The sequence below is a fragment of the Phyllostomus discolor genome, chromosome 1 (assembly GCF_004126475.2).
Source record: "Phyllostomus discolor isolate MPI-MPIP mPhyDis1 chromosome 1, mPhyDis1.pri.v3, whole genome shotgun sequence".
Taxonomy (NCBI): Eukaryota; Metazoa; Chordata; class Mammalia; order Chiroptera; family Phyllostomidae; genus Phyllostomus; species Phyllostomus discolor.
Window position 1 is genome coordinate 155,574,113 of NC_040903.2, and position 101,018 is coordinate 155,675,130.

At 49.9% G+C, this 101,018-nt stretch overlaps 2 protein-coding genes across 3 annotated transcripts; both read right to left on the reverse strand.

Annotated features, from left to right (window-relative positions):
- Window positions 1-4,663: 4,663 nt before the first annotated feature.
- Window positions 4,664-62,711, reverse strand: PLA2G4E (phospholipase A2 group IVE). 2 transcript variants are annotated; one of them, XM_036032059.1, is made up of 20 exons: window positions 62,241-62,711; window positions 31,926-31,998; window positions 26,273-26,409; window positions 24,524-24,655; window positions 23,470-23,510; window positions 21,858-21,900; window positions 21,043-21,106; window positions 19,936-20,096; window positions 19,751-19,837; window positions 19,324-19,361; window positions 17,355-17,490; window positions 16,042-16,178; window positions 13,577-13,799; window positions 12,138-12,252; window positions 11,467-11,604; window positions 10,208-10,315; window positions 9,425-9,628; window positions 8,585-8,751; window positions 7,188-7,374; window positions 4,664-6,736 (listed from the first exon to the last, which is right to left on the reverse strand). In XM_036032059.1, the coding sequence occupies exons 1-20, from the start codon at window positions 62,535-62,537 to the stop codon at window positions 6,375-6,377; spliced, it is 2,850 nt and encodes a 949-aa protein (XP_035887952.1). In that variant the 5' UTR covers window positions 62,538-62,711; the 3' UTR covers window positions 4,664-6,374. The 2 variants fall into 2 exon arrangements, with proteins under 2 accessions (XP_035887952.1, XP_028362635.1); XM_028506834.2 differs by lacking the exon at window positions 62,241-62,711 and adding an exon at window positions 37,390-37,505.
- Window positions 62,712-71,954: 9,243 nt separating this feature from the next.
- Window positions 71,955-98,802, reverse strand: PLA2G4D (phospholipase A2 group IVD). Its single transcript, XM_036032111.1, has 20 exons — window positions 98,506-98,802; window positions 94,881-94,953; window positions 94,546-94,682; window positions 93,839-93,970; window positions 93,105-93,145; window positions 92,688-92,730; window positions 91,146-91,209; window positions 90,644-90,780; window positions 89,536-89,646; window positions 89,368-89,405; window positions 89,050-89,185; window positions 88,572-88,708; window positions 87,128-87,350; window positions 76,868-76,985; window positions 76,332-76,469; window positions 75,959-76,075; window positions 75,636-75,827; window positions 75,209-75,375; window positions 74,453-74,639; window positions 71,955-73,302 (listed from the first exon to the last, which is right to left on the reverse strand). The coding sequence occupies exons 1-20, from the start codon at window positions 98,671-98,673 to the stop codon at window positions 73,076-73,078; spliced, it is 2,586 nt and encodes an 861-aa protein (XP_035888004.1). The 5' UTR covers window positions 98,674-98,802; the 3' UTR covers window positions 71,955-73,075.
- Window positions 98,803-101,018: the final 2,216 nt, after the last annotated feature.

Consider the following 101,018-nt stretch of genomic DNA (forward strand, 5'->3'; position numbering starts at 1 on the left):
AGATATTGGCCTCATGTTAAAATAATACAAAGATTGAAACGTAAAAATAAAATGAAACCTACTAGAAGAAGATACAGTTGAAGATTTATAAAATTTTAGAAAGGACTTTCTAAACAAAACTAAAGACAGAAATTATGAAAGAAAAGAGTGATAGATTTACCAACAAAAATGAAAAAGCTTCATTGTGTTTTAAAACATACATAAAAAAACAAACTCATGTAAAAATACTCTTACTATGTGACCCAGAAATCGTGTCTTTTGGTACTTAACCAAATAAATTTAAAAGTGAATACATACAATTGCTGTGGAAAACAATAGGGTGGTTCCTCAAAAATTAAAAATAGAACCACCATATGATCTAGCAATTTCACTTTTGGGTATCTATCCAAAAGAATTGAAAGGAGGGTCTCTGAGAGATACTGTGCACTCACAATAGTCAAGAGGGGAAAGCACCCAAGTGCCCACCGACGTATGAATGGATAAATGAGATGTGGTATCCTATGAAATATTATTCATCCTTAAAAAGGTAAGGAAATCTGATCACATACTACAATCTAGAACCTTAGAACATTATGTTAAGTGAAATAAGCCAGGCACGAAAAGACAGATAGTGTGTGATTCCACTTACTTTAGGGACCTAAATTAGTTAAATTTATAAAACAGAAAGTAAAATAGTTGTTGCCGGGGCTGGGAGGAGTGTGAAATGGGAACTGTGTTTAATGGGCACAGAGGTTCAGTTTTGCTGAATGAAAAATTCTGGAGATCTGTTGCGCAACAATGTAAATATAGTTAACATTACCACACTGTATACTTAAAAATGATCAGGATGGCATATTTTGTTAGGTATTTTTTACCAAAAAGTTTTAAAAAGTGACTGTATAGGCTTTTTGTGCTTTTGTAAAAAAATAATTAAAATATCCAATGAAAAGATTAGGAGGAGCCCCCAAATTAGTAATGATCTCTGAGTTGGAATGATAAGTGATTTTAGTTTCCTTCTTTATGTGCTTTTGAACTTTTGAATTTTACACAATAATCATATTCTTGTTTTATAATCAGAAAAAAAATTATGGAAGAGAAAATTTTATTGTTTTTAATCCTAAAAAAGAAGAGAGGAAGGAAGGGGGGAGAGAGAGAGAGAGCCAGCTGAGGGTCTAGCCCAGAAGATACACCATCGAGTCTTTCCTTCCTTCTCGGTCTCCTTACAGCCACTGTGTCAGCTTTCTGGTTCTTGTTCTGGCCTCCGTGGAGTGGGAGAATGACTGATTCTTCCCAGGAGAGTGATCTTGCATCCATTTGCAAGCTGTGATAGTCTTCTAGTCTTTTTTTCAGCCTAAACAATCCCAATGTCAGTCACTTTTAAAATCTGAATTCAACTGTTTTTCAGGTTAAATCTTGTTAAAGACAGTTGCATAGGGAGTGATATTGTTGCCTAAAATTTTGTTGTGTTGAATAATTTTTAAAATGAGTAACTTGGTAATAAGATTCACAACTTTCTTTGCTATATGAAAATTATAATTGTAATTCTTGAGGAAGGTTTTTTTCCACTTCTTTTTGGTAATCTGATGGTCACAAGGTTTGCTGTAGATCATGTCTGGCATCTTACTCTGATGACTTTAAATTCCAGAGTGGTTAAAGACCGGAGGGACACGTGGTAAGGCGATTAGAGGAGGTACTTTGGCCTGGGAAGAGCCCCCTTCACCCTCAGACAACTTCTCCTTTTTCTGTGGCCACTTATCCAGGTTGCTGCTGCCGCCTGGAGATGCAGTGTTTAGGAGATGTCTGGTGGGTACTTGCAGAAAGACTGCCAGTTGTCTACAAATTGTCCTTCTTCAGTAATAGAAACACATTGCAGGCTAGGTAAAAACAAAATTTTCTAGTCTCCCTGCCGTTAAGTGTCATCATGAGGCTGAGTTCTGGTTGCTGATAGTTACCTGAGGAGTGTGTGGGACTTGCAGGAAGTCTCCTCTGCAGAGAAAGTTCCATCTTTCTTGCCCCTTCTTCCTTCTTGTAATCTGGGATATGGATATGATGGCTGGAGGTCCAGGCCTCATCTTGGACCATGAGGCCAAGGACTACACAAGGGATGGTAACCAGAGGGCTGGAAGGAGCAGGATCCCAGACGAATCAATGAAGTGTCAAGCCAGCCTCAGACTACGTCCCTGTGGGTTTCTTTTACATGAATGCATTTAAGTCACTATTTGTCAGGTCTCTGTTCAAGGTTAAGGTAATTCCTAACTAACATGGAATTTGTTACTAGAAATGGAATTTGCAGTAAAAAAACCAAGATGTGACATTTACTTGGTGGAAGAGGGGCAGGGTCAACTTTAAGGATTCAATGATTGCAGTATGGGATTTAAAACTTGGCTACACATTTTGTTGACACGCTCCTATCAAGAGATGGGATCTTTGTCCCCTACCTTTAAATCTAGGCTGGCTTGTGAATGCTTCTGCCAATAGAGTACATTGGTAGTGATGCTATGTGACATCTGAGGCAGGGTCATAATGCTCCATGCAGCTGCCACTGTAACACTTACTTCTTGGAGCCCTGAGCTGCCGTGTAAGGGGATTGGCTATTCTGAGACCACCACACTGGGAGGACCACATGAGGGTACTGTGGCAGACAGTCAATCAAGCTCCGCCTGTCCTTCATCCTCCCCAGCCTCTCTTGCCTAGGCACCAGATATGTGAATGCAGTAGCCATCCCTAAGTGGATCCTTTAGCCTCAGCCGTCCCAGACCACAGCCATCTGAGTCCTACCCAGCAGTTCAAGTCGTTTGAGCTGAGGCCCCACACACAGAGCAGATAGGAGGTGTCCTTGCTGCACCCTTTCGAAATTCCTCACTCACAGAACCTGTGGGCATAATCAAATGGTAGCTATTTTTTAATGCCATTATACTTTTGGGGTTTTGTTGCTCAGCCATAGATAACTGCCAATTTTTATTATCTTATTAGGATAAAAGTTTAGTTTCTTTTCCCACAGAAAAGAAGTCCAGAGCTAGGCAGACCAGGACTAGTTTGGTGTCTTTAAAGTCAACAAAAGTTCAGGCCTCTTTATTCCCCCTGCTTCTAGGAACATGGACATAATGGGTGGAGCTCCAGCAGCCATATTGAACCAGAAGACAAACTGGAGGGTGGCAGAAGCAAGAGCTGAAAGGAGCCTGGGTCTCTGATAAGAAATAAGCTTCTTCTGTCTTGTAATTTTACATCTTTTATGTATGTTAGAAATAAAGCTGACTGATATAGAATTTGAATACATACATCAAGACCTTAGGAAATCAGTTTGGCTAGAGCTAAAGGTTTCAGAGTTTAAAAAATAAAAGCAGTAGTTGAAGTCCTGGGTGTATATGAGATTGTTTTGGGAGAGTATAGAGCAAGAAGAGAGGAGAGCTAAGGAGAAAATCTCAAGGAATACCAACATTTAAAGGAGAACAAGGGAGGTGGGGCCAGGGAAAGGGCTTGAAAGTGGGAAGAAATCCAGGACAGAAGATATCCAGCAAAACTGGTCCCTTCCTTCTAGGGCCAGGCCGGCAGCCCCCTAATGATGCCCCTCGAATACAGAGCTGATACGGAACTTTTCTCTGTACTGTAAGGCTCTGTTTCCATGTGCACCACCTACAAAGGATCAGGAGGAAGCTCCCTGAAGTATGGGGTCAATTGCTAATCCTTTTTATTGTCCCAGTGCCTACAACAGGGACTGGCACTAGCAGGAAGGCAGTAAGTATTTGCAAGCAGAAGTGAATTGCACTGCTGTTGGCAAGGAAGTCACGGGAAGGGAGGGTTTTAGGGAGGAGGGAGTGGTTAGCTGTGCCAGCTGCTGAGGTCAAGTAAGATGAGGCCTGTAAAGGGCCACCGCCATTTGACTCAGTGTATCTGGAAACCAGGAGGACCCTGGTGACCTTGGGGAGAAGTGTGTTCATGGGGATGCAGAGGCAGAACACATCTGCTGTGGGCCAGGGTGACTGGGCTGCCTGGCAGTGGGGTATGCTGGCCGCCCCCCTGGGAAGGAAAAAGGAGACAGGAGGAGGCACAGTGGGGGAGACAGGGATTTTATTGAACTTTTCTGTTTAATCCTGTTATAGGCAGAGAGCAGGGAGCCCGGGGAGGGAGCCTCCCTGGCCTCTCCGAGACACTGCCCTTGCCCATCTCAGGACTGATGACACTCTGTCCTTATCCCTTGTGCGACCCCTACTCATTTTCCTGCTCTGCGACGTCACTGGCATTGTTTTAGAAGCCAAGTCAACGTTTAACTTGTCAAAGCAACATAAAAATCTTTTCATGTTTTTCCCCCTCAACCCAAATCTAAGTTCCTGGAAGGCAGAGGCTGTTTACTGACCGCGACCACTGGGCACTAAGTAAGTGCTTAGCTGGTGCGGGCCGCCCTTCCTTCCTCCCCACCGGCACTTCCTGAAAACCCTCAGAGCTTCAAACAGCACGGGTCAGCAGGAGTGGGTGCTGCACTGGTTGCTGACAAGGCTTAATAAAAAGAGGAGCACCCCACCACAAGAAGGTAGGGACCCCTGCAAGAGAAAAGAGAGCTGTCCAGGAGAGGAGGGATGGGATGGGATGGAAATGTCCTTCGGATGCCTCTGGCAGCGGCCAGGCAGGAACGAGGGCAGGAGTATGCATGTTTTACAGCATCAGATATGAAAGCAGATGAGTCAACAGCATTTATCTGCATGGCCATTTTATTTCGTGCTCAAATAATACAATGGTTTTAGAAATGTTGCTCTACATACTTTGTTGAACCCAAGGCAGGGCTGCCCGCACCTGACAGCAAACAGGTCTTGCTGTGTGGCTCACTCTGATAACTGAAGGAGATCCCGTTTGTTGCAGATGGAAGAAAAAGATGTCAAAGTGGAGACAGCTCTGGTGGAGGGAAGGGTGGCCTCCCGGGACAGCGTTATCTGGATGGGGACCTGTTTTGCAGGTCCAAGAGCCTAGCTTATCAGTGGCTCAGGGGAGCCAACTGCTTATGTTTTTCAGGCTTATGGGAAAATATGGCAAAAATCCACACCTCTCACATTTTAATACGCACACCCATCACCTGGGGATGGGCATCTGGGCATCAGAGGGGGAGGCGGGAATCCCCTTAGAAGGTAGACTGATTCAGTGCGGCTGGGGTGGGGCCTGACATTCCGGATTTCTAACCACTTCCCCACCACACTTGGAGTAGCAAGGATGTAAACTGGAGGCCAAATTTTCTACACTTTGGGTACCTGCCACCACTTGTCTCCTAACAACCAGAGAGCGTTGTGGTCCAGAAAGAGCAACGCGTCTTCCAGGTTTGCTGAGCTTCGTGCAGACCACGCGCCTGTCTGGTCACACCCTCCATGGCTGGGCATCTCCGTGGCTCAGGATACATATTTTTAAGTTTCGGCCTGACAAGGGACCTGGGCACTTTGATTTGATTTCTGTGTCTCAGGGCTTCCCCAGAGATTCACCTGGAAATGACCTCCAAGGATGACCTCTTTCCTCAGGGCTAACCTAGTCCTTCCTGGGTAGATCCTTCCTAGTTTTCTTCTCTCGGGGTGACTTGCCAAGCGCTGGGATGTGCTGGCCATGGTATTTACGTGATAAATAAGAGGAATCCCATTTAGAAATAAATAATCCCATCTGGAAAACAGAAGGGAGGGTGCAAAGAGAATTGAGAAGTGCTCCTGGAGCAGGTTGGTCGGTGGGTGCTGGCTTCTTGGAGCAGACAGGGCTGGGCAGCATCACCCACCTGACACCTGGATCCATTTACCTGCCTAGACACCCCCTGAGCTGCATCACTGTTTCCTGTTCCATGAATCTGAGTTGCAGACTTGGGCTTTGTCTGGCATTTCGTTGGAGCTGAATGCTCAGCTGGGGCCGCCGCGCAGGATCGCGGGAGTCAGCAGTCCTCGGGCTTTCAGTGGCTGAAACCCTGTCACCTGTTTGGCTTTGTTGTTGAAGAGAACAGATGTCTCCAGCGTTCTACCTAGATCTTCTAGTATAGTGCTATTAATATCTTGATTCATAAAAATAAAATATAATTGCCTATAAAATTCATAAGAATATAATTGTCTTAAAATTTAAAAAATGTTTTCCCAGAGAATGCAGCGGAGTGCACTCCCCGAGGTCGTCTGTGCCAGGAGGCAGAGCAGAGCAGACAGGGGAGGGCTCTGAGCTCTGACTCTGAGTCTGAGGTTTCTGGGGGAACCAGCCTCCTCCTCAGGCATCGCCTTTATCCTCCACACCATAGGCCTGTGTAGGAGCCCGTGGCTAGTGGACTCCTTTCCCTGTAGGGACAGAATTTTTTAAATTGTGGTGGGTATAAGACCCCAATACATGCCTTGTTATTTTCCTGCGGTCTCTTTCTCTCTCTGTCTGTCTCCCTCAACTTTTTAAAATTTTTATTTTTTTGATAGAGAGCCCAGGCCAGCCTGCCTGCACCCCTTGCCAGAGAGTAGAGCCGACTGCACAGGCTGGGCAGCCCCGACGGGTTCCTCGCCGGGGATGGTAAAAGCAGACGCAGGATTGGCCGGGCTCCCTGGGACTGAGGGACGCTGGCTCTTCTGTAGTTTCTTCTTCTCCACTGCCATCCGCAAGGCCTGAAGGAGCTTGTCCTTGTTGTTCAGGATGTTGTACTCGCAGAGATTCACCAGCTTGTCAAAGGCTTCCTCCGTGTATGTCAGCTCCTTGGTGGCATAGGGAGTTTTGGGGCCATAAATATTAACCTGGCCTTGCTCCAGCTCCTCAGGGCTTCGCTCCACACCTGCAGGCAGCAGAAGAACTCGCTATGGACTCTTATTATGTTAGGTTGTAATGACTTGTGTCCTCCCACTCCCCCTGCCCACCTTGCACACACTTGCATGAAGATGTGCACACATACAGAGGTACACACATGCACACACGCACACCTCCAAGCTCCTCGGGCAGGGGCGCAGTTTGCCCATTTTAGGATTGCTCTAGCACCAGCGCAGTGCCAGGGGCATAGCTGGATGTCAGTAAATGTTGAGCGACTGAGTCTGAGAGTAGAGTTTGACACTGCCAGCACATGGAGGTGTGGGGGGTCTTGTCTTTCTTGCCAAACCACGGTTGGCTCAGACTGGAGCTAAGCCAGGCTTCCCATTCATGCTATTAGGAGACGGCATAAGTTAAAGACAGGAGCTCTCAGTCCAATGCTGGTTAGTGGGCAGTGGGAACAGAGCTCCGAGGCAGCTTACCTGGCGCCTTGTACTTTTGGAAGGTGTCATTGATGAGTGGGAAGAAAAGCACAATGGGGGCATCAGGTTCCTGGGAGTTCTCCATCAGGCAGCATTCCTTGAGATTACTGTTCCCCTCCACTTGCAAGTTGTAATCGGGGAAGGGGATGTTCTGCACGTTGCAGTACTCACAGGTTTGTTTCATTGGCTAGAATATCACAGGAGGACATATTTGAGCATTAGGAGGGGTGGGGGTGAATGAGAAACACAGAGGTCTGAGACCCAGCTTCCTCATTTCCCCAGCTAACAACTGCTTGGCCTATTTGTGCTATTTTTAGAACAAAGTCAGGTCAGGGCAAAGGGCCTGGGCAGTAGGATTGGTGTGTGTCCAACTGCGAGCTCCTTCCCCAGGGAGAAAGGACAGAAGCCCTTTTGATGAAGCTTCACCCAAACACAGACCTGGGTTGATGTGGGTGGCTGCCTGAGGGCGACTGGAGCTGAGCCACGTATAGCCATGGCTGGCAGGCTCCTGGGGTACGTGCATGGGCTTTGGAACTGACAAAGTGTCACAGGGCTGCAAAGGACTCTGAAGGGGTATTTTTATAAACGTAACAGAAAGAACACTGGACTTAGAGGGTCTGAAGTCCCTTAGTCTGCCCCCTGTTTCATGCTCACTAGCTGTGTGATTTTAAGCAAGCCTCTTACCCTCTCTGTGCCTCAGTTTCCTCCGCTACAACATGGGGATAACAGCAGTTGTGCTGTCTACCTCAAAGAGCTGGTTATCATGAGGATCCAGTGAGACCATGTGCAGGAAAGGATGCCATCACTCATTTACAAACTTAGGTTGTTATCACTGACATCCTATCATCTATCTACACTTTCCTTCTGCTGCTTCAGGATAGGACTATATTAAAGTAGACCAAAAATCAGCTTCTTTTCCTTAAAAGGCCAGAACATTTCCAAAGTAAATAAATAAAAACCTCTGGTCCTAGTTCTTTAGTATAATTACATGAAGAGTCTTATTCCCTGGGAGATGTGGAAAGTCTGATTATTTTGGAAATAGAACATTACAAGCTCTTGAAGTGGTATAAAACTAGAATTGACTGGGTTCAATTATGGTTATTTTAAAAAACACCCGTTTTTGCAGCTGAAGTACTGCCAAATATGGCAAACACTCAGAATCAAGAATTGGAATTAGCTCAGTGAGTCCTCCCAAACCCCAGGCCCCACTGCACGTGAAGGCCAGCTGGCTGCCCCCTACCTAGGTTTGGATGGCTCCCCCATGGCATGCATAGATGCTTGAGCTTCTCTGATGCTAAATCTTGGAGCCTGTAGGGGGCGCACCTCCTCCCATCTCCCAGTTTGTGGTACTCAGTGGCCTGTCTCAGAAGAGGAGAGCCTTTTATTGCCACACTTGCCTTTGTCTGGGACCCGGCACTATAATTGAGGTGAATGATGAGGTCGGCTTTTCTCTCCTCCCTGAGGAGGGGTGGGTAGCTGGAGTTGATGAAGAATGCGGTGTCCAGCAGACACAAGTGGTTCATGGACTGTGTCAGCTGGTTCGGGAAGCTGTCAAGCACAGTGTCTGAAATCCAAGGCTTGCAGTTACCACCACGCCCTGGCGCCCTGAGCTCCGCAGGTGGTCAGAGGTGCCTGGTAAAGATGGAGTGCCCTGACCAGAGCTCACTCACCTCACCCTGGACCTCCAGCCCCCAACCTCTGTTCCGGATGCCCAAGTGAGTCAGGCCCCTCTGGGTGGGCTGATGAACAAGTGCATTATCTTGGGGTTTTAGCAAATCTTTTATGGAATATGCACAGAAAACCCCTCGACTCAGCCACAGGGCTTGTGGAGTAGCAGGGGTGTATGACTGTCCTATAAATTGGTACAAACTTGGAACCCAGAGCCAGTGGCCCTTGCTGCCCAGACATTGAGTTGAGTCATCCCTCCCCAACTCAAGGTGGCACCATTCACATGAAAAGGTGCCCCTGGAGCACAACTGCAGAAAGCCCGGGCCCACATTTCCCCATCCGTAACACGGGCCAACTTCTACCTGCCAAGATTGTTGTACAGATTCTGTATAGAGTTGTTGTACAGATTCAATGAACTAAATATGTGTATCGCTCTGTCCACCCTCCAAGACTCCACCCAAGAATACACCAGGGGAGGAGTCCACCACACTATTTCCACGGCAGCCTCGACATCCACTTTTCTTTCCTCTGCACAGAGGCAGGCTGCAAGTAGCAGCCAGGTAGGGTACCTTTCCACTTGGAGAACTGGCCATTCTGGAGGTAGTCGGTGTGCAGCTGCAGCCCCAACAGGAAGTTGTGGAACTCAGATGCAAAGGACCGATAGGTGAGGATGTGGCGGAAAGTGTTGGACAGCCACGACCCAGGGATCACCACAGAGGTGTCCAGGGCGTTGGCATCACATTTGGGGATTTCAGGAAGGAGCGGTTCATCTTCTGCAGGGGAGAGTGGGATGGAGAGCAGGTCACAAGAGTTGGGGTCCCAGACTGCTCAGGGGGAGCCCTGCACGGTATCCCAGCACCCAGGGGTGAGATATGCTGTTCACATCTTCCTTGCCTAGCTCTTGATGCCCTGGCATTAGCGTGGGAGCACCCAGGTCAGAGACAGAGAACAGGGGCTGGGGTTGGGGGAGGGGTGACAAGTCAGGAGGGGTGCCAGAGAGGATGGCCTAGATGAGCAACCTCTAACTGTGTTCATAGGCCCATACCCTCTTCAGCTGTCCTGGGCACTGCACAGCCCTGCCACACTTACTGCACCATGGATCCTCTCCCCAGACCACCTAGAGCAGCCCCCCTGGGGCTTGTGGCCGGGCCTCAGCACATGTGTCTTCACCTACAATTAACCTCTCCTCTGGGCAGGGAAGACCCTCTGGCCCGAGCTGCCTTCCCGTGTCTGTGGGCCACAGAGGTGGTACCGAAACACATGACAGCTGGACCGGCCCTCGGCGTGTGATCCACCACTCTCCACCCCCCTCCCATCACCCATCCGAGAGGGAAAGCCCGTGTGTCACTCACCGATGTCTTGCACTTTCTCCCTTGTCCACCTGTGGAAAAACTCTTCTGAGGATCGGGCAAAATTCCAGGCATCGAGCAGGTTCACAGAGAAGATACTGCTCCACAAACCTAGGGACGGGGCCAGCCGTGAGCAGATCTGGCTGAGAGCCCCCAGACCCACCCGCACACTGACTGGCTCTGCTCTGGCCTTGGCTCCCTCTCTCTCCACATCAGGCTGCCCAGAGGGTGCGGTAGACTTTGATATCCTCTTCCCACGGGTGCAGCTCAGCCCAGATGACTGATAGCCCCAGCTCTCGGCTGTTCTCCACCCTCCTCTCGGAGCTGGGAGAGGATGCGAAGGCGTGTAAAGCACAGCCCCCACAGAGACTTAATTCTGTCCGGTGCAGGCTGGCTTCAAGTCCAAGTCCAAAAGCCCACCCTTGTATCAGTGAATACAATGGCTCAGAACAGTGCCTGGCACATGATGAGCACTTGGTGAGTGTAATGCTGTCTCTTATGATCATGATTTTTAAATGCAGCACATTGATGATAATATCCATGAAAACTTTCACATACACTGACCCATTTGGATCCTCATCAGACAGTTTTTACTCAAGTCCAATTGACAAATGAGAAAACTGAGGCTCAGAGAGTTCAAGGGCAAGTCTTAGATACAGGTCTCTGAAGATGCCCAGTAGCATAGGTGCTCAGAGGAAGGAGAGGCCGCCATGGGCTGGGGGCTTCACAGCAGAAATGGGGCTTGATTTGGACTTCTGAGCCCGGCTGGATTGGGATGGATGGAAAAGAGGGGGGTACAGACAAGTAGTTTAAATAAGGGCATAAGTGTGGTGAGGGTGTCAAAATGGGTCTGTTTTCTGAGGTTGCCCTTTGGTAGATGAAATTCAGGCCCTGATGGGGAGAGCTAAATGAGTGGACATTGTTGGCAGGCTCCTGCTCACGGTGCACCTGGCTCTGGAGGACCAGGGAGCACAGCGCTGGGAGCTGCGCCAGGCTTCCCAGGGACCCCGCTTTCACCCTGCAGTCCCCTCTGGCCTCTTGGAGGAGCTAGTCTGGCCCCTGGAAGCGGGCATGCTGCTTTGGAGTCAGAGGGGAAAAGGGTGGGAGTTCCAGAAGCTTCCATTTTAGCTTGCCATTCTCAGTGTCAACTGGGACAATTCCTTGAAGAACAGAGCAAGCCTCCCTGTCATTCTCTAACTCAGAGGCGGCCCCTGCCCAGCATGGGGCAGGGTTCCCAGGGAACTTGCCCAGCCGGGAGTCACCTAGCATGTAGCACATCTGAGACTCTGGGATCCTCCGCATCAGCCGTCCCATGAAGAACTCAGAGCCGAAGAGCTCGGTGGGGACGAAGGCCCCATACTTCTGCATGCCCACCTCGTACGGGGAAAACTCGCACCACTCTGCACAAACAGCAGGACAGGATGGTGTCAGTCAGTCTCAGGTGCTACAGCCATGCCCTCCCTCATGGCCACCTGAAACTGAGCCCCGCCTCCGGAAGACCCAGTGAGACCGCAGTTCCCTCACAGGACACATGGAGGCGCCGTGTCCAGCTTCTGAGGGCGGGACAACCGGCAGGGCTCCTTTGCTCCTTAAAACTAGATAAATAAGGACTGACCCCAAAGCAGGGCGGGTCTCTAGAGTCACTCCCTCTGGAAAGCTTAAGAAATATCTGGGGTCCTTTCCCTCATCGCCTTTATGTCCCCATGTCCCATCAAGGCCACCCTGGGAAGCCAGGGGACCCTGTTACATTCCCACTCCCCCCACATCCATGCCCCAGGGCAGAAAAGGGCAGCAAAGTCGATTTCTTCAGCTGTCAGAAGCACCTTTTGGTGTGGAGGTTGGCAACGGTGTGGGGCCCTGTGTGTGCTAGGTGCAGGATGCCTTTGCCTGCTGAAAAAGGACCCTCTTGTAAATTGCTAGTTGTCAGTGTTACCTCTGAAATCCTGGTTGCTTACATCGTCCTTGACATTGATGGTGAGGTAGATGGGCAGGGGGTTCTGGCCCTGGCTCAAAGCAGCACGCTGCTCTGACAGTTTGCATTCGTTTCTCTGAGGGAAAACAAAAGGGTTAAGGAAAACAAGCAGATAAACAGGCCCAGGGCAGCACAGAACCAGGGCAGTCTGGACCCCCTGAGCCCACCGGGCTGCTGTGTGGGGCCCAGCTGACACCAGTTAGACCTGCTCTGCAATGTGCCAGTAGAAGGACATTCATCCTCGGACTGTTCACCTCCCCGGACATGTGGACGGGGTGGGACTGCATCTGTAGTTTAGAGCTGCCCCTCAGGGCCCCAGGGTTCTCCCGTGTCTTCGGAGCCAGAGAATGAAGAGGCAGGGGTGGGAGAGGCAGCCTCGACCTCTCTTCCTCCCCATCCTCCTCCTCCACCCGCTCAAACTGGAGCAGCTCCACTTTTCTTATCTGCTTTGCATGTTGCCAAGTTCCCAGAAGCTTCCTTCTTCTGGAAACTTCTGATTTGAAATCAGAACTCTTCAGACACCTTTGGGAGTGGGGCAGACAGCCACAGGCCTGTACAGAAGTTCTGCTTTGGGGCTAAGCAACAGCCAAAGGAGCCTGTGCAGCCAGAGGATCCAGGTGTCAGCGGAGCTCACCCTGACCGACAGCCAGGACCATGGCCTCCTGAAGGCCCTACTCCTCCAGTGTGTCCCAAATGGCGCGCTCAGCAGCTGGGTCTCAACACAGCCTGGGCACGTCTTTATTGCTCGGATCACTGAGTCTCAGCGCAGGAAGGAACCTCACTGGGCCCATCCTCTGTGTGGTGACCTCCAACTCCAGGGAGTGTTACCGAGTGAGGGTCCCCGCTGCTGAGCTCTGAAATCCATGCTGTTTGTGCAGAGGCCACACTTCCCGTGGGCGGCTCCCAGCCCACGTCTGGGTGGGGCAGGCCCATTGGGCTCCTCTCTGATGGCCAGCTTGGCTGGAGGACTCTCAAAGGCCTTGCTGAACCTTCTAGACCACACACAGCAGTTTAGGGTGCTTCCACCCAGCCTTTCTCCCCTCTCTCCTCCACTAGGGGTCAGACGTGTATCACAGGCTGAGGGCCCCAGCCTTTCCTGCTCCCTCCCAGTTTTCTCTCCTCCGTGTCTTGGTGTGGCTCTCCGAGGACAGGCTAGCCCTCCGCAGGGTTGCACCTAAGCCACCCCCAACAAGTGGGCCTCAGTCATATTCTAAAAGGATGTGGGGAGACAGTCCCCCCATCCTCCTCCTTCACACACTTGGGCGCCTCACCCCTCTCACAGTGCGAAGGTGCGTCTGCAGGTCTACCCTAACGCCCTCCTGCTGCCAGACACCCTGGTGAGGAAGAGAGCTGGACAGCAGGCCAGACAGGGTGCAGTCCAGAAGAAGCTGGGTACCTACCTCATCCCCCAGACAGGCCTCGATCAGCAGGCCCCAGAAGTCTGTAAAGGTGACCTTGTAGCCTTCCTGGGTGCGCTGCCGGAGCTCCTTCTTGTATCTGAGGAGCTGGTCTGGGAACAGGGCGGGCATCTTGTCCTTGACCACGTGCCTCCGGGCCTCGAGGATGGCAGCCTCCAGGTTTTTGGAGGACCAGTCAGGGTCACTGTACAAGGTAGCCATGGTCCTGGAGAAAGACAGGCATGGCTGGTAGAGTTGCACCTGCCCCGGCCAACCCCAGGTCTGGGCAGGAGAGAAAGTGGGCAGCTCGTGGGAAACCATGGCCTGCCGGGGCAGGAGCCTGGAGGAAAGGGGGTGAATGGTTTTACTCGGAGTCACAACTGCTACCACTCCTTGATTGCTTGTTGTGTGCCAGGTATTAAAAGCGTGTTGCTTAAGAGTGAGTGTTCTGGACTCAGATCTTCCTGTGTTCAAATCCAGCTCCTACCACTCACTAGCTGTGTCATCTGGGGCAAGTTACTTAACCACTCCTCACTTCAGTTTCCCCATCTGTGGAAAGGGGAGAGTTATGATAATTGTACCTCTTATCTCACTGAGTTGTTGTGAAGATTACATCAGCTCACGCAATGCAGCGTGGTCCGACAGCACCCGGCGCAGAGTGGCTGCCGGGCCGTGGAGCGGTGGAGCCGCCATCTGAACCCAGACTCGGCCGATTCCACCCCCTGGACCGTTTCCTCTCTGCCGCACTAATGCCCATAATTGTCGTGCTGGGAAGATCTGTTTCCCCTTCTTCTAAACTTACATGTGGGCGGTGGGGAGGAGTACAACAAAGATGGGGATCCCTGGCCCTGGGTACCTGTCCCTGTTTGGCTCCTCTGGGCCCGGACCCCACCTTCTGTCTATATCAGGACAGCAGCTGGGAGCCCACCCACGGGGGCCGTGGCTGCAGCCGTCCGAACAGTGGGCTCTTCCTCCCCGGGACTTGTTTCTGGTCTGGGGAGGTGGTGGTTGGTCAGGAGATTTCTTCCACAAAAAGCACCTTGCCCTCCAGAGATTTCACTTGGTTACTTTCATATTTAAAAAAAACTTTCAAAACTATTACAAATAATTGGTTTTAAGAGAACCTTTCCCATGTCTTTCCTAGGCCTGGTACCCCTCTCCACCACAGAAGCAGGTTACCTCCTTCCCCGACTACTCATGGGCAGCCATTCGACAGGAAGCTTAAAAACCTGGGCCCTGGGCTCTGGCAGCCTGGGTTCAAATCCTAGCGATACCACTCATTAGCTGAGTGGCCCGGGCGATCCCTGTTTCTCCAGCTATCAAATGAGCAGAATGACCACATCTCCCTCATCGCTTTCTTGTGAAAAAGAGATGCGGTGGCCCACTGGAAACAGTCACCCCAGTGCCTGGTGCAGAGGCAGCGCTGCTCGTTGTCAGCCCTCCCTTCTCTGTCCCACCTGGGCCGAAGACTCAGGCCCCGATGCGCCAGGAGTCCTCAGTCTTCCCGGAGTCAGTGCTCATCCACTCACCCAAATGACAGACACGAGGAATCCCTCCAGGATGGGGGCCACAGCTTGGGACCTGGGGGCTCAGAGGCCCACCGGCCCGGACAGAACGAGACACCTGCCTGCTATGGGTGGTCGGAGGGCCCCGGCCACCCTGGGTCAGGGCTGCATTATGACTTTGGTGGCCCCTCTCACCATAAAAATATTAAAAAATTAGTTTTATGTCTGTAGTATAAAGACAAATGTAGTAATACTTTTTATTAAAATATTTCCAACCTAGGAGTTCATTTTTTTCCTTCTGATCTGTGGGGCCCTACCAGGACTGTGGGACCTGGGCGTGGTGGCTTCTGCGGAGAAGCGGAACTCACACTGGTCTCACTGGGGGAGCCAAGTCCTCACTCTCCTTGCTCCTCAGCAGAGTGAGAAAGTGGGGGCCCGAGGGAGCCTGCAGGGCAGGAGTGGGCAGGGATGGGCGGCGGGCTGGACTGTGGGCAGCCAGGGCAGCTGGGCCAGCGCCACCTACCCTAGGGGACTTGGCACCTTCCCGCTGCAGGAGAGAGGGCAGCTGCTTCTCCTCAGCAGGATGGGATCAGTGGGACCAGGGGTGCACATGTAGTTGGCCACCACGCTCCCAGGTCCCTGCACAGCCCCAGGGAAACAGTAATGCCAGTAATGACCCACATGTATGGTGTGTATAGTGTCTCTCATGTATCCAGTACAGGGAGAGCCTCTCCAAGAGCCTCATGAGATAGTACTATTACTATCCCCACTTTGCAGGTACAGAAACTAAGGCTCAGAGAGGTTGAGCTGCAGCCCCAAGGTCACACAGCTGTGAGTGGTGGAGCTGCCCAGGATTCATGAGTCACTCTAACAAGGGGCGGAGGGAACTTCACCGGAGACTCCAAGCCCACCCTTTTGCTGTTGGCTCTGGGCTCCACCAGAGAGTAGCCCCCAGTCCCTTACCAGGTGGCCCCTGACAGGCCCGTGATGTAGCTGGCACAATTCAGGAGGTTCAGCTTCTGCAGCCCCAGCAGATGGCCATACATGGCGGTCATGGATCTTGTTCCACCCCCAGTGGCCATGATGGCTATGAGCGGCACCTGGGGGGACAGAGAGGCAGACTGTTCAGGCAATGCTGCATGGAGATGCCTTGGAGGGACAGACGGGAGCTGAGAAGGATGGTGGAGGAGGGAGAGCAGGCAACACAGAGCAGAGAGTGGGGCACTGAGCGACCTGAGCCCCAAACCCAACAGCAAGTGTCAGTGAAGGGCTCTGAAGCCTTGCACAGGCTTGGCAAACCAGGAGCTCATGGCTGGAAGAGTTCTTAGCACTGTTAGTGTAGCCCCCAGTTACTGCATGCTGAAATGGAGGTGCAAGGGGCCAGCCAGGTGTCTTGCTCAATAACCCAGCTTGTATACAACTCCTTAAAGGCTACAAACTGATGGTCTCCTATAGGAGGATTTGGTGTGAGGGCATCAGGTCTGGCGCATGGCACAATGCCCAGTGGGTACCCTCTGCGTAAGAGCAGGAGGAGTTTCTGAAGCGGGAAGCTGCAGGGTTGTTACCTCTGAACCGACGTGGGTTTACTATATATGGCCTTGGCCTGTTGCCCTAAAGATGGGAGGAGGGGGCTCTTTGCCAAGACTTACTTTGTTTTCCTTTGGCTAACACCCCTGGCGCAAGCCCTCCTCAGGCACGAGGTCCATCCACACCTACGTCGGCCTCAGAAGGCGGACTCCCTGAGGGCTGACCTGCTGCCCAGGGGACTGTGGGCTCAGTCCACACTGGGAGGTGGCAGACGGTCTAACAAAGACACCACTGTCTGCTCCATGGGAAAGCTGGCCATGCGAGTGGAAGCTGCTTTGCTCCAGCTGCCGCCTGCTGTTCTTCCTGGGTGTGTGTATGTGCGCATACTTTGGGGGGAGGGAAAACTGAAGGATGAAGGTCCGTCCCAGCTTCCTTTGGGTGGAGGTGTGCGGTATGGGAGGAGGTAGAGATTCGAGTTTTCCTGGCTGGGAGAGGCCATTCTGTCACCTCAGGATCTCTTAATGCTCCTTCCTTTCTCTACTCTGCTCTCTCCTCCCCTTGTGAGCACAGCTGAACCCTACCCAGCACAGCACTTACCTGGAACCTTAGCACTAAGAGCAACCAGGAAAGGCAGTGCCGAGGCTGGCCTGGGCAGGGAAGGGTGAGTGGGCAGACGTCAGGGGGTAGTGCTGGAAGGACACATTCAGGGCAGATGCTGAGATCAGGCTGGCCGACCACTGCTCACCCACCTCATCCATCTGCAGGTCCTCCTCCAGCTGCAACACCTGCTTCAGTGCCTCAGCCACCACCACCTTTCGCTTCTGCAGGAACTCCAGCTCCTGTGAACACAGGCTGTAGCCCAGCCGCACGTCCAGCGTCTGGGGGCTGTGGGGACAGAGGACCTTGGCTGAGCAGGCCTGTAGACTCCACTTCTATAGAGAAGGTGTGGCTTTGGGCTCTCTGCTTTTTCATCTGGAAAATGGAGCTAATCGTGCTTAAGTCCCAGCACTGTCTTTGGGACTTTATGAGATGACACATGTAAAGTCCCCGAAACCTTAGCTGGTGCGCTGTAAACAGGTACTCAACAAATTTAGGGACTCGGTGAGCCCTCTGCCTCCTCAGCAAGATCTGCAAGGTCCAGGAAGTCACCTTCTGCAGACTGGGCCAGACACGGCTGTCAAGGGGCACTGAGACTCTTCTGGCAATCTCTCCAGATAAGGCTCTAGAGTAAGGGCTTTTCTGAGCTGGATAAACATGGCCCTGTTCATATGAAGCTTGCCTTCTTCCTTAAGGTCTTCCTGCTCCAGGAATAATTATCATCCTGTGTGTTTGTGCAGTTGACAAAACCCTGTCACTTCCCTCATCTCACCATGTCATTCACCAGGTCTGCAAGGCAGGTGGGGCAGGAGCTGCTGCAGCGTGCCCAGCACTCGCCCTCTGTGCATCACATCACCACCAGTGCTGGCCTGGCACCCAGGACCCTGTGTGACCCTGCTCCTTCCCGGGAGGGCTCATCAGCTCTCAGAGCTCAGAAGCACTTTCGGTTCTCAGCCTTTGCACAGGTCCCTGTCTTCACGGAAGCTTCCTCTCTCTGACCACCTGCATCCCTCGCCTCTCCAAGGTCCAGCCTCTCAGGGACTTCCAGGCGAATGGACCTTGACAGTTTTCAACCTGAGTCTTAGTTAATGACCTGAGTCACTGACAAGGTCGAGCCTCCTTGATGGCAGGGGCTGGGAGCTCTTCCTTCACATCCTTCCGTGTCTGCCACAGGCCTGCAGACACAGCTGTGAGGAAGTAGCTCTTTCCTTGACCTCAACAAGGAATGGATAATTATAACAATGATAATAATAACATCAGCTGGAATTTGCTGAGTGTCCCACTCGCCAAACAGATCGGTGAGTTCTTGACATGTGTTATCTATAGGAGCTCCCCAGGTCCCCAGAGCAACCACCAGTGGTCAGTATTCTTGGCTTTGCTCAAACTTATAGATGAGAAAAACTGAGGGGTAGCAAGGTTAAATGACTTGTCTAAAGGCAGAGAGCTAATCAAATTGGAAATGAAAATTATGATCACTTGATTTTTGACAAGGGTGCCAAGACAGTTCAATGAAGAAAGAACAATCTTTTCAGCAACAACAGAAATCTGGGACGACTGGATATCCACGTGCGAAAGAAGGGAGTAGAGTCCCCATGTCCCACTGTGTGTGAAAACTCACTCAAAATCAGTCACAGACCGAACCAGGAGAGGAACCACAAGCCTTTGGAAGAACACGTGGGAGTAAAGTTTTATGACTTTGGAGTGGGCAATAGTTTCTTAGACATGACACCAAAAGAAAAAGCAATGCAAGAAAAAATATAGATAAACTGGAATTCACCAAAATTTAAAATGTCTGTGCTTCAAAGAATATAATTAAGAACGTAAAAAGATAACCACCAGAATCAAAGAAAATATTCACAAATCATATATCCGACCACGTATTTGCAATCAGGATATAGAAAAAACTCTTACAACTTGAAATAGAAGGCAAATAACCCGCTTTAAAAACAGGCAAAGGATTTGGATAAACAGTTCTCCAAAGAACATATACGAACGGCCAGTCAGCCCATGAAAAGGCATCAACATCATTAGCCACCAGGGAAATGCAAATGCACACCGAGATGCTACCACACCCATGAGACCAACAAAGCGGAGAGACAAGACAGAAAGACGGTACTTTACCAGGCTGTAGACTTCATGTGTAATTCACAGTTCTCTCCCTGGGACACGAAAGATGAAAATCTTGTCAGGGATGACGATTCAGAGCCATGAGATCCCAACCAAAGTAGTGCAGACTTATCACACTGTTTGCTCCCTGACTTGACTCAGCACGCACACATGCACACAGGCATGCACACACATGTGCACACACAAGCTCCATCCCCACTCCCCACTCCCTCTTCTGGACTTGCCCTCCCCATCATCCTTAACTTGGCCTCCATGCCCTCTCTTTGGCTCCGCACTGCATCTCAGCGTCGCTTACCCCACAGGACTCCTCTGTCCTACCTGAGAGACCCGTGAGTCACCTTCTCCCACGTGCCCCCCAGGCTCTCCCCATCTCCCTGCCACAGGAGCTCCAGGGGGCCCCTGCCCAGGCCCAAGCCCTCACCAGGGGCATGGTCATCGCCTGGCCATCGCTGAGGCAACCCAGGGGCTGGCTGACAGGGCCGTTCTTGTGTGCGCCACAGCAGCAAAGCTGGAAGGGACGGGGTGGTTCTGTAAGTGGGGGTGGGGGCTCTTCTGGCAGCCCGCCTGCCCCAGTCCCCCGTGCCACCCCCAGATGCCGCCTTGTACCCCACAGCTCCATTGGCTTCTGGGCATGTCCACGTGCAGCTGGGACTGAAAATACTTGGGGTAGTGGAAGGAGGCCAGGTTTGTGCAGTTGGGCTCCAGACATTGCGAGATGCGCTGAGTGTGCTCGAAGGACTCAGTCACTGTCACCAGGAGGTCCTTCCCTGGAAGAGGTGGCAAGAGGGCTGAGATTCCCCACCCCCAAATGCCTCTCACTTCCCCCAACCCAACTTGGTCCCTGTAAAAAGCATAGCTGGAGGTGCCTAGGGCAGGGGTTTCGAGTTATGTGGGCACTGGTTAAAATGCCTCATAGAGCCTCATTCTGTAGGACTGGGGCAGCCTAGGAATCTGCGTTTTAATAAGGCTTGCATGTGATGCTGGTGAGTGAGGCCCCCAGAAAGCTGTCTGCGATGCTGAGTCCTCCTAGGCTCTGCTTGTTCAGGAGGCACCTCAAAGTCCCCTCCTACTGCACCAAGAGCAGCCCTCACCACACTGCCAGCTGTGGGCTGTGACCTCTTCCTGACTCCCTCACCCAGGCCTGTGGGGCCATGCTGCTCCCCTCTCCTGGGTCGGGGCTGGAAGTCCTTGCACAGGTGGCAGGGGACAGAGCAGTGAACAGGAGAGTCACATGTTCGTGGATCTCTTAGGTCCCTGCCAGCTACCAAATGCTAAGCTCTGAACTGTCATCTGGCTGGAAGAAGGGGCACAGCTAGAGGGGCCCTGGGTGGTGTCAGTGTCCACCCATCCCGGTGCTGACCACTGCACCAGATCCAGCGAACCCCTGGCATGGCGGGCGTACGGTGCAGACCAATGTGGACAGCACTGCGCACTGTCCCCTGACCCAGGGTGCTGGTCAGGCCTGGGGAGCTCTGAGGGTCATGTAGGGGCCTGGGAGAGCATGCCCCTTACAGAGGGGTGGGGGATGGGGAGATGGGTCACAGCCCCTGAGGGTGAGGTGATCCTGAAGCATTTTCTGCCAAGTCCTTGGTCCCCACTGAGCCCAGGGCAGCCCTGGAGCAGCCAGTCTGGCGCTGGCTGGTTGGGCAGCAGCCCTCTCCCCCTCCTCCCCCTCCCCCACCCCCAGCAGGCAGAGGCAGTCAGGGGACCCACTTTTCCTGTTCTTCCTCTGCCTTCTGGACTCCGCATGCACCTCCAGGCGGGAGACTTGTCGAGCCTGCAACGAAGAAGCGAGGGTCATCCCAAGCACACGCTGTCCCCTGCTCTGAGTGGCCTGACCGGGGAGGAAGCCTGGGTGGGTGACCCCACCTTCAGAACCCAATCAAGTCCTGCCATCTTCTTATCCAGAGATCACATATTTGAAAATGAAGCTCTACCGGAAAATCTAGGGCATACGGTCACCCTTCACCAGGGGCCGCATTCTCGGCTGCAGGTTTGGGGTGGGACCTGAGGGAATTGCCACCATGGGCTTTGGCAGCCCGTGACGCAGCCTTGCCCAGAAGCAGGGGCAGGTCCAATTCCTTCACCACAAACTCCCAAAGACTGGTTTTTGGGGGAGAGATCTTGAATCCTGGGGTATTAGATGCATCTAATTAAAATGGCTGTGTCTACAGCTGAATTGGGAAATCTTTTTAACACTAAGCTTGTGCTTGCGGAGATCGGGGTTGGGGGAAATGGGACTGCGATGGATTCTGGGAGGAGCCTGCCTCCTCGCTAGCACTTTTATCAGGGAGCTTCCCTGGAAGGAGGAGGGGTTGCAGTGTGGGATACAGGCTGCTGGGCTAGGGGGGCCCAGCCACGCCCCCACCTCTGCCCTTGCCCCTGTGGGCTGGCTTCAGTTAGCCAGACTCTGAGCGAGCCAGGGGCCAGGGCCCAAGCTGGGCCCAGGGTTCTCTCCTAGTCTGGGCCCCAGGGAGCAGCAGCCACCCGTGGCCTCTGGGACTATAGGAACCTGGAAGGACAATTACCACCAGCACGCCATTGGTGATGAGGGTCTCGGGGGGAGAGGGCCTGAAAAACAAAACGAGAACTCCCGGTCAGCGACGTCATCCCCGACTGATCTCTCACAGAAGTGACACAAGGTCTAAATAAGGTCCATATTGAGATGGCAGAGCCTTCCTGGTCCTCATGAAAAATATTGGCTTCTGAAACCTTAGGTTCGTAGATTGTCAAGGAGAAAACTGGCATACCTTTTAAGTAGAATTTCCAGGAAAAAATAGATTTACAGGTTAGAGGGGTAGAAGAAGATCCACCCCCTGTTCTTTTTTTCCTTTAAAGAATAACTGTTCTTTATGTCCAACCAGATCAAATGCAGAGTTATGAGCATAAACAGGCAGTGAGAAAAGGCGGGACCACCCCCTAGAGCAGACGTAAAGAGTGCTGGCAGAGAAGCCGACCCATTCTCCGTTCTGTGCTTTGATTCGTTTGCACGTTTAACAAACAGGCAGAAGGGCCTGGCGAACAAGAAGGTTACCCTTAGCAGTACGCTTGAGCCCAAGATGACCGTGTCTCCAGATCAACTCTTAGTACCAATTTTGACCTATTTTATTTTGCAACCCCCTTTCTAATTCAGCCAAGGATTTCCTCCCCTAAAATTCCTGTTAGGTTAAGACCTGGAAAAGAGAGCCCAGATTTTCTCTAGTGTGAAACAGTGCTGATTTTTAAGTTATCAATCAGCTGTTGACAGGAAATGAGGCACCTCAAATATGGCAATTCCTCACTTAGTGTCCCCTTTAGGTTTGTGGGACTGTAGTGAAAGACTGTAACAAAACCAATTTCAACATAAGCTGATGGAAGTAAACAAGAGTTCAGGTTCTATATCACCTCATCATTATAATGAAATGACAAATGACGCTGAGACATTATCCGGAGACCTTCTGCAGTTCCGAGGGCCCTGGACAGAGGACTCTCTGAGGGGAATGTGACAAGCCCCCTGTTCTAGCTCATTCCTCTTGTCCTCTGTCCCTGGCTGATCAGATATCCAGGGGGCTCGGCTCTGCCAGGGCTCTGAAGAGGGGAGCAGCCAGCTGTCCTGGGGCAGGCTTGTCCCCGGGCAGGGACCTGCTGCCCTCTCTCACTGCCCCTTCTCTTCCTTCTCTCTCTGTTCTCTTGTCCTTCTCATCCTCCAGCTCTGACCCAGTTCCACTTCCAGCCAGACCTCCAGGACCCTGGGTCATTCTTCTCATCGAACATGATAGGAAATATCTTCATCTGTTGTGTCAGAGCCCCCCATGACTGGGTCCCAGAGTTGGTTGCAGGGGGGCCAGGGCCAGCCTCTGCTCTAGGCCAAGGTTTGGGGGAGTTCGTTCTAACAGTCCTGGGTCAAGGAGGAGACCCCTTGGTCCTGACCTGTTTCTCAGCCTGACGTCAGCAGAACAGGGTGAGTAGGGGTGGGGCCCAGGCATCTGGGTATTTAGAAGCTCCCAGGGATTCTAATACACAGTGAGGAGTCTGAGGCGAGAACCGGGGGAGAGTGGAAGAGGGGAAGATGCAAACATGCAAGCCAGGCTCTGAAAAGCAACTTGGGGGGTTAGGACCCTTGGGGAGCCCCCTCAGCATCAGGGGCTGGGGCCTACTCACCTCTTATCCAGCAGGAACTCCACCTCCAGCTCCTCTATGCCCTACAGGAGGAGGAAGGGAGGGCACTGTGAGCTGTGAGCCTCCCCAGGAGCCTCCGTGAGCTGCCCGGCCTTCCCATGAAGCTGTCTTGCTGATATGGAGTGGGGGCAGCTGCTCCTGGCTCTGGTTGTCCCTCTGCCTCCTGCTGTCTCTAAGTCTTTGACTTCAAGAACATCACTGACCACCCAGGGGAGGGTCAGGGCACGGAGACGACCCCCAGCCCCAGCATTCAAACTCTTCTGCCCCAGAATATTTCCCTTTCATCTTGTATCCCCATTGCTCTACTTCACATCTCTCTCCTGCCTTCCTGAAGGGCTGTGCAGGGGGCAGGGAGAGCTGTGATGTTGCCCTTGGAAAGTGCAACACCGAAGGGGAGGGGCCCCTTCCCTGCCTATTCCTTTACACTTCCTGCTGTGCAACTTCAGGCAGGTTGTGACTCGCTGGACCTTAATTTCCCCACTGAAATGTAATCCAGGTGAGGGCAGGGACACTCCGACCCTGACGTGTCCCCAGTGCCTGGCCCATAGTGGGCGTTCAAGTATTTGTTGAGTGATCGAATCTATTGTATAACTTCCTGGTCCTTCCCAGCTCTGACTCTCTCTGATTCGCAGGTTTGCCCTCCTTCACCGTCATCTGTCCTCTGTCCCCTCAGGCTATCCTGGCAACAGGACTCTGAGGGGAGGAATAAAGGCAATCAACACTTACTGCATCTCCACTTAGTACTGTGGACAGTGCAAGGTGCCTTAGTCACAGTTTCCCACTTAAGTCTCACGGTGTCTCTGTGTGATAGGTACTAACATCACCATTGTAGAGGGGAGGAAAAAGAACTCAGAGGAATTAAGTAATTCCCACAAGGTCATAGTGCTAGTAAGCTCTAGCACTGGGGTTTGGATCAGCAGTCGTCTTCCCCTGACTTGGCTGTTACACAGAGAGGAAGCCTGTGGAAAGGCATCATGGGGATGACCAGCAGCTCCTCCTGAGGCAGGAGGCTGAGGGGCTTGGCAGCCACACCCACCTCCGGGTTGAGTGGGAACTTCACATGGGTCTTCTTCCTGAAGCAGAGCTTGGTGAGGTCATAGAGAACTGTCAAGAGATGGTCATCTGGTGTCGTTGTGTCTTCGTCACAGACGCTCAGCTCTAGCACGTTCTAGGAGAGGCGGCAGGGCACAAGTGTGATCACAAAGTTTGCATGGACCCGTTGACCTGTTCCCGTTGACCTCAGTCCTACCAAGGAGGTGGGTCTGAGGATCAGGGGCCAGCACAAAGGTCCCTGCTCAGGTGTGGGAGGCATTTGTAGGGAAATGAGTTTACAGAGGAAAGTGTCTACTCCACCCTTTCCAGTTCTCTGAAGCCTTCCTGCCCTCTGCTCTGACTCCCCTGTTGGAGCATTTGGCAAGCTTGGCAGGGGCCTGTGAAGTGTCTGGGATTTCATTTTACCTGAGGGAAGGGCAGAAGGGCAGAGCAAGCAAGATTTCTGCCAAGATATGGAATGTGTTCAGCTCTGGGGCCTCAGAGCTGGGGGCCACAGAGCTCCTGTGGTGTTAGAAAGCCCAGATCAGGGGAGCTAGCATCTGAACACGCCAGGGGAGTGATGTGCCAAAGGTTATAGGCGTTCTGACACTTGATGGGGCTGGGGTCAGGAACTCCATCCTTTGGCTCATTGGTTCCTAATGAGGTCTTAAGGATGGTCCCAAGGCAGCATGTCAAGAATTGAGCACCTACTCTGTCATCTGACTGAACTCTGAGGTCAATGGTCTCAAGCGACACGGGTTAACCTCTGAGGCCCCTTGTTCTAAGGATCCTGGGAGACGCGGGTTGGGACTGGGTTTGCCTCTTTGGTCCCTATTTGGTACTTAGAACACCTGAGGTGGTTCTGAGCTGTGGCAGCCGAGTGAGATCTGTTGACCTTGTAATTACTGGAAACCCAGGTATGACCCAGAACCAACCCAGGAGCCCCCTAGGTCTTTAGACAAAGGAAGCCCCAATTCTAATTTCAAGATGGCCAGTTGAGCCCACATCAAAATCCCCTTCTTTCACCAGAACCATGTGTATGATAAATATTTTTGAAGCAATAAATATAAAAAGTATTTGGCATGAAACAGAAAGAGAGAAGCATGTCTAACGTATGAAATCAGTAAGCTGGAGAGAGCTCCCAAGTCTCAAATGTCCCAAGACTGGTTGATGCCTCCATGATGAGGCCAAGTTTCTCACAAGGAACACTCTGCTGAGGCTGTCACAACTCCGCGTGCTCAAGGAGATGCAAACTTGACTCAGAGTCCTCACATCTCTGAATAGGACCAACACCGTTAAGTAGATCAACAAATGGAAGAACACACACCCAAAGGATTAGGGATAATAGAGCAATCTAAAAAGATTAACCTAGAGAAAGCCCTCTGCCTAGAATTAGGCTGGCCTTGGACCTAGTGAATAGGATGGTTCTTCCGTTTGGTGTCTTCTCCTGCTTGGAGTATGTTTCAGAAGGTGCTGGAAACTCTCTGTTTGGAGACAGGAGACACCCAGTTCCAGAAACAATCAGGTAGAAGGACAAGAGAGATGGGAAAGAAGGCAGGAGGATAGGCAGAGGCAGAGAGGGACAACTACGAGACGGGCTGAAGGGAGTGGGTGGATGAGACCACAGGTCAAGCAGGCAGAAGGAAAGACAAACGGGCATAAGAAGGACATGTGGACAAAGAGGAGGATGAGCTTGTAAGGAGGGGAATGGAAATGCCCCCCAGGCAGGTGGGGGCAGTTCTCCCCATCTCACCTTCACTTGGCTCTGGATCTGGAAATTGAAGCTTTCGTTCCACTCTGGGTTTGGGCAGTTGGAGATGGTCCTAGTCCTCAGCTTCTCATGAGAAGCGGTGGGCAGGGAGAGGCTCACGTAGCAGTCTGTCTGGCTCACTGTCCGATGAAGACAAACGGGGGAGGAAAGAGCAAGTTGTCAGCCCAGGTCCAGACTGGAGAGAGTGCGGAGTCGGAAGGGAACTTCAGGCAAGCCACTTCCAGAGCAAGAAGGCCTTGTCTCAGCTTCAGGACTCCCTGCCCCCCCGACTCATGAGTCTGACTCCCCAGAGACTTTTGTCCCGGAACCCTGAGAAGGTCACAGACTGCGGGCTAGGGGTTTCATAGAGGGGAACCCAGGTCTCACTGACTGTTCTCACAGACACAGTTGCCTTCTGGCTCTTATCAGAAGCACCCTGGCTCTCTGGTCTGGGACAAGGGCATGGTGCACAGTTTTCTCTCTGCCAGGGAAAGATCTGGAGGACCAGTCCCAAAGAGTCCAGTAACCCAGCTACCTCTTCCATTCACCCAAGGCACCAGGGAAACAAAAGTAGGTCCCAGCCCTTCCTCTGGGCTGAGGGGAAGCGAGGATTAGAATTCTGTTGTCAGTTAGCCCAGAGGGCCCCCGTGGGAAAGTGCTTGGGAAGAACACACTATTCAGCAGGGTCTAGGAGGAGGAATCACCACCAACACATGACTAAACATCTCAACTGCAATGCTGGGTTCTTCATGCCTCTGCTGGTCTTCCAGCACGAGGTGTGTGACCCAAGAAACCCTCACATCAGAAGCCACATGTTTGTTTTTTTTTAATTTGAAATGAACAACCCAAGTGAGCCGATGCTGGCTGTGGTCTGGAGAAGGGACAGAAGCTGTGATCCCAGTAGGCCCTCCCAAAGTGGAAGAAGTCCTCCTAGGTCTTTTGGTGGGAGCACCAGAAGTCGTAGGGTGAAAAATAGCAACCCAGCTTGGCTCCCCACTTCCATTCCAGCTGGGAGGGGGAGGAAGGGACACTGTGACTGCCCCAGTCACTCCTCTGGCAACCTGCTGGGCCGATTCCCAGGGTTCACACCAGTACATAGGAAATGAGAAAAGTCAATGGTTTCCAGTGTCAGAGAGTTCTCTGGGTGGCAACGCTGTTGTGGGCATGGGCGTCTTGTACTGATAGGACTGGTGCAAACTAGTTCGGAGTTGTCACTAGTGATGCCCTGTGAGAGTGGAACCAGAGGCGTACCCCTGGACTGACGAGTTCCTGCATCGTCACTACCCTGAGAACTTTGTCAGAGTTAGTAACCGCAGATTGCATCACAGGTATCCCTAGCTCCTGATTTCCCCCCAGTGTCCGGTTAATCTTTGAGGGCTTACCACTCAGTGAATAGGCATTCACAGCCCTCCTCCTGCTGAATAAAGGTGAGGCAACACCGTCCTTTACAGGTCATAATCATCATTTAATCCAGACACAAAGAATGACCAGCACCAAACACAATGGGGGAAAAAAGACCTCATCACCCCCATCATCCCCTCCATGCCTAATCTGCTACTTTTCAATGTCAACTCAGCTGTTCAGGCCAGACACCAAGTATTGTCCTTGACTCCTGCATCGAGCCGCTTCAGCTCCTTTGACCCCTCCAGCCCCCCACATCTCCTCACTGCCACTGGCACTGGCTCTGCCTTGCTGCCGGCCTCCTTCACCTCTGCTGCCTCCTTTCCCACTGGGCGCCTTGTCTTCTGTCTTGCCCTACTCAAATCTCTTCGCTCAAGAGAAACCAGAGGCATCTTTTTGGATCTGACCGTGTCACTCCCCAGTTGAAGAGCCTTTAATGGCTCCCATCTGCCCTTAGGAAGGAGTCCTGCCCACTCGATGTGGCTGCCCCTGCCAACCTCCCCAGACTCAGCCTTATCTTTGCACCCTCCCTGCACCCCAGCCCCTACCCTGCCCCCAGTACACACATACACGCATACACGCGCATCTGTATGCACACACACAGGTGCACCCATGCTTATACTTGCACTCGAGACGCCAGTCAAAACCAGTCACTGTAGATCTCAGAAGGTACTGTGCTGTTCTATCATTCCTTCTGCCCAGAATACCCTTCCGCTTTCACCTTGTTTTCCCCTTGGCTGGCCCCTATAGATTTCAGAAGGAACTTCCTCTGGAAGCCTTCCCCAAGCCCCCAGGTCTGGGCCAAGTGCCCCTCCTAGCCCAGAGCCCTCTGCTCTTCTCCCGGCGGATCACTGGCTAACAGTTCACCCTGGACGTTGGCATGGTTGTGCTGAAACCATGTGTCAGCACTTAGTAGGCAATTGTTGAGTAAATGAATGAATGTAAAAGCCAAACTTCCTGCTGTTGGGCTGCATCAGTAAACCCAGAAAGTCTGGCTGAGTCACTGCAGACATAGGTAAGCAGGTTGGCATGCCTAATCCCTCTGCCCAGAGAGAGGCTCCCTAGGGACCTGCTCAGTCATCCTGGATCTTTCCTGTGGCTCCTTTTGGACCCTGACCCCTCCTCCTCAGCCTGTAACACTCTCCTTGGGTCTGCCCCTGCACACCAGAAGCCTACAGGCAATGGCTCCAACCCATTTGCATAGCATGATATAATGGGCCCAATAAAGGCCCTTTCCCCCTAAAATCCCTTTCCTATCATCAGTCCATGCCTAAAATTCTCCTATTAATCACATTAAATAAGCCTCAGTATTACTGGCCTGGGAGAGACAGAGTTGATCGGATACCCACATTTCAAGTGTTAATTCATCTTTCAGTCCTTTTGCAGAGAGCTGTTCCCATCTCCTCCCCGTAAGCTGGGAAGAAGGAACATGCAGCCCAGAGAAGAGGTAATCTGGGGGAGGAGGGATGATGGAGGAAATCTGGATGGCAATAAGGGACAGGTGTCCTTAGCTGACTGCGAGGACAGTGACCGTTGTGTTTGCAATGTGGAATGGCTAGGCAATGGTGACCCAATTCTGAGAACCTCGGGGTGCAGGGGGTTTCCTAGGCATAGACACCTTCTAATCCTCGTTCCCTGTGGAGTGACAGAGGGCTTGGTCACCTGAGTGACGTGTATCCTTTCCCGGAACATGGGCGGCCCAAATGACTCAATGATCTCCACGGAGGACGAGAGCACTGTCTCCCTAATACCTCTGGAGACACCTGCCTCACCTCCCTTCGGGGCTGGTTTGCATTCTAATTTATTTTCCCAAGAGGAGGGAGGGAAAACATTTGACAGCTGGGAGGTTTCTCAGCTGACCGCAGCCTAGTTCTGGCCGGGTCTGTGTGGCACACTCCCTGGCGAGGGGGTCATTCCTGAATCTCATCCCTCAATCTCTTCTCTTTCAGGCTCCTTCAACTCTTGGAAACTCTTGGAGACACACATTAGAGGCTGAACCAGAGAGGAACATGCTTTTGATACAAGACAGAGGGAACAATTTGGGGTGAGGGTAGCCCAGAACCTGGGAGACCTCAGGGTAGTTAGTCTCCAACCTTACCAGCTAAGGCAGCAACAGGGCCCTGTGACAGCCATGGGGACCAGACTCGGCGGGATGGCTGGCTCCCCTAGGCACTGTTTACGCCCCCAACCCCGCTCCTCAGGGAAATGGAGGAAACACAAACAACGAGGGGTGCTCGCAGGGGACCAGGTACCTCAGAAGGCAGCCTGTGTGCCAAGGTATGTGTAAAGAAGGCGGGAAAGGGGGTGGGGGAGCCAGACCTCAGCCCATTTCTCTGGCTGTCTGCCCCCCAGCCCCCAATCTCTCATCGGGGGCATGGCAGGGAGAAGACAGAAAGGCCCTGGACAGTGGGCAGATCTGTGCATGCAGGTGTATGCATGTCGCATGACCCACAGGGCTGGGACAGACACACCTGGAGGGGGTGGAGGCAGGTGCAAGCAGCTGTGGGTGTGAGTGCTGTGGCTGTCCCTGGGGGAGGGATTGGGGGAAGTGTGGTGTGGACATTGAAGAGGAAAGAGTCGGCCAGGCCCCAAGCCCATGGGACACTTCCACACTCCTGAGATCACCCACTGATGGGCTGGAAGGCCTTGAGAAGCCTGCCGATCAACCACTGGCCCTTTCGGCAGAGCTGGTCCCACGAAGGACACTGGCTAGAACTGTTCCCGCTGGAATGGGCTCTGTACTCACTGCCCAGGGAGCCTGGCCTGAATCTAGCCTGATTCCTTTGCTTTCTCTGGGCCCAGGGCCCTCCCTGGCCTGCCTCCATGCTCATCCCTGCACGGCATGTTTCTCAGCCTCTCCCCACCTCTGCTGCAGCACAGCCTGCGCGGGAGCCCTGAAGTCACGCAATCCCTTCCTCCAGGGCTCAGGCACCCATCGCTTAGATCCTGGCGTTTCCGCTCCCCGGCGTCCCCGCCCCCACCACCGGCCCCAGCCTCCTTCTCCGGGCTGGTCCCTTCTACTCCCCAGCTCTCCCGACCTGGGATCAAACACTTTCCTCAACCCTCGTGTGCGAGTGGGCTTCACAGCACTACCCTCGGTTGTTGGGAGGATCGGAGGATCATGAGCTGTTTGGACATCTGGCCCTAGGCTGGCACCAGTGGGCGCTCTGGGGAGACATCCCCCTCTCCCCTTCAGGATGGCCCCTCCCCAGACTGAGGCTCACACCCTGCCCCTCTCAGCCCCAGGGCCTCAGTGCAGCCTTCCTTTGCCACTTGCAGTTTCCAGCGTCCTCCTCTGGGTCTTAAGTTCTGTAGTAACAAGATTAGAAAGCCATGTTCTCAGACTCTTCTACAGCCACTCTCGGCTGATTTGTCTTCCTCTGTTAGGAGGTATACTCGGTGTCACGGTCTGTGTGTTCCCGGCCCCTCTGAGTTGGACCTGAGTCTAGCGAAGCCGGGGGAAGCCTGGCAGCTGTTGGGCTATTCTTGTGTGGTCACCAGGGTGTGGGGACACCCCCTCAGCGGTGGGGCTGAGTTTTCTCCTCCTTGAGGTCCAAGCTTCCTCTCAGAAGGGGTGGGGGGCGGAGATCAGGGAGGCATGGGGGGGGCTTTTGGTTCCCCAATCTTCTGAAATGCCACCCCAAAGACAGTTATGGGGGGAGCATTCTGTCCACTCAGATGCTGTAATTTCTTCCTGAAGCCAGAGACCCCCCTAAGCCCCCATGGCCTGGGAATGCCGCAGGGGCCAGGACGAAGGTAAAGTTAAGGCTTCAGGAAAACACTGTATGAACAGCCCTGGTGAGTCAAACCACATCGTGGGGCTGAACTGCAGGGCTGGGGAGCAAGGGGACTAGGCTGGCAGCAGGCCCCCTGATGCCTAAGGGTCTCTCTTTCACCCCAAACAGCCCTAAACTCATGCAGAAGTAAGTAGTGCCCAGCACGGGGGAAGCTGGGGCTCCTGGAAATGGATACTGGGGGTGGGGCACTGGGAAGAGAGGGTGAGGTGGGCAGCGCCCTTGGGTGCAGGCAGATGCAGGGGCTGGCAGTGCCAAGGTTGCAGCTAATAGGGGGAGCCAGAAAATTGATATAAACCCCAAAGTCTGAAATACAACCTGAGTGTAGAACACACACACACACATGCACACGCACATCACACGTGGGCACACGCAGAACGCCTGACCGTGTCTCCAGCTGGGGCCTGTCTCCATCCAGGCCCTACAGGCAGAGAAGGAGGGAAGGAGAGGAGGGTACTCACCCCTATCGGCCTGTCGGACGTTTTTCATCCGGATGACCCTCACCGTCAGCAGGTAGCATGGGGATAGCCCCTCCTGTGGAGTGAGAGGACGGGAGATTCACTGTCCAGATGGCCATGACAGGTGGCCCGACAGAGAGCAGCTCAAGCTGGCCACAGGCTCCCGCTGCCCGGACTCCAGGAGGCTCCCCAGAGTCAGTCCGCATTGCGGGGCCCGGGAGGACTCCCTGGTCCCCAGGGGGCCCCAGGCACGAAGGTGGGGTTTTCTCCTCGCCCCTCTCTCAGCCAGCATGCCCTGGAAGGGGGGCAGCTTCACACCTGTTCTGTCCATGTCTTTTCTGTTTGCATCTTGGGACCTGAAGCCCTTGCTCTGAAACTTTTACCCTGGCTTAGATGAGTCTTCGTACCATTGACTCCCAGCCCAGGCCCACAGCAGACGCCACTGGGCTCCTCCAATTCTCCAAACACCTGAGATCACAGAGGCCCCTGAACGTGAGCCTTTACAGCCCACACTGGACACTCCTGTTGCTAAAGTCACTTTACACCTTTTTAATAGGATGCAGTTGTTCTCTATTTAAAATAATATTGGAGTTTGGAAAAACCAAAACTCAAATACTAAAAGTATGAAGAAAAAGAGAATCTCCATAATCTCACCACTCAAAAATGATTATTGTCATCATTAATTTTTTTAATGTTATGATTTTTTATTTTCAACTCAGACTGTCTACACATAGCTCATCTGCCTTGGCTACTATCAGAGGTAATAATATTTGTAATAGCTAGCATCTATTGAACACTTACTGTTTGTCAGACACCTTTCTTAGTTTCTAACCCTCATTAGACCTTTGTAAGAGAGGTGTTGATACCTTTTGTACAGTGGAGATGTGACTGACATGTAACACTGCACTAGTTTTAGGCATACAACACACCGACTTGTATGTAGATATACATCTATGTATGTTACGATATGATCGCTCCAGTAAGCTGAGTTAGCACCCATCACCACATATGGTTACAATTGTTTTGCTTGTTGTGAGAATTGTTGTCATTTTGAGGTCTGTCCTTCCAGCCTCTTCTGGGGCTTAATCCTAACCAGCAGCAGCAGAATGATGGGTGTTGCTGAGGTCCTGAGATAGATGTGCGGTCAGTTTTAGGGTTTTTTCCTGCTCTCTCCCCAGCGTCCGCCTCAAAATCAGAACAGAAGCTGGTCTGGAGGTCATGTACGGTTCCTTCGAAGGGTTCCTTTTGTGAGGCGAACTCTGAAATGTTGAAGGTCTTCATGGCCAATACCTGGCTCTAACAGGATTCTGTTTTGAGCACTATAACTTGGGCCAAAGGCCACACAAACCGTTTCTTTTCTGGCTCTAGAGACATGGCTGTGGCCTTCGGCCAGACCCTCTTGGGCACACTGGGGTCCTTCCTTCTCACTCCCCACCTGGGCAGAGCAGTATCACAGTCCCATCTGGTGCGGAAGGAGGAGTCAGCTTTCACGCAGGCGGATGGTTCGGCAAAGCCTGTTCCCACCGACCCACTTCCTCAGAGGGCAACCGGAGGGCTCCCAGTGGGAAGCCGCCCCAGGCTTCAGCCAGGCAGGGGTCCGTCCTCAGGGGCATTTCATAGTGTCGAAGGGCTCTAAACCCACGGCCCCGGTCCTCTTGGCCCCACTACCTGTCTTCTGCCTTCAGGAGGGCTGCCCTCACCCCTGCCCGGCTCTCTCCTGTCTTCCCTGGGAGGGAACGAGCCTTTGCTGTTTCCCACAGGCCCTCCCCTGGGGTGCCTGCACCTTCCAGGGAAAGCTCTCTGCCGTCATCTTCCCTGAAAACTTCAATGACGATTGACCGTTTCCTCCTACTCGAACTCAGCCACAATGACCACACCAGCTATCACCTGCCGAGTGGCTGCCGGCTGCTGAGTGTTGTGTGTACAACCTCTGCGTGTTGTCTTGCTCAAACCCAACAACACCCCATGGAGCAGTTATTACTGGCCTCACTTCACAGATGGAGAATCTGAGCCTAAGTCCTTCAACTTCTGGCACTCAGCGAGAATCAGAGGGGCCCACCTTTGAATCCAGTTCTAATTCTTAGGCCCAGGCTCCTAACCACGACCTTGCTGCCATCTCTCCTGGAAGCGGCCCCCGGCGCACACGCAGGCAGGTACGGCTCACCCTCATCTCCTCTTCCTCTCGCTCTTAGGATCTATGATAAGAATCTATTTTTCTGACAGATTCTTCTTTTTACCCTGAATTTCCCCAAAGCCGCCAAAGAGCCCCAAGCCCTGGCCATTTTCCCACTTGCCATGCTCTAAGAGGCCACACTCTCTGTCTCTTTTTGAAAAAGGCAGGCACCTCAGGGCCGGAAGGGTTCTTGGAGAACTTTCCACTTTCTCGTAGCCACCGAGGGCTCCTTGCCGTCCACCTGGAGCTTCCGATTACACCTTCCAGCCCAGGCTTTTGCAGGAGACGCCCGATTTCAAAGCCCCCTACAAAGTCCTCTTGCGTCTCCCAGCAGGTGGACAGGGTGCAGAGGGCCCAGGGGAGGGCGGCAGAGGGAACGGGGCACTCAGGTCTCGGGCTTAGATGATTTCAGGAGCCAGCACTGTAAAAAATGACCTTCTTGGTTTAAAATGAGTCTTTTGCTCCCGATATAATACGCTTAATTGGAGTGGGGCTAGAGATAAGCACAAATTCGTGGCCCTAGAGGTAACGGATACACAGCAGAAAAATGCAGAAGAACGAAGCCGAGAGTCTGTGACTGTGCAGATGGGAAGCAGAAACCAGTGGGATTAAGAAACCTGGGTTTGTGGGTGGTTTACAGTGTGCCGACAGCAAGGACGTCGGGGACTTGGATAAGCCCATCCCTAGAAACAGGATGCCCTGGTTGAAACACCCGACGGCAGCCATGGCCAGGCCCTGTGCCAGCTGGGCTGCAGCCCTGGAGCAGGGGCAGGCACGAATCCTGCGGTTTGTCAGGCGTCGAAGGGTCCCAGGGTGAGGACAGGGGCGCACTCAGAATACTGGAGCTCCAAGCAGGGACTGTTCGGCAAACAGCACAGAAATGCGTTTACACACATCAGCAGCCGGCAGAGCTGTGCGGGGAGGATGCGTAGAGAGAAGTTTTCTGGGACACCTTTCCTCAGGCTGCCAACACACGCTGCTTCCAGCTTCCTCCCCAGCCTTGGTCCCTGGGGCTGACCTTGCTGGGACTTCATTTCCCTCCAGACCTCCTAGAACAGGGGCATCTGCTAGCTTGTGTGAAAAAGATGTAGCCCCTTGATTTTCAGGAGCGGCTCTTATGCAATCCAACACTAGCCATTCCCACCCCGTCCCTTTATAGTTAGACCTTTCGGCGGAGAGGCTGGAGCACACAATTCATCACCCTCCTCTGGGGTGCCAGGTGCTGACGCCACATGGGGTGCACTGCATCTGTTCTCACCTGGCCTTCCAGCCCTGCTCTGAAGAAGGTACTATTATACCCACTTTGCAGAGAAGACTGTTTAGAGAAGCTGCATCTGACACGGGTCACACAGCCCAGTGGGGACAGGGCTCAGGTATAGGTCTCCCTGACTGCAGAGCCGCGTGCCTTCCAGCCGCCTGGACACTGGCCCTCACCGTGAATGAACGAAACCAGCTAAAATTTTGCTCCAGGTCGTGCCCTAGACCAGTTCACAGCAGAGGCTGGAGTAAAACCCTTAGCTCCCAACTTTGGACTCTCCTTACACCCTAAGAATCTAGCTACCACTACTAAGTAGCCAAAATGTAGTTACAGGTAGTCCCTCAGGGTCAGGCTCCCAGGGAAGGGGGACAGTGCGGGGGAGGGCCCAACAGCTCTGCTGCAGAAGTGGCGGGTCTGGTGCCCACCCTCGGGTCAGGCACACCCTAACCAGACCAGCCCACAAGGTCTGCGGCACCAATGGCGGGAAGATGGCTCCCCTGGAGCCTGTGGGAACTGCCCTCCCCAGGGCTTCTCAGGGCTGGCCCGGCTAGTGATGCCATCTCCTCCTTTCCAGAAAACTGGGTGGATCCAGCACTTCCTTTCAACACCGTGTCAGAGCTCAGACCAGCCTGGCCATAGCTCCCAGGATGCACAGGCCCGTCCTAAAAGGAGACCATCGGGGTGGGGACTCTGTGGGACCACAGAACATTCCTCAGGTAGTCTGAGCAACATCCCAAACCAGGGGTCACCTGCAAGGAGCCGCTATGGCTGTTTTCCTTTTCGCCACTCAGGCTAGGAGAGGGGGCAGGGCCAAAAGTCCCAGCTCTGAGTCACAGACCTCCCAGGACCTGAGCCGGCAGGCACAGTTCTCAGCTGCTCCCCTCCCCACTTGTAGGTAAGCTTTGCTCCTTCTGTGGAGGGACCGCACAGCCCAGCCCAGGCTCTCGGGGACTCGGGGACTCAGTAAGACTGGAGAAGGGGGAGCAAGTGCTGACCACCTCTGCCACGAAGCCTTCTCAGACCCGCTCTCTCCCTTCCCAGCAGACATCCACTTTTCATCTCGTGTGCTCTCCAGCCAGCTGTTCGCTCTGGAAACCGCAGATGTTTGCACATGTGAAGGATTTGCATTGACCTTCCTAGGACACCCCTGTGACCACAGGAGACTCGCATCTCTGAGACCCTGAGGGCTATTTAGCTGCTAACTAAAATTTCCCAGAGGGCTGTGAGAAATGTGGGCACACCCCTGAAAGCCATGCCTGTTCTGGCCAGGGCAGCAGGGCACCGGCACCATGCAGCACAGAGCTCCCCTCCTGGGGTCCGTGGAGACTGAACAGGGTGTCCATCTCCTACCCCAAAAGACAAGACACTTCCAGGGCATCACTCCTCTCGCTCAGTGATTTAGTGTGGACTGGGGGAAGGTAAAGGTAATAAGTCATTGCTGACAGTCCTACAGCCAATTGGCGTGCCTACAGCCAATCAGAGGTGAAATGACGTAAGAAAGCCAAGACAGAGATGGACCAGGGCCCTGACAATCTGACCATGAACCTGGGGCCTCCCTGCCAGGCTCAGAGGAGTTGGGGAGACCCAGGAATCTTGACCACAGACCCAGGTAAAAGGCTTCTTGGCTGATAGTGACAGGTGGGCAATGTCACTGACCCTCACCAGGTATCACACCACACGCTGACACAGCATGGCCGTTTCGGATGTCCACAGGGTAAGTGCCTGCTCACTGTGAGGACAGGCCAAACGTGGGCCTGCTCCTGGCAGTGCCAAGCCCTGTCCACCCGGCTGCTGGCCTGGTCCCAGGGTGGCCCTGAGCCACTGTGTGGCATCTTGTCAAACTCGTGGGCACCCACAGCTGGGCCAGCCACCGAGGAGCTCCAGCGCCAACTGGGCCAGAACAGGTCCCCAGGTGCTAGGTGGGGCTGCCCCCACAGAGGCACTCCCGTGTTTCTGGAGTCCTCGGTGCCCCAGACCCCCAAGCCTGTCTCCTGCCCTCAGCTCCTGGCCCCACCTGCCCAGCACAGCTTTCTTACCTCCAAGGCACAGGTACCCAAGGGTCTGCCATCTTCTGCTTGGCATGGTTCTGGTAGGTAGTGGGAGATCCAGGCGGGTATCTGCTTCTGGAGCATTGCTGTGGCTCTCCAGCTGGGTGGCGAGGTTGGGAATTTATACTCTGACTCAGAGCTCTGCCCTCTGGATGTCTCTTGGCATTGGCTAGGATTGCCCGGGGAGGGATTAAGGTAGGTAGGCAAGCAGATACGGAGTCCCCGCCTGGATCTCGTAGTACCAAGGGACCCTTCCATCCTCAGATCTTAGAAATGCAGGGACCAGCAGGGGTTCTGACCTTGAGGTCAGCAATCTGCCGACCCTAGAAGCTCAGAATAATCAGCTGTGGGAACGAAGGGTGGCAAGACAAGGGTGCTGACTCTCACAATTTTAGGATAAGTCCCTTCTCTTCAGCTTATTGAGGTCCCAGCTCAGACATGCACCTCTGGGGCGGGGCAGGGGGCATGGTGCCTGCTTTTCTAACTCCACTCAGTCCCATGGCTCAGAGCCAGAGGAGCTGTGGGCAGGGACCTCGTGGAGGCAGGGACCATGGCCAGGGTTCCTAAAGTTAGAGGGTGAAGAAAGAAAACAATTGCCCAAGTCCTTGGTGAGGAGACTTGGTCAAGGGCAAGTGCCCCCAGATGCCCTCCAGGGGGCCAGGAAGAGGGAGGGTGCGCCGGCCCCTGCCTAGTCTCAGGGCAGCTTAGAGGATGCTCCCGCCCCACCCAACTGATCCCTATCTCTGCCCTGGTGGATGGCTCACTAGGGGGCCTGGTGAGGAAGCTTCACCTGCTCAGCTGCCCAGCTCGGTATAGTGGGAGTTTCCTGCCTGAGCTGTCGCCTGGGGCCCCACAACCGGCTTTTCTGGCCCGCAGATTAAAGTACATTTATGAAACTGAGGGTGAGATCTGAACACAGGGCTGATTGGGCACAGGGATGGAGCCTGGTCAGTGGTATCTGTGGGACCTGTCCCCCTGCCAGGTGGGGGGTGTCCCCACCCTGCTCCCCTCTGCCTGCCAGGCCCTCCGGAAGGGGGATGGGGCCTTGGCTTGGACCCCACCCTGCCCATGTCCTTCCTGCCCCTGACATCTATCCCACTGCCAAGGACACCATCTCAGCACTCACTCCTCTCGGTGGACTAAATTCAATTTAGTTTACACACTTAGTGAGTACGGGCTGCATACATGCTAAGAGAGAAAATCCCTTGAAGTTGCTGGCAATCTGTCTGGCAGCTGAACGCTTCCAACCCCTCAGAGGCTCAGAGGTGTGAGTCTCCGTGGTAACAGGGGCATCCTAGGAGGGTGAGTACAAACCCTTCACCGGTGTAACCCTCTGTGGTTGCCAGGGCTTACAGCTGGCTAGAGAGCACAGAAGATGAAAAGTGGGTGTCTGCTGGGAAGGGAGAGAGTGGGTCTGAGAAGATTGGCATCTGAATCGGGTCTTAGAGGACGGCAAAGATTTCAGTGACTAATGAGAGGTGGGAAAGGCATGGCAGGAGAAAGGAACAGCGTGACAAGACTAGGGAGGCCAGGGAGCAGGGTATGCGCAGGCGTACGAGTGGTCTGGTGTCAGAGAAGTGCACGTATAGGAGGAGATGCGGATTTCGGGGTAGAGAGTGGGACACCAAGGGTGGTGGAAGTTGGGCAGAGAAAAGGGAGGCTTCATGAAGGAACAAATCTGGAAAAATATGTTAGGACCCAACTGTTGTGACCCTCAAAGACTATGCTTTAAATTCAGACTTTTTCTCTAGGCAGTGGGGAGCCATCAGTGTTTTATGATTGAGATTATTGTTGACACTGTTCCAGATGTCCCTGTTTTCCTCCCCCTTGCCCACCTCCACCCCCCTCCGCCCAGCTCCCACCCCCTTCCCTCTGGCCACCCCACCCTGTCGTCTGTGTCTGTGGTTACGCACACATGTTCCTTGGCTGATCCCTTTGCCTTCTTCCCTCCAGCCCCCCATCAGTGGCTTTTGAGCAGGAGAGTGCCATGGTCAGAGTTGAACTTCTGGAAGGCAATGCTGACTGATGTGCTTGGCAACCCAACCCACAGCACAGCCGAGTCCTAAAAGGGACAGGGTGAGGAGGTCCAGGGGACCTTCTCCCTGAGGATCCTACCTGTCTTCACATTCTCTCCACTCCCCAGCCCTTCCCCCATGAAACAGGCATAAGGCAAGCCCCCAAATCCAGGGCATTCTTCAAAGCCCGGAACTTGATCCTCTCCTCACTGAAGGAGCCCAGCCCGTCTGGCTTCATCCACGCTACGCGGTGCAGGGAAGATCTAGCTCTCGGACCCTTTTATGAATATTTCCTCATTGTGCATAAACTCCTCAAGACCAGCGCCTCACTGTAGTTAAATGAAATCAACTTAGATAGAAGGTGGGCGGAAGTTTCTTCCTCTGTGCCTTTGCCATCACCTCTGACCCAGGTCGGAGCTGGTGCAACAGCAAACTGAGTCAATGTTCTGTGAGCAAGCCCTTGCTGACTGCCTACTATGCACGCGTCTGGGCACTGAAGGCTCAGGGCAGATTTCAGAAGAGAATTTATGATCTAATGAGGGGGGAACGGGGCTGAATTAAGTGCTAACTTGCCCAGTGTGAATTCCAGTGCAGGGCAGGGCAGGCAGAGGACTCCAGTGTGGGCTCAGGGGGAGCTGGGCTGGGAAGGTGCGGAGTGCCTGGCAGAGAGACAACGTCCATAGACAGAGTCCGGGGTGCCTCGTCCCATCCTCGAATCCACCGTGTCTCCAAATAAACATGCAATTTAAGCTAAACCACCGTTCTTGGCACACACCTGATGCCCTCTCCCTGCTCCCAGAGTTACCTCACGTGGAAGCTCTGCAGCTGTCTCTGCACAAAGTGGAGGGGACTGAGAACCTTTTCACCCAGCACCCCCTCCTCCTTGAGGAGCAGGGACTCCCAGGCCTCTGCCTCTGGCTGTGTCTAGGGACTTGTCAACTGACTCCCATGGTGGGGCGATGGGGACCTGCCTACCACCCACAGCCCCTGAGCCTCAGGTAACCCAGCATTGGGAACTACTTTCCTCCCAGAAGCTCAGCGGACATCACTCCCCTGCGAACACAGCAGGGGTGAATTCTTTACCTTTCCTTTTTCAACACGCCCCAGGCACTGACCCTTCCGTCCCACCCTGCCTTTCAGTAGCTTCTCTCTCCCAGAATCCTCTGCCTCCCACAACTCACCCCCCACACGCCTGACTGGCCAGTGAGCCTTGTGACCACCCCCGTCTACATGTCATTCTCCTGCTCAAGGCTCCTACTGCTTTTCCATTCTCTCCAGCACATTCTGGGTTCCAAAACCTCCCGTACACTAAAGAGAGTCCAGAAACAGCCCTATGTGTGTATCAAATTTTATTCTCTGATAAAGGAAGTATTTCAAATCAATGGGGGAAAGAATAGACTATTATTAGAAAAACTAGCTTACCAGGGGAATAAAACAAAGTTATATCCTATCTTCATGACTACAGAGGAATAAATTCTACAGATTAAATGTCTATTAAAATAATGATCTAGATGATTTAAAATAAAATATCAGAGGATATTTAGATAATATTGGGATGAGAAGGACCTTCTTAAATAAAGCACAGACCTAGGAGCCCACAGGGAAAGCGTGGCCAGGTTTGACTGCAGGGGAATGCAAACCGTGGCAAGCCAGAGGTGCCGTGAGCACTGCTCCACCTCCACGGTGTCTCCCAAGTTTCCCCCTCTTAATAAATATTCATGGGTAACTCAACCACCTTGAAAAAATAACAGTAAAGAGGAGAGAGTCTTGCCCCACCAGATCCTAAAGATCAACTGCAAAGCCACACTAACACAAACAGTAGGTTGTTGGTGCAAGAATAGGACCAAAGGCACAAAAGAGAGGCGTCAGAGACAGACCCTGATATGTAAGGAACTTAATAAATGATAAAATTGGCACCTCAGATCAACAGGAAAAGAGCATACTGTTCTTTTAATGTTTAATAGATGACATGGTCTCCCGTGACTCACTATTTAGAGGAAAGTAAAACAGCATCCCTGCTTAACCCCACATAAAAAGATGGGCTGTAAACAGAATGCACAAAACGGAAAACTATGAAGTTAATAGGAGACAGTGTAGGAGATTCTATTTATGACCCAGGGGCAAGAAGGACTTCTTAAATAACATTTTGAAACCATGGACCATAAAGGGGAAAAACTTCTAAATTTGATTACATAAGAATTAAGGATTTGTGTTAACTAAGAACACACAGAAAAAGTTAACACATCGATAGCTGACAGAATGACAGAATAAGAATAGTCACAATGCACTTCCAACTCGCCAAAGGAGCAAAGTCCAGTGCGTCCAGAGAACTCTGGCCGGCGCTGCATGAGGGAGACGGCTCTGCCGACACACGGATGGACCAAAGACTAGAACCTGCAGCTTACAGAAAGGGAAGCCCCAAAAGCTAATAATAGCTAATAAGCTCTTGAGGAAATGCTCAACATTATTGATAATTGGGACAAGTCCTTGACAATGAGATTTCACTATAGTTATTAAATTGGAAAAGACTTGAGAAAGTCAGACAGTGGTTGCGCTGCCGTATGGAGAGAATGGGACAGCACATGGGGGTGTGGACCAATAACCATCATGAAGGCAGGCATGGGGCCTCACTGTGACCGAGGGGGAGAAGGGCCTGTGTTCTCACTGTCACACTCAGGTGACTTTTGTCCCTCCAGCCCTCCCCCAGCTGCACTGCCACAGCTACAGTCCAGGCCTCCCTCCTCACTCATCTCAACTTCTGCGTTAGCCTAACTGGTTAAGAAACCCCTGCTTCCCCTTTTGCCCTCCTATAAGCCATTCTCCACAGAAGAGGGCAGGTGATCTAGAAACACCAGCTAGGCAGAGTGACTGCCTGATTAAAACTCCCCCATAGCTTCTAGCTGCCCTTTTTTTTTGCCGTGGCTTCGAAAGGTCCTCACACCTGTTCTACTCCATCCCCCATGCGCAAGTTCCAGCTCCACCGGCCCTCCGCGCCCTGAACGTGCCAGAGTCTTTTCCGCTTCAGGGAGTCTGCACTTGTCAGTCCATTGCCTGAAGTCCTCGACCTCCGGCCGTGCATAGCTGGCTCGTCCTCATCCATCAGGGCTCTGCTCAAACGCCGTTTTCTCCAGCAGCCCTTCCCTGACCATCTTCCATAATGTGTGTGCCTTCTGCCCACCTCAGTGCTTCCGTATCGCTCTTGCTCCTAATTTAATTTAATGTATCGTATCTTGAACTATCTTGTTCATTTATTCTTTTTGCCTTTTTCACCAGACCATAACCCTTTTCAGGGCAGGGACACTGCTTGTCTCGTTCGTCAACTGGAAACACCCAGTGCCCCCCGGGAAGGGAATGGTTAGGTTAGCTATGACACATTCACACACTGGATTATTTCACAGATGTCAACAGGAATGAAGCGGCTAATATTTATTGAAAGTTTACAAAGTGACAGGGACCATTCTACATACTTTATATTACCTGTGAAGTAGACGCTACTATTCTCATTTCAGAGAAGAATTGAGACGTGGAGAGGATAAGCAATTTGCACAGGGTCACCATGGGAGGGCGGGCGGCTGGGATGAACGTGGGTCTGGCCCGGGAGTCCTGGCTTCAGCCACTGCACTCCCAGCCTCTCAGTACACAGACTGTCCTGGAAAACTGGGATCCTCCACTACATATTTTTTTAAGCTTCTTAATGCTTCTATGTTCCTTGATAAATAAAGTTAAATTTCCTAAAACAAACATACAGTGAGTAAAGAGAGCTTCACAACATAAAGTAAAACAAACATCACTCTCCAATTAATGAGAGATAAAAATCAACCACAGAAGTTAATATATCAAGATGTCTCAGAACTTCTGGCCAACAAAAACTTCTGGCCAACGAACTAGATATGACTGTATTTTATGATGACAAGGTTAAAAAAAAAAACAGACAGAGAGATGACAAGAAAGGACTTAGGTCATATTTATATTCTTAGTGTTATCAATGGATCTGGGACACAGATATTTTCTGTCCTTCTTCTTTATCTTTACAGCAAGATGTTAAGGTCTGGCTCAGTGCTTTGCATTTTCAAAGCACTTGTATCCACAGCTCAAACTTGTGGTCACTGGTTTCTACTAGATTTTATTGAGCCTATGTTTTATTTTACAGTCTCTGCCTCTATCACATAGCAAGGTTGCCTTGAGCCTTTTGTACACTGAGTTTACTCTGTCACTGGTCACCTCTGTGAGGATGACATTGTCATTGTCTCAAACCTGACTGAATGTGGTATAGTTGATTGAGGGTCTGAACTTCGACATTTCATACACCTGAATTTGACATGGGTTCAGCTACATATTAGCTGTATGAACTTGGGTAAATTTATCTCTCCAAGCCTGAGTTTCTCCACCTGTAAAATGAAAAGCCTAATAGTTCTTACCTCATAGGGTGGTCGTGAAGACTAAGTGAGATCAAAGATCAGCCCTGACTGGTGTGGCTCAATTGGGCCTCATTCTGTAGAGCAAAAGGCAGATGGTTCGACTCCTGGTCAGAGCACATGTGTGGGGTGTGGCTTCGGTCCCTGTTTGGGGTGCATTCAAGAGGCAACTTTCCCTGCCTCTCTAAAAATACATACATAAATAAAATTTTTATTATTTTTATTTTTTATAAAGATTTTATTTATTTTCAGAGAGGGGAAGGGAGGGAGAAAGAGAGGGAGAGAAATATCGATGTGAGAGAGAAACATGGATCGGTTGCCTCATGCACACCCCCTCCTGGGGACCTGACCTGCAACCCAGGCATGTGCCCTGACTGCGAAGATACCAGTGAGATTTTGGTTCACAGGCTGGTGCTCAGTCCACAGAGCCACACCAGCCAGGGAAATAAGTAAAATTTTTCAGAGAATCTTAGCACATGGCCAGACCTTACTCAGTGATGGATTCACTGTAAGAGGTGTGATACACAGTACAGTAACATCGGTGACACAAAGATGTCATTTCTGCCCCAAGGAGCTCACAACCTAAGCTGGATGAGACAGAAAAGTCATTCAAATGGTCTTAGGATGATCATGTCACATATGAGGAGAGGTGTGAAAATATGCCACCCAGAATACATGGCCACCCAGGACTGGGAAGGTCAGATGAGGTTGTTTGGGGAGGAAGAACTTGAACTTGACCTTGAAGGAGGGCTAGGGACCTGATCAATGAAGAAGCAGTAAAAAGTCACTTTGATCAGGTGAGACAGCATGAGCGAAGTTGTGAAGACTCAGAAACAAGATTAAAGCAACTCCCAGATATCAAGTGTAAGAATTACATTCTTTTGTTGGCAATGATGACTTATGGAAGGTTTTTGAGCAGACTGTTTAAGAAAAAAGCCAGCCTGACTGGGTGGCACAGTTAGTTGGAACACCATTCTGTGTACCCTAAGTTTGTGCGTTTGATTCCCTAGCAGGGCACAGACCTAGGTTTCGGGTTTGACCCCCCGTTGGGGAAAGCATGGGAGGCAACAGATCTCTCTCTCTCTCTCTCTCTGTCTCTCTGCTCCCCTTCCTCCTTCTCTAAAATCAATTAAAAAAAACATATCCTCTGGTGAGATTTAAAAAAAAAGAAAGAGCAAATTCCACTCCTACAGGTGGAACAGGTGACTATCAGCACTGTGTGGTTTCAGTCAGCAGGGACGGAGGCGCGCCTTACTTCATCTGCCGCCTGTGGCTCCTTGGGGCAAGCTGTGGCCTGTAAGAAGCACCTAACAAATGTCCCTCCCTCTTCACCTATGAGGAATATCCTCTGGGTCTTGTGCTATCCAAACAGCCTGCGTGTCATATGCAGATTGGCCCCCCGTGTCATGCAGATTGTTCCTCAGATTCACTAGCTGTAGCTCTGGGCCTGAGGGAACGGGGCTCCGGAAGAGAAGTCTGCGTGTCTGTGGAGAAGGAGGAGAAGGAACTGGAAGCAGAGCCAGTGCCAGAGGGAAATGGTGGTGCCAGAGGGAGACATTGGCAGGCCGGGCTGCAGCCTCCATTCCTTTCCTTACTTCTCCTCCGGTTGGCTGGGCCAGGCCAGAGCAGAGCCTGCCCGTCTGTGTCAGGTTCGGGCCAGGCTGAGTGTGTGGGCGGGCTCTGCCTTTCCCTCCGTCTGCTTTATAGGGACAAAGGGGCCTCTTGCTGGACTCGAGAATGGATGTGGGCAGAGGCCCAGTTGGACAGGAGTCACCCTGGCCATGGAGTCCACACTGCGCCAAGTGCCAGCCCCGGGCGCTTCGCTAAATGGCAGCAGCTGACTTTTCACTGGAGCCCATTCACCGAGTGCCCGTGAGGTGCCGGCACTGGGCTCGGCCTCTGGAGAAACTGATTCTGAACAGAGACTTCTTCCAAGTAAGGGACTCTTTGGTTAGAAAATCTCTTCCCCTGAGAGTCAAAGATTTACCAAAAAGTAAAAAATAAATAAATAAATAAATTAAAAAAAAGAAAGGAAGAAATGTAAACATTTTAGCCTATGCCGTTTTGTCTTCTGTTCTGGTCCCTGCAATCCCCACAATTCGCTCCTCCCTCAAACTGTCCTCTGCCCCAAGGAAGGAGCCCATTTTGAAAACACAAGGAGAAACACAAGTTATATCTTGGCTTCTGAACTTCTCTAGGCCTCAGTTTTCCTGAAAAATAATAGTTAAGAAAATACTTAGACAGTCGTTTATCCTATGGTGTGCCCTCACCTCCACTGTCCAACAGGAAAGGCTTATCAGAGACTCTTGGGATCCCTTGTTGGGGAGACGTGCATTCTGCTTGCCACTGACCGCAGGGGGGTGCAGCTTCACAGAGGTGCCCTTTGCTCACCAGAGAGGAGAGGGAAGAGGCCGGGGCAGACTCGTGACTCATGGAAACTCCCCAAGGCTGCCGGAGGGGTCCCAGAAGTTGAGAGCAGTGGACATGCAACAGCTGGCAGGGTCGTGCGAGCCAACAGTGGGGATTGTTCAGCTGGGGGTGCTGGAGGCTGAGGCCCCAGCTCAGTGAAAGCCACATGAAGGGGTGCTGGACGACAGCCCAGCGGGATGATGGCACCTTTGCAAAACTGATCACTCGGAGAATTGACTTTTACTCTTTTACTTTAAAAACCAACTTCATTGAGGTATAATTTAATATAATTAAGTGTACCTATTTGATGAGTTTCGACAAATATATAAAACTGTGTAACTACCACCACAATAAAGACATAAATCATTTCCATCACCCCCCAAATTGCTTCACAGCCCTTGTAGTAAATCCTGCCCTGCCCCCTGGGCCCCAGGGAACCACGGGTCTGTTTTCTGTTGCTATAGATTAGAAGTGTCTTTTCTAGGGTTCACGTAAATGAAATGATAGTGTTCAGTCTTTTGTGGCTGACTTCTTTTATTTAATGTAAGGTTTTTGAGATTTATCCATGTTGTTTTGAGTTCATTCTTTTTCATTGCCATGTAATATTCCATTGTAAAACTATTACAGTTTATCCATTCATCAGCTGAAGGAAAAAGTTGTTTCTAATTTTTAGAAATTAGGAATAAAGCTGCTATAAACAGTCAACATGGATTTTGTGTAAATGTGAGTTTTCATTTCTCTTGGGTAAATACCTATGAGTAGGATGGCTAGCTAGCTTTGCTTGATTTTTACAAAGTCACTCAGAGCTAAGAGTGATGTTGAACCTGGGCTCTTCTGGCGATCCCAGTTCCCTGGACACAAGCTCTGTCCTTGACACGTCTCCACTCTTCCTCCTTTCTCTCATTTTCTTTCCCTCCTCTCCCTTCATCCTGCTCTTTCTCCCGTTAGCTTTCCTTTTGCCTTCCCATCCCACAGGCCTTTCCAGCTGAGTTTGAGGGAATCCACAGGGCAGGTGGGGGCGGGGGACTGAGCTCCTGGCTTCGTGCACAGAGGGGTAGTGGAAACGAAGCCCTCACTTTTCTTGGTCCGAGATTGGCTGACCAAGCACCCTCACCAAACTCTGCCAAGTCTTCTAACAGCTCCTCAGGTGGGGCGCTTGGGGGGACTCCCAGTCTTCATAGACAGATGGCCAAGGGCCTTCTAGCAAGTTCAGCTCCCAGGGCTATTGTTTTGAGAACTGTATCCAATGGTTCTAGTCTACCCCACTTACTGATGCTCTGTTTTTTTGACTAAATTTGGTTCTAGAAGTTCTAAAAAGGAATATAATTCTCCACTGGTCGCATCTGTTTCAAGCCCCTGAGCTGAGGTTCGGTGCTCACCTCCTGAGAGGCCCTCTCCGTCATCTTGCAGGGCAGGGAAGATGGGGACAAGGGTGATGTTGGCCAGGGGTGGCCCATGAATAACAGATGCCTTCATACCAAGCCTCGGATTTTGACAGGGACCGGCAGAGTTGAGGAATGTCCTGACTCCTTGTTGCTTGCAAGGTCAGCGACCACTCGTGTTCAGGAAAGTACTGTGGGGTGGTGGGCAGAGCACTGGACTGGAAGCCAGGAGCCATGGGCTCCAGTTCTAACTCTGCCATAGGGTATGAAACAAGTGGCTCCCCCTCTCTGGGCTTCCCTTTCCTCTTCTGTAAAGCGGGAGGTTGGATGAGGTCGGCACAGAACCCCGGCAGCAGGGCCTGGCACCTGCACCTTTTCACCATGCCAGGTGAGTCTGACCCACACACAGAGAGACCATTGACCCGGGTGGCCTCAGAGTCCCTTCTGGCCGCTGACTTCTGGGGTCTGGCCTGCCCTGCTGCCCACGGAGGCCGTGCCATGCTTGGGCACCAGCTCAGAATGGCCTTCTCTGTAAGATATGACTGACGCCAAACTGTGCAAACAGGGTGCTTGATGCCAGAAAGGAGAAGAGGCTAAGAATCGGGTCAGGCAGACGTTTGGTGAAGAGGATGGGAGACTTTATAAGGGGCACATTGGGGGGATTTGGAAACAGAGCTTAAGGCCTGTCTTCTGCAGGATCCAGGGCGGGCGACTCCTCTTAACCACCCCGCCCCCACACTGTGCGCCTGTGTGTGAGTTCATGTGTGTGTGTGAGTGTAAGAGCGTGTGTTTTGTGTGTGAAAGTATGTGCGAGAGTGTGTGTGTTATATGAGTGTATGTGAGTGTGTTTTGTGTGTGTGTGAGTGTGCAGTGTGTGTACGCCCACCCCTTGGGAAGAGAGGCACATACGCTCTATCCTACGGTGCAGACCCGCGGGAGGACGGAGGGCCCTGCGCCCAAAATGGGGGATGAACTCCAATCGCACCGAAGTCAGTTAGTGCATCAGCCCCTGTGGGGCCTAGAACATGACCCTGAAGGCCCATTTCCAGCTGTCCCCACAAACCTCAGCCCTGCTTACTCTGCTGGGTTCTGGCTTCAAGTAAGCCTTGAAACTGCTTTGGCAAAATACCCTCAGAGTTTTTTAGTCACTTGTGGTTTGTCTGAAGGTAAGGATCCAGGTTTGAGTTAAAGATTTTGCACTGAGGGAGTGGAAAGTGGCTGAGCTGGCTCTGACACAGTGCTGACTTCTGGGAGACCCACGGTCTCCTGGCTGCCTGCCCAGCCTCCTTACAGGCTTTGCCTGGTTGGGGAGGAGAGAACCAGTGCCAGGGCCTGGAAAGCAGAGATGCCAGGAGGACACACTGGGACAAAGGGCATCTTGGGGTGGTGCAGTGGGTGGGGCTGGCCTTTGGGACTGACTGTGTAATCAGGTTGCTTTAATCTAGGTAAGGCTGAAGACTCAGGTGACCCAAGCACAGTGGGCAGAAGGGGGCCTTTGGTCCGTGAGAGAGGCAAGAGCCACTGCCTGCAGCCCGGCCCTGCCTGCCTCCAGCAGTGTGGGAAAGCTGCCTCCTACTCTGTCCAGAGTAGGCCCTGGAGGGGGCTGGGCTCAGGCCTTATATCCCTATGTGTGGGAGCTGAAGGCATTGAGACCATCTCCTACTAAGTTCAAGTGACATCTTCTCCTTCTAAACATGCATTTGTAAGGGTGTGGTGAGCAGGGGTAGTGGGGTCTGTACCTCTTTCTGGCAATGCAGATCTTCAGACAGAAGGACTTGGTGTCCAAAAGAGCAGACCCGATGCCTCCCACCTCCCTGCTGCAACTATCCTGGAGCCCTTAGCTCCCATTGGCTGCAAATAGTAACTGAAGACTCATCTGAGAGTGACCAACCACCCCAGTTTGCACAGAATGAGGGACTTTCAGTGCTAAAAGCAGAGTCCTGGGCAAATCAGAATGACTGGCTATCCTATTCCTAACTTCCCTTGAAAATATATTTTGAAGCAGAGATTAAGTACCTGGCATGCCAGACTGGGATTTGTAATTATTTGTATTTATGTGGCTTTGCCTCTTAACAGCACATCCACACCTTTCACTTTCCCCTTTTCTTTCCCCACTCCCCAGGCCCATTACCTCTTCTCTCTCCTGAGCTCCAAGGGCCCTTCTTCTGCCTCTGTAACCTGTGTCCTGAGCCTATGTCTTCCACCGCTCACTTCTGCTGCCTCTGTGACTTTCTAAATAAACTTTCTCTTATAGTTTGAATATAATTATTCATATTTATTTATAATTACTTCTAAGCTTTATAATTATTGGAGGCAAGATCATTTGATTGTTATCTGATTTCATTTTGGAGTATATGAACAAAATCCACATGGGACAACTCCAGGTATTAGGCCAATGCTGAGGTTCAGGGATGAATGAGTCTGCATGTGGGATCCTGGTGTAGAGGACATAATGACTCCCACCATCTCTTTCCCCTTCCTCTGATTAGAGAACACCCTTTTCCTTAGGAATGTTATAGAGCTATCAGTCATGGAGAATCCCACCCACCCCTGCCTAAGGACAGCACCTGACCAATCTGGCCAATGGGCATTCCCAATCTTTTAGTCTCAATGATTGATCAGGAACAATTCAATCTCCTCTTCCTTCTTTTTAGAACTATATAGGTGGTTTATCATCTTGAATACATCTTTCCAGCCCCTTCTGGCCTGGAAAGTTTCTGTTGAAAAATTGGTTGACAGTCTTATGGGAGCTCTCTTGTAGGTAACTAATTGCTTTTTCTCTTTCTGCTTTTAAGATTCTCTATTTGTTTTTAAACTTGTGCGTTTTAATTATGATGTGTCTTTGTGTGGGGCTCTTTGGGCTCATCTTGTTTTGGATGCTCTGTGCTTCTTGGACTTGTATATCTATCTTTTTCACTGAGTTAGGGAAGTTTTCTGTCATTATTTTTTTCAAACAGGTTTTCAATTTCGTGCTCTCTCTTCTCCTTCCAGCACTCCCATGATGCAAGTGTTGATGTGCTTGAAGTTGTTCCAGAGGATCCTTATACCATCTTCACTTTTTTTGGATTCCTTTTTCTTCTTGCTGTTCTGATTGGGTGTTTTTTCTCCCTTCTATTCCAAATTGCTGGTTTGATTCTCAGCTTCATATACTCTACTATTGATTTCCTGTAAATTATCCTTAATTTCAGTGGTCCTTTTTCATGCTGTTGAGGTTTTCACTAATTTCCTTGAGCATCCTTACCACCATTGTTTTGAACTCTGCATCTAGTAGCTCATTTGCCTCCATGTCATTTAGTTCTTTTTCTGGAGATTTCTCCTATCAGCTAGGTATGAGATTTTGGGAGATGATCACTTAGTTTATAGAATGTCTGACTGATTACCTGGGTATACACCTAAAACTAATATAATATTGTATGTCAACTATAATAGAAAAATAAAAAATGATTAAATGGCAAAACAAAAAAAATTATATGGATGGAGAGAGAAAGAGAAAGAGAGAGGGATTATTCTTTTCTCTGGATTATGAACTCTGAGGACACTGGCTGTCATCTTTGTCACCATGTGGAAAGACTCAGCCTAAGAAACAAAGTCGCCATAGAAAAAAGCAAAGTTGGGAGAAAAATAGGAAGTTCTAAAGACACGGCTGAAACACTATATCCAGCTATCTCTGAAACCCACATACCACTTGGACTTTCCTGTTACATGAGACAATAAAGGCAGTTTTTCTTCTCTTACATTTATTTGAGTTTAGCTCCAGTTACTCTGTCACTTGTGACTGAAGGAGTTCTGACTAATACACTTGGCTGCCACATCTGTGGCAGGTCTCCACTTGTGGTCCTCCAGCAGGGAGAGGGGAGGGGAGGGTTACCTGGGTGTGTCCTCTCTTGTCTTCTGAAATTAGTCCCTTCCACTTGTAGACTAGGGAAACCACATCTCCTCCGGGATACATCTAGGGTGGGAGGCAAGTATCTGTGCTCGTGCCTTTAGGAGCCTCTTCTGGGCATAAGGGGGCAAGAGCTTTTCCAAGTCCTCTCTCTCATCTGCCCCAATACAACCCCTGGATTTGCTGGGGTCTCTCTCTGGTCCCTGACTCTGGAAGTCAACCCTGTAATGCGTCTACCTCCCACTCACATACCTTCCTGCTTTTGTGACATTACCAACATAGATAAAGCCTATTACAGTCATGGGAGGACCACCCATTGCCTGAATCATTCCATTGCAACACCTGGTAAAATGGGATGGCAAAGAGCATTGGTTACTGCCCCTGTCTAGAGCCAGGAGAGGGGAGGGTGCTCCCCGGTTGGGGGTGGATAGAGGCAGTCACCTTCTCCCTGTGAGTAAGGCTGCATTGGAGGAAGGAAAAGGCAGCCAGGATGAGGCAGGCCCAGGAGATAAAGCACAGGAAGAAGCAGTAGTGGAAAGACCACACGGAAATATAAATCATGTCCTATGAATCGGGGTAAGAATTCACAAATGAACTCAACACTTGACCTTCAGGATGACTTCCTAACCTGAAGATACCCTGCAAGGAGAGAATGGGAGGAGGGAAGAGGGGTGGGGCAGCTTGGGGGTCAAGAGATTGCTTTCCTGCCAAGATAAAGCCGTCTCTCAGGAAAGCACACTTTCCTGCTTAACTTCTAATTTGAATTTCTCCTTTTAAAAAATTATTAAGCAATATTTATGAAATACAAAATGTATAAAGAGTAATAAAATGAACATCCATGAACCCCAGCTTAAAAAATAAAACACTGGTAACAAAAGTTGAAGTCTCCTTGTCTGGTCACTTCATGTCTAGTCTCTCCTTACCTAGTCACTTCTTCTTTCCCTTCCTCGGAATAATCACAAACCTCAACTCATAGCTGTCACTCGCATGTGTTTCTTCATTCTTTTTCTGCAGAGGTATGTATTTCCAAGCTCTGTTTGGTATTATTTTGTATATTCTAAACTTTGGATGAGTAGTATCATATAAAGGTTATACATTCTGTAGTAAACTTTTTTCCTCCACTAGATATTATGTATATTGGATTCACCTGTATTGATAAGTATAGATCTGGCTCATTCATTTTCAGAGCTGTGAACTATGCCACAATTTATGTATCCACTTTTATATGATGGACATTTAAGCTTCCAATTTTTTGCTATTAATACTATATTTCATCAACTCTAAGGCACACCCCATTTAAAAATCTCCAAATTCCCAGTATCCCATTTTAAAATCTCTAAATTAAGGGATACTTCTTAAAAATGATGATGTGCAATACTTTAATCAGCAGCATTTTCTGTTAGCGACTGTACCTTGCATTCAATGAAGAATAGTACAAGCAATGCTACTGTGAGCTTTCTTGTACATGTCAGGTTTCTTTAGTGTATATAAATTGCTGGGTTTAAGGTATATTATGGCTAATTTTATTAAATACTGCCAAATTTTTCCCCAAGGTAATTTTTTTTTATTTTAATCATTGTTCAAGTACAGTTTTCTCCCCTACCCAAGGTAATTTTTATTGATTTACACTTTCACCACTATGTAAGAGAATTTCCATTAAGGTATACTAAGGTGTATCATCTGACTTTTTGAGTTTCACTAATTTGGTGAGTATAAAATGGTATCCCATGGTGATTTTAATGTGTTTTTTTCCTGATTATTAATAATCTTGGGCACCTTTTCAAGATTATTTACTTTCTCTAACCCATATTCTTGGGACACTTCATCAATGCCCCTGCTTTGGGCCTCCTTACACTCTTTTACTACAGCCAAACCCAAAATCCATCAATACTTATCAATACACTTATCAACAGCAGTAGTTATCAAAATCTACAAAACTACTGATGCCCAAGTAATTTCACTCCAGGAAACTCACACTAAGAGAAAAAAATGCTGCTTAGCTTAAAAATGTTAAATGCATGTAAAATTTTGATGGTTAAGAACTGAAAATCACCCAAATGCTCAATATTGGTAGATATATTAATAAATTATGGCATGTTACTACAATGGAATTCTATGCAGTCATTAAGAAGAAAACTATAAAGAGAATGTATCTATCAATCTATTTATCTGAATTTAAGACATAATAATACTGGCTGATTATAAAAATAAGTAAGCAAAAATCATAAGTAAGTTTTCCTATAAAAATCATAACCACAAGAGAAAGTAAGATCCCATACATAATAGCAATGAAAATAAAATAAACATACCTGGGTGGGGGGAATAAACAACAAATTTACATGTGAAAATGATGGCATTACAGATTAATAGGGAAAAGATGGATTATTTGACATTGAGTTGAAAAATTATACATTTTCTAAACAAACCAATTTACCATTTGGAGAAAGAAATAATCCATACCTCACTCCTTATATTAAAATAAATTTCAGGTGTAAATATAACCTACCTGGTTATTGTTTTACCATCATTAGTGAGGAAATAAGACATAAAACTTAGATGCATGAAAGAAAACAACTCAATAACTCTGACTGTATACATCTCTATGTCAAAACAGCTACAAACAATAATAAAAGACTAATTTGTAAAATATTTGCCATATTTATGATGAAGGACTAATTTTCTCAATAAACGAAAAGGTCTTTCAAATAAATACTAAAAAGTCAACAACTCAATAGAAAAATTGGCAAAAGATACAAACAGGCAATTCATGATAGTAATGTATATTTCTACCATTTCAGTTGTTTCCCAGCTTTGCTGAACATTGTAATCACCTATTGATCCTAAAACAAATATTGATGCCTGGCTTCCAGGCATTCTGATAGAACTGATGCGGTGCATGACTTGGGCACTGGGATTTTTAAAAACTCCCCTGGTGATTCTAATGTTCAGCAAAGTTTGGAATCATTGGCATATGCAATAAGTCTATAAAGGATGATCACTAATAATAAGAATGTAAATTAACACAACAAAGAATATAAATTAAGAGTGTACATTAAAACAACAAAGAGATGTCATCTTTCACTGATCAGATGGGTAAGGATGAAAAGGGGGTAAGACTCACTGTTGGGAAGGGTGTGAGGAAGGGTCAGCCAGACTTTGTTGATGAGATATGAATTGGCACAAACTTTGGGGGGGGGCAATTTGTTAATCTCTATTAATATGTAAAAACAGTTTTAGGAATTTATTGTACATAAACTCTTGCATGAATCTTCAAAGACGTTCAATTTAGCTATTCCTATAACTGCTTTTTATTTTTGTTGGTGTCATTTGTTTATTTGGCTTAATGAGGGCTACGGCTTCAAAGTCATTGGTGGGTGGGGGTAGCAGTCACCCCCCTCCCTAATACATCCATGGCATCTGGGCCTTGGATATTGCTTAGTGGAACTGGATAGCACTCTCTCTCAGCAATATGGTTGCATCCATAAATTTACATAGGAACATAGAAGCCTCTTGAGGGGGGAAAAGGAGGTTTGGACCCTGACATCTTCCTATTGGGAATTCAAGTTAATGAAATGCATATGGTGAATGAAGAGATCATCGAGTGAACCACTGAGATCAGGTGGCCAGGAAGCACACTGGGAGGCCAGAGAGGAAACTGACCATAAGGATGAGAGAAGGTTGTGTTAGTGTCTTAGGCTCAGTTGTAGGGCTTAGCTTACTGAAAACAAAGGCACAAGGATAGTGCTGCCACTCCTTTGTACTTCCTTACCTTGCTATCATGGGTCTAGTTTTGGGCAAACTGGCTCCCTGCGTGTGTAGGACTGAGGGAGCTGTGTCATTACTGGTGACCAGGTAACTTTGCCGGAGGACTCTCTTCACTGATCCTGACAGAGCAGGTGCATTCCTTAGCTGGGCAAATGAGAAAAGACGTTTTGGAGAGAAGTCTAGAGTCAGCAGAGAGGTGATGAGAGGACTGCCTCAGGGACAAGGGCACTAATCCTGGGAGTTCTCTGGGCTACTTAAAGGAAAATCATTGGGAAATATTGTATTCTCTGCCAACTTGGCAAGGAGGAGAGAAGGATGACTGTGATCTGGGTAGCACTGGAAACAACCTAGATCAGGTCCCAAATCCCCAGGCTGTGGACTGGTCCCAGTTGGGAACTGGGCTGTGAGGGAAGCTTGCCTGAGTGCCGCCTGCCATCCCCCAACCACATGTTTGAGGAAAAACTGGTCCCAGGTGACTCAGCCCTACCACAGACCCAGTTTTGGGCCCTGTGACTTCAGGCTTTTCCCAAAACTAAAATTGCCTTTAGGGGAAGAGGCTTCAGACCATTGATAAGACTCAGGAAAATACAATGGGGCAGCTGATGGCAGTTGGAACTGTGTGAGGTCCCAAGGTGCCTACTTTGAAAGGGACTGAGCCATCATTATTGTATGTACAATGTTTCTTGTATCTTCTTCAATAAATGTCTCTATTTTTTGTATTTCATAGCTGGATGTTTTCCAGACTAACTTTGCTATCCGACTGTGTTTTACAGTCAGATAACCAATTTAAAAAATCAAAATTATAAATTCTTTCTTATAAGAAAGAGCTTGGGCATGTGGGAGGTAGTAAGTTTTCACTGCTGGAATTACACAAGTGGTACCTGCCTGGGAGACACAGAGGAGATCCTCAACTGGGCAGAAGAAGATTGTTCTAGAATCCAGATGCACTGTTTCAGCTTTGAGATTTCTCACTCTGTGCAGCCATGTCCCAGATCCAGGGACAGTTTGCTAGTCCCAAACTGGAAGCACCTGTGGGAGAGGCCTTCTGAAGGTCAGGCCAACATATGTTGCCTCATATATAAGTGAATCCAAGGGTGGAATTTTTAGTAGGTAAAGAGGAGAAGGCAGGGCAGGGCCCTCCTGGCCTGGTGAGGTGGACATTCGGGGAGTGGGTCTGTGGGCTCTGTGGAGAGCCATCCGCCCTACCCTTCTTAGACCCAGGCCTGGAACTCACCTTGCAGAGCAACTCGGACAGAAACACGGAAGCTTTTGTCCTGGTTTTCAGCTACCCACAAACAGCAGGTAGTTAGGAGGTACTTTCAGTGGTGGAAGATATTGGAAAAAACAAAAACCAACCAGACCACAAATTGAAGAGGTCACCAACAAAACGCTTACTACAACAAAATTTCACAGGCTGGCCGGAGACAACACCCACGTAGAAAATACAGAAGAGAGGAAACCGTTTGGAGTCAGAAACCTGAATCACATCTTGGTTGTGGTGCTTCCCAGCCGGGCAGCTCTAGGCAACTAACTCCTTTCTCTCTCTGAGATTCGCTTATCTAATCTGTAAAATGAGATTAATAGTGTCTATTTTGCAGGACTATTGTCAAGATTAGAGATTATATCCATGTGATTGGCATGCAGAGCTTAGCATATAAGAAACCTTAATGAATTGTAGCTATTGCTGTTTTTATTATTTTTGCTACAGGATGAACAAATTGGGAAGAATGAACTATAAGTGAGCATGGAAGGCAAAGAACCTAAAAGCAGTCTGAGCTGGCTGGGGCAAGTTTTGCTCACTGATGACAACTACCAAGTGCTAGGGGCTATGCTATAGTGGAGCTGGCAGTAAAGTAGAGTTGATAGGTAATGAACAAGTAAATGGAAAGCAGTTTTTAATCGTTCATTATGTCTTATCAAGGAAAGAGCTGGGTGCTATAAAAGACACTTAACAGAGGGTACCTGATTTATATTGGGGGAGGAGTCAGGGATGACCTCTTGGAGGAAGTAGACTTTAAGCTAAACCTTAAAGAAAATTGGAGGTACATCTATGTGGGCTACCGGGAAGAGCCTCCCTGGCTGAGGGCACAGTGTGTGCAAGGTACTGAGCAGTGGTAAAAGTCAGGGTGTTCAGGAACTGAGCCTGGGTATCTGGAGCATTGTGAGTAGGGGGGTGAGGTAAGAAAGGTCTGGGAAGGTGGTCAGTTGGCTGGATTGCATGAGGCCTTGAAAACCAGGGTGGGGATTTGATAGTTTATCTTAAGGGATTGGATGCCACGGGCAGGTATTAAGCAGAGAAGTGATGTGAATAAGATCACTCTCGGTCCTGTGAAGGGAATGGATGGGGCAAAACTGGAGGTGGGGAGATGGTTTTAGTGGTTCAGATGGGAAACCAATGGCAGCTCAGGACAGGGTGAGGGGCAGAGATGGAGGGAAGTAATGGGACTCAGGAAGCATTTCAGGATGGAACCTACTCAGTACAATGGATCAGATATGAGGGCAGGGCGGGGGGTGTCCATGGGCTTTAGTAACCTGGTGGGAAAAAGGTGTCATCCGTAGGGTGGTCCTGAGGGGAAATCTACCAAGAACCAAAGTAGAGGGCACATGGGAAGAGACTGCGGAACTGAGCGTTGAGCTGGGCCTGAGATGTGGGCTGGGCTAGGAAAGATAGGGAGTAGGGAAGATCATTCCAGGAGAGGAGCAGCAGAATCCAGGTGGCAAGGTGGGAATGAGCTTGCCTCATACCACGTGGGTGGCGCAGAGTAGGGTGAGTCCTGCTGTGAGGAAAGGGTGGATGCTGGGCCAGAGCGCAGGGTGTGCAACAGGAGTAGGGAAGGTGCTAGGGTGAGGCCTGATTACTCCAGACCTCTGAAGCCAGGAGGAGGTATCAGCCTTGATGTCAGAGATAATGGGAAGCTGTGCGGGCTCTTAGACCAGCAGCCAGACAGCCAGCCAGCCAGCCACCAACACCCAGCGTGCCGGGTCTGTGCCAGGGGCTGCAAAGACACTAACAGGCAGCCACAAAGCTTGAACGTATTTACTGACAACCTACTCTGATAATAGGGTGGGACGTTTATAGAGAAAGCCTCTCGCCTCTCAAGACACCAGCTTCTCCCTCGGCTTCTACCGACCTCGTTGGATATCCATCTCCTCTCCTGGCTCTTTTGCCTCCGTGAGGCATCGAGACGGTGGAGAGCAGGAGGGGACAGACTGAGCCTCTTCTCTTCTGCCTCTTCACCGCGTCCTTTGGAGATCTCATCCAGTTCCGTGGCTTTATAAACCGCCTATAATCTGCTTCATGTACTCAAACTGATTATCTCCCCAGCCTATCTCCTGAGTTCCAGTCTGGTATTTTCAGCTGCCTACCTGACATCCCTTAGATATATAACAGGCAGCTCAAATTTAAAATGTCCAAGATGGAAACTCCCACTCCCCTCTACCCCAAACCATTTTTATGTTGGTGTCCCCCAGCTGATTACAGGGTACCTCCCAGTTATTAAGGCAAAAAAACCCTAGGAAGCATCTTTGATTTCTCATTCTACACCCAATCTATTAGCAAGTCCTATAAATTCTGCCTCCAGAAAAATCCAGAATCTATCCACTTCTACCATCCGTTACGACTACCCTAATCAAGCCACTGCCACTTGCTCCCACACCACAGCCGAAGCCTCACTTGCCCCCTGTTTATGCTCTTGTCCCCCAGGCAATGCATCCTCCCCCAACCAGCCAAAATGACCTGAGTAGAACGCATCAGGTTAAAGCCCCCTGATGGCCCCCCACTGCTTCAGCACACGCCAGAGCTGCTTCCTGCAGCGCCCTGGCCAGCCGAGTCCGACCTCATCTTCTGCCCCCGACTACTTCCTCCCTTCCCCTGCTCTTTGCTCCCCAGACACACTGGTCTTCTCTCTGTTTCTAGAACAGACCAACCTGGTGCCCACCTCAGGACCTTTGTCCTTAGGATTTGCTCTATCTGGAACTCTTTCCTATCAATCTTCTCATAGTGCAGACCTTGGTTCAAATGTTACCATCCTGTCTGAGGTCTCCTCCCTGCTGCTCGGCGCTCTTTGTCACATATTTTGTTTCGATATCTATGACGGAGATATTTATTCAGTGTCTCCTCCGTTAAAATGTAACTTTCAAGGGAGTTGGATCTTGTCTGACCTGCTTGGCGCTCTGTCTCCCACTCCTGCAACAACACTAGGTGCACAGTGGGAGCTCAGTAAATATTTGTCCAATGAGTGAATAAATGCTTTGGATGTGACTCCTGGTCTTCTTGAAGTGGAAGATATGTAACAAGACACAGGAAGCATTACCTAAGAATACAGTGCAGGAAATGGTAACTGAGCAGTGATTCACGGCTAACCTGAGAAACTCATTTTTACCGAAGTGTTATCGGTGGGTGACAATATGCTGCCAGGTAATGCCAACCTCCCAAGGGGCCCTACACAGATAAAGGTGTAATCCACAGGGGATCCTGGAGGGAAACCTATCAAGAACCAAAGTGGAGGGCAGACAAGGAGCTATCTGAAGATTGGTGGGTCCTTGTGGTTCCCTCCACATTCTCCGTGTAAGTAGTCAAGGACTCCTCTGACCCCAAGTACACACGCCTCCTCCCTGATCGACCCCCCTCCATACATACATACATACATACGCTCCCTGACATTACACCCCCTCTGGCCAAGCTCACCGTGATTCTTCTTGTCTTGTTCATATTTCATAAAGGGCTTAGAGAATGACCAACTGACCAGTTTCCGAGAAATTCCACAGAAATTTGCAAAAATAAAGCACCTATAAAAACTCTGATGTTTCACCATAAATCTTAATAAATTATAGTACAGGCACACAATGGAATATTATTTGACCATGAAAATGATGATTATGAAGTTTAAATATCAATCTAGAAATCATTTGTGACTATAAATTTAGGTTAAGAGGAAAGCCCGGGTGTAGCTCTGGTGTAAATATTACGAGCACAACCGTGTCAACATCACCGAAGGAGAAAAACGACAGAAAGGGAATTGTTACTGTGTTGCATTAATGGGATTATTGTGGATTTTTCCTTTATGTTTCCGAGTAGTATTTTTTAAAATTACTTTTACATATATAAAAACAAAAATGTAAGCCTTTACAACGCCTTTGTGTGGTTGCCTCTGGCCCAGCCACGTGGCCTTTCTGCTCTTCCCTTGGGCAGCTGGCACAAGACAAGGAGCCGTGGGCACAGCTGCATCCCCGCATTGGGACAGGCATCGGGATGATGGGATGACGGGGGGCAGAGGGGAAGGAGTGATCATACAGTCGTAACAACAACAGCAGCAACAATGGTCGTCATTGTTCCAACTTCCTGTGCTCCAGGCTCTCTGCTAAGCACGTTATTTGTGAACCCCCATTCTTTCTCCCCCACAGGTGAGGACACTGAAGTGGGGAAGGAACTGGTCTGAGGTCGAGGGGCTGGCAAACGATGGAGGAAGGTGTGGAACCCTGGTCTGATTCCACGACCCAGGCTCTTAACCACTCTAACACGGACAACACAGTCACAAATACTGACCCACTGTGTTTTAATGGCCCTTGTACCTTTGGGCCCGCCACCTCGAGTGAGAATCAGGAGGCTTCTGAAGGCAGGGCGGGCAGAGGCAGAGCCCTGACCTCTCCACTAGGACAAGCGCCAGGCACCTGGCCCCTGGGGCCCATCAGGAACAGGCCCGGCCTACTGGACCACAGAGACTTCTGGACAGGAGGAAGACTCAGGAAGAGGAAGGAGAGGAAAGCCTGTCCACTGGGGGCTGGAGGGTTGCAGGAAGGGTGGGAAGGTGTGAGTACTGGTGTGGGACTCTTGATCACTGTTCTTTTGTGGCTCTGAGAGGTATCACAGCAAAACCCTGGTGCTTCCATTCGGCCAGCAGGTCTGGTCAAGGGGTGGGCATTATCCTTGGGAGGGTTGGCAGCCTCCAACAGCCCTCAGTTACCTTGTGTGGTGAACAATAGGTTGACAGCCACAACCATAAAATGGGACCTACTGGAGCCAGACAAGTTGACCCCATGCTCGAGGCCCAGTATGCACCCAGCAAGCCAGGGTCCAGATGGAGGATGAGGCCGAGACAGAGGGGTCCCTAGGAGGCTAAGGGACCATGACCAGTGCTCCCTGTGAGCGAGACTTAGGCTCACAGAAGAAAACAAGGCAAGGCCCCTGCAGAGCTCAGCCTGGCACGGTCAGCGAGGCTGTAGCAACCAGGGGGACACACGCACACCGGCCCCCTCCTCAGGGGCTGGGAGCCTACAGGAAGCTCACACACCTCCCAGAGGAGAAGCTGGGGAGGCAGATCTGGATCCACCAATAATTACCTAAAGACACAGTTCAGTTTTTGTAGCCCGCTAAATTACCAGATGGGGCCTATTTAAGGTTTTCTCTTCACTGACCGATAGGTGGAGGCCATATAACGTGCAAGGCCAAACCAGCACATTCCCTCCAGCTCCCTCTGAGCCGCACATGATGACGTTCATGTCCCTGCACTGCCACGATGCTAAACCGCTCGGTGCGAGTGTCCGCACGGCTCAGGCACTCCGCCAGGTCCTCCACACGCAGGATCTGGTCCTCTCCTCTCAGGGTCATATTAATAGAAATATCTTCAATCTCAGATTTCCCATCAACTAGCTGTGGGACCTTAATCCCTTGGCGTCTCAGTTTCTTCATCAAATGGAGAAGCTAATCCCTTCCTAGCTGAGCGTCAGGCACATAGAATGCACTCAGTAAAAGGTCATTGCTTCAGTTAACAGTTTTTTGGGCGCACAGAGGCAGGTAAAGACAGGTAGGTGACGAGGGTAGGGGCTGAAGGAACTCTTCTGGGAAAGAAAGGAATTAACATAAACACAACCTCTTAACTCTGCAATGATGCAGGTGACTTAATTCGGAGTCAGGAAAATGGGGGTAAAATCTAAGGTGCCAGAAGCCCTCTGCCCAGGAATTCAGACATACCTGAGAGTCCCACGGGGCCATGGGGAGGAGAGGTGGGAGACTGGGGGTCTGCAGGTCCTGCTCGAACTCACTGACATTCCTTCCTGAATTGTTGTCTTCTCCATCCCTTTGTGGGCTCTGTGAAGCAAATACATCAGCTCCCCGGCCGGGATGGCCTTCCAGGGCCTGGAGAGTCATCCCAGCCACATTCACTCCTCTGGGGCCGTGTGCAGCTGGCGCTGGTTCTTCACAGTGAGGTGTCCAAACATCCTCGGGAAATTTGAAGAGAGTGCTGCAAAAAAGTGAAGGCAGTGGCATTGGATTCCTCCTGAAGCGAATGTCCTGATGAATTATTAAGGAGGTGCAGGAAGCTGGGGCTTAGCTAAAGGAGTCCCATGTCTCTGTGAATATTTTAAACAACCAGAACTTACTTTGATGGACAGAACTTTCTCGTGCTGAATGAAAAGTAAGCAGACAGCTAGAATTACGCGCACATAGGGCAGCTCTGGGTCAAGGGAGGACTGCATTTCCCCGCTGGTATCCAGGCTCCAAGATACCTTCTTACTAATCAGGAGCTATTTTTAAAGTTGTGAAACTCAATATATCAGTGGGGAGGGCTGGAGGTGACGTGGCCGAGGCACCCAGGTCCCCGGGGGAGACTCACTTTCCTAGGAAGATGAAGTCACTTGCCCAGCTCTTGGCCGACACTCCCAGATCTGTCTTTTGAGCCCTGAAAATAAATGCATGGTCTGGTGCTCAGGGCCGATGGTGGGGCCGGGCTCCAGAAGGGAATTTAGTAATTTACTCTGCCTCTCCTCTCAAGTGCTTTCTTTGGTTTAATTGGTGCCGTGTCTGATAGCTGAAGGAGAATGTATCTGATAAAGTTATTTGTCTGTCCAGACTCACAAAGTGGAGGCTGCCGGAGTGGTCCAGCCCACAGCGCAAATCTAACTGGAAGTCAGCTGTGCTTACCAGAAACACCGGTCACAGTGTGGTCGGACAGTTTGACAGACAGGAGCAGAGCAAGGGCGATGGGCTAGCTACAAAGGGCCACCAGGAAGGAAGCCCTGGGTGCCTAGCAACGGGCAAAACTAGGAAAACAAGGACCTCACCCCCAGGGTAACCTTTCCTCCCCTAGCACATCACTGGTCCTGCAGCTGGAACCCTCCCCTGAACTTTCCCCCCCGGCATATTGTTAGTCACATCCCCCCTTCCAGGGGGAATGAGCCAGAGAGCTGCAGAATAGCCCTTAAGCATTAAGCCCCCAGGACAATGAGGGTGTGACCTGCATCAGATACTTTTAGGCCTCGGTTGTGTTTTAGCTCCAGGCCCAACAAAGCTGCAAAACCAGACAAAGCAAAGCCACGCCTGACATCCGGCCAGCTGCACTGACTAAGGACCCCTCACTGAGCACCGACCAATCAGAGGAGACCACAACCCTGAAAGGACACACCTGGACTCACCTGATGACCCTGGGGTGGGAGGACCCAGTGTGACTTTCTCTACAAAACTCCTTCTTGCCACGCATCCCCCTAGAGGAGTGTGCCAGCTGGTGAGGCCCTCGCTCACCTGGTCCAAGGACTGTTTTCCCTTGAATGAAGGGCATCAAACTTGGTACCAAATTGTTCTAGTTTTGTTGTTTGACACAGCATAGCTTCATGTTAAAGACAAAAATACAAAACTAAAAACTGAAAACAAACCCTGTTTGTGTGGTGTTTGCAAGTCTTTTAAAGTGTATATCCAAAATGCACGCTGTCTGTCTCTCTGTGTCGGCTCTGCGTGCTCCAGCGTCCTCTCTGGTTGGGAACACCCTGTCACCCCCGTTTCAGAGCTTTTAGTCCTGAGGCTGTGGTTTTCCAGTGGCGGCCATCTCTGGCCTGAACAGCCAGACCCCACAGTCCAACTGACTAGTGGGGGCGTCCAACCTTTGGTGTCTCTGGGCCACAATGGAAGAAGGAGAGCTGTCTTGGGCCACACATTAAATACACAAACACTAACAAAAACCGATGAAAAAAAAGGTTTCAAGTAAATTTACAATTTTGTGTTAAGCTGCATTCACAGCCATCCTGGGCTGCATGCGGCCCGAGGGCCACGGCTTGGACACCCCGGGACTAGAGGCACGCGTTCGTGTGGGAGATGTGTGTAAAGTGTCCCTTTCCTGTTTGTGCCGAGGGGCAGCAGAATTCGTTCCCCAGCCCCATTCCACTTTAGTATGAGGATTGTTTGAAGCGGGAGGCAATCCCGAAGAAGCAGATACAAAAAATATACCCTCCTTCTACTTGTTTAAAACAGGACGTAAATTTACAAAGGTGTGCCTCCTCCCCTCTCTACCAAGAAGGACGAAAGGTAATGACCGGAGACACCTCCAGACCCTCATCAGCCCAGAGAAGCACCAGAGGAATCCACACACCAAGCTTTACTGACCGTCCTCATCTTCTATTCATTCCCCATATGATCACTTCCCTACAGTCTGTTGTCCTAAAAACACAAAGTCATTTTCCTTGGTCTTTTCACTTGTCTACAACATGTATCGTCCCTTTGCTAAGATGCTATACAATCCCAAATTCTAATCTCTAACTCAGGGTAGTTATTTGTGTCCAAGCGCTCCCTGTGCTAACACACGTCTGTTTGCATCTCAGTCAGTCTAGTTTACACGACCGGGGGCAGAGAACCTAAAATGAATCCCTTGAGGGGATAGGGAAGGAGACAGAATCCTCAGTGACAGTTCCCTCTTCTCCACGCCTGCCTCTCGCTGCAGGTGTGTCCTCGGCTCTTGGAAGAAAGTGCTTAAACACCTTTTCTTAGAAAAGAAAGATGAAGCAATTTTCAAAAACAAAAGCCCACTTGATTTTGCTCAAAAAACGGGGATGGGGCTTTATCCAAAGGAGCTGATGTATCTTCAGCCATGGACACAGGGAGGTAACAGTCAATTAGAGTATCTCCTTACAGGTCCATGGAAAAAGTAGGGGCGGCATTAGGAAAGACAGGAAAGGCTTGGTGCTTCTCCAGCAGCCCTTGATCCCCAGGTGGATGGAGCAAGACCATCAAGGAGTCGGCGTGGGCCTGTGGGGCGGCGGTGTTCCCATAGCTGCAGCGCATTCTCCTGGCAAGTTACCCAACCTTGCTGGCCTTGGTCTCTTCACTTGTAAAACAGGGATAGTGAAGATGATGCCAGCCTCATAGATGTGTGAGAATTCATACCTGGTGATCAGTGTTAGTCCCTTTTTCTGCTCAATCCCCTATTACCAAAAGTGTGGCTTTAATAACCCAGCTAACTACCAGAATGGATGTATATAAATATTATAGATCTATTGCAACTTCCAAAATTATCCCAATATAACAATAATTTAAAAATATATATACTTGTATATGTAACTCCAATAAATTTAGTTTTAAAATTATACAAACACTTTTTATTCTTATCCCATGAAGGGAAGGGAGGCCACTTTCCTAACCTCCCTTCAAGAGCCAGCTTTGAGGGCGGTGCACTTAGCGTCACTTCCCACACCTGCTCCCTCCCATGCACTCGGAGGTCATCACAGGGCAGGGAATTACAGGGTTTGGCTTGACTTAAAATTGTCCTCATTCCAGGGGCCAGAAAGCAGAAACTGGAAAAGGAAAGTAGCTCGAGGTCAGCATGTGGCCAAAGCTGCAAAGTAAAACCCTCTTGGACCCTGCCACCCTGGCACCAGCGGGCCTTGGAGGAAGTGGGTGTGGGTTGGTGCAACATTGTGAGCTGAGAGACCCAGGGTGGGTCTGAGCCTGGAAAATGGAAGACAAGCCAAAACCACCTGCTCCAGGGAAATGACTACTCTGGGTGCACGCTTCGCAAAGTCCCTTCAGCCTCATTCCCCAAGGTGGGCAACAGGCAAACCATGGTCAGCCAGGTCAGCCCAGCCCGACCAGCAGGTCGCAGTGGGCCACGAGGACAACCTCAGAGCAGCTGGAGTTTCTGTTTCGTCATCAGGGATGCGGAAGGAGAGCAGGGAGGGGTGACTAGGAGGTAAGGCTGCTTGCGCTCCAATAGTGACACCATGTGGCAGTGAGAACACAAACAGCCAAAAAGGCAGCTGAAAAGCTTAGCTGAAGGGAGATTGTTCAGTTTCCTCCTCAGGTGGGCCAGGACCCATGTCTGGACTAAATAAGAAACCCTGGGATGGGGAAGGGGGGACGGTGTGTGTTTATCACTAACAGGAGAAATCCAGAAAGACATTTCTTTTTTCAAATTAACTTAACTTTTATTTTATTTTTCCCATTACCTTGCATCCCCCCATACCCTCTTCCATTTCCACACACCCCTCCCCTGGAAAGACATTTCCTAGTTGACTGGTTAGAATTCTGAAGTCAATTAGATTGATGATTAAAAAGAACATAATCTCAGTTTGAACCTCCAGCTAGGAGAGTCATTGCATGTTGTCACCTTGAGGGCGAATCATCACCCCTGATGTAGACACAGGTCATGTAAAACACCAAGGACAAGTTGTGACAACGTCCTGACACCCAGGAGAGCGTGTTTCCCCTTCCCAGATGGGACGGACTCCGGATGTGCACACTTTCTCCAGGAGAGAACGCTCCTCCACTTCCTCCGCCTGCTTCAGCCCGTGGCCCTGCCATCCACCCAGTTGCTCAATGCATTAGTCAGGCTCTTTCATAAACAGCGTTTTGTTGCCTCATCTAGCCTAGAAAGACACTGGATTAACTCACAAAATTGAGAAATGAAGACACTGGGAAGCTGAGGAAAGATAGAACCTGGGATCCAGAGCAGCAAGACTCTTCCTCTGCTCGCTTAGCCCTGACCTCATTCTCTCCTATTGTAGATGGTCCCCTCCCACCTGTAGGGATATAGCCATTGGTGGCCCAAACTTAGCAAGCCCCATCTCAAGGGGGGAGTTTTATATTTCACCTTTATTCTAGGCAAGGGCTCTGGTCAGTGTCTGCCCCTGAGCCAACCCCCAGTGCCCAAGAGCTGGACTAGTCCTGATCACACCCTCTTGCCTGAGGCTGCTGGGCAGGGGTTGTAGACAAAGGAGCATGGGAAGGCAGGCACAAATGGAAATCTACTACAATCCACTATGCAGATGCTGGTATTCCCGAATTTTTAAATTAACTCTTCATTGAAGCTTAATGTACTTACAGCAAAGTGCATGAATCATTGTGTGCAGATCAAGGAATTTTCACTATGAAACACACCTACAGAACCAGCACCCTGATTGAGACAGAGAGTTAGCTGTCTGGCGGGGTAGCTCTGTTGGTTAGAGCATCATCCCCATACGCCAAAGTTTCGAGCAAGAATCAACCAATGAGTGCTTAAATACGTGGAACAACAAATCGATGTTTCTCCCTTTCTCTCTCTAAAGTCAACAAATAATAAATTTAAAGAAAAGAGAACATTATTATTAGGATACTAGAAACCCTCCTCATGCTTTGTTCCAATCACTACTCTTGATTCCCAAAGGTCCACATTATCCTGATTCCTACACCATGAATCATCTCATCAGTCTTGGGACTTTATGTGAATGCAGTCACTCAGCATTATTCTTTTACACCTGGCTTCTCACACTCAGCATTATGTTTATGAAGTCCATCTCCATCGTCGTTGTGTGTAGACACGGTGTTCATTTTCACAGCTGTATAATACTCCACTGTGTATATAAATACACCAAGGTTTGTCTGTCTATTTCACTGTTGATGGGGATGCAAGAAAGGGGGAAGTTCCAAGTGCTGTCGGATGGTGATACTAGTCAGTGAGAGGCTTTACCCAGGCATTGATCTCTGAACTTTGCTCTGAATTATGTCCTAATTAATATTTGATATTGCTACGTGAGTTTTGAAGTGTATTTTGTGGAAAGGCTTACAGAACGATGAGTATGTTCTGCGCACTTAGGGGCCCACTGCCCACGCTGGCCTTCATCCTGCCGACTGTCATGGCGCCACACACCCCCTGATGGCAGCTGCCTGAACTGTAACCACGACTCCTAGAAGCTCATTGCCGGTTTTTCAAACCAGGCATTATTGCCAAGTGCTACAACCCAGAACATACTTTACACTTGAACCAGTGTTCAAAGTCCATCAATTTAAATGTTGATCTTATTTTAAAAAACACCTTCATAGAAATATCTAGAATACTGTTTGACCAAATCTCTGGGCATTGTGGCCCTGCCAAGTTGAGATATAAAATTAACCATCACAGATAACTTACATTAGGTTAAGTATATGTCCTTCTATTTCTAGTTTTTAAAGAGCTTTACATAAATCTTGAGCCATTACTTTTATATTAAGATTCTCATTCCGTCTCTGTATTGTTCAATAAGACGTGTAAGTTTCATAACATAAAACCATTCTTACATCGTTGAGATAAATCCAACCTGATCAGGAAAAAGAAACGTCTCTCAGTTCCCCCTTTGCTCACCATTCCCACTGCCACTGCCTGTGCTGGGCAGGGAGCACAGCACCAGCCCCTTTCCAGGTGTGGTGACACAGCCGGTGGGGCCTTCCTGTCTCTACCGCTGGCTCCGGCCTGGCTGAGGAGGGGCCCAGGGGAAGAGCCTTGTGCAATCCACACGGAGCCGTGGGTGGTGCCTGACAGCTGCCAGAGTCACAGTCCTCACCCAGATCAGGGTGGGGCTGCCAGGGCCTCCTGGCCCTTGGGGGCTCAGGGGGCCTGGGGTAACAGAAGCTCGTCAGAGGGTGCCGGTGAGACAAACACACTCACATGCACACTCATGCACCAGGTGTGGCCTTAGGCCTCAGCCCCGCCCACTCTGGGGCTGTACAGTACTCTTGAGTGTCTTCTTTGGCTTTACTGAAAGCTTCCCAAATTGAATGAGTCATTTTTTTCTGCTTGTGCTCCCCTCAATCTTCATAGTTCAGGTGCCCTGAGTCCATTAAACTGCAAGGCTGAGGACACAGTCCCCCAGAGTGCCAGGTCTGTCCAGGACTTCTGCCCCCACTTTCCAGGGAACTTTGCAAATGGTGCAGTCTGCGGGGACAGCTCACTAGACGGCCCTCCCTCCAGGTGCCAGCTGCAAGGTGAGGGGCCCCCAGGACCACCCACCGTCTCTTCAGACCAGCTGGCTACAAATTCTGGGCATCCCCCAGAACCACCTTTAGGTTGGATAATTTGCTAGAACAACTCACAGAACTCAGGAAAGCTCTGTACCTAATATTACAGCTTTGGTATATATACACACACATACACACACATTTATAGTGAAAGGGTACAGATTAAAAGCAGCCAAAGGAAGTGATGTAGCCAGAAGGGGTGGAAGGGGTGGAAGGGGTTTATTGTCAGATTTGGGTTTGTGTGAGGTGATTTACAGAATGTTCAAGGAAGCCAAGTGTTGGTCTGCACTGGGTGCTGTCAGAAAGTGAGGGCAGTTCTGTGACTGGGTGTCTTAATTTTAATCCACATTTGGTAGAGGAGCAGCACTCCCATGTTGAAGAGGAGAGGGCAGAGCCTGGTCGTTCGGGCCGTTTCAGGGTGGTCTTGTTTCATCTGTGCTCAGACGTGCCTCACAGCGGCTTCTTTCTGTCTCGCTCGCTGCATCGCAGTGGCGTGGTGATGCCTTCATCCTACGCTGGGGCCTGTGGAAGTGCGCTCGTGCAGCTGGCAGCCAGGGTCAGGTCAGCTCCCCGCAGACCCAGTCGGGGGCTGGCTTTTTTTCCCCCCCGCCCTGAGTTTCATTGGTGATATAGTGGGGACAATAATTCTACTGAACATATTTAGGCAGCTGCGAGAATTAAGGGAAATAATGAAAAATGCCCGGCATAAAATAAAACACAATAGTTGTATAAAATAATAAGAAATATATGTTTGTTTCTGTTCCTGGTTGTTGACGCAGAGTTCCTGAGACCCCCATGCAAAGGGGTGCTGGGAGAGCATTTGTTCTGGTGTTGACTCCTCAGCCCTTCTTCCTGACTGACGCAGGGTTCCCGAGACCTTTGTAGTTTCCCGAGTGACAGGAGCATCTGACACCAAGTTCTGTGGAATTTCTTGGGTAACAGGACTATCTTTTTTCTAATGAGATGACTCTTGGTGGGATTCTGGTTTGGGGCTAGTCCCTGGAAAGAATGAAGCCTTAATGGGAAGCTTGGAGCTTTCAGCCCCACGGCTTACTCTCCGAAGAGGGCAGCAGGGCTGGAAATAGAGTTAATAATACTCAGTCATGCACATGTGACAAAGCCTCCATAAACATCCCACTAGTATGCGGTTCAGGGAGCTTCCAGGTTGGTTAACACCTCCACACCAGGAGGATGACATATCCCAACTCCATGGGGACAGAAGCTCCTGCACTTGGGACCCTTCCAGACCTTTCTCTAGTACCTCTTCTTCTGGCTGTTCATCTGTATCCTTTACCATATCTTTTAATGAGCTGGTAAATGTCAGTAAGTGTTTCTCTGAGTTCTATGAGCCATTCTAGCAAATTACCAAACCCAGGGAGGACCCCAATTTATAGCCAGTTGGTAAGAAGTACAGATGACAACCTGGGACTTGCAACTGGCATCTGAAGTGGAAACAGTCTTGTGGGACTAATCTCTTGTGGGATCTGATGCTACCTCCAAGTAGACAGTGTCAGAATGTAACTGGATTATAGGGCATCCAGCTGAGGATTACTTGGTGTTGGAGAAGAGCCTGCTCCTGTGGTGGCCAGAAGCGCCGAAGCTGTTCTGTGTAAGCAGCGAAGGAGGCGTACAGGAGTGTTTTTCCCTGCTCCAGCCAGTACAGACCATCAACATCACTGAGAAACAAGTGCTTCTGATAAAATGGAGAAAATGTAGAATCTGAATAAAGCCAAATACATAAGAGGCAGAGGGAATACGGTCCCGAGGAGAGGTCATCAGATAAGGACAGTCCCAGAGCCAGGCTCTGTCACTGTGATACCCACCTGGGGTCAGGGCAGCCACAGTGTGAGTGTGTGTGTGTCCCTTTGAGTGTGAGAGGTCATAAGTGAGTGTGGCAGCAACACATAAAAAGGATTATGCAGGGTGGAGCAAAAGTAGGCTTACAGTTATTTATATGAAAAATAATACAATAATTCATAAATAATAATACAAGAATCAACTCTGTGTTTCATGTACTCACAACTATACACCTACTTTGGCCAACCCCTCCCCCACCCCCATGCGTCATGACTAAGCTGGATTTATCCCAGGAATGCACCCCAAAATCAGTTATTTTAATATGTCACATTAATAGAAGAAAAAAAAAACAGCATAGTTACGTCAAGGGACACTAGAAAGCATTTGACAATATTTAACACCTTTCATGATAAAAACACTCAGCAAACTAGGAATAGATGGGAACTTCCCCACCCTGCTGAAGAATGTCTAAGAAAAAACCACAGCTAATGTCATACTCGATGGTTCCAGGCTGAATGCTTTCCTTCCAATATCAGATCCAACAAGGATGTCTGCCACTCCTATTTAACATTATATGCAAGGTTCTGGCTGAGACAAGAAAAAGAAATAAAAGGCATTCAGATTAAAAAGGAAGAAGTAAAAACCATCTCTCTTTGCAGGTGACATGATCTTCTTATATGTAGAAAATTCTAAGGAGTAAAAAAAGCCTGTTAGAGCTAATAAACAAGGTCAGCAAGATTATTATAAGCTATAAGATCAATATAAAAATTGTATTTCTTTATAATAGCAATGAACAATTCATAAATAAAATTAAGAAAATTCAATTTAAAATAGCATCAAAGAAAATAAAATACTTAAGAATTTAATCAAAGACATTCAAGATTTGTACATTGTTGAAGGAAGTTAAAGAAGACCTAAACAAACAGAAAGGCATCACATGTTCATGAATCAGAAGATGTTCAATTGTTAAAATGGCAATGCCCCCAAAATTCATCTATAGATTCAATCACCACTGAAATCCCAGCTGCCCTCTTTGCACAATTTGACAAGCTAGTCTTAATACTCATATGGAAATTCAATCACTAATACAATCTGGAAAATGAAGAACAAATTTGGAGGACTCATACTTCCTGATTTCAAAACGTACTATAAAGCTACAGAAATCAAGACAATATGGTATCAGCAAAATGACAGACAAGTAGATCAATGAAATAGAATCAGAGTCCAGAAATAACCTTCACATTTACAGCTAATGGATTTTCAACAGGGGCCTCAGGACAACTCAGTGGGGGCAAGAACAGCATTTGCAACAAATGGTGCTGAAATAACTGGATGCCCATGTGCAGAAGCATGAAGTCAAACCTATACTTCACATCACTTACAAAAGGTAAATCAAAATGGATCAAAGACATAAATGTAAGACTAAAGCTACAGGTGTAAATCTTCATGACCTTGGGTTAGGAAGTGGTTTCTTAAATATGACAACAAAGGCACAAGCAACAAAAGAAAATATGGACAAGTTGGGTATCGTCAAAGTGAAAAACTTCTGTGCTTCAAAGGATATCATCGACAAAGTAAAAAGACAACCCACAGACGGAGAAAAACACTGGAAATCATACATCGGATCTGGGATTTCTATGTAGAATACCTAAAGAACTCTTACAATGTAACAATAAAAAGACAAATACCTCAATTAAAATGGTCAAAAAATTTGAAGACATGTAAAATGTCATATACCTCTAAAGATATATGAAAGGCCAATAAGTATGTGAAATGATTCTTAACAGCATGAGTCACCAGAGAGATGCATAGGAGATACCACTTCATACTGTCTAGGGTAACTATAATTTATAGTTATAAAAGAGACAGCAATGACAAGTATGGCGAGGGTGGAGGAACTGGAACCCTCATACAGTGCTGACAGGAGCGCAGAATGCATTGTGCAGCTGCTTTGGAAAACAGTCTGGTCCTCGGGGTGCTGGGGCCCCTGAGCAGCCTCAAGACTGTGCCCCTGGAAGTCTGTCCCCCTGGGGCTGGCGCTTCAGGACCATCCTCAAGGCCTGTAGGATGGTGTCCTGGCTGTTCTGAACATTGTAATCGCTGAGTTGCAGCAGGCGGTCAAAGTCTTCCTCCTTGTAGGTCATGTTGAACATGGCATAGGGTGAGGTGGCCCCAGTGAGGTCCACCTGGCCGGCTGGTAGCTCCTCAGGGCTGCGCTGGACACCTGCTCAGGGGAGAGAGGAGGTTAGGAGCATCACCCAGAGGCCTCCACAGCCAGGTAGAACTAAGCCTTGCACCTGTGCACAGGGGTGGGCTCTCCCCACTAAAGTGGCTCCTTGCTTCTCTCCCAGCCTGTGTCCTTTGCCCAGAAGCATACATGTGGAGAGTAGGATACTATTTTGAGATGTAAAGAGTTTGCTGCTCCCCGCACTTCCTCACAGCATTACACTTCTCCCACTGCTCAGGTAACCTCAGATAGCTACAGCACCTTTGGGGGCAGGCTGGAAACCGCCAGGACGACAAGGTCAATAGGCTAGTGAATGGATTCTCACCAATGATGGAAACAAGAGGCTGAAAACCACAGGACTCTTGCTTTGCAAAAAAACAGTCTTTGCTGAGAGAAGCACAGAATTCCAAGATGTGTATTGACCATGTTAAGAGTACAGTTGGAAGGTTGGGAGTTATGGTGAGAGGGAGAAAACCAGGAATAAAGCAAAAAGGCAGAAATTTGGTTTTCCTTCCAAAAGGAGAGAAAATCTGACCAGTTGATGGAAAGCAAGGATTGAAAGAAATGTGAGAAGGGTTTAGATTTCAGGGGTCCCAGAAAGAGGCTCAGCTCACTGAGAAAGGACCCTGGCCTGGGCTGGGGTAGGGTGACAGATGCCAGGTGAAACCCCTGGTGTAGGGGACTCTGGGAGAGTGGGCCTGGGCCTCTCACACTGGCTGTCTAGCCTGGAGAGCACTCATGAAGCCCTCCAGCCACCTGGTGCCTGGGCAGCCGTGGAGGTGGCTGCAGATGGCGACAATGCAGGCTGTGTCTAGATGCAGGGGTCCTTCAAACTCCAACCCATGAAGCAAGAGAGCTGAGTGGCCCAGGTGTAGCTAGGGGAATTTGGGGGTGGGTGGGTAAAGGAGCTGGGGTTCATAACAAAGCACAGTAGCATGATGACTTTGCAAACAGGGGGCCCCTGCAAATATGCAGGCATCGGGCATCTGAAACAGACACCAGGACACTATTGTGTCCAAAACTGGGGGGGAAGACTAACCTTAAGACTCTCCTCACCCTCTACTGGACACGGGCACTGGGGAGGGCCCAGGGCAGTGCCAAGAGGGGCCAGGCTGCCCGCATGTTCTGGAGGGAGGGGCTGCTTTACCTGGGGCAGAGTGGTCCTTGAAGGAGGCATTGACCAACGGGAAATGCAGCAGGACAGGGGCATTGGGGCAGGTGGGGTCGGAGAAGAGGTGGCACTCCTTGGGCTGGCATTGATCCTGGGAGCTGGGCTCCACGCGGGGGAACGGCAGCCCTCGGCCTCCGCAGTACACCTCAGCCTGCTGCAGCGTCTGGTTGGGGAGAGAGTCCCAGAGAGAACCGCTACTTCCTGGTCATCCCGGGTCAGTGCTCTAGAAAATGTGGGATGGCTGCAGCCCAAACTGATTGCTCAGTGTCAACACAGCCCGGTTCCTGTCCGTGGCCCAGTTCAGCTCAGGGGGCGGCAAAGGATGCCAGTGGACTGCAATGCTGTTCGGTTAAAGTCTTTAGGTGGGGTACCCCACCTCCCACCCCCATCTGGGATTGCTGTTGCTGGGTTGTTCAAGTCCCAGAGCCTAGAGGACCTCAGTGGGGGAACACTTCTGTATCACGGCCCTACCCCATATGTCCCTAGAGTCTCCAGGGAGGCTCTGGTGGGACAGACACGGACAGGCCAGGGGCCCCTCCCAGCTCTGATCAGCTGTTCCCTTGGGGCCCCAGCACCTCCACAGCCCTTCCCAACGAAGGACCCTAGAAGGAGCATGTGGGTCAGAGTCTGTCACCTCTCCCTCTCCTTGGGCACACAGGTGGTCTGGGCCAGTGGCCCAGTGGACCTGTTGCTTGCCCCTGGAGCTCAGCCTGGCTAAGTAACCAGAAGCACCTCAAAGGGCGAGGATAGGGAGTAGTCGAAGGAGAGTATGAGGTCCAGCCTTCGGCCTGGCCGGAACATGGAGGGGGAGCTGGTGTTCAGGAAGTAGCCGGCATCCACCAGGCAGAGCTGGGGCTCCTGTGGGGTCAGCTGGCCAGGGCTGGAGTCCAGCTGGCTGTCTGATGAGGGAGGCAGAGATGGTCAGGGGCAGCCCCTCCATCGCGGATCATCCACACACAGTGCCCCCCCCTTCATATTGCATTTGCCTCCATGTCCCCTTCGTACCTCTGGTGTCACTCCTGCATTCACGTGACACCTGCCCTTCCCAAGACCTTCTCCAGGCCATACCCCAGTACTGGATGCTATGACCTCAGCCATGGACCATCTCCACCCAGGAGTCTAACCCTATTACACAAGGATATACGGCAGTGGCCCTTACCTGCCCAGGTAGAGAAATCTTTCTGGTTGCAATAGTCCTGGTGCAGCTGCAGGCCCTGGAGGAAGTTGGAGCTGTGCTGGTAGAGCAGCCTGCCTGTCAGGAAGCCCTTAAACGCCCGGGCCAGTGCCGTCCCAGGCTGCAGCCACAAGTCCTCCAGCCACGAGGAGGTCCTCGAGGAGGCAGGGGCATCCTCTGGGCCCAGAGAAACAGACATCGGTCCAAGGGAGAGGCTGGAGATGCCTGGTCCTGTCCCCCTCTGACAGCCCCCACCCCTGGCATCTGCAGGGAAAGTGGCCTCACCCCAGGCCCTCCTTGCTGCCTACCTTTTCTTCCCAGGTTCCTGATCTTGTCCTTGATTTGCTGCTTCCAGGCTTCACCAGAGCTGGTGAGGTCGTACCAGGCGTCCAGCAAGTTTAGGGAGAAAATATTGCTCCAGATACCTGGAGGCCAAGCCCCCACGAAAGGTCAGCCTCTGCTCTCAACACCCTGTTCCTCTCGCTTAGAAGCCAGTGATCCCCACCCTCGCGTGCACGTGGAAAATAGGAGGGGCAGCAGGCTGCCTCTGAGATGCCTGTTCCCTATAGCCCAGTGCCAGCCCTCACCCGGGGGCTCTGCCAGACCCAAGTACAGGAGTCACATCGCTCAGGGAGGCCCCGCACTGGCCCGGCCGGGGCCCTCAGAGTGACCAGCCCTCACCTTCCAGGAAGCAGATGCGGGACTCAGGCAGCCTCTTCATCAGCCGCCCCATGAAGAACTCAGAGCCGAAGAGCTCCGCAGGGACAAAAGCTCCATACTTCAGGAATCCGATCTCATAGGGGGAAAACTCGACCCATTCTAAGGAGCAGGAGGGAGAGGTGGGAATGAGAGAAGAATGGGCAGGGGAAGCCCCTGCTCTGGTAGGAGCCAAAGATTCTGCCCCCAGCAGGCCTCAGCCTCCTCCCTGCCTGGCTGACTCCTGGGCTGACCATTCCCTCCCCTACCCGCCCCTTGACTACATCCCACCAGCACCCCCCCGCACCTCCAGGACAGCAAGCTCCAGGGTCTGGCTCCTCAGCCCACCAGCACTGCCACCCTTCCATCTAGGCAGCAGTTTGCTCTTTGAATTTTCTGGGGACCCACAGGGCGCAAAGTAGGTGTGCATGTGTGTCGTGTGTGCATGTCCGTGTGTGCACATCTGCATGCACACCAACATGTGTCTGGGGGTGTGGAGTGGACAGGACTGAGGACCATACCCTTGAAGTCGAGCGTCTCCAGATTGTTATCTTTGACATTGAGGCTCAAGTAGAGGGGCAGAGGGTTCTGGCCCCGCTCCAGCGCAGCTCTCTGTCCTGACAGCTTCTGGTCCGTCACCTGGGGTGGAGGGGCATAGGGCCTCAGTGAGGCTAGGAGTGCCCTCGAGACAGGGTGCTCCATCAGGACAGGGTGGGGTGGGGACACAGGCTGGGGGTGAAGCGGTAGCTCCCCCTCAGGATTTGGGGGGTGTGGGTGGCTGCACATGTTCGGTGACTGCTCCTGCCTCAGAGTGTGCTGTTTACAAGGACTGCAATGTGAACAGTGACACCCCACCCCTGCATCCTGTGGTTCCAGTGGCCCCATCTTTATGGGCTAAAGGGTGCAGTGGACACACACCCCAACACACAGATCCAAAGGTGCACATGAACTGCTTTCCAGAAAGGACACAGGAATCCCCTCTTAGGCGGAAAGTTGAACTGACAGGAAGGCGAGGAGGGAAACTGGGGGGAGGGATGGGAGAGGGCTTGAGCTGAGGCGGGGGCAGCGAGGGTGGAGAGGCACTGGAGGTGGAACCGACAGCTCAGCCTGGGTGAGTGTGGCCTGCCCTGAGGGGCCGTCAGGGGCCTGGCCTGCCACAGCTTTGGGTACAGGGTGAAACTCCTGCAAAACCTTTTCAAAGGTAGAAGGCCATACGGATTTTACAGTCAGTCTTAATTAATTTAGGATTAAAGGGTAGTAGTGGTTAGAGGAACAGTGAGAGGAGACCCCTGGTGCAGACTAGGGGAGCTGGGGAGCACACAGGAAATGCTCTCTGGGAGGAGTCAGGAAAAAACGTCTTATCTGATGTCCTCGGCTTTTGCCTAAAGAGAGTGAGGAGCTCATCTACAAGGCGATTTGGACCCTAATATGTTTTCCAGGTAATTGTAAGAGTGAGGAAAATAACAGTTGTTCTTTTAAGCTGGGAAATTTCTCCCAAAAAGCATGTTTCTTGTCATAAGTAGGAATTGTATATCGAATATGTAAGCTATTTGTATTAGCTCCTGTGCCCATTTAAAAGTCAGTTAAAATACAGCATAGCAATTTTACCTCAATGCTAAATAAATAAGTAATAAATGAAAAATAAGAAAGGAATCCCCTTTAGTACACGTTGTGAGCTCTGCCAGGGGTGGGCTGCCCCTTCCAGGCTCACCTAGTGCAGGTGGGGTTTCAGCCCCTCCCAAATGCTTCCCCGACACCCTCAACACCCTCGCTTCCCCCTCAGCACTCCTTCGCCTTCTGTCTCTAACTTTCTCTCCAATAGCACTCCGGGCTCTGGCTTTGGTGGCCAGGAATGGGGCTTGCCTCCTGGGGAGTTCTAGGGAAAGGTCTCGTTCTATCCTGGCCCAGAGCAGCAAACAGGGTTCATCTCAAGCATCAGCAAGGTGGTGGCTGCCTGGAGCCCCACCTTGGGAGGGGCTTTGCCGCCACAGGCCCTGGACTGTGTCTGACGGAGCAGAACCTGTGCCACGAACGTGCCATCCCTCTCTTAAGCTCTCTGCGCTGGAAGGCACCTCCCTCAGGAGCTGGACCTGGGGGGTTCCCAAACTGCCATATCAGCTCTTGTCCTCGGATTTACTTGGAAAGCACATCACATATACAGATGACTAGGTCTGTTCTGAGAATCAGCAGAGGCCACCTAGGAATCTGCCTCGTGAAATCCTCCCAGGTGATTCTGAGGATCGGCCAGGTGTGTGTCCTGGGTTTCTAGCCCAGCCTGGCCCAGCCAGCGAGGAGTCCCCCTCCCACAGTGGCAAAGCCTCAACCCACCCGTGAACTTCCTCTTCCCTGTCAGCCCTCTATCACTCGGTGAGCGCACTCATGTGTCAACCACAGTCATCTTCTTCTCCACTTGATCAGTGACACCCAGTGTGACCTGAGTTAAAGGGAACCCACAGGAGAACCCCTCCTCCCCACGTCTCACCCTGCAGGCACTGAAGGTTTGTCCTATCTGCACGTCAGTCCTGTAGGTGTGGGTGCGCGTGTGTATTGAGAAAGGAGGGGCTTGATTAATATCTGCACTTCCCATTCTCAAAGTCCTTTTAGTTGGGAATCCTGTTTGCCTGGGTATGACATGTATGATGAGGGCAAATGTGTCCTTTTACGGCAGATGTTCAATTTCTGCCCCGGGGAAAGGCTTGGAAAAGGCTCAGCACAGCCCTTCATGGACTGAAACAGGGCTTCTTTTCCTTTAATGGCTCACCAGGAAGTCCCGGCAGGCTCTGGATCTCCAGCCCCTGCCCACCCCTTTCCCATCTGAGGATCCCTAACTCAGCAGAGCCACTCTGATGGCTCAAGGGTCCTGCCTGAAGTGAGGGAGCCTGGGTGCAGTGTTGGCGGCTTGTTGATGTGGGCAGGGTGCCGTACAGGGTGGAACTAGTGAGTGTGTAAAGCCTTTTGTCCAAAATTAAAGAAAATCAGAGGGGGCCAAGATGAAGGCATAGGTAGACACACTGTGCCTCCTCGCACAACCAAGACAGGGACAACAACAATTTAGAAACAGAACAACAACCAGAACTGACAGAAAATTGAACTGTATGGAAGTAGGACAACCAAGAAGTTAAAATAGACATGTTCATCCAGACTGGTAGGATGGGCAGAGTTGGGCAACTAGGTGGAGAGGGGTCCCACGGCACAAATAGCATTATGACCAGGAGCATAAGACCACAGCGGGTGGACCCTGGGCGTGCAAATGGTGGCTGGCAAACCCCGGCCGAGGGGTGGCAACCGGCAGACCCAGCGAGGCAGCAATTGTGAAGCAAGGCACTGCTTGCAACCCAGGATCACAGTGCTGGGAAATAGAGCCTTGGGGCACTGATTGAAAACATCTGTGGGGGTTGAGGCACAGAGAGAGACTCCCAGTCTCTCAGGAGAGGTCATTGGAAAGACCCATGGGGTGCACAAGCCCACCCACATGGGAATCAGCACCAGAAAGGTCCAGTTTGCTTGGGGGAAGTGGCAGAAGGGACTGAAATCCACAGAGAGCAGGGCAAGCACCATTGTTCCCTCTCGGACCCCACCACCACATACAGGGTCACAACCCAGTGACTAGGTTGCCTTGCCCCATTGAACACCTAAGGCTCTTTCTCTCATATGGAACAGGCATGACCAGACCAAAAAAAAAAAAAAAAAAAAAAAAAAAAAGATGGCTCAAACAAAAGAAGAAATAAAAGCCCCAGAACCAATTCTTTTAAGTGACCGAGAGATCGCCAACCTATCAGATGCACAGTTCAAAATACTAGTAATCAGGATGCTCATAGAATTGGTTGATTTTGGTCGCAAATTAGATTAAAAATGAAGGCTACAATAAGTGAAATGAAGAAAAATGCACAGGGAACCAATAGTGATGGAATGAAAGGTGGGTCTCACATCAATGGAGTGGACCTGAAGGAAGAAAAAAACATACAATCAGAAAAGGATGAAGAAATAAGAATTCAAAAAAATGAGAAGAGGCTTAGGAACCTCCAGGACATCTTCAAACATTCCAACATCTGAATTATAGGGGTACCAAAAGGAGAAGAGGAAGAGCAACAAGTTGAAAATTTATTTGAACAAATAATGAAGGAGAACTTTCCCAATCTGGCAAAGAAAATAGACTTCCAGGAAGCCCAGGAAGCTCAGAGAGTCCTAAAGAAGTCAGACCCAAGGAGGAACACACCAAGGCACATCATAATTACATTAGCCAAGGATAAGGAGAGAATCTTAAAAGCAGTAAGAGATAAGGAGACAGTAACCTACAAAAGAGTTCCCATCAGACTGTTAGCTGATTTCTCAAAAGAGACCTTACAGGCAAGAAGGGGCTGGAAAGAAGTATTTCAAGTCATGAAAGGCAAGGACCTACATCCAAGATTACTCTATCCAGCAAAGCTTTCATTTACAATGGAAGGGCAGATAAAGTGCTTCTCAGATAAGGTCAAGTAAAAGGAGTTCATCATCAACAAGTCCTTATTATATGAAATGTTAAAGGGACTTACTTACCTAAGAAAAAGAAGATCAAAAACATGTATAGTAAAATGACAGCAAACTCACAATTATTAACAACCACACCTAAAACAAAAACAAAAAGAAACTAAGCAAACAACTAGAACAGGAACAGAATCACAGAAATGGAGATCACATGGAGGGTTAGCAACAGGGGAGTGGGAGGAGGAGAGAGGGGGAAAAGTTTCAGAGAATAAGTAGCATAGATGGTAGGTAGGAAATAGACAAGGGAAGGGCAAGAATAGTATGGGAGATGTAGCTAAAGAACTTATGACACATGGACATGAACTAAAGTGGGGGAATGTGGGTGGGAGAGGGTGTGCAGGCTGGAGGGGAATAAAAGGGGGGTAATGGGACAACTGTAATAGCATAATCAATAAAATATATTTTAAAAAGAAAATCATGTAAGACCTTAACTCAGGGAAAGATAAGAGAAAAATGAGTTTCTCTTTGAATGGTGTGCAGCTTCTAAGCATTTCAGTGTTTGACAGCAAAAAGTTAAAAGACAAAAGCTTCAAGAGCTTGAGAAGCACTGATTGTAAATAGTGTATTTTACAAGTTTTTTTTTTTTACAAAAACTGAAGCAATATTAGAGAGGTATGTGAACTAATAAAGTTGTTTTGAGTGAAATTCAAGATATAATAATTCTCTGATAATACTAAATGCTAATGAAACTGTAATTTGGTATATGGAGTTATATTTTCTGGCATTTTAAAAGGACTTTTGGTACCATAGATTAATACAGAGATACTTATTTTTATCTAGAGACAAATTTAAAATTAATACTAAATTTATCCAAAGAATCATTTCTTGGCCTTTTGGCTAAGATCAAGTGTAAATTTGTCTAAAGAATTATTTAAAATAATAAATGCTAGCTTTAAGAGATAAAGCATCAAAATGAAGGAAAAAGGAATAATGTTTGAGAAGCTTTCCTACTTGGGACGGCATTTTTGAAGCCAAGTGGGAGCTCATTTTAAAGAATACATTATCATTCAGTGACATCGCAAGAATCCTTATTCTTGTGAACAGAACAAAGCAAAGTTTGTCTTTTTTAAAAAGGATCATAATAAATTGAGTCATTACTGGAGGATCAGATGGTAATTAAATTAAAGTCTTCTTTATGGCCTGTGGTCAAGCTGCATCTTCTAGCACCTCATAAAGCAGCCTGTTAACAAGCTTCTCCACATGGTGATTGACTTTATGGTGATTGACTGGTGCTACCAGGCAGAAAAGTCAGTTAATAAAACAAATGCCCAACACTCCAGACTTCTGACCAAGATGGAGGCGTAGGTAGACACACTGTGCCTCCTTGCACAACCAAAATAAGGACAACAATTTAGAAACAAAAAACAACCAGTACCAATAGAAAATCGAACTTTATGGAAGTCTGACAACCAAGGAGTTAGAAAAGAAACATTCATCCAGACCAGTAGGAGGGGCCTAGTCAGGCTGCTGGGCAGAGAGGGGTTGTGGCAAAGTGGTGGCTGTCAGACCCCGGGCTCAAGGCAGCAGCTGATGGACGCAGTGAGGTGGCAGATTGTGGAGGGGTGCAGTGCACAAGGTGGCTGGCAGACCAGGCGGTCTCACATTCATGCTCAGATAAACCAGGCGAAACTGGGGAGTGAGACAGACCGCACAACCCAGGGTCCCAGCACTGGGAAATAAAGCCTCAAAACACTGATTGAAAACACCTGTGGGGATTGAGGTGCCAGAAGAGACTCCCAGCCTCACAGGAGAGTTCGTTGGAGAGACTCACAGGGTCCTAGAAGGTACAAAAACCAACCTGCCCAGGTATCAGCACCAGAAGGGCCCAATTTGCCTGTGGGAAGTGGGGGAAGTGACTGAAATCCAGCAGAGTGGAACAAGCTCCATTGTTCCCTCTCGGAGCCCTGCCCCACATACAGCATTACAACCCAGTGGCTGGATTGCCCCCCACCTGGTGAACACCTAAGGCTCCTCCCCTCATATGCAACAGGTGCACTCACACACACACGCACACACACACACACAAAATGGCCCAAATGAAAGAACAGATCAAAGCTCCAGAAAAAAATACAAATAAGCAACAAAGAGATAGCCAACCTATCAGATGCACAGTTCAAAATACTGGTAATCAGGATGCTCACAGAATTGGTTGAATTTGGCCAAAAATTAGATGAAAAAATAAAGACATGCTAAGTGAAATAAAGGAAAATGTACAGGTAACCAATAGTGATGCGAAGGAAACTGGGACCCAAATCAATGGAGTGAACCAGAAGGAAGAAAGACACATGCAACCAGAAAAGAATGAAGAAACAAGAATTCAAAAAAATGAGGAGAGGCTTAGGAACCTCCAGGACATCTTTAAACATTCCAACATCTGAATTATAGAGGTACCAAAAGGAGAAGAGGAAGAGAAACAAGTTAAAAACTTATTTGAACAAATAATAAAGGAGAACTTCCCCAGTCTGGCAAAGGAAATAGACTTCCAGGAAGCCCAGGAAGCTCAGAGAGTCCCAAAGAAGTTGGACCCAAGGAGGAACACACCAAGGCACATCATAATTGCTTTACCCAAGGTGAAAAATAAGGAGAGAATCTTAAAAACAGTAAGAGATAAGGAGACAGTAACCTACAAAGGACTGCCCATCAGACTGTCAGCTGATTTCTCAAAAGAGACCTTACAGGCAAGAAGGGGCTGGAAAAAAGTATTCCAAGTCATGAAAGGCAAGGACCTACATCCCAGATTGCTCTATCCAGCAAAGCTTTCATTTACAATGGAAGGGCAGATAAAGTGCTTCTCAGATAAGGTCAAGTTAAAGGAGTTCATCATCAACAAGTCCTTATTATATGAAATGTTAAAGGGACTTATCTAAGAAAAAGAAGATCAAACACTATGAACAGTAAAATGACAGCAAACTCACAATTATTAACAACCACACCTAAAACAAAAACAAAAAGAAACTAAGCAAACAACTACAACAGGAACAGAACCACAGAAATGGAGATCACATGGAGGGTTAGCAACAGGGGAAGTGGGAGGAGGAGAGGGGGGGAAAAGGTTCAGAGAATAAGTAGCATAGATGGTAGGTAGAAAATAGACAAGGGAAGGGCAAGAATAGTATGGGAAATGTAGAAGCTAAAGAACTTATAAGTATGACACATGGACATGAACTAAAGGGGGATGTGGGTGGGAGGGGGTGTGCAGGGGGGAGGGGAGTGAAGGAAAATGGGACAACTGTAATAGCATAATCAATAAAATATATTTTAAAAATGCCCTCAAAATGGAAAATGAACTTAAACAGTAGATGCAAAGAACATATAGGATATATTCATAAAATAAAAATATTTCAAGTAATTATATTAGTTTTGTAAATTCAGTGACATTTCAATGAAAATTCCAGCAACATTTACCATGAAATTTGACCAGCTGATTCTATCACATGTACAAAAGAATAAGGGGCCAAAAATAGTCCAGATCATTCTGAGAAGAACCCAGGGGCAGATGGGGGCGAACGTGCCCTGTCCAATGCCGAGATATATTACAAAGGTAGAGTAATCAGCCAGTGTTGGTTGGCCCGGGGTAGAGAACCAGTCCCACGAGAGTGGAACAGGAGCTCAGGGAGAGGCTGTGGCTGCAGGAAATCTGGCCCATGACAGAAGTAGTAAGGTGGATCGGTGGAGAAAAAACACCCAATAAGCGATATTGGGGAAGTTTGCTATCTATATGCAAAAAAATAAAACTGGATTCCCATTCACGTAACACCTAAAGATAAACTCTAGGCAAATTAGAGGTCTAATTGTGAAAGACAAACCTTTAAAACTTTTATACAAATATGTGAGAAGACATTTTATAATTTTAGGAGGGGAAAAGATTTCTTAAGACCCTAAAAGCACAGACCATGAAGGAAAAGAATGATACATTGAATTGTATTAAAATTATGCATCAAAATCTATTAGAACTGATAAAGGATTAATATCCAAAATATAAAAAGAATTTCTACAAAACGATATAAAAAGATGAACAGAAAAATGTAGAAGAATTTGAGTAGGTAATCCACAAAAGAGGAAGTCTCAATGACAAATATATTTGAAAAATATATTTAGTCTCAATCTCACTAAAAACCGAGGAAATGAAAAACTACAATAAAATTTCATTTCCCACCCATAAAATAAACAAAAATTTAAAAATCTGAAGAGTGTGTAGAAAAAAGAAACTGTAATACGCAGGTGGTGGGAGTGTGAATTGCTACAACCCTTTGGGAGAACAACTTGACAATAGCCAGGAAAGTGGAAGGTACATGTACCCAGTGGCCTAATGAGAGCACTGCTGGGCATACAGCTTCAAGGCATAGAGAATCTCTAACACATGTGCATTGGGAGACTTGTACAAAATCATTTGTGTAAATAATGTATTTTTCTTAAGGATATATATTTTTAATAAAAGTACACATAGTAAAAGTGTATATAATGAAGTATATAAGCCCTGGCTGATGTAGCTCAGTGGATTGAGTGCAGGCCGGTGACGCAGAGGGTCTCCAGTTCTATTCCCAGTCAGGGCACATGCCTGGGTTGTGGGCCAGATCCCCTGTAGGGGGCGTGTGAGAGGTAACCACACACTGATATTTTCCTCCCTCTTTTTCTCCTCCTCTTCCCCTCTCTCTAAAAATAAATAAAATCTTTATAAAACAATAAAGTATGTAAGAAAGGTATATAAAATATGTTATGTAATTATATATTATATAATATAATAAAGTATACAGATTGCAGACATGAGTGTGATCATAAATCTAAACTCAGAATAGTGGTTGCCTCTGGGGGTGGGAGGAAATGGGAGTGGGGAGGGGTCCACTGGGGGCTTTAACTCTTTCTGTTACATTTCACTTCTTAGGCTGGTTGGTAAGATCCTGAATGTTCATCACATTATTCTTTATGCTTATGCATTTTCTTATGTCTGAAGATTGTCATAATAAATATTTAATAATAAGATTTTAAATTAATAAGTAAAAAATAAGAATGGCTGGTAACTTCCAAGTAGCATTGTGCTTGCCAGCAAGAATAAAATATGTTTAAAAAAATTCAGCCCTGGTTCAGTGTGGCTCAGTGGATTCAGTTCTGGCCTGTACACCAGAAGGTTGCTGGTTCCATTCCCAGTGTGGGCACATGCCTGGGTTGTGGGCCAGGTCCCCAGTTGGGGGCATGTGAGAGGCAACAAATCGATGTATCTCTTGCTCATTGATGTTTCTCTCCCTCTCTTTCTTCCTCCCTTCCCCTCTCTTTAAAAACAAATAAAATCTTTTAAAAAAATTAACATACCACATCATATACCATATTGATAAAAATCTTTACCCACAATTTTAAAAAAATTAAAGCACATTCATTTTTGGTTGGTTTACATAATATGCATTTTGGTCAAACTCTTGATACCCAAAGGTAATAAAGATAAGACTTTTTCCTCTACTAATATATTTGATAGTTTAGTTTTTGTTAGGCATGTTAAATGTACTTCTTGTGTTTCAGTTGTTTTAAATGCTTTAAAAGAAACTTTGTTCAGATATGTGGTAAAAATAGTGTAAAAAATTCACTGATTTTAATAATTGTATCAGTTGATGTAAGATTCAGTAGTTACCTTACTAAGCTTTCCTTAAAGAAGCAATGCATTAGAAATTTATATGCTCAGTTTTGTCTTAATGGTGTTAGGATTTGTAAAGGAATATACCAGCTAACATGGAATGCTTTCTCTACGCAAGTTACCACTGAGTGCTCACACCGGCACTGCCAGGTAAGCACCATTCTTGTTCCTATTGCACAGATGAGCAAATGGAGGCACAGAGAGCTGAAATAATGTGCCTAAGGACACAGTGCTAGTACGAGGCACAGGGAGTAGAACCCAGGGCATCTGGTACAGGAGTCTGTGCTTTTAACATTACCATGAAGATGAAGAGAAAGCTACAGTTTGTAATGCAGTATAAATAAAATAAAGACTCTTGAAGCAATCTCTCTGACTCAAATACATGCAAAAGTTTTGACTGCTCAACTGACTTTGGCGTTGTCTGGTCCCTAGCTGTTGGGAGATCCAGGAATTTCAGTTTCATGGCAAATTAAATGAAGAATAGCCTGACTCAAAAAGGCAGCTCCCACATTATTTAACCAAGGGTCCAGGACTCTTACCCTGCAGAAAATGAGCGTGCGCGCCAGCTGGTTGCAAGGGCGCGCCAGCCCTCTTCTTGCATTCACACTTCAACCCACACACGCAGGAGCCCTACCTGGCTGTGCAGCATGGACTCCAGCACGAGAGCCCACAGGTCCACAAAGGTTGTGGGCTGCCCCTGCTTCGCTCTCAGCTCCAGCTCCTGGCGATAGGCTGTCAGGCGCTCTAGGGAGAAGGCTTCCAACTTGCTCTTGGCCAGTTGCTCCCGGGTGTGTCGGATAGGTCCCTGGAGGTCTGTCTGCGACCACTCGGGATCCCCATATAGTTGGGCCATTGTCCTGGAAAACAAAGGGATGGTACAATAGGATCCTGAGGCCCAGCATGGGTCACTGCAACTCCACCCCTCCCACCTTCTACTTTTCCCAAAGCGTTGCTCCTGCAGCCAAAGCCACACCTATCTGGAAAATGTCTCAGGGCTTTCTCTCCTGGATCAGTGCTGTCCAATATAAATATATGTGAATCACTTACATAATTTAAAATTTCCTAGTAACCACACTTTCAAAAAGTAAAGAGATCAAAATTAATCTTAAAAAATTTTAAGAATAAAAATTAATTTTAATAACATTTAATTTAACATACCCCAAAATTATTTCAACATGCAATATAAAAAATTAAGATAAATTTATTTTTCCAAACCCAGTCTTCAAAATTCATTGTGTATTTTATACTTATAACACATCTCAGTTTGGACTAGGCACATTTCAAACGGTCAATAACCACACATGGCTAGTAGCTGCTGTGCGCTGTAGCACCGCTCTCTACCTGCTCCCGGCCTCACAGGTCTGTCCTGCAGCCCTCTGGGACTGCTCCTCAACGGCAGTCACCTAAACTCCTCTGAGGAAATGACTTCTCTTTTCCTCCTTTGAAGTCACATTTCCATAAGACTCCAAGGAATGCATCTCTTAACAGGGAGAAGTTCCACCTCACTATGGGCGGGGTAGGGTGTAGGGAGGCAATTTTGTCTCCAGGTCTAATAGCACCTCTTGACCTCAGTTTCCTCGTCTGTACTGTAGGGACAATAAGGGAAACTGCCCTGGAGAGTTTTGTGAGTATTAAGTGAGTTAATAACAACGAAAGAAAAAAGAGCCATCAATTTGGAGCTCGTGGAAAATGTCAAACCCATTAAGTGTTTTACTTGGGCTGGCCCACTCCAGTCCTGTGGAGGATGTACTATTATTACCCCCGTTTTGGAGATCAGTCAACTGAGAATCAGAGGAAATAAGTCGGTCGAGGGCGCCCAGCCAGTCAGTGGTGTTGGAGAGACTCAGACCCAACTCCTTCTGAATCGGCTGCACGCAGTGAACATCCTGTAATGCCCCACTCGTGGCGGAACCTCTGTAATGTCTGTTTCCTCCCTTTTGAGAAAACTGCTTGGTACCCAGCAGAGCTTACTGCTCATACCTACTTGTCTTCTCCATATAGAGGGTCCCTCTGACCTCCACCCCACTCTCTTCTGGGGCCTGGTCACCCTCTGCTGCTCCAGTCCCCAGAGCTCTCACCATGTAGCTCCCGAGATGCCACTGAAGTAGGTCACACAGTCCAGGAGTCCCAGCTTTTTCAGAGCCAGCAGATGGCCATAGAGAGAGGTCATGGCCCGGGCACCTCCTCCTGTGGCCATGATGCCCACGATGGGGACCTGGACCACACAAAGACACAGGCTGGCCTAACAAGGACAGGGATAGAGCTGCCTCCTGCCTCCAGGAGAGGGACCTGATCAGGACTGTGGTCAGGGCCCGAGGGAGTCAGAGCTAGAGGCAGCACCCAGCCCCTCCCCAGGAAGTGACCACTCTCAGACGTGGACAGAGCTCCAAAGGGAGTGAGAAGAACCCCAGGGCTTACCCACACCCCATATCTCCTCCCACATCCCCACCCCCCAGTCTCTGCTGACTGCAGTGTCTTGAGAGGGCATAGGAATCAGGTAGTCCCTTAAGGCCAGTCCAAGATGCCTGCACCCCCTCACCCCTGGATTCCCCAAACCTCGTCTTCCTGTAGGTCTCTGTCCAACTGCAGGGCCTCTTTCAGGGCCTTGGCTACCACCTGCTTCCTCTTGCTCAGGAAGGCTTTCTCCTCTGCACACAGATCGAAGCCCAGGCGCACGGCCAGGTCCTTAGGGCTGGGGCAGCAGAGGATCCAAGGGTCAGGGGGCACCTGCAGAGCTCAGTCCCTGGTTGGCCAAGCTCACAACTGCTGCCAGATAACCTCCCTGCTCCCAACCCCAAGGAGCACACTTCCCACAGCACTCCCCTGTCCCACGGCCACCCCTCACTGTCCCCAACAGATGTGAATGTCCCTTACCAGCTCTCAGCCTTGAGCTGTAGCCTCACTCCTGGGGCCTAAAACGAAAGCAAGAGACCTTGCTCAGAAGGTCCTAGACTCTGAAGGGAATGTGAGTACCCACTGGGGGCCTCGGGCTTCCCCATCTTCATGCTCACTTGCACTTCCCTCCCAGTGGAGGCCACTTACATCAGTAGCAGGAACATCAACAGCCAGCTCCTTCCCCACAGTCACGGGCCTCAGGGGCACAGTGAGGTGCCCAGCTGAGCAGTCTGAGTTCCAGCCATTGCTTTTGGAGCTCTGGAGGGAAATATTCATTCATTCACTCAACAAATCCGTACTGAGCATCTAGACAGTGATCCAGGCAGACCTTCCCTCATAATACAAAAATAATTATAATATTTATCATTATTAAAATTATAATAATGCGATTCCCAGTCAGGGTACATGCCTGGGTTGCAGGCCATGACCCCCAGCAACCACACATTGATGGTTCTCTCTCTCTCTCTATCTCCCTCCCATCCCTCTCTAAAAAATAAATAAATAAAATCTTTTAAAAAAGAATCAATTTTTAACAAATTATAATAATGCTAATTACAAAAATAATGGCTACTATTTATTTAGTGTAATAATAGCTCATATTTAGTTATTGTTCTAAGTTGTATATGAATTTACAAATGATTTATAAAGAAACAGGTAAAGAACTGATGTTAATAAGTGTTATAAAGGAAATGAGTGGTGTGATAAGACAGAGAAACCAGAGGCAGGATGCATAGTGTCTATTTAAGATGGGGAGTCAAGGACGGCCCCTCTGAAAGAGGAGCCATTTGAGCTGATATCTAAAATAGGAGGAGGGGGAGGAAGAGGAGGAGGAGGAGCAGGCAGTCTTGGAAGGAGCCAGAGGAGGACAGGAAAGTGAGAAGAGACAAGTTATGGCTGGAGCATCATAAATGAGGGGGAACGAGGATCATAATGAGGCAGTGGAGGTGGGCAGGGGCCTGGCTGTGCAGCATCCATAGGCATCAACATAAGATTTTATTCTAAGAGAATCATTGGAGAAGCCATTAAAGGTTTCAAGCAAAGACAGACATGGTGTTAACCCCCCCTCCCCATACCCTCCGCAGGCTCTGAGGATCCTCCAGTCTGCCAAGGACATGGGCCTAACTCGGGGAGGTTGACAAGGCCATAGGGGGCTGGCCTGGCAGAGGACAGGCCTGGGGGGGGAGCCTGCAGCAGCTGGAGCTGGCCCAAGGCTGGGCTGGCAGGAGAGCTCCAGGGTCAAGACCCAAAGACCTACCTTTAGGCGCCCACTCAACTCTGCCTCCTGAGCCGCCAAGTAGTGAAAGCGGAAGGCAGAGGCTGTGCCCAGGGCAGATGTCTGTGTGTCCTCATATGACCCTTTCAGCACCAGCTCCAGCTCCAGGTTTTCCTGATCTAGGGAGAAGGGAGGAAGATTAACACAAGGGGAGCAAGAGACCCCACAGGGACCCAGAACCCCTGCCTGGACAGGTGGGAGGCCCAGGTGGCTGGACCGTGCCAAACAGGATTCTGGAGAGTCCCCGCCCCAGCCTGCCAGGTCTCCAACCCCATGGGACTCCCACGTCCTGTGAAATGCCCTCCCCCAGGCTAGGGGGACCCTCCTGCCCAGAGGAGACCTGTTGGCCTTCCGTGAGCAAGAAGGAAGTGGCGAGCTCTGCCCTGCTGCTCACCTGCCCTGTACCCGTTTCCCACCCACCCCCATCTAACCCTCCCTGCCACATTCCAGGCCGAAGTCAGACCTGGTTCTGAGCAGGTCTCACTTGAGACCACGACTGTGCTCTTCATGCTCTCCACATGGACATCCAGGCATGACAGCTCCCGAGCCTGAGGCAGATCACATCATGGGCAGGGGGCTCTGCAGGGGGAGCTGAGGTCCCCTCAACCTCACCCTCTGAGCCCCGAGATCCCAAATCCACCACACACACAGCAGGAAGTGGGGTCCAGAGTGGGTCCGGACCCCTCACCCCACCTCTGCTGTGCTGCATCTGCTAAGCCAGGCGTCCTGGAAGAGCCAGGAGAGCCCTGTCTCACCCACCCCAGAGCTCCTCTAGATTTGCCAAACTTCTGGAATCTCTGCAGGTCCCCCAGCTGTCAGGCATGGGTTTTTCTTCTCTAGGTTTCTCTACAGCCTCAACCTGGAGGATGCATTCATTCTACTACAACTGCTCGCGAAGAGTATTATACAAACTGCTGGTCTACAGGATAACAGAACAGATCAGAACAGCCCTTAACATTTTAGCAACTACAGTGCCAAGTACCTCCTGGTTGTCTGCCACTGAACTGACTTGCCAAGTGGACCTGTGGCATTTTCTCTGGAATGCTTGCCAGCTGAGAGCTATAGCCTACTCAGCTCTTGCTATTGACCCCACCTGTAGAACTGCCGAGTTCGTCAATACACCCGTGGTCTCCATTACCTCAGATGAGAGGCAGCTGCCATCAGTATGACTATTTTAATGTGCACAGGAATACCTCGAAGGTATTGCACGTTGCCTTCCAGGCCACCACAGTAAAGTGAGTATCACAGTAAAGTGAGTCGTGATCTTTTGGCTAACAGGAAGCCTTGCCTTCAATTTGTAAAAAATGCAAATGCAATAAAATGAAGCCCAATAAAGCAAGGTATTGCCTGCATTTGCAAAAGTAATACTAGTCCATCAAACAGGCCCTTGCAGGACCCTGAGCTGGTGCCTCCTTCAATTAGGGGCTCTAAGCGCATTATTCACCTCATGCCAGGCCCGGCCCTGCTGCTGGGTCAGCTTGCTTGTAGGGGGACAACACGTTGAATAGAAAGCTTCTAATGCATCTTTGACCACCACATGTCCACTCCTACCCACTGCAGCTTTGTGACCTTGCTGTGTTTTAGGAGAGCTGACCAGGGCTCTCTACTGTCTCAAGGAAGAGCTGACTGATCCCCGACCCTATCCCCGGGAAGCCCACCACCCTGGAAACTCCCTCTGAGCCTCAGTTACCTCCATATTAACAACATGAGCCAGGCCTGGCCTGCATGACTTTCCCACCAGGGCTTCTTCTTCCAGGGCTAAAAACTGTGAGTTCAGCGCAGGTGACCAAACACACCATACAGACTTGGGCCAGAACCTTCTTGCAGCATAGCCTCAGCCTCCTTCTTTCCACATTCCCTTTAGCCCAGGCCCCTCCAAGCCCCTTGCCTCTGACCACCTTCCTACGTGACCACCTAGCTGAAAGGCCAGGGGTGATTTTACCCTAAAGCCCTGTCCTTGCTTTGTCCCTTCTGGCCCACTCCCACCTCAGCTCCCCCTCACGAGCTCAGGGAAGGTAATGGTTACCACAAGGACGTTGTTGGTGATGAGGTTTTCTGGGCATTCTGACCTGGAAAAATCAAACCATTCACAGTCTGGCCTTGCAAAGGCAAAAGCTCTCCACCCCCCTCACAGCCAGGGCTCCACCCATGTGGGGCTCCCTGGATGACACTGAGGGTTCTCTAAGCCCTGAATACCGTTCAGGGTGCGGAAAGATGCTTCTGAACAGTGAAAGGTGAGGAGAGAGAGCAGGGCAGAGAAAACATTGACCTTCCTCTCCTCATTTCTCTAAAAGGGTCCCCACTGCCCAGACTGGCAGGAGTGGAGAGATGAGGGATGGGGAACCTGGGCTGGATGGACCAATGGGAAGATCTGGGTCAATGACATTTCCCTAAATGAAGCCTGGGTCCTTGGACACTCCCTGGGCTGTGTGAGGCTACTCACGTTTTTTCCATCAGGAACTCCACATCCAGTTCCTCCTGTCCCTGAAATTAAAGATGAGCAAGTCGTCAACATTTATGTGAGTCTTTGGAGCTGACGAAGTTCTTTTACAGTCATTATTTCATCATCTCAAGTCTCTAAGGGAGGCAAGGTATTACAATTCTTCCCATTTTACAGATGAGGAAATTGAGACTTAGGGAAAGATGGGCTGCCTGCCCAGGTTACCACAGCTAGTAAGTCTGCAGAGACCAGGTCTGTGAGGGAGACGAGGAGCGCAAGCCCAAAGAGGCTTAAGAATGCCCAAAGCCCATTTCATCTTCCTCTGGAGGGGGTTCTGACCCCAGAAGTCTGGCCTCCCCCACCCCAGCCTTCACCTGCTGGAGAAAAAACACAGAGACCGTCACAAAGCAGGCCTTGGGCACAGGGAGGATAGAGACAGTAAGCAAGAGTGACAAAGCCACTAATACCCCAGGGGTTAGTTACACTGAGCTGTGTTTTAAGGACATTAGGAAGTTCTCCACCACCCAAAACTTCCTCCCACAGACAGTAAAATTTCTCTATTGAATGATTCAGTTGTGTAACAGTCAAGTTAAACCATTGTCTTTCCTATTAAAATGTGAATATCTCTGGGAGGGGTTTGCATCTCTGTATGGGTGACCTCAACTCAGAAGCAGCTGAAAAGATGGAAGAAACTGGGAAACCTCCTTAGCCTGGATCTGAGGGGACGCCCAGCGCACCTGGGGACGCAGGGAGAAGGTCTTCTGGAGCAGCTTGCCGGGGGGGACTTCTGAGAGGTCGTAGAGAAACCTGAAGCAAAGATCATCCTGTGTGACTGGGTCCTCATCATAGACGCTCAGCTCCAGAACATTCTAGGGACCCGAGAACAACAACTTAGCACATTATTTACTCGTAGCTGTGGCCCTCCTCCTCTGAGTCCTTACTTGATAATCAGAGCCAGAAAAGACTATTATGCCTCCACACTTTGCACTTCAAAAGAAAAATACAGTAAAACTTAAAAGCAGTAAAAGAAAACCCAGAAAAGTTCCTAATTTCCACCTGCTGATTTTTATTTTTATAAAAAATAAAATTCTATCAAAGAATTCTCCCTCCCACCACATCCCTGCTTTGCTGGCTCCCTGAGGCACTGTGTGGACCAGGCACTGTACTAGGAGTGTATTATCTCATTTGACCTCACAGCAGGCCAAGTCAGGAGGGGATTCTTGCTGTCTCCATGCCATAGAGGGGCACAGAAAGGACCAGCCACCTGCTGGAGGCCCGCAGGCAGCTGGGTTCACACATTCTCTCACACACAGCACATCCAGATTGGGGCACAGAGACACCCACACTTCACCTTCTATAAGCCCCGGAGGGAATTGTGCTCCACCCCAAGAACCCTCCCTCTGCAAGGTACAGCCTGTCCTCAGGTGGGTGGCCTGACCCTTACCTTGACCTGAGTCTGGATTAGGAAACTGAAGGTTTCATTCCATACAGGATGACTAGAGTTGGTGATGGTTTTGGTCTTAAACTTTATTCCAGGTGCAGTTGGCAGCTGTAAAACCACGTAGGGGTCTGCCTCGCTCACTGTCAATGCCAAGAGAACCACTGTGAGAGAGAATTCCTCATACCCCTTTCCAGGGGACTTACCAGTTTCCCACCAAGACCCTGGAGGCCACAGTGGCAGCCCAGCCCAGCCCAGCCCAGTCCCAAGGCACCTGTCTGGGCCTTTCCCATAGGACCCAGTCATCCCCAAGCCCCGAACCCCAAGAGACAGTTACTCACACACATCAGCCCAGCCCAGGCCCCGCGCCTCCAGGACCCTCATGGTGAGCCGCCAACAGGCAGAGGTCTCCCCCTGGAGAGAAATAAACCAGTGAGTCCCTCCTGCTCACGCATGAGCTCCACCAATCAGAGCCCAGGCTTCTCCTGAGATGCTTGGTGATGCTGCCAGGTGCCCTGGGGCCAGACAGCCTTTGCCCACAGTTGACCTGGGTGCAGTGGTTCTGGGCTGCACCAGTCAGGGAACGGCTGATCTCTTTGTGGTGGGGGATGGAATCTGTGGGACTCACTTTCCTTCAGAGACAGGATTGCACAGTGTAGTGGGAAAAGCAGGGAACTAAGGGCTAAGAGCAGGTCAGTTTGGTGTCAGCCACCCCCAGAGCTCCCGAGGAGGGCAGCCCTTTGGTGAAGCGTGTGAACCTGCTGCCATCATCTCCCCGTCCTCTGGACAGGAAGTGGACGCATGACTCTGGGAAGGCTGAGCCTCGGGGACCCCAGTGGTCTGCGATAGCCACAGGTATTCCCTCTCTCGGGTGGAAATTTAGAAACTCCAAGAGCATCAGGCCATTACTGTGAGCAGTGGGTGAAGGGTCATTGGGTATTAAGATGCTGGTGAGATCACACAGGCCCACAGACAAGCTCCGTGAGGAGGAAGAAGACACCGAGTAGACTGAAGCTGGGAGGGGCAGAGAAGATGAGCAGAAGAAGGTGGCAGGAGGAAGAGCAGAGGGCAGGTGGCAGTGGCTGGGTCCTGCTGGGGACAGGGCACTAAGGATGTGGCCCCAACCCCTAGAATGAGGTCCTTGGCACTGCTGGGATCAAGGTCTCTGTTATTCCTGAGCTTGGCTGTGTGGCTTTCTCTGGGCACCCTGCACACGTGTCTTAGAATAAGGCCCTGTGGCCTGAGGCAGAGGCGGCACCATGCTCGCAAGGTGGACACCTATCGTGGTGAAGTTGGGGGACAGTGTGTGAGGAAACCAGACTGCCCGCTGCCTTCACTCTCCCAGGACCTGTCCCACGTTGGTGCTTGTAACCGGGACGTGTCTCCTCCCACCAGGAACCGGTCTCTGGTCTGCACAGGAGCTCCTTACCAGGGGCCGGCTCAGTGTCCACGGGATGTGACTCTCCACCCCCCACAGAGAACCTCGAGAACAATGGGGCACAGCAAAGCCCTCAGCTATCACGCCCCTACCCCCTCCCTTCTCCCCTGGGTCCCTGCATTGTCCCTCTCCCGTGGCTCCATGCTGAGTGTCCTTGTCATTGCTGTCATATTTCTGGCAGAGCACGTGTAATCCCCCCATAAGGTAGACTTGTTTCTCCCTTCCTGGGGATCCACTCCAGAGGCACCAGCAACATTTCAGCTCTACAGGTCTTAAACCAGAGCTGGACACTGGCAGGGACTTAATGAGCTTTTAGACACCTTTCTCCCTGCATCCAGCTTCCACCACCGCAGCCACAGAGAGGGGGCTGGCTGGGAGCCTGAGGCCCTGCGGGTGCCGTGCTTCAATGCCCACTTCTAAACCGAGGGGGGAGGGCAGAGGCAGCCCTCCCTCCAAAGCCTCTTGGGGCTGCTAAGAAGTGCCCCCAAATGCTCAGTTTCCATCTGGGCACATTGTCCTATATGAGCATTATTATCTCCAGTCACCAAGAACCTCTCAACCTCAGAAAGCCCCCATCCCCTGACAGGATATTTTTTCTTAGGAGAAAACCCCATTTCTCCCTACCTCTAAGCCATCGCTAGTGCAGAGCACCCGGAGGATGGGCTCTGACAATAATTATGACTGATCGTTACTAGAGGCAGACGAGTGGTGTGGTCAAGGGCAGGCTCCCAGCCAGGTTGTCTGGATCTAGACCCTTACCTGCTGTGTGACTTACTTGCTGTGTGACTCTGGACAAGTCAGTAAACTTCTCTGTGCCTTTGTTTCCTCATAGGTAGTGGGACTAATAATAGTATCAACCTCATGCAGTGTTCTGAGGCTAAATGCTTACAAAATGTTTAACAAGAAGCATGCGGTTTTTAGATAATTGCTTTATTGTTATTTATTAAGTGCTTGTTATGCTTCTAGGTGCTGTACTAAGCATATTACATTTACGAACTTGGTTTACCCTCCCAATAGCTCACAGGGTATTATTCTAATTTCCTCTCATTTGCAATGAGAGAGCTGAGGCTCAGAATGCTTACCTTGCCCTTGGACTCAGAGTTAGGAGGTGACATCATTAGACTCAAACCCAGGCCTTCGGGACCACAGCTCGCACCGCTGTGCCATTCTACCCTCCCAGGACTTTGCTTCTTTGTAAAACCATGCAACTTTGCCCCACTGATATCTAGACACTAGAATTTTATAGATTCGTTTTAGCCAAATATGATTATTGAACTAACATGTTAACTAACAGTATCCTTTTTCCTCCTGAGGGCACCGGAGCATCATTTTCCCCGCTGAAAGAATGTCCCACGTGAAGTCCTGCCTTAATCAACGACTGACCCTGGACGCTCATGGAGTGCTCCAGCAGGAAGCCCCAGCCCAGCTACCTGTGGGATCCTGGGAGTGCCTCCCTGCAGAGAGTTCTAGCCACTGTTTCCCCCTGCCCTGGTACAGGGACCCCGGGACCCACTCTATCCTCCTCCATGTGGAGAGGATCATGGGGGATGTGTCCCAGAGAAAGCCCCAGGCCAAGATGCAGAGTATCTGCGACCTTGGTGCCTTCAGCAGAAAGGGAAAATACTCAGGCCGGCACCAAGTGATCCACAGGGGTGGGGGCCGTGAGGAGGTTGAGAGGAGTGGGAGCCACAGCACAGCCTCAGGCCCTGCGTCTCCTGAGTCAGGCCAAGCACAGTGGGCACAACCAAAGCAAGTTCCAGATGCCCAGCCTGCCCTGCCAGCCACGCTCCTGCTGCCAGAGCGGGCCCCAGCCTTCCGTTCCAGCAGGGAAGCACCTGGGTGAGGGCACAGCTGAGGCTCGCCTTGGAGGCCGGGCACCAGGAGCCTGGTCTCGGGGACTCAGCCAGGTCTAGGCACATCAGTGGCAGGCAAGGTGCTTCCCAGGTGTGAGGGCAAACTCAGGTTCCCAGGGACACGGCAATGTCACCCTGCAGTGGACGAGTTCTCTATCTACCCCAGGGTTCCCTGGTGTCTGGCCTGCCCCAGGCACGTCTTCTCTAGGAGCACCAACCTGGAACAGCCTGTCTGGACCCAACTCAGGCCTGGATCTCAGGGCCAAGGCTCAGAAGCTGGATAAGGTTTGCAAATAAGGTATATGGCTCAGGATAGTGAGCTCGACACACAGCCCCTTTCCCAGCCACCGACTGGAGTTCTGGGGAGACCTGAGGAGCCAGTTCCTGTAGCCTTGGTCTCTGACAAAGAGTGAGAAATCTGGGCTGAGGGGAAGCACCTGGCAGGGTTGGGGTGAGCAGTTTGTAAGCTTCCTTGGCCCACTCTTGGGCACAGCACATAATTGTCAGTGGAGCAGGATTTGGGCTGGCAGAGCTTCGAGATGCCCATGGTGGTTGCCGGGCTCCAGCCAATTCCAGGAAGTCCCCTGCCTGCAGTGGTGGGCTGTGGGCCTGGGGGACCTCCTTCTGTGATGCACAGCCACTGTGTTTCTCTGAGGCGTGGAGGGGAAGGGTTACCTGAGGAAGGTGGCCAGGTGGTCCCCTAGATGTCAGTCTCTCCATGCCAACTCTGAGAGCTCTGCTCCAGGCCGAGCTCCTGCCAAGACGCCACCTCCCTGCCAGGCTGGCAGCAATGTTCCAGTGAGACAGGGCTGACTGTGAGCCTGTCGGCCTCTGAGGTGCCATGATCCTATAAATAGGTTGGGGCTCCACCCCCAGACCACTCCCTCAGCTCAGAACCTTCTTTCTTCCCCAAGAGGCTGGGTCAACCAGCATCTCCAGAATCCTCTGGCAGGGTTCCAGGACTGGCAGGTGGAGCACCACTTGCAGATGTGGGGTGTCAGGACTGCAGCTACAGTAAGACATGGAAATGAGTTCCAGGAACGGAGGCAAGAACCTGCTCTCCTGAGGCAGCGGGCCGAGGGCAGGGTGGGGGCCGACCTGAGGAGACCCCTAGAGCCCAGCCCCAGCCAGAGCCAGGCCAGCATCCGAGGGAGGATGGCTGTGCATCAGGGGCAGACAAGGGCCCGGCCTCCTTGGCAGCTGCAAGCAGCCAGAAGCCAGGGTGTATCGCCGGGACAGCCGTGGTGGAGCATCTGAGCGGCAGACCTGGAGAGTGGCGGGGGCTCTGGACTCCTCACCCTCAGCTTCACCCTCGCTCCTTCCATTTGGCTGGTCCTAGGAGTTTAGAGGATTTCATTTGACTCAAATGGCAAACTTTGTAATAAAGGTACAAGCGACCAATCAGGAAACTCTCAGGCAAGATTACAGGGGAAAATAAAAAACCCCTCAGTGAAGTCTTCTGTTTAAACTATATCATGTGCATAAGAATACTGAATGTTCTCCAGAAATTACATTAATTCAGTTATTTTACTGTTAGTTGAATATGTAATTGAACAACAATGATTTACCAAGGCACATGAAAGTGAATTAATGTTAAATTATTACAAGTGGATCTAAAATGTGTTATTACAGAATCAACCCCCCAAAAAGTGGTCTATGAATAGGTGAAAAAATAACTGACTGGAAAATATTTCTAATTTGTGTAACTCAGGTAGATAATCTAATGAAAAAGTGGAAAATGTAGAAAACTACAAAGAACCCTTTTCTGAAGTAGGACCTAGAGGAAGCGATGCAAACGCCCCCTGCAGGTGAGAGGCAGAGCCAGGGATTATGCCGTGTGGACTGAAAGCCCGTGTCCCCTCCCCTGGGTTCAGCCTAGCCTAGAGCCCACCCACCGTGGAGTCTCCTCCGCAGGTCAGTCCCAGAGCCATCCCAGGGCCACAGGAGTCCAGAGGAAATACATCCCCCGGGAGAGATTTCACATCTCCCTGAACTGAGGCGGGCCTGCCTCTCGAGGGGGAGGGGCCTCGAGAGGCAGAGCTGCAGCGTGAGGCAATGCCCAGTGCCAGCTGGTTGTACTAGGGGTGTAGCATCTTGGCACTCAGTTTCCCCACCGGTGCGGTGTTGCTGCGGCAGACGCTGGGCCTGGTGAAATCCATCAATTCCTGACTCGGAGAGCCTGGATTTGGGGCTAGGGCCCATGGATGGGACTTAGGGCACTCCCACCAGTTCCGAAAATTATAATAAAAGTGATGTGGGTGTGTGTGCATGTGACTGCTTCCAGGGCGGTGCTGTTCAGGGAGAATGCTCTGCGAGCCGCCTGTGCCACACTAACTTGTCTCATAGCTGCATTTTAAAAAGTAAAGAGGTACAAATGAAATTTCTTTAATAATATATTTCATGTAATCCAATAATTCCAGAAATTTTCAATTCTACATGTAATCAACATATAAAAATATTAAGGAGATATTTCACATTTTTTTCATGCTAAGTATTAAAAAACTACTGTGCGTATTACACTATGATATATCTTAATTCCAATTGGCTATATTTCCAATGTAATGTAGTAGTCATACATGGCTACCTTTTATTTATTTGTTTACTTACTCACTTATTTAAATCCTCACTTGAGGATATATTCATTGATTTTAAAGAGAGAGGGTGGGAGAGAGTAAGAGAGAGAAAGAAGCATTGATCAGTTGCCTTCCGCACACACCCCATACTGGTGACCAAAACTTGCAACCTAGGTATGTGCCCTGACCAGGAATTGAACCTGCAGTCTTTCAGGTTTCTGGACGAGGCTCCAACAACTGAGCCACACTGGCCAGGGAATGGCTACCTTATTAGAGAGTGTAGGGTTATAGGGGGCTAGCCACAGAGTTCTGCATGGATGTGGGGAATTAGAACCCTCCAATAGCAGTTTCAAGACTTACGTGCCAAGACTTAGGATTTTACTTAGTTGGAATCCAAGATGCAAAGGGGGAAAGGCCAGGATCAAGGAAGCAAGGTTGTTAGCTTAAGTGTTATTGATCTCCTTACCCTTGACCCTGCAAGGTTGTGATTAGAGATTAGGCACAGGAAAAATGGGCCAGGATGGACAGGGGTCAGGGGAAGAAGACAGAAGAGAGGCAGAGGAAGTCTGGAGGCAGTCAGGCTGGAGCAGGGCCGGCAGACACAGCAGGGCATGG

Bases quoted from the DNA above. Each gene is read 5' to 3' on its own strand.
- PLA2G4E (XM_036032059.1), bottom strand. From the start codon at position 62,537: ATGCCACTGCCTTCACTTTTTTGCAGCACTCTCTTCAAATTTCCCGAG. The intron at 20,097-21,042 runs GTGGGTCCCCTG...CACCTCTTCCAG, and splicing joins GCAGAGGAAGAACAGGAAAA to GGAAGGACCTCCTGGTGACA. The intron at 9,629-10,207 runs GTGAGTGACACA...TCTCCCCTGCAG, and splicing joins GGAGAAAGTGCAAGACATCG to AAGATGAACCGCTCCTTCCT.
- PLA2G4D (XM_036032111.1), bottom strand. From the start codon at position 98,673: ATGGCACCTCAGAGGCCGACAGGCTCACAGTCAGCCCTGTCTCACTGG. The intron at 91,210-92,687 runs GTAACCATTACC...GATCTGCCTCAG, and splicing joins TCACCAACAACGTCCTTGTG to GCTCGGGAGCTGTCATGCCT. The intron at 73,303-74,452 runs GTAAAGCAGCCC...TCCCCTGAGCAG, and splicing joins CAAGGACCACTCTGCCCCAG to GTGTCCAGCGCAGCCCTGAG.